The sequence below is a fragment of the Dermacentor albipictus genome, chromosome 7, assembly GCF_038994185.2.
Source record: "Dermacentor albipictus isolate Rhodes 1998 colony chromosome 7, USDA_Dalb.pri_finalv2, whole genome shotgun sequence".
NCBI lineage: Eukaryota > Metazoa > Arthropoda > Arachnida > Ixodida > Ixodidae > Dermacentor > Dermacentor albipictus.
In genome coordinates, this window is record NC_091827.1 from 110,885,466 (window position 1) to 111,029,644 (window position 144,179).

General features: G+C 45.9%; 1 long non-coding RNA gene and 1 pseudogene across 1 annotated transcript; both read left to right on the plus strand.

The window, feature by feature from the left end:
* Nucleotides 1–38,659: 38,659 nt before the first annotated feature.
* Nucleotides 38,660–92,635, plus strand: LOC135896879 (uncharacterized). The gene is made up of 5 exons (XR_011507236.1): nt 38,660–38,687; nt 38,767–38,820; nt 40,370–40,611; nt 40,740–40,814; nt 92,101–92,635. It is a non-coding gene; the product is annotated as an uncharacterized lncRNA (long non-coding RNA).
* Nucleotides 92,636–94,732: 2,097 nt separating this feature from the next.
* On the plus strand, nt 94,733–108,849 carry LOC135896882 (uncharacterized; annotated as a pseudogene).
* The last annotated feature ends 35,330 nt before the right edge of the window (nt 108,850–144,179 follow it).

Here is a 144,179-nt window from a genome sequence, read left to right on the forward strand (position 1 = left end):
TATGAGCGTGCCCTTGGGAAAAGCCCAGTCGGTTGCGCCATCAAAGTCTTGTTGTTGCACTGCCTGATGTGCTACCTAGGTCATAAGAAAAAAGAAAAAAAACACGATGAACTCTCACAATCAAATTTCCCGACCCCTATTGTGAACTTTGCTTGTGTACGTAACAGCTTCTTGTCGTTTCCCTTCTTTTCTTCCACGAATCTTTGCATCGCCCCTTATTAAGGCCTATTGCGGATATGTTTACTTTTACCCTGCTCTGGCTGAGCCTAAGGGCTTCAAGGATGCCAGTGGCGCCTAAATCGACCGCTGAGCAGATGTCTTCACACTCTAATAAAACGTTCCAACACTTCCCTAGCTTTAGCGCAGCAAGCACATGCTTCTTCTTCCTTCTTATATCTCGCTTATAAGTACATGTTCCAGGGCATTCTCAACTCGCTTCAACAAGTAATGACCTTTCCTTTCAGATATCATAAATTGTTTCTTTCCTGATTTCATTTTTTTCCTCTTACGTAGTTACTCATGGCAGGTTTCTTTTCCATTGCCGCCACCCATGAGATTATTTCAGCCTCTCTGACTTTCCGCTTGAAGTTCTTTGTTGTTGCGTTGCTCATACTACAGGTCGCATGCTGCAGGTAAGCTTCTGAGTTCTTTTCCTCCACTGTGAATGAATGTTTTCCCGGCACAACTACCTCAACACTCTCCCAGCCCATTTACTTTCTTCGATATTCCTCAGTCGTTCTTCATAATCAATCTTACTTGGTGCTCTTCTCACTTCAAAAATTGTCCAGGCCATATCACCCTGCACAGCTTCATTCGTAGGCTTCCCGTGAGCGCCTACTTCGAGGCGAGCCACTGATCTTTGGTTCCCATCGAGTGCTGATTGTACCCCTGATTTAAAGCAAACAACCGCATTTGCAAAAGTAAGTCCTGGATCGTTACAGCTTTCCACATACCTAGGATCACCTCGTACCTATTGTATCCTCATTGCGCTCTGTGCTTCATTAAGGATGCATTTCTCTTCCCCTTCACTGCTATTGTTTCTTCCTATGTTTCCATATATCTATTGCCTTCTTTTATCCATATAGCAAAGTATTTATATTTTGTTTCCCGACGTGTTTCCTGGCCCTGTATAGCCACTGTCTGTTCACTGTTTTCATTGAACACCATACCACCTGATTTTCTACCACTAAATTTTAAACCTAAATTTTTGCCTTCCTGTCCAGAGATATAAGCCAGACGTTGCAAATCACATTGCTTGTTAGCTAGCAACACAATGTCATGCGCATGAAGTAAACCTGGAAGCTGCTGCTATACTACTGCACCCGCCTGTCTGTATGAGAGATGAAAGCCGATATTACTTCCTTCTAGCCCCCCCCCCCCCCCCCCTCCATCCTGACCGTGTACATCATAAACAGCAGTGAGGATAAAGGGCACCCCTGCCTCAGTCCCTTGTCGATATGAACTTTCTCCTCGTCCCTCATCCCTTCCCATTCAACGCAAACAGTATTTTTGAGGTAAATTTCTCTCAAAACCTATAGACAATCGTCACCTAAGCCTTTCCCTTTCCCGAATAACCCACAATGTGTGGCGGTCTACGTAGTCATAGGCTCCTGTAATGTCTGAAAAAGCCACATATAACGGTCTGCTTTCAACTTTTGATATTTCAATACACTGAGTAAGAACAAATAAATAATTATCCAAATGCCTACCTACTCTGAAGCCATTCCGAAGTTCTCCCAAAGTTCTAATATTATCTGCCCATGCTTCTAGTTTAATTTGATTGCCTGCATTGCTGGCCTGTATATTACCTATGTAATGGGCAACGGCTTATACGAGTGAATTCTATATTTCTCCCTTTTACGATTATAAAATAAATTCATTTTACTTTGTCGCCAACAGTTTGGTATTCGCCTACCTGTTAAAGTTTTTTCCACTGCATTAAATAGAGCTTCCTTACTTTTCGATCCTAGTTGATTATTCAGCCTAACGAGAACCTCGTCTAGCTCCTTGGATATGCGCTTAGCAATTTTCTCTCTTGATTTTTCCAGTCGAAATTTTTCAGCACCAGGTCCTTTTCCATCTGGTTCTCTTTCATGCCTTTTTTTTTTCTTAAACTACAACCTCACCAATGCCTTGGAAAGATTCGGCTGTCATTTTTCGGATGTAATTTAATGCTGCTTTCCCTTCCAGTTTGTTTTCATCTTCCGGAAAGATATGTTGTATTGTTGTTGACTTCCTGCCTAATAATTTTACGTTGTTCCAATATAGTCTAGGTGCGGCCATCTTTTTCTCACGCGTTTGTGACAATCAACGTTCACTTGCACCTTTTATCTTTGCTTGCGCCAGTATTTGAATCAAAGCCTTTTCCCTCTGGTATATTTCCCATTTACTGGTTACTTCATCCTGCGGCCACTGTGCCTTCTTTGCCTATCTGTGTTCTCGGGATGCCTTTTGTCGTTCGGAGCTTGCTTCTCGTATCTGCCTGTTCCACCAGCTTCTCGGTTTCTTTTTTTCCTTTAGAATGAACATGTCGTTTCTCTTTCCGTATTTCTGTCGTTAATACACTTAGAAGATCATTATATTCCCAATCTTTACTTGGCCATTCGCAAAGTTCTTCCTCGACTCTACTGACTGTATTTGTTATTTTCCAGAGTTCAAGTTCGCACTGTCCGTTTTGCCCTTCTTGATCTCTTTCCCAACTACATATATCAACTTCAAAATGATACGTTTATGGTCACTCCTGATGCTGCTATACCCTTCCTCGTCAATGAACATTTCTCTAAACTTATGATTATTTCCTTCTGTGTACTCTATGGTAGATTGCCGGTTTCCCACTTCCCACGTGATCTGCCCGTCACACTTAGGCCCTTTATTCAAAATAATGAGTTTATGTTGCTCACAAAGCTCTAGCATTGACTTCCCGTTGTTGTTGGTATAGCCATCTATATCCAGTATCGGAGCATTCATGCCATCCATTCGGATAACTTCGGCATCATTCCTGAAAGCCATAATATCAGCACTTATGCATTCCACTAATTCTTTATGTTTCGTTGTGCAGGTATTGCCGGTACACAAATTAGTAGCATCCAGCCATGTTTTTTTTCCACTCATTGTACCTCATAATCAAAGATGGTCTTACCCTTTGAATTTACTCTTTTCCATTAGGCTCCCTGATTCATGAGTATTCCGACTTTCTCTCCGTCTTTCCAACTTAGTTCTGTTGCACCCTTGCCAAACATAAATCTCAATCACTGGTGGCTCTTCCGAGTCTCTAAGATGCGTTTCTGTTACCGCATACATTCTTTTTGTTCTCTATTTGTGCTCCTCAATCTTTGCCCACCTTTCCTTTCATCTGCCGCCCTGCATGTTTATGTAGCCTATTGCAAGCCGAGCCCTCTCAATTGCTTTCCTCGTTTGTGGTTATTGACGGCGACGCTATTAGGAGATTTCCTTAGGGGACCTTCTTCATCACTACCTCTTCTGGCCTCCTGAGCACCCGCGGGCCCCCTAAAAAATAACAGCGCGACCAGCAAGTCGCAAGCATACTTCTCGTGCGAGCCTGTAATTGAAGTGGATCCCCTCTCGTTGAAAACCACCACACCTTCTAACCTCCCTGCTTACTTTGACAACCTCGAAACCTTGCTTCCAACTGATTTTCCATACCAGCGCATTAACAGCCACTACGGAAATTTGTGCGTGACTGTCACGTACAGCCACCTCCAGCGCCGTGCATACCACTGTCTGCACCTGAGGGGATAGTTCGCGCAAGTCGTCTACCCCCTTCGTCAAGCGCTGGGCTAGTCCTGTCCTTTTCTTGCTTAGGACATCAGTTAGCCCACCTGTTACTATGACAAAGTTGTGCACGTGGGTAATTTCCGCGAGCTCTGCTTTTGCTCGCTCCATGACATAACCCAGTGTCCGCCAGGCAAATGCCCCGACCGTCACTTTTGTATGGCACTTCACCCTCTCCACAATTCGTTGTTAGAACCTAACCAGGTTTGAGTCGCTGCCGATAATCCGCATTTCACTCTCTCCTACCGATCCTTATTTTCTTTGTCTTTGTCCGCGTGATTCCGGCTCGACAAGGGGCACTGACCCCTTCGCTCTTGTTTTTCGTGTGTGGCGGCCTGAAGGTAGGTCCCGCTCTTTCCAGCTGCCTCCTCCCCACGTTGCACACATTCCACGTGCTTTGCTTACACTATCTCTCCTGTTAGGTCGGGGGACAGTGTAGCAGAATTGCTTTCTCTTACACTGAAATTGCAGTTTGATGCTATCATGACCGTAGGCTGTGTGTAAGTCGTACTTAAAAATTTACGTATTTTATCTTGTTAAATTCAATTAGCTTAGTCACTTCTTTGCGCCACATGGGATACCTGAGTATGGGTAGTTCGAAACTTTTTTTTTTGCTGAAACAACATTCGGCACTGGAAGCCGAATGCGGGGCCTTTAACGCTATCACGCTAAAGCTGTTTACATAATAATAGAGAATTTTAGTCTGTGCAGTAAACCGCCAAGCGCCGACGGCTTGCTGGAAGAGCGGGGGCGTAAATGTGAGCAGCTAGATGGTTGGCGTTAGCTGGTGGTGCAGAGCTGAAGGACGCAAACACAAAGACAATAACTATATCCTGCTTAGCTTGTGGTGTAAATTTTAGACAGCGGTATGATTGTGTTCACAGTTATGCAGATGCAGTGAATTTGCACCAGCAGCGGACCAAATGTAGTAGTTTACTGCAAGTTTAGCACTGTGTTTGTCTAGTTGAACTCTACGCCACCAGGTGGCTGCACCACTCCGGTTGCTCACGTGCACACCCCCGCCTGCACGGCAACCCGCCCAAACCACCCTCGTTTTCCGGAATAGTGGCAAGCTAAAAGTCCCTAATAATAAAAAAATGTCACGAGATAAGTATACCAAGAAAGACAAGGAACTATAATGTGGACGGGTAGACCAACTCTCTCAGTAGTAGTGTTCATTCTTTCAGCGTCACCCCCGTATTCGGTTTGCATATGCGCAAAACGAGCTCTTATTTAATTACTCAAACCGAGCTGTAACAAACGAGAGGTTTGCCATGTGTTCATTTATGTCAGGCGTGATCACTCTAAATTTGATGATCAAACATGACTCTCTTTCTTCTCGTTCACGAGAAGAGCAGTAGCCTGACTGGAGAAGGGTGACATGTACATTGTCAAAGGAATGCTCTGGCAGACTGATATGTTTTGAAAATGAGAGGCAGTCGCAAGTGGGCTCAGTGGTTATTTAGACATGGCCTTAACGCCGTCACAGTCTGGCACATACTGTAGGTCGCAGACGTTACAATGGAGCATGTAGACCACATTGCTAGTGTCACAATTTAGAGGTTCCCTAATTTCGAATATAAAATCAGAGGAAGTACTCCTAGCAAAGCAGGTTGGAGTCATTTGCTTGCAGACATTGCAGCGTTGTTTACCACAAGGCGTGCAGCCTTATTCAATATCATGAAGCGTGGTTGTTCTAGCTTTGACGAGCCCAGACATGTCGGGGTGGCTATGTGAAAGTTGAGGAGAAATGGTTGGCTGCTGAATAGTATAAAGTATTTGGCTAGGATGTTTTTGACATGCCATAATGTAGACGAGTAAGGGAGGACAAGATTGGTTTGATATTTAGGATGGCGCGGCTTTGAGTCAGCCGAAATGTTTATTTCTGTCTGAGGCTTGTGCTAGGACTGTAGCATCATGAACAATATTTTTTGGGTAGTTCTTGGCCGCCAAGGTCGTTTTCTGTTCCTTTGTCTGGCTTTCGAAATGTTTTTCGTCAGAGCAGATGCAGTGATATTGGTGGACTTGCGAGTACGGGATGGCTTTCTTGCAATGATGTGGATGGCTTTGTTGGAAATTAAGATATTGGTGGCGGTCTGTTGGCTTTCTATATGAAGTTGTCAATAGACGATCATCCTTAATTTGTACAGTCAGGTCAAGAAAATTTACAGCTGATTTAAAAAGCTGCATGTGAAGGAGTTTGATGGGTGAACTGAATTAAAGTCTACTGCTAATCTAAGGTCACCTTCTTCATCGTGGTGACAAAGAATATATTTCCTAGGAACATTTTGTACACGAGTGACTTTAAAAAGAAAGAAAGGCCGAAAAAAAAAGGTTCTTCAAGTGATGCAATGAAAATATATTCGAACAATTATAAGCGATCTTTGTGCCCACTGCCATTTGGCTTATCTGGAGAATGGGTTTCCCGTGAAGTTCAAAGCTATTGTACCCCAGTAATCACCGCAGTAGTGTTGACCACATGTCGTTATCTAAACTTGCTGGCGTGTTTGCCTTCATGCATGCGTTGATTGTTGCATCAGTGCCATATGCTTGTGATATGTTTGTGTATAGGGATATCACATTCTCTTGTTATCAGGAAGCTCTTTTTGGGGATCTCGAGTCCAGGTTACAATGCGAATAAATTGGTTGGCCTCCTGGTTGTAAGGTTGGATGACCTGAACTATGTCTTTAAATATCAAATGCTAAGCGCCTGAGGCCCCGTATGGGGAGCGCTGAACTCCTGCTCTAGTTCCGCCGCGGCTAGGTCCAGTACTGTACTATCTTCGTGATTGGCCCACGTACTGGGAGTGCTTAACGTATGCGCCCCCTCCGCCATAGGTCAGCGCGGTATTGCATTATCTTCGTGTTTTTTTCTACTCGCGGACACGATATTGGGGAAAGTAGCCCATAACAGCTTCGCTGTAACACGGTTCCCACAGAAAACTATATCATGGTGACTGTCAACAAACTTACGCTCGCAGGGATTGAAATAGCGACACACGATAATGTCTACGCCAAATGCTGCATATATTAGGCTAATTCTACAGCCAATCCCTTTCTCGTAGGTACCTTTGGAAAAGCAGTGGTATTTGGCATCAACACGCTGAAGTCGGCGCTATTGCGTGTTTGAGTATATGTGACGTCCATTCGCTTCCGATTAGTGGTGAACACATACTCAAGAGTTTTTTTTTTAACTCTGAACGTCGTCCAAACTAGTGAGAGGGAGTCACATGCTCAAGCCAAATGTGATGAAAAAACTTATCTCATAATCGGTGATAAATTTGCAACCGCACACTTCACGTGCCTTTCTTTGGTATTGTTGTGTACAGGAAAGAAGCAGATACTTGATCATGCACGTGCTTTCTGCGCACACATCTCCGTTATAGCGGCAGCATGACGCAACCGAAGTTAAATTTGCCTTCTCGTTCAGCGTTTAGGCATGTAAAACTAAGCAGCACGTCTGTCTGTCTTAACGCGAGAAATAATGTTTGATAGACTTCCTTCAGCCATAATAAGTGCAAACGAACAAGTTCAAACCTGTTTTCAACAGTGGTTATGCAGTCTAGAAGTATGAATCAATTTTTCCAGACTTTTTGATTACGGTCGGATATGGAACTTCTGCGTTACATATGCTGGGCTCAAAAATGGCAGTAAATGACTCGCTCAGCAAATAAGAGTTTGGCAATATGTGTCGACCATCCTTGAATGCGGAGGGCCTACTACAAGCTTGTATTGAGGACGACTGCATACCTACACCGCGTAACTCGTACTGGCAATATCAACGTTACGCGCGTTAGCTTTCTAATGCGAGAATAGATGTAATGCGGTTCATCGAGCTATAGTTGTGTGCAGTAAAGAAGAAATCGCTCAATCATACATGCGTTGTTCGCTTATATGGCTATGTTGTCGCGCTATGCGTTAGCCATCTGAGCTTAATTTAGCCTATCGCACCACATTCCGCGAGGCGTGGCTCGGCGTGAGATTGAACTATTGGGCTTTACATGCCAAAACTACGATCTGATTATAAGGCATGCCATAGCGGGGGACTGTGTAAATTTTGACTACCTAGTGTTCTTTAACGTGCACCTAAATCTAAGCACAGATGACAGTGACAAGAACTTTATTTAGAGTGTCCTGAGGAACTCGATTGGGGGGACCGAAGGCTCCCCGATCAAGTTGGTGGCTCCGCCCACGACGGGACAGGGAGGTGGTGACTCTCCGCGACGTCGCGGGCCCTCTGGACGGCCTGTAGTTGGTTTGTGAAATTCGAGCTCTTCAGCAAGGCGTCCCACATGGACTTGTTATGAAAGTCGGAGCCCGCGTTGTACGGGCACAGCCAGAGCATGTGGTCGAAGGAGCAGCACGCGTGACCGCATTTGGAGCACGATTGCGGGAAGTTCGGGTCTATCCAACTCAGCGCTCTAGGGGTGAGGTAGGATCTCGTCTGTAAAAGTCTGAAAGTAACAGCCTGAGCCCTGTTGAGTTTCGGGCTGGGGGGAGGGAATTTTCTTCTGCTTAGTCTGTAATGTGATGTAATTTCATGAAAGGTCGTAAGATTATCTTTGAAGGAGCAATCCTGCGGGAGAGCCGGACCGTTATCTCGGGCGCGGTTCGTGAATTCACGCGCCAGGCAGTTGGTCCGCTCGTTAGGGTTGCAACCCGCTTGGTTAGTTACATCGTTCATGTGCGCCGGGAACCACGCTAATGTATGACCTCCAATGTGTTCTCGCGTAGAAATACGAAAGGAACTGTTGACGATGTCGGCTGCGTATTTACAGACTAGAGCGGACCAGAAAGCCTTAACCACCGTGCGCGAGTCGGAGAAAATCGTCGCTGGGCCTTTTGCGGCATGAAGAGCCAAGGCTATCGCGGTTTCCTCCGCCTCATTCGCGTGTTTAGCGTAAATTGATGCGGCGCTGATAAGTGTACCGCGCGCGTCAACGACCGTGATTGCAAACCTGTCTCCGCTGCCATATTTGGCGGCGTCGACGAAGAATGCGTCTGCCCCGTAAGGATCGATTCGTCGAAGGATGGTTCTAGCCCGCGCTCTTCTGCGACCTTCGTTATATATTGGGTGGATGTTCCTCGGCACGGGCTCAACCTTTATACCTTCACGGGCTAATTTAGACAGGGGGTGTCTGTCGAGCGGTGCCTGTATAGGGAGCTGACCAGCTTCATCGAGAATTTTGATTCCTGGCTTAGTTGACGAGAGCCTGGAGATCTGTGCAATAAACTGCGCTTCAATTAACTCGTCTGTGGTATTGTGAATTCCGAGTTGTAGTAGTTTTACTGTGCTAGCGGATTGTGGGATACCGAGTATTCTTTTGATGCCGGACCTGATGAGCGTGTCGAGTTTGTTCCTTTCAATTTTGCTCCATTTGAGGTACGGTGCCGTGTAAGTAATGTGACTGATGAAGAAAGCTTGGAAGACCCTGAGTAGGTTGTCCTCCTTGAGTCCCCCCCTTTTGTTTGCGATTCTAGTTATGAGTCTTAATATGTTTTTCGCCTGCGCACCCAGCTTGTTTAGAGCTTCTGCATTACAGCCTTTGGCGTTGATTAGAAGTCCTAAAATTTTGATGGAGTTCACCCTCGGAATGGGGTGCCCTTCTCGTGTTGTAATTTTGACTGGCAGCGTTTCCAGAGGCTCGAGGTTCCTAACGCCCTGCCTCGACTGTCTGTAGAGGAGGAGTTCGGATTTGGTCGGTGACAGCTTGAGACCCGTGCTTGTAAGAAATTCTTCCGTTACATCTATGGCCGCCTGGAGAGATTGCTCTAGATCGGCCAGAGATCCCCCCGGGGACCAGATTGTAATATCGTCTGCATAGATTGCGTGGCCTATTTTTGGGAGTGCGGCCAGCCTCTCCGACAGTTTATGCATGGCGATATTAAATAGCAGCGGGGATAGGACCGAGCCCTGAGGGGTTCCGCAGTTGCCCAGTTCGTAAGGACCGCCCGAGATCGTGCCCAGTCGAAGGAACGCTGTCCTTTCCGATAGGAACGAGAGAGTGAAATTAAAGAATTTCCGCCCTAGGTTGAGATTGGAAATTTCGGTCAAGATGTGTTCATGAGCCACCCTATCAAAGGCCTTAGTGAGGTCGAGTGCAATGATAGCTCGTACGTTCCGCGTTTCGTTATCGAATATAGATCTTTTCAGGAGGAGCATTGCGTCCTGTGTGGAGAGTCCCTTTCTAAAACCTATTAGATTATGCCTAAATAGTTCTTGGTTTTCTACGTGTTGGACGATTCGATTGTGCACTGCATGTTCTGCCACTTTACAAATGCACGATGTTAGAGAGATGGGACGCAGGTTACTTATGTGCGGAGGTTTCCCCGGTTTGGGGATGAGCACCACCTTGGCGGTGCGCCATTCCGACGGTACCTGCCCCGAGCTCCACACCTCGTTTATCTCTGCCGTTAGGATTTCGATGGCCTTGTCGTCCAGGTTCCGGAGGAGCTTGTTGGTGACCCCGTCTGGCCCCGGGGCCGATCTTCCATTTAGGTTGAAGAGTACGTCTCTGATTTCTGAAATCGTGAAAGGTTCGTCTAATTCTGGCCTGTTTAGCCCCGTGTAAGCCGCTCTCACGCTTACGCCTTGCGAATCTCCTTCCTTGACGGGTAGGTAAGTTCGCGCCAGGTCGTCGATAATTGCATCGTTTGTGAGGCCCGAGTTGACCTGTTTATGTATGACCCTATCGACGGCGAGATTTAGCGCATTTCGGGACTGTTTATGGTTTAGGAGGCTTTTAAGCAGATTCCACTTACTACCTCTTCTCATGCGACCGTCCGTTTCGTTGCACGTTTCGTCCCACTGTTGCAGGGCCAGTTGCTTGGAATAGCACTCTATTTCCTTGTTTAGTGATGTTAGTTTTGCTCGCAGTCGGCGATTTAATTTCTGTGTTTTCCACCTCTCTCTAAGAGCGTGTTTAGCCTCCAGGAGATGCGCTAGCCGCGAGTCCATTTTGGGGACCTCCAGTTCTGTGCTAATTTCTTTGGTCGCGTTTTTGACGGCCTGTTTAAGATTGGTAATTAGTTCTTTGTAGGATTCGCTTGAGGGGGCGGTTTCGGCTCGAATTTTCCGGAAAAGATCCCAATCGACGTATTCGTATTTGACCGGAGGTTTGGGTTTGACCCGCACCGCGATATCGAGAACGTAGTGGTCACTACCCAAGTCCTCTTGGAGATTATCCCACGTGCCCTCGATATTTCTGAAGAATGTGAGGTCGGTCGTTGTGTCTCGACTGACCGAATTACCCCTTCTAGTGGGAAACCTAGGATCGGTAACAAGCGTGAGGTTAAAATCGGCTGCACATCCGGCTAAGTTTGTGCCCTTCTTGCTGTTAAACCCGTATCCCCATTCCGTGTTCGGAGCGTTGAAGTCCCCCGCAATTAAGAGGGGCGCGTCTCTGGCTGCCCTGATTGCGGAATGGAATAGTGCATTAAAGTCCCTGTTCTTATCTGCAGGCGAACTGTAGACGTTAAGAATAAAGACATTCGCGTTGCTCGATCTACTGGGCACGAGCTCGATCAGTTGTGCTTCTAGTCCGCTACGATATTTTGGAACGGTGTGCTCCACAAAAGAAACGCTCTTTTTAACTAAGGCGGCGATGCCTCTCCCCGTTTCGCCTTTGTACGCTACTGCACGATACCCCGACAGAGTAATCTCCCTTTCCGCGAGCGTCTCCTGCAGTAAAATGACTTGTGGCTTGTCTGTCACCGACCTGACGAGCTGACCTAACGGAGCCTTGCGCCTCTGGAAGCTAGCGCAGTTCCACTGCCAAATTTTAACGGTATTGTTATTTGTGATAGCCATCCTGTTTACTATGAAATTTTAGAAGCCTATGGCGCCCCCGTCGGGATTTGATCCAGTCGGGAGCGGTTCAGTAGTTGTTGTTTGTCTACTTTTGGGTTGAGCCCTAGGTCTTTCTAATAGCGTTACTCTCGACTCTATGGCGGAGAGCATTTCCATAATCCTACTCAGGGTCTTTTCCAGTTTACCCTCGGTTTTGACGGGGGAAGCCGAGGTGGCGGACGGGGACTCGTTGACGTCGGTTATGTCACCCTCTTCTTCCTCCTCTGTGTCGCTAAAAGGTTCCGGGTTGGGCGCCTTGCGTTTCGACTGCCCGGCTAAGGGGCCTGGGTTACTGTTGGTAACCTCATGCCGGTTTATAAGTTTTCCTTTCATGCTGTTAAGAGATTCCTTAAGCTCTGCGAGCTCGCGTCTAAGTTCCCTATTTTCTGCTTCGAGCGCTTGGATACGGGGATCGATCCTATGCTCTGGCTGTGCCTCACCTGTCGTTCCTTTGCTTGATGCGTTCTTCTTCCCAGACGGCTGTGTCGCTCCCTTGACCTTGTCAGCCCAAGTGGCCCGCTTGACGGACTGGGAGCGAGACCGGGATCTCGATCTGGAGGAGCCTTGCCTCGGTTTGGGTTCTCTCCTTCTCGAGCGTGAGCGCCCTCCGGATAGAGATCGGGTACCTAGGATGGAACCGCTCCGCGCAGCTGGTGCAACCGACGAGATGTCGCCAATTACCTCGGTGACGTCAGATTCTTCGTCCAGTTGTGCCTTCCTTGCTCTTTGTCGGCGTCTTCGGCGTCGGCATCGTACGATGTACGGGATTTGATAGCGCTTTTTGCACGTTCGGTCTCCGGTGACGTGGGGCCCACCGCACGCCTCGCACTTGGGGGTGCATTGATGTTCTTCTTCGTTGTCCGATTTTGCTTGTCCGCAACCGCGACATTTACCTCTCTCTTCCTCGCTGCTGATGCAAACGTCGGCACGGTGGCCTACGTGGCCGCAAGCATGGCAAACGTCGACTTGGCGTCGGTATAAAGAACATGGCAACAAGGCTGTGCCGCAGATCACGTGGTTGGGCACGCGCATGCCTCTGAATAAAATCACGACTACGTGCGAGTCCTTGATTCGTCTGGCTTCTAGTGCCGTGGGATTTCTTTCATTCACAATCATGTTTCTGAGCGTGGCTTCATCGTGACAGGGGTCGATGTGCCTTATTACGCCTTTGCACGTATCTTCGGGGGCGGCGACGTACGCCGAGACTTCGTAGGCGCCATACTTGGTATGGATTTTATTTAGTCTCGCATAGGCCCTCGCATTAGAGGCGTGCGGAGTGGCGATGATTAAAATATTCTGTACCTTGTTTGGGCACACGGTGTCTTCCTTCGTTTGATGTTCAGGCAGGGCCGCCGCCATGGCCAGGGCTTGAGCGAGCAGTACTACGTCGGCTTTTGATACGTCGAGGCCTCCCTTGGGGCGCACGATAACCTTGATCTGTTCCTTCGGGAGCTTCGGAAGTCGCGAAGCTGCCGTTACTTGCGACAACAGACTTTTAGCCGGTCCCTTGGCAGTGCGGTAGCCAGCCGTCTTGTTCACGGTACCACGCTGGCCATCTCGTAATGGCGGCCTCTTCGTCTCCTGCTTTTTACGGTTGCTGAGGGCAGTGATCCACCCCGCACCGTTGAGATCTGCTTGGGTTACGTCCATGCCTTCCACAGTTACGACTTCGGGCATTGCGTCGCTTTCGATGAACGCACGTGTCGTCGCTTCAGTCGCGCACAGAGACGGGAAAACGCGAGCGTGGGACTGCCTCTACAGGCAGGCCTGCCTGCACCGCCGCGCCGAGAGCAGGCTGTGCCCGTTAGGGCTAGCTCCCTCGTCGGCGTGATCGTAGAGCGAAAGCCTCAGAATATGGCGAAAAGTCCACCCACCGATAAAACTCTGGCATCGGTGGATTCCTTGAAACTTGGCGGTTCCGGTGAGGTATATATACCCAAGCTTCTTCTTGGAAAGACGCCCAAAAATATTTAAGAACGCGGGAGCCGACGTGGATACGTCTGCACTGCTCGGCACCTCTTCTTCTTCCTCCCTAAGCACAGATGTGTTTTCGCATTTCACCCCCATCGAAATGCGGCTGCCGTGGCCGGGTTTCGATTCCGCGATCGGCGTAACACTACTATCCGAGCAGGAATCATCATATTTGGGAGATCTCAGTGTGTAATGGTAGCTATAACTTATGAAACTCATACCGGTGCGGAATGAAAGCGGCGTCATTATATAAGCGCACGTCAATGATGCGCTTGCTTTGATTGCTACGCCTTCTGCTCAGTGGCAAAGTGAGAGCTGTTATTTCACCGGCAAGCCTAGGACAGCCACATAAAAAGAACTGCGGATGCTGCTTGTATCGCAAAATTGATGGCGGCAGTTGTAGGAAAAAACTGACAGGTTTGAGGGAACATTAAGGTCACACGCCACCTCCAACACAACGCGTCCGATGCGGCCTCAAGCCATGCAAGCGCATTGACTGAAGATCGCTGCGACAGTTTTTGCCCTGTATTGCTGCAGAAGTAATTATTTTAACTCTTGTTAACTCCAAGCTATTTTTATAATAAGCGTTTTCTCTGGGCGTTGCGTACTGTCAGCTACACTAATGTCACACGCGCTTAGACACTCCAGAGAAGTCCCATAATTCGTACATTTAGACAAACCTGTCGTAAAATGTTCTGCAGAGACGCAAGCGACAGATAGTCAGTTTCGCTGAAAGTAGTCGAAAAAAAACCACGTGGACATATCATTTCGCTATACTGAGCTGGATCAGTGATGGTGTGAAGAGAGTGTTCTGCCCTTCCACTGGTATATTTCGCCAAGAATATCGTACTTAGTAGGCCTTTGGTTATATTTTGGCGCATAGTGATCTATGTGTGCATAGTGAACAGTGGCTGCAAATCAAGGAAAAAAATGTGCTGGTAGGTTTTTTTTTTTTTTCAGCACACGGGAACGCGCGGAGCCTACACATCATCAGGTAGACATAATGGATTTTTCATAATGTTCGCATTGCCTTCATCCGTAGAAATATGGATGACCATCCACCTCAATAGCCTGTGCAAAGTAAAAGTTCTAGAACACCTGTGGATACAGCCCTATGAAGGTGCGGGTTTATACGTGAATTCCGGGTCATTTTCTTTTTTTGCAATATGGCCTTGTAGTATGTCGAAATTGGATGAATCTGTTTCTGAAATAAAAGTTCACAATTTCTGAACATTACTAAACTCGTCGAGCCGAGTACCGCGGTCACCGTGAATTTCCCCCTTCTTTGACCGCAACTGCGCTGTAGCCTTGGCAACCCATCACGTGACTCGCTGCGCCAAATTCCGCCGCCGCCTGACCGCGTGACTCGCCGCGCGCCTGGCTAGAAGGAGCGCCCCGCTCGCTTATTCTGTGCGAGCTTGGCCATGCATGAAATCAACGGGTGGCCGTCTTTTCTTTGCGTTGCACGAGAGCCGGCGTCAAGCAGCGTCTGACAACCCCGCGGATATCACCCGGCGAAGTGCTTCATTGGAGAGGGCCCGGAATGCAACAGGCGCTGCACCGTCGAGATCATTGTAGCGACCCCGCTCGCGCCCTGTTGATTTGTGCTTCAACGCTGCCCGTGTTTGCGGCGTCTCTTTGCATATCTACAACTTCAGTTTTCCATGTGCACAACAGGCGTCGCACCGCCGAATGATGCGCGTCTGCCCAAGCCAAATCACAGTCATGTCTATCTTCCGACCTAGCCACAGCCGCCATGCCGGGCCCAACAATGATTGCATTGATTGGATCTTTATTATGATCAACAATGATTGGATCTTTATTATTCCTTGCCGCATAGAAGCGTACTGTCCTGTGTTGAGCAATGTATAGATAAGTTTGGTGCTGTTTCCTTCCAGAATGAGGCCGGTATGTCCTGCAGTCAATTTTTAGAACTTTTACATATTTATCTTAATTCCACCTTTATCACTTGGGATAACCAATGTTTTTTGCAGAAGAGCGGAGTTTGTATTGGCTCTTGCATTGCTCCCATTCTTAGTGACTTGTTTTTATCCTGTTTAGACCATGACATTTCTTTACAAGTGCAAGGCACTGCAGTTTTTAAAACATTTAGATACGTTGATGACTTTTTAATCTTCATTGACTGCTCTTCTGATGCCTTCATTCTGGAAGCTAAGAAAGCGTTAGAAACGTTTCAGAAGTGCTTAGCCCCCCTTCAAACTACTCATGAGATGCCGGCAGATAGGTCTCTTCGTTTTCTTGATCTTCGCCTGAATTTTCAGGACTGCCACACATGTTGGTCGTACGAGCCGCGAGCCAACAAACCACTTCTGCCGTATACGTCCGCACATTCTAAGCTTGGTAAGCGGGCCATTGTCAGTTTGTGCTTTAAGAATGCCCTTAGCAAGTCTTGCTGCCATGTTGTGGACGTAAGCTTAGAAGCGCAAACTTTACGGTTGTCCTCGGCTGGATATCCTAGGGTGGTGCTAGTGTCTGTCGCGGAGCGCATCTTAAGAGAAGCGCGATCCAGTACGCAAAAGTCAGTTGCCGATGCCCCTCCTGGCACACGCCCTAAAATTAGTATCATACCTTACATGCACGGGATTTCCCACAACTTGAAAAAGATTGCCCAAAGAGCGAATGTAAGAGTTGTTTTCTCTGCTCCCGACAAGCTCGGCAGGCTTTGCAGGCTGACGGATCCAAATGCCGTCCCTTCCGATAAGTGCAGGAAACATCACCGAAAAAAGTTTGTCGAGTGTGTACACCGGGTGGTGTACAGCCTTCCGCTTTCATGTGGCAAGAAATATATAGGACAAACTGGGCGTTGCCTCAATGATCGGCTCCGTGAGCACTGCAACAATGCTAAAAACGGCTCTGGCGGTTTCTTGGCGATCCACTGTCGCGATCATGGGTGCAAACCTCTTGAGGATCAATGTACGATTGTTTCCCGTGGCAGCACGCAGCTCATCCGTGAGATATCTGAAGCACAGTTGATCGCAAAATTGGGTGATGCGTGCGTTAGCTTCCCGTCTCTATCTCTTACAGAAAAAGAATTACGTTACTTGGACGCGGCATCACACGACACGTAACTATGTTACATGATTTCGCACTTCTTTTCCGTGTAAGCGCATGCGCGATCTACGTGCATGCCATGTATAAAATGACGCAGTGGCACAATAAACTTAGTTGAAAGTTTGCGCTTGGTGTGACGTCTTCTTTCACGTCCGTGTCGTTTTTTATGTCGCGCAATATCATTTAAACAATGATTGCATACCGGTATAACAAGTACAGCTAAACCAAACGCTAACCAAGTAAAAGCAAGTCTTAACCAGGCTAAACTAAGTTTTCCCTTTGGATATCCAGGATTAGCTTAGCTAAGCCGCAGCCAATTTTTTATTTAGGTTCACGAAGTCTTGCAATTGTTTGCGGTATTTCTTTTCCAGACTACATCTTATGCATCTGAATTACCTGGGGCGTTCCAAATTCGAATATGTGAGCGCGAACTATTATGTTCTCCAATTACAGAAAGTCTGCAATGTAAAGGCTGCGATAATGCAACACATAAGAAAGCAAGTTATACCATTAATATTTGTTAGTTTATATACATTTGCATTTGCTTCACTCCGTCATGATGGTTCCTAACTTCATGTAACCTATCGTATAAATTTAACTTGATCTGCTCCTTTGTTAGTTTTGTCATTCAACTGATTCACTCTTGAATAAGAACAGCATTTCGTAAGAGCGTGACTCGTTATCACTTTCTTTCAGAAGAGCCGTATTACGACCTGCTCGTGAGATATGAGAAGAGTAATGTGCCGACAGATTGTGAAAATTTTTTTACGAACACAACGTGCGGCAAAGAGGACAGTAGACATGAAACGATCAATGTCTGCAAGCCCAACAGTGAAGTTACTGAATGAACCCTGCGTAATCACAGCAAAGGAAACTAATTTTTTCTGAAGCTTTCGGAAATACAGAAAATAAGATCTTTGCAATATTCTAATAAAAAGACCACTACCACACAACTACTATTATCAGAGATGGTTACAAAGAAACATTGATAATAAAGAGGAACTCTGCTGACGTCATGCATGTTCAATTTTTCCACCATACGAATACAGAAAGAATGTTCTTGTCTATGTAAATTCCGCAAATGAAGTTCTTTTCTAAGCAGCGAATTCTATATTATTATCCTAGACAAAATAATATATTTCTGAATTTTCGATTCATTTATGGACCAATAGTGCACTACTAAGCTAATTTTTATAAAGAGAAGAAGGGTGCAGCCCAACATAATACAGAGTACGGGTTACAAGCAGTAGATACGATATGAGCAAGACAAAACCAACAACAAGATACCAGATGAATACATACATATTCAACCAACAAAAGCATTTACAACGTAAGCATATGAGTTAGTGATTGACACAAAATATTCGCAACAGAAAAATAGGAAAAAAATCTCTACTACAGACATTGTACAATAAACAGGTACTTACGCTAAAAGTTTCCCACACTTTGGGGCATACTTTCTCGCCAAACAATACTTGTCCTTGGTGACAATTGTGTTTTTTTTGTTCAAAAATCTGCCCTCCGTACATGTGTATCAGTAATGCACTGCCACACTTATAAGACATATGCTGATTGTGACCTGCAAGCACCGTATCTAAAGAGATTAGAAACAATTAAATGCGCTCAACATAGATCAACATTAGAGTTTGCAAAAAAGACTAGTCTTAAAATATTATTAGAACGCATTATACTGTATAATTCGCTTTACAGAATAATTCCCCGTACACTGCATTCAACGAAACAAATAAAATTTCTCGCGAGGCATGTCAAATGCATTTTTGCGTGTTTGAAAGAGTAGGTATTACGACAATATAATTTTGCTGTAATGACAGATATGTTAAAACGAATAACTCTGATATATTACTATAAAAATGCTCCTATTACATGAACTAAATTTATGTTTTCAAGCTGTTTGAAGGATGCAGTTATGCAGGAATTAAATCAATATTACTTCGAAGAAGTGAATTAGGTTAGAGTTGATTTTTTTGCAAATAACTGAAAAATTTAAAGCCAAGGTTTCTCACACTTTCTGAACAATTAAAAAAGAAAGCAGAAACGGCATATCAGGCAACATTCATCAAGGTACAGAAAAATACGAAGTATAAGGTTAATTAGAAAATATGGGCTTCAGCGTACTGCATAACACTAAAACTAAGAAATAAAATATCACACGTACAATCAAAAAGTTGAAAGAGCGAGTATAAAAAGAAGAAAAAAAGTTTAATCTATCGCATTTAAATGCAGACAAAAATACTGCTTTCAAAAAGTGAATGAGGTAGGTTACCGAGGTGTGCAATAATGAAAACCATAAAGTAGAATTAAGAACAAGGATAAACGCATGACAAAAAGTTTAGGTACCACTCACGAGCAAAAGACGCTGAAATATATCGCGAATAAAAAAAAGAACGTTTTGAAAGATCAATCTTTATATCCCAATAGGAAAACAGTTAGAAGAGAGAGAGCTATGGATGGAATAAAAATTATATTTTATATATTGGTACACTGTTTAGCAAATGCTGCTTTGAAAAAAATTTCAATCATAGAGTTCCAAGCAAAAGGGCACAAGGGCTTGAAAGTCTACACCTTTGAATGAATGTGTGATCATTAGGGGCGCAAGGGCCAGGTATGGCCAATGAGCGCCATGCCAGTGTTATTGAGTTTGCAGTGCAGTTATGATTTCTATCAAGTTGATGTAGCGTGGCTGTAAAGGGGCCTTAACATAGTCGCTATAAAATGCGTAAAATCTATGTGTAATAAGATTATGGCGATGACAAATGACGGGAAATATGGGCATTAATGTGCATTGCGAGATAATGATACGATCCAGATTATCCAACCAACCAACCAGATTATCCGCTACTGCACCCCACACACTTGACTTAATTCGAACAACTACCCCTGATCTTCTCTCTGATGTTACTTGCTATCCTGGAATTAGTGACCACCTACTGCTAAACTTTCACATCGAAACAACCGCGCCAAAATGCTCAAAACAACGCAAAACTATTTTTGACTACAACAGAGCAAACTTTGACGCAATCAATACTGAACTCCATGCATTCATAGACATCTTCTTGCATAACTTCTACAATAACTCAGTGCACGCTAATTGGCACGCATTCGAAACTAAAGCGCACGAACTAATAAAAAAATACATTCCAAAGCGAGTCATCACCACCCATTCGCAGGCACCATGGTATAACATTCATTTAAAACGGCTGTCCTACAAGAAAAGACGTCTTTATCGCGCAGCCAGGCTCTCATCTTCTAATTTACGTTGGGATGCGCACAAGGCTGCATCTGACGCTTATCTTGCAGCCATTAGAGACGCCAGAGAAAACTATTTATCTACTGTGCTTCCGTCGATGCTAGCCTCTAACGTAAAGAAATTTTGGCGCACCATTAACCCTCCACCACACGACACTATCACCTTACATGATTCTTCTGACGAACCCGTACCCAACAGTCTTTGTGCGACCCTTCTTAATCAAACATTTGTAGAGAATTTTTCCTCTGCTTCTTCAAATGAATTACCCCTGACACAAGCGTTCAACTACGTAGCTATGCCTTCAGTACGAATCAACGTATCTGGTGTCGCTAAGCTTATCTACGGGTTAAACAACTCGTCCTCTCCCGGCTTCCACGGTATTAACGCCAAATTTTTGAAAAACACCAGTACCTACTGCTCTATTATATTAACAAAAATATTCCAACAATCCTTGGACATGGGTACGCTCCCCGAAAAATGGAAAATAGGAAAGGTGATTCCAATCTTCAAATCAGGCAATAAAAACTTTCCTTGTAATTATCGCCCTATTTCTCTCACCAGTAACTGTTGTAAAATACTAGAACACGTAATCTACACTAACTTGGTTAACTTTCTGGAATCAAACTCATTTTTTAGCGCGGCTCAACACGGCTTTCGCAAAACATATTCATGTGAAACGCAACTTATGTGCTTTACTCACGCGTTGCACCAAATCTTAGATCGATCATCTCATGCCGTTTGCTTATTCTTACATTTTTCAAAAGCGTTTGAAAAGGTCTCACATAGATTACTGCTTCATAAACTAAATCAACTAAATTTAGACACTGATTTGTTAAAATGGATTGAATTTTTTCTTACACATCGTTCACAGTTTGTTGTCGCGAATCAGTGCTGCTCTGCTTTTAGTCACGTTTCTTCAGGCGTCCCGCAGGGATCGGTTCTTGGACCGCTTTTGTTTCTTATCTATATCAATGACTTGGCGCCTCTCTTAAAATCTAACGTCCTTTTATTTGCTGACGACTGTGTTATCTTTCGCGAAATAAGAACTGTTAATGACACTACCCACTTACCGTCCGATCTAGATGCGGTTGCTACTTGGTCCAAAACGTGGCTCATGGAACTCAACACTAGCAAATGTAAAACAATGCACATTTCCCGCACTAAGACCTCCATATCTCCTTTTTACCTTAACAATGTTCAATTAGAATCAGTCATCTCGTACAAATACCTTGGCATTCACATTACCACTAACTTAACCTGGAACATTCATATTGAACATATAGTTAGCAACGCAAACCGCATGTTAGGTTACCTACGTCGTAACTTTCTTAGAGCGCCATCATTACTTAAACTATTGCTGTATAAAACACTAATACGTTCCAAGCTGGAATACGCATGCTCGATATGGGATCCAAGTCAGGAGAAGCTTGTAACGGCACTAGAACTTGTTCAAAATAACTCCGTTAGGTTTATTTTGTGCAACTACAATAGAACTGCTAGTATTACTGCCATGAAGTCTAATCTTGCTCTCCCATCACTGTCTGCGCGCCGCCAAATTTCCAGACTAACTCTTTTTCATAAGTTGTACTATCATCCTGTTTTGCGCGACCAATTTATCTCTAGGCCTCATTACCGATCCCATCGCATCGATCACAGCCACAAAGTTGGTATTGACATTTGCAACACTAAGCATTTCTTTCACTCCTTTTTGCCCAGGACTAGTCGCGATTGGAATCACCTTCCTTCTGATGCTGTATCTATCACTGATAACCATCACTTCCGAAATCTTCTAGCCAACAATGTATAAACAAGGTATTTGTAATGTTGTTTTTTCATGTTATTGTGCTAATATTTTACGTTGTTTCCAATGATATAGCTAACATTGTATAATGAGCGAACATTGTATTTTTCTTGTACGTTTTGCTTGTATATTAACACCACTCCCCTCTGTAATGCCTTTGGCCCTGAGGGTATCATAAATAAATAAATAAATATAAGATATCTCTGATGCTAAAATTGGCTACAGCACTACTGCCTCATTCGAGCCCTTGATATACAAAGGCCTCGACGCATGTGCTATACAAAACATTATCGCAGCAGCATCCTCTGGGAAGAGGATGCGGTACGACTTTAATGGACTGATAATATGCCGGACACCTCATTCAAGAAATTGGGGACAGCTTTGGTGTTAAAAAGCTGTTCCTTACAAAGAAACATAGCCGGGTAAAGAGGGATGCAATAACGGTTTGCTAGAGCAATATGTGTCTTTCTCTCAGCTTCGGTTTCCCGACACTCCAGGAGGAGGTGGAGGACGGTCAGCCTCTCACCACGTCTACCACAGATTCGAGGTTTATTTCCAGAATGTAGAAAAGTATGGATCCGAAATGTGTGTCCTATTCTGAGACGACTTATTAGGACATCTATTAACCGCGATTCAGTTGCGGAGGGTCAAAATCTAACTGTGGTTTTGTCATGTGTGCTTTAGTATTTGTTTCTGCATCCCACAGGCGTTTCCAGTGGTTTCGCAGTATCTTTCGTAACAAAGGCTTCAGATCTGTTACAAAGACAGAAGCGGTACGATTAACATCATCTGATACAATTGACGTGATCATCTGGTGTGCCAGAATGTTACCCTCGATTTTCATATCGCCAGGTACCCAGCATATAATGATATGATGGTTAGTTAGATAACCTTTACACGGATCGGTATAGAGCTGAATAAGTACAGGATTTCCATGCTGAATAAGTACAGGATTGTCATGCTTAAAGATTGAAATCAAGACGTTCACGACACTTAGGGAGTCTGTATATATAAGAGCTCTGTGGAGTTCTCATTTCCTTATATGCTTCACAGCCGACAATTGTGCGTTGGCCTCGGCCGTAAATAAACTTCTTTCCTGATGCAGTACATCGTATTTTGTGAAGGATAGACCAACGGCTCCATAGAACACCCCGGCATTCGTCTGCAAAACATCTGTGTAGAACTCTGTTCAGGAGTGCTTGTACTGTCGTTCTCGGAAGGGCACTTGAATTTCGACCTCTAGAGCGTGCTTTTAACCTTCTAGAAAAGATATGTCACATTATACCACCTGCCACTCCCATGGTGGCGACTGCTTGGTTCGATACATTAAGCGATACTGGAGCATTGGGGACATGCATTTCATTACTAAGCTTGCTCACACGCAGCGAGAAAGGCCGTCTTACCGAGGAACCATTACAGAAAAGTGTAACACGCGTCATATCGTTAACGGTATAAAATCATGGATGTTCATGATTATGGCGTATGATCAGGAAATATGCGAGGCTGATATAAGTTTTCTGAAGATGGAAGGACCATCCATTTTATTGTGCGTATTAGCTTTTAATAGGGCTTCTTCGAAAAGCGCCAGTGGCTATGGAGATACCTAGATGGTGCATGGGATCTAGCATCGTTAGCGCACTCGGCGCGGCCGAGTTATATACAACGCCACCATAGTCCAATCCGAAATGAATTAGCCCCTTATGCAGATTGATCTAACACTTCCTGTCCCTACCTCGTGCTATGTGAGATAGAGTTTTTAATAGCTTCATTATTTTTAGACATTTTTTTTTCAAGATATTTAATGTATGGACTGAAAGGAAGCCTGGAGTCAAATAATATATCTACAAATTTATGTTCTTTGTTGACAGGTATTTCTTCACACGGTTATAAGGAAGCTTCTGAAACCAGGCCTCTCTTTCTTGTAAAAAGAACACAAGAACTTTCGTGGGGGTTGGTTTTAAATCTATTTGTGTCGGTCCACTTAAACACCTTGTTCAAACCCTGATTTGCCTGTCTCTCGCATACTGCGAGGTTACAGGATGTGAAGGCTCTTTGAATGTCATCAACGTAGAAACAATAAAAAATTGCTGGTGGTAAGGAAGCACGACGCATGTCTATCTTCACCATAAAACGCGTGCAGCTAATCACGGCTCCTTGTGGTACACCAGTTTCCTGCATAAAAGGTCGCGACAATACGTTGCCGACTTTCACGCGGAAGATACGATTCGAAGAAGAGATTTCTATTATGTTTAGCATATTTTCGCGAATGCCCATTCCTGATAAGACTCGCTGGATCCCGTAACGCGTTTTGTCATACGCGTTCTCCATGGCGAGTATTATTGATAAGAAAAACTGTTTATGTACAAATGCGTCACGAATATATCCTTCAATGCGTACAAGATGGTCAGTTCTGGACCGCCCTTCTCTGAAGCCACACTGATAATGATCAAGTATGTTGTTGAGTTCAAGAAAATGGATGAGTCTAACATTGATCATTTTTCCAATAAAGAGTACACAGGCAAGTTGTAAAAGATATCAGGCAATAACTTGCCGCAAAGGAGGGGTCTTTACCATGCTTCAAAACAAGGACCACAATCGCTTCTTTCTATGCGGATGGAAGGTGTTCGGCAGCCCAGATAGTTTTCAAAATTGTGAGGCGTGGAACTTCTGTGTCAGTGTGTAAGTTTTTGATCATGTCATACGTGACTCTGTCAGGTCCCGGTGCAGAGCTCTTGCGTGCGATCAAGGCAGCTCTCAACTCGGCAATACTGAAAGCCCGGTTTTACAGTTCGTTCGGTCTGCATTTACTTAACACTGGCTTAAGTTCTGATATTTGTTTGTATTTAAGGAAGGAATCAGAATAATGGATTGAGCACCACACGCGCCCAAAGTCCTCCCCAAGAGCGTCTGTTTCGTCTTGCAAGGTATTGCCTTGGTGGTTTACCATAAGCAACTGATGGATTTGTTACCACTTAGGCTTTTTTAAGCCATTCCATGCTTTCGCCTCCTGGAGGTAAGAATTAATACCAGAAAGGAACCTCATCCAGCTTTCTCCCTTTGCCGGACATCGTGTCCGCCTCCCGTGTGATTTTATTTGTTTAAATCGAACTAGATTTTGGGCATTTGGTGATCTGCGCAAAACGCCCCATGCCTTGTTTTGCCTGTTTCATGCCTCTCTGCAGTATTCGTTCCACCAAGGAACGAATACTGTAGAGAGGGAAATATTGGTAAGTGGACCAATTTTTGTTGGTGGGATAAACTTTACGGCTGCATCGACAATAAAAGCGGTAAAATATGCAACAACATCTTCTATAGTAAAATTGTTTATAAAATATCGTGGTATAAGATTCCTTTACATGCTCCCAGTCTGTCAATACTATTTTGCGAATAGGAACACGGGGAGACTTGTCGTACTGCGTTATCAATATTAAAGTTACAGGGAAGTGGTCACTTCCAAAAGGATTATGGATGCCATACCATTCCAGATGATGCAAAAGAGAAGCAGAGCCTATTGCTAGATCTATACATGAATATGAGTTGTGTTGGATGCCATAATAGTTAAGTCAGCTCCTTCTTACTAAATGGGCAGGCACCAGATGTAAGAACAAACGTTTCAATGAATCGGCCTCTTACCTTGCATTGCGCGTCTCCCCATACATATTGTGGGCGTTAACATCACCCATAAGTATGTAGGGTTCCGGCAGCTGATTAATGAGGTTAAAGAAAATAAGTTTTTGGGAGGTGATAGTTTGGGAGTATGTATATGCAACAAACCGTTAGAAACATATTGAAAAGAAGCCTTCGAAATGACACTTCCTCAAGGTGTGCCTGCAAAGCTACGTGTAGACAAGCTACAGACTTGTGTGGAAGGATTGCTGCACCGCAGCACGAGGCGTCAGCCTCGTCACTGCCCTTTTGAAAGATGGCGTACTGACGAAGAAATTTTGTTTCTGTGCGTTTTAGATGCGTCTCTTCAACACACAGCAACTTGGGATTGTGTTTGTGTAGTAGTTCTCTAATATCGTCAAGGTTGTGAATGAGTCTTCTAACATTGCATTCTAGTATTTTTGTCTCCAGTATGGTAAATGCGTATGTTATGGTGTCTCCAGTGTGGTAAGTGCTGTGTGTTTAAGAGACAAGGATTAGCTCAAGGGCTCTTTGCATGCGCCATGACGCCAGTTTTTATCGTTTTTGAAGCTATCAAGAGAGGCTCGCCGCTCCTTAGGCGCTGGTGGCGCCGCCTTCCTGGTTGTTGTGTCCATTGCCTCTTGCGAGGCGCTCGACACGCGCTCTTCCGAACACTGTGCTCGACCTGAAGGGCTCGGCACGTTGAACGACACCTTTGAGGTCATCTGCCCGGATGTCGCTGGTCCCTTCTTCTGGGGTGGCGGAACAGCACAAGCTGTAGCCACCGGGGGGCCGGATGGCGTCACCGCTGCCTCACTGCGCGTGGGTCGGACCACTGCCGGGAAGTGTTGTGTCGCCGCCTTCTGGCGCGTCACTTTGGCAGATATATCTTGAGCGGGTAGGATACGCGCGTGCGTGCCTACTTGAAAATTGTGTTTTCCTTTACATTAATTATTCCTATTTCCTTGTCTTTCTTCCAGGATGGGCGCGACCTCGTATATGCTGCGGGCTCCCCATCTCGGGGGGAGTTCTCGCAAGCTTCAGAAGTGTGTTCATGGGTACTGCATTTCGCACAATTTTGGCAGCCTCTGTAGCTCTGGGAACTCTGGCCGAAACACCGGCATTTAAAACATCGAAGGGGATTTGGCACGTATGGCCTAAGACGGAGCTTGACGTACCCGGCCACTATTGATTGACTCGCGCAGGAGACTTGAACCGAAGGTGCCTATCAGGTGCTTGGTTTCGATTTCTTAGGCATCCCGCCCATCTTAATTCTCTTAACATTGGTAACATTTTGTTCACTGAAGCCCTTCAAAAGTTCAGCCACAGTGATCTCCAGCAAGTCATTGTCCGAGACGGCACCGCGGGTTGTGTTCATCGTACGGTGCGGGGTTACCGTTATCTGGGTCTCCCAAAAGGATACTAGTTTCGGCAGTTTCTGCTATTGCTTCCGATCGCGGAGTTACAAAAGAAGATCACCGCTTGCCCTCCTCGACGCCTTATATCCTCGACCAAAAACTTCAGTCAAAGACTTAGAAACAAGGAATAGTGAAATGGTTCGCACTGGCTTGTCTGGTTTTTTGCGAGCGAATTACATGGAAACGAGCGAAGTTGTCGGCCTGGCGTCCAAAAAACTAAATGACATTTATGGTGCGCCCTTGTTCCTGAGGGCGATCAGGGAGTGTAGACACAGCGTTCTCCATAAGTATAGATGGGTTTTCTTTGGCCGTGATGTCAACCACCCACCATGAAGCCCAACAGGCGGACGTGACAGGAGTTCCTGCAAGAGAAACTCTGTCAACGTCAGCGGTACATCACTGCTATAACCAAATATAGCGTAACCAAGGCTGCCTAGCCACACAAGGTTAACCCTTGCCGGCGGGAAATTCGGCAGTGAGGAGAAGAGAAGAGAATAAAGGAAATATGAAAAAGGCGAGAGAGAAAGACGAAGATCGGAGAGGAGGGTAGCAAAAGGTGACTGCCGATTTCAGCCAGGTGGGTCAGTCTGGAGATGCCGTCTATGTGAAGCAGAGACCAAAGAGGTGTGTTGCCTCCGCTGAGGTGCTTTAAAGGTCCGAACACCCGGCAACGGCTCAACCCCAGGATCCCCTTTCCCCAGACACAGCTATACTGCTTACGGCTACATGCAGGAGGGTCCGACCCTCATGTGCTCGGGTACATGGTGTTGAAACACACCAAACGCCTACTCACGCAGACGGCCCTGCGGGGTCTATGCCTTTGAAGCCCAGATCATTCAGAATTAGCGGTAACCGATTTGTATTGCAATTCCGCCCATTAGACGTTCTCGAAAATAGGACCGCCATATGCCAGCTTACTACGAACATTGTAGGGGTATCTGACACAAGTGTTAATGAAAACATGGATATGAATGCATTCTTAATAAAATTCAATATATTTTTGCATTCGTGGAAAAGCATTATATTGTAGAAGTGCGGAAACTTTAAAATGTTAAAGCCGTGATCATGACCTTCACCTGCAACGTAATCGCTAACGCTCTCTACATGCTGGAGGGCCCTGTTTTGTACCCGCCGCTGTGGCTTAGTGGTTGTGGCTTTGCCCTGCTAAGCACGAGTACGTGGGATCACGGCGGCCGCATTTCAATGGAGAGAAATGCCAACACGCCCGTGTGCCATGCATGGAGGGCAGGTTGAAGTACCCATTCTGATCAAAATTATCCCAAAGTCCCCCACTGCAGCGTACCTCATAATAAAAACGTAATACAATTTTTTGTTGTTAAATTACGAAAGTTTTCCGAAGAGTAGGGCACTGTAATTCACGTTGGAGGAAATGGGAGCATTATGTATCAAAATCTTCAATTTTTCTGATAGAACAGCTCGCAGTTTCTAGAGTGCTCCATAAATGTGCTCCAATGTGTTCCTATCCTCTTAGAGCCACTCCGGCCTCTTAGGCAGTTTTCAATGGTTGCGGACGGCACGGCGAATTCGAAGGTTCCTGCTTTCGCTGTGGCATCGTTGCTAACGACACATTTGAGTCGTGACAATAGTAACATGACCGTAACCGTATTAGTATCATGAAACGAAGTGCTTGAGAATAAGAAGCAACTCCATATTTTATTTTAGGGAATAAAAATAGCAGTGCGTATCACTCATGTTGCTGGAAAGAGAACAACCTGTCAGATTTAGACATCTCTGCCAATGCCAATATTTATACGGAAGACAGGTGTGAACAAGGTTCGCCATATAACTATCCATCGATGCAAAGTACCGCTAAGAAATGTACAAAATTACTTCTGCTGAGCTAGTGTAATTTAGGCCTAACATTGTAGGCATAAATTCTTTAGTTATGTTAAAGACGCAATAAAAATAAAATTATTTGAGACTTAGTAGCAAACTACCCATGTATAATATGAAATCTGCGACAACAATCAAAATAATACAATACTTCTACTGCAACAGAAGAGCTTTCACTGTTGCTTCCGTTTGCAAGAAGCATTAAGATCTTGGGGAGGAAGATATGGTTATGGGTGTTCCTCAGAAAATAAGGCATAAAGGTTTTTTACTACTACTATAAATCACCTAGCACAACCTATCACATCCATCTATTTTCTCTTAAATATAATTCACAAGCTACTGCTTAGATGCGCAAACTATAGAGTGGCCAATCTTGCCGCTGCCAGAACCAACCGCTGGAGCTCGAAGAGGAAGGAGACTACGTCAGACTGCATTCCTGCCTCATACATGAAAGGTTTAGGCAGTGGCACTAGAATGGGAGACTGCATAGCTTTATTTCTATTCGCAATAACGCCCACATTCATCGTGAGATGGGTTTTGCTAAACACATTTTAATTAAAATTCGTGTTCTGTGCACACAGGCTTCTAGAGTGAGTAAACCAAGCAGTGTTCCTGTCAATGCTATTTAGGCAGATAGTGGGACACACAGCAAAAACTATCAATAAAAACAAATAGAGACCATGTATATACAACCTGCTGGTTACTTTTTATTGTGACAGCTACCACATGAGTAACAACAGCACACCTAGACTGCGTTAGTTACGAATTCTCACAACGGGCGTTTACATATGCAGCACGTCACCAGACAACATTGCAAATTTCAGTTATACACTGCAAGTTGAAATCTGCTGTCTAAAGAGATTTCCTGAACGTATTTATTTTTTATAGGGGAGAGAGAAGAAAGTGAATGCCCAGTTAGCATGCTGCGAAAGGCGAGCACCACATTCAAATAAAGAACTCTCCATGATTATATTGCCTCCGAATACGGTGATTTTTCCCTGCCTTCTACTATACCGGGGCTCAGAGACCATGCATGATTTGTTGTATCTTCAGTGTCGGCTTCAAAGTTTTCTATCACTAGCGGCACCTTGAGCTCAGCGCTGTATGGCATTTTAGTCACATCTGTTGGTGCAGTCTGCGAGCTTTGTTCCTCTGCTCTGTCGTTTAACAATGTCAGTTTTTAGTTCCCGTACAGAGAAATGTCTCCCCTCTGTGGCGCTCCGCACACCAGCCGCTAGCCCCCAGTATGTGGGCCATTCATTCCGGCCGGAACTGTCCAGATGCCCAACATTACAAGGTAAAGTAACTGAGGGTGACACGATGAACTACCCTGAATTGCCGCCTACTCCTACTTCGCTGACTACTTCCACTTGACCGACACCAGTCTTCCCCTTCACTGCTCCCACCATGTAACTCGCGCCGTCACCTCCAATGCTTGCTTCGCCATGCTCGCCGCCAGTACCCTTGCAAGTGTGAAAGCGCTCATTGCAGGCATTTTTTACACGCGATGGGAGGCGAGGTTTTACTGGGCAAGAGGACGAAACAGATTTTGCTGGCTAACTTTTAGCACGAGTGGGAACGTCTATTCTACGACTTAGGTTCCAAGCTGACTTAGCCACGGCAGATTTCCTTGATAGCATCCGAGTCTACTACGAACTCTACCAAGACAGCAGCGACTGCACTATCTATTGATTAATTCTGATTGACCTCAAGCAGCAACATGGAGAGTCTTTCCAAGACTTCGTCATTGCCTTACAATGGCTGGCTTCGGCATGAGCAGTCGGCTCACGGCAGGGGCGCTATAACGTAACACTATTCTAATCTTTGCTATTCCAATTCTGCGATCAACCCTGGCGATTGGTCAAAAACTTTTTTGGACCCCCCCCCTCCACCTGTCATTCAAGCGACGTCAAGAAAACCATGATAGCTGCCCCTCTGATATAGCGTGTACACACTGATTATGCATGATTTGACCGAACAAAAAAAGTTATTACTGATTCGACCCCTTTTCGCCATTAACCCTCAGCTATTGGCCAACATTTTTCTGACTGCACACACTTCATCTGCCTGTGACGCGACGTCACAAAACCGCGACAGCTCCCCATGTGAAATGACGTGTACACACTGATTAAGCATGATTTGACCGAAGAAAACGAAGTTGTTATTTCTGATTCGAAGCCTATTCATGATTAACCCTCGGCTATTGGTGAAAAGTTTTCGGGCTGCACCTACTTTACCTTCCTGTCACGCTACGTCAAAAAACCACGAGTACTCCCTGCGTCAATGTGACGTGTACGCGTTAAAGATGCATTATTATGTCGAACAAACTAAATTTCCTTCTGAATACCCGCAGGCTGCCTCGTTCCGAGAGAAATACAAGATGGCTGCCGCCGATCGCTCAAGCACTGGCTACCCGCACCAGCGTGAGTTTATTTGCGTAGCATGAAACTTTCTGTGTGGTTGTGTAACGGTTTCGAGCACTTTCGACACGTTTGCGACCTCGTTATTTGAACTTTTCTTTGCTGGGGATCCGTTTTGCCGTTATTCTTAAGCTTGCGTTGCATTCCGCCACGATTTTCGACCAGCCACCGCAAGCTAAGTGGGCCAAGTGAACCAATGGCAAGCACCGGCACCACCCTCTTCATACGGTTATCGATTTTCAGTGCACTGGCTCAGCCCCATCGAATCCCTCTCCACTTGAGGTGCACCTCGCCTATTGTCAGCCAATTAGATTAGAAAAGCCGCACAGTGTAGGAAAAGTTACTCGTTTATCAAGCAAACAAAAGTGACGTCCTAAGAACGAGGAAATCATTTCATTGGTCTGATTAGGCAAACCTGCGGGTCAGCGTCAGATGCTTACATCGGCGGTTGCGCCAATTAGACGTTAGGAGATTGGAATAAAAACGCATTGCAATAGTTTTGCGTTAGAGGGCCCATGTATGTGTTAAACATGCAATAATACGCCGAACAAAACTGATTTTTTTTTCTGAATAGTAGGAGGCTGCCCCGTTCCAAATAGGATAAAATATGGCGGCCACCGATTTCTCAGGCACTGGCGACTCGCAGCTGCCGGAGAGCACAGGTTTATTTGCGTATAATAGAACTTCTGGTGTTCCCGTGTAAAGTTCTCGAGCATTTCGGCACGTTTGCGACCTCGTTCTGCCAGCTCCTTTCTGCCGAGGATTCGTTTCAGCGTCACTGTTAAGCTTCCGTTACATGCCGCCGCGATTTTAGACCAGCCACCACAGGCTAAGTAAGGGAAATCGGACCAATCGCAGACGCCGGTGCCACCCTCTTGGCCCGGTTGTCGATTTTCAGTGCATGGTGTGGCCCTAATGAAATCCTCTCCACATGATCGCGCCACTCGCCTCTTGTCTCCAATTTAGATAAGATAAGCCGCTCATAGTTCGCAATGTTATTCGTTTTTCAAGCAAGCAAAAGTTACGTTACGCAGGGTTGTCTGTTCAAACAACCCTGCGTAACCATCCGATGCTTGCGTTGGCGTTTACGCAAACTTGTCGTCAAGAAATTTCAATGAAAACCCGTTGGAATAGTAGTACAATATAGGACCCCAGGCCGAGTACTTAGGCGACCAAATTCTGCCGCGAGTCCCATCAATAAGAATCCGTAATAGGCTTCTTTACGAGGGACCATCGTTGACGCTTAGAAAAGCAGAAGAAATTGGACGAAGCGTAGAAGAAAAACGCAAAGAACTCCAAGTATTCAACGATTCGCCCATGCACCGCGTCTCCACGTAGCCGCAAAATGGACCCGCTAATCTTCGCGTTCCTTCTCCTGGTGTTCAACATGGCAGTCTTCACCATGCTCCTTTCTCGAACCCATGAATTCAAGATGGTGCCCGACAACAGATGAGGAGACGGTGGACTGGGTAGGACGCCAACATGGCACTTGACAAGGATTTCAAAGAGCAAGTCAAGACGCTACAGTCAATTCTTAGCGATGTGGGTCAACGCAACAAGCATGCCACTTGCCGCGCGTGAAAGAAAGTAGGACATTACGCTTCACTCTGCTGCTCGTGGAACCGAGCACATCGAGCGCCTCCTGCAAGGGCTCAGCTCATTTCGTCGTCGGATGAAACACTCAGCTAGTGTAGTCTCTTCTGGGCTGACAATACTAGTGCCAGCTTCCCGTCCGGCAATAATATCCGCTGAAGGGGTCTTTGCAACTACGCCGCTCAAGCTGTTCGTCAACACAAGTGCTACAGCTGATCAGCATTGCAAGGTAGCAGGAACACTTACAAGTTTCTTTTTCTACTTTCTGCTCCCAACCTCCGCCTCAAGAATTCCTCACAGCAAGAAATATTGCATGGAGGATACTTCTCCGCGACTGGTAAATACGGCAATACGCCTCCAAGAATTATAGTCGACCTTGCAGACCAGGGCACTCCTCACCTGGGCCAGACACCTCTCAGGTCTTGGGCTTTGATGTTCAAGAATATTCCCTACCTTGTCACCAAGCGTCAGTAATTACGGCTGATGGAGGCGTCAAATTACCGTCTCTGCCGCGCAACTCTCCAGAGGAGTTATCTGATCTGTTCTTACGACAACTGCAACTTGAAAAAGGCTTCATTCATGACGTTTGTCATGAATGAAACCAGTAGCAGCAATACGACAGCGTCAACCTCTGGTATTCCGTGAGCTAGTTTCAGTCAAGCTGCATTGTCTGGAATCAGCCAATACAGTCAAACTAGCGTGAGCGTCCGAGTTGATCTTCCCGCTCGTCTTGGTTGCGAAAAAGGACTACTCCAATTGAACGTGCGCCTATCTCGGGGAAACGAACAAGGCCATAATAGTCAACGCTTTTTTTGCCACTAAGAGCTGGTGAATTTTTACATCGACTGGCTCATGCCACGGTTTTCAATAAGTTAGACCTGCTACCTGCATATCACCAGGTCCTGTTATCCGACAAAACCAGTGAGCTTACTACTTTTATTAGACTTGGCGGTATTTTCCGTTTTAGCGTGTGCGTTTCAGTTTGACATTGGCGCCATCCGCTTTACAGGAGATCATGAGATTTGTTTCGTAGGACTGTCCAGGTACTTTGTGCTACCTACGTATCTTTTGATTTAGGGCAACACAGAAACTGAGAATGAAAAAAATCTGCAACCTACGCTTTCCAAAATATCTGCTGCTGGCATAAAGTTAAATGAAAAATGTGTATTCCGTGTCCCACAGCTCTCTTTTGTTGCACACAAAACCAGTGCGCACGGCATTGCGCCGCTGGAAAACAAAATTACGTCAAATATTGATGCAACGCAGCCAACTGACCAGAAATCGCTGCATTTGTTTATGCTAAATTTGTAACGCACTAGCCAGAATAAGCAGAACCTGTTAGAAAACTTCTGGACAAGGGCTAGAGCTTGTCTTAAACGAAGGCAGTGAATTTAGCTTCCAGGCACATACCGAAGTACGTGCTTCGCGTCCTGTAGTGAGCATGTTTCTACTGCACCTAGCCATCGTTGTAACGGCCGATGTTTGAGACGTTGGCTTGTGAACCATCGTTCAAGAAAACTTAAGAAAAGAGCTCGTTACATTGCATTTTGCCTTTCATGCTCTAAACTAGGCAGAATGACAGTACTCTGTAGGCGAAGGTGAAGCATTAGCCTGATTTTTTCTTGTTAACATTGCCATGGTAATTTGTGGGGTCAAAGGTTCACGCTTCCAACTAACCACCACGCTCTGGTGACATTACTGTGTTCGAAAATTTATGATCATCGTCCTCTATGAATTTCTCGATGGAGTGCTCGACTGCTGTACTATAACGTTGACATGCAGTTCTGCAAGCATGACCGTAACGTCATAACCGATGGATTACCGCGCCTTCCTGTTCTTCTTGAGACTGAGCCAGACCTTGAAGAAATAGTGCCTTTTATTGCTGCATGCATCCCTAAAGAGTAGTTTGAAACAGCCGCAATGGCTGGTCGAGTTTGCCAAGCTATGTAAAGCAAAATAGCGAATGGGTGGAGAAATGCTGCTGATGTTCCACCTGAATTTCAACCGTATGTGCCGCTGCAGTCCGAATTACCCTACGTGAATAATGTTCTACTGCAAGGAGAATGCATCATTCATCCAAGTTTACTGCGGCAGAAACTGCTAGCGTTTGCTCACGAATGTCATCTGGGAATTGCCAAGACATAGCTCAGACTACGAGGTATTTAACTGCGGCCTCAGATGGACAGACAAGTAGGAGAGCTCGCTTACTACTGATATGTGTGACAGCAAGCAGATAAATCTGACAAATTAACTTCCGCTTTATTATCACTCAACCAATCAATCAATAATTTTATTTACCTAGCTCCGACGGCTTGACGGGGTCCCGACACCTTACAAGTTGGCATAACAGCAAGATGAGGGCCAGTCATAAACAAGAAATGAATGAATGCATCACAAAGCAACGGGTAATACAGAGTGAAAAAATGTGCGAAGAAACAACCAACATATATAAACATCATCATCATCATCATCATCATCCTAGTTACGCCCACTGCAGGACAAAGGCCTCTCCCATACTTCTCCAACTATCCTGGTCATGTACTAATTGTGGCCATGTTGTCCCTGCAAACGTCTTAATGTCATCCACCCACCTAACTTTCGGCCGCCCCTGCTACGCTTCCCTTCCCTTGGAATCCAGTCCGTAACCCTTAATGACCATCGGTTATCTTCCCTCCTCATTACATGTCCGGCCCATGCCCATTTCTTTTTGTTGATTTCAACTAAGATGTCATTAAACCGCGTTTGTTCCACCACCCAATCTGCTCTTTTCTTATCCCTTAACGCTACACCTATCATTCTTCTTTCCATAGCTCGTTGCGTCGTCCTCAATTTCAGCAGAACCCTTTTCGTAAGCCCCCAGGTTTCTGCCCCATACGTGAGTACCGGTAACACACAGCTGTTATACACTTTCCTCTAGAGGGATAGTGGCAACCTGCTGTTCATGATTTGAGAATGCCTGCCAAACGCACCCCAGCCTATTCTTATTCTTCTGGTTATTTCAGTCTCATGATCCGGATCCGTGGTCACTACATGCGCTAAGTAGATGTATTCCCTTACCACTTCCAGTGCCTCGCTACCTATCGTAAACTGCTGTTCTATTCCGAGACTGTTAAACATTACTTTAGTAGTTTTCTGCAGATTAACTTTTAGACCCACCCTTCTGCTTTGCCTTTCGAGGTCAGTGAGCAAGCATTGCAATTGGTCCCCTGAGTTGCTAAGCAAAGCAATATCATCAGCGAATCGCTAGTTACTGAGGTATTCTCCGCTAATTCTTATCCCCAATTGTTCCCAATCCAGGTCTCTGAATACCTCCTGTAAACCTGCTATGAAAAGCATTCGAGAGATGGTATCTCCTTGTCTGACACCTTTCTTTATTGGGATTTTGTTGCTTTCTTCATGGAGGACTACGGTGGCTGTGGAGCCGCTATAGATATCTTCCAGTATCTTTACATATGGCTCATCTACACCCTGATTCCGTGATGCCTTCATGACTGCTGAGGTTTCGACTGAATCAAACGCTTTTTCGTAATCAATGAAGGCTATATATAAGGGTTGGTCATATTCCGCACATTTCTCTATCACCTTACTGATAGTGTGAATTTGGTCTATTGTTGAGTAGCCTTAACGAAATCCTGCCTGGTCCTTTGGTCGATATCAAAGTCGATACGGCCGCCACGCAGTTAGTTATCCCCGCTGCTTAAACCAGCCTTGCTGAAACATGCCCCACAACTCTCATAACATGGAAATACTTCACTGTATTCCTTCATGCGATCACCGAAATAGTCGATTTTAGTGCCAGCCCTCAAGAGGGAGAACTGGTAGTGCCGGCCAAATTCGATATGATATTTTCCCGCCTTTAGCTGTCGTGGGCGCTGCATTGGCACCGGCCGAAATGGTAGTTTAATCATGTGTGTGCTGTGCCACGAGAAAACGGCCATACTGTGCGCAACATCTGTACGCAACAAAACCCCTGGAACTTCGTAATGTAGCTCGCAGTACATTTCGTGTCTAGCACCGATATCTATTATCGTAGTTATGGCCCGTTCACCCTTTCTTCGTTCCCGGCCCATGAAAAGCCTCTGGTACTCCCGGATCCGATAACAATGCACTGAAGAATTCGAAAGTTGCGCTGCCACGTGCTCTAGATCATCCGAAATTCAATAATGTTTACACCAGAAGGATACTCAGTGCAGGCCATGGAGTTTCTAAATAAATACCCTAGAGGCAATAGTAGGCCTAGTGTCTACGGGGGCTCTACTGAGCCCTCTTTCAACCTACATTGGAATGATGGGAAGTCCACTTTGGATTGACTTTGATCTCTACACTAGCGGCGCATGCTGGCGGCAGTGTAAGCGAAGCGGCTCTAACATATTTTCACGTAAAATGTAATTTTATTTGTGGAATATTTTTTTATAAAGCACGATACACAACATAAAGCTTGTATGACTCTGAGGTCAAATGACGCTTTACCACCAGGGCACACCAGGGTATGCATGGTTCTGCAATTCTGTTCCCGATTTAGTGCCAGTGAATATTATTTCATTTATTTTTACGTTAGTAACACCAGCCGTGTAAGTGCTTAAATAAAAAAATATTCATCAAATATTTTTGGCAATAAAATTATTACACTAAGAGACAGTGTGGTGCATTTTAAAGAAGTATTACAAGTGTCGTCTCCTACAATGCCAGGTCGCTGCGAACGCGCAACTTTTCTTTGACGCTTTCGAAAGTCCGTCTGCTGTCACGATTGCTGAACGTCTTCCCGAACATTTAAGCATACCTTCTGCAGGGCTAGCACGGACGCTTCTGGCCTCCCACAACTATATTTATTCACTTCTTATGTTGGTGGACCACTCATTCTGAAGCGCGCGTCAGCAGCTATTCGGACGTGGCTTTGCGCTTACCCGTTTTGCGAGAGTGGACTACAGCCAGGAAGGAGCAACCTTTGCTGCCATAAGTGTGTTCTTAATATCCCGTAACACACATTTGAATGCGCAGAAAAACATGAAATGCCTAATGAAGCAATCAATCAAATTTGAATGTCAAGCCACTAGAAATACGAGATGTCTTATGCAAGCAGTCAGTCCTGTTTCCATTGCTCTCTGCATCACTAGCAGAAAAAAAAAAACTGAGCGGCAGGTTATTAAAACACACAGCACATCTGCGCAGCTAAACATTACAGCCTTAGGGCAAGCACTGCAAATATAAACATTCACAAGAAGCCGAAGAGCTGTACGAAAGCAGTAAGTTGCATCTGTATGCTGACCACGCAGAGAGCGACTGAACGAAATATGTTTGGTGCAACTGTAAAAGACAGGAATTGAGAGCAGCTTGGATGAAACAGCTAACTGGGAAAGCCGATATTTTATTTCACATTAGGAGAAAATAATGGGGCTGGGAAGGCCATGTAATGCGTAGGGTATAGAACCGCTGTACCGGTAAATGCCAGCCCAATCAGTCGTCCCACAAAAAGGCACCAGTAGATGCAGAATCAGGACGCATTTTAATGAAAGCACCACATAAGCTTATTTGTAGGATGCCAGATTTTCTACGTCCATTATAGCTTCTAAGCATAGAACATATGTGTAGTATCATGTTTGTATCAAGTGGTATCTTCTTTTTCCTCTTCTGACGTTTAGTAAACCAGGTACTGCTACGACGCCAACTTACCACACTTAACAAAGCAAGGTCAAAACAGCCAGAACACGTTCTTTCTACGGTTAGGATGCTGTCGCTTTCTCAGGAGGGCTTCGTCACCAAACCACGACACCAACATCGGTACAGCCTCTAGCCCAAGCGCGCTATCCCCACTTCGTGCAAAAGAATAAAGGCAGATAGCTTTGCGCTGTTCTGCCCCACTGCAGATAATTGTAACTGGGCTGGGAGCGAAAGAAAATCCGCCAAAGAGTATTTGTTCGAGTAGTTGTTCGATAACTTCGACAATCAACAGAATACCTATCCTAGTGGGAACTTCTCTTCACTCACATGATGGTTGTACAATCGCAGTGCCGGATTTCCCCCTGTTAGTATATTGGTAGTAGTATGCAACTCTATGTTATTATAAGGTAGAAACTCTATTAGTATGAAACTCTATGGTGCAGGCAATGCCGCGGCATCCGTCACACGAAGGATGTTTGCTGAGCACGTCCAGAAAGGTAAGTGCGCCGCTTGCACGCATTCATGTAAGCTATGGATCGTAGGTTAGGTTTTTTGCGCTTGATCTCGCCCTCACTATTGTCTAGGCCTGCGCCGCGTTTTCCGACACCGGGAATTTTTCCGACACCGGGAATCGAACCCGGGGTGCGTGGGTGAGAGCAAGGTATGCTTAGTAGACGATGCGGGAGACGATTTCTACCGTTTTGTAGATGCATCAAACAGTGGCGTAGCGAGGTCGTTTGGCACGTGGGGTACATATGTCTCCTGTCACCCTTCTAAACCCCCAGGTGTAGTCAGGAAGGCCAGGATATCGAAAATTTCCGGGGAAGAAAGGGGCAGGAAAGTGATGTTCCGGCACCAGCACCGCCACCGTGGATATCGCGACTCAGTGCTGAGGGAACAACAAGAAGGTAGTTGCCGTGGACTGGTGAGAAGTTCTTTACGAGTTTTGTTTTGAAGTGAGAATCAGCGAGAAGACAGTCCTCGCATAAATGCCCTAAGGACAACGTCTGTCTTCCCTTGCAAATACTTGATAAGGCTTTTTAGTCCCGGGTCTGCTCTTTGCATTTCAGCGAAGTGTTGCGCGCCTATTATTCCAAGGAAGGCGTCATCATTCATGTCAGCTTGCGGTGGCGCGTCAATGTAGGCTCCTGGGAGGCAGCCGGCATCAGAGTGTATTCGTCGAGACTTGTACGCTGTAAAAAAAATGCGTGTTTTGCGGCTAATCTGCTGGTAATGTGTGACCGAATGCTTTTCCGTAATAAAGAACGGTCATTTCCCTAGAACGGACAGCCATAAAAGAGAGACCAGAAATAAAACACGAGTGCTTTCGTACCTAGGAAACGGAAAAGTCTCTATACTGAGTTTGTACTATAACCGTAAAAGTAAAGGTGCTTCTAGTATTCAGGAAACAGATTAAACAAACTAAAGAGTCTGTATGCCGAAATTGTACTATATCCGCTTAAGTACAGGTGCTTCGCGTATTTCGTCTTACAGAGCATATCCATTCTTTCAAGAATGTACCATCTAGGACATAATTGCCGAGGAAGTGCGACCGTTGACAGAATTTTATTGGTTGTTTATGTGCTGGGATCAGCCACGCAAACGTCTGCGTTCGGACTCTGCATAGGTGACCCACTGTTTCCAGTGGTGTTGAACACACAGATGCAATGTGGTCGACGTTCGCTCTTCATGGCTACTTTTGTCCACAATAGTACATATCCCTCACTGCAAATGCCATGAAGGCAGCTCATAGCCGAAGCACCAGGTTACAATTGAGAAAACTGTCTTGTCAACACATTGACATAGCTGTAAAGAAAGAAAAAAAACACTTTGCACTTTGTCATACGAATGGACTACATTGCATCTATACAAAGAGGTGCAAAAATTCAGTCGTCGACTTCGTTACATCACAGAAGCAACTTTATTTTCGTCAATCGCTTGTATGACACCTTTTCCTGGTGAATTATGTTGTTTGGAATGTTGTTGATTTTGACAGCGGTTGTGGCAGCAGGAACACACACTGACCTACGTTATTTGCATCCGCAGGCTCGTGTCATCGTCTTCCACTCCCCGTGACCAACGTCCCGCTCTCTGCTTCCACGTATGCCCCGGCCTACAGCAGCTGCGCCGTTTAAGTATCTTCGGTGCTATCGGAGCCAGCGTTGCGCTTGCGCCACCAGCCCACCGTGAGAAGAGGATTAAAGGAGGCGCAGCGGTACCAGCACCTTATTCTGGCAGTCGTTGTGGCAACAGAAACACACATTGACCAACGTTCTTTGCATCCGCAGGTTAGTCATATGCGCATGTATCGTTGTCATTTGTGATTGTAATATTGCTGCAGCCGCTACCAAACATTGCTGCTGCACTTGTGTTAACTTGTACTGCCAAGCTTGCGTCGTCTCTTGCGGCCTTCCAGTCTAGTCGGTGAACATTGCCTACAAATGCGGAGCTCGCCAGAAGAATTCATGACATTGAATCCAAGCTTGGAAACGTAAGTGAAAAACTTCTTGATTACATTTTCGGGAAATTTCTGCTGAGGGCGAGCAATTCGAGCATAGACGTCTTAGAACATCAGAAAAGAACTGACAGTTTGGAAACTAGCGCGGAATTTCTAGGCAAACTCGACGAAAAGCTGAGTGCCGAAAACAAAGAGCTAAAAGCCGAATACAAAGCTTTGCAAGCTAACAACAGCACCCTCACAAAGAAAGTTGGCGAACTGGATCAATATTCCTAATAAACAATGTCGAGATGAAGGGCATTCCTTGCACACAAGAAGAGGACTGTGCGACAGTCGTACAAACTATTGGCAACAAAATTGGTTGCCCAGTAACGGCCACTGACCTCGACGTTGTTTATCGTGTTCCTACTAAAACAGAACATAAAAATATCATCGCTCGCTTCTGCTCGAGAACGAAGAAAGCTGAGTTCGTCACAAAAGCACAAAAAGCTAGACTCTGCATGAGTGATATTGGCCTCGCAACAGCAAAAGAGAACCCTGTCTTCGTTAATGAACATTTAACAATTGAAAACAAAGCTCTCTTTTACAAAGCCTTGGGTCTGAAAAAAACGAAGAACTGGAGATTTCTGTTTACAGAAAACTGTCAAATCAAGGCCCGGAAAACAACTGAAAGCCGTGTCTCTGGCATCGCAACCGAATCCGACCTTTCAGTGATAACCTAACTCTAGTACACCTTTGCGCCACGCCTGTCACCTAGGCAAGTCTCACAATTTCGTCCTATCTAACAACTAACCAGTTAAACAATCTTCTCTCAAATGTTCAGTGATCTGTCTTGCACTTGAATGCGCGCAGTCTGTCCAAGCACTTCGGTGAATTCTCCGATCTCGTTTCTTCATTCACCTGACCATTTTCAGTCATCGGAGTATCTGAAACTTGGTTGAGCGACGATGATAAAAACCTTTTCTGTTTTTCTGATTTTCTTCCTCAACACTCCAATCGTCCCTTCAGCAACCATGGCGGCGCAGCGCTGTATATCTATTCAGATATTACTTACAACTGAAGGAACAATCTTGAACTTAATGTGACTAATTGTGAAGACGTTTGGTTTGAACTTAAAAATACCTTCCTCAACATAGACAACAAAGACCTAATAATTGGTTACATATATCGTTAACCCTCGTCATCAGCAATAATTTCCTGTACTGCTCTCCGTAAAGTCATGGGACTGCTGGCAGATGAAAACAAAAACGTAATAATTATAGGCGACATCAACATTAACCTCGCTGATAGTACGTCTACTAATGCTTTACATTATTCTGATTGTTTTAACAGCTTTGGTTATGAATGTTTCATTCAGATACCGACACGATGTGCTAGCCACCTCATAGGTACATTAATTGACCCTGCATTATCAAATTTGGCACATCCACCAGACGCAGGCGTTATAATGACCAACATAACTGATCGCCATCCCATATTTTTAAACTTTCACTACACTCATGGCTTCGAAAAAATCACGTACACGCAGTTTATACTAGACAAACACTCATTCCTTGACGCCAAGTCAAACCTTGACTGGTCACCCATCTTTTCTACAAATGATCTACAAAAAGCATTTGCACTGTTCTTCTCTATGCTTAAGTCATGTGTTGATCGTCATTTCGTTCAAGTTAAATGCAAAAAGAAGTACGCGTCATCTGCTTTGATGCGCAAAAAGGATAATCTTTATAAGAAAACCAAACGACAACTATTTAAAAAGAATTCAGCCATTCGGTACAAAAAGCTTTCTAACCAGCTTTCTGCTAGATTGAAGAAAGCTAAAAAAAACATGGTACCAAAGAAAAATTTTGGAATGCGGTAAAAACGTAAAAACAGAAAGCGGAAATTGTTACCTCCTGCTTAAAAAGGGCAAATAATCCCGAAGCTACAACAGAAATTGCTTATCATGGTATGGTATACAAGACTGCCAAAGATATAGCCGATGCGTTTGCTGATTTCTTTTTAGCAGTGATCTACAGTCTCCTGCGCATGACAATTCCGTGCCCCAGCGCCTGCCACATTCTTTGTTTTTATTTCCAACTACAACCCAGTAAGTTCTAAACATTATAAACAACATGAAAATAACCGGCGCCAGAATCGATAAAGGACACCCTTCCAATATAAAATTAATTGCACCCTGAATAAGTGATGTCCTTGCAGACATAATCAACTTCCTGTTTAAATCAGGCAGTTTCCCACAAGAACTAAAGGAAGGCAAGGTCACCCTGATTTTTTAGAAAGGAGACCAATCTTTATTTCCAATTATCACCCCATCTCTGTATTACATTTCTTTAGTAAGGCAATCAAAAAGCTGTTAGAAAAACGTTTAAATAATTACCTTACAAAATGTAACATTCTCTCGGCATTCCTATACGGCTTTCGCTCGGGTTACTCGACCGAACTGGCTCTCGTTGCTCTAATCGATCAACTAAAGCTCGCTATCGATGAAGGTATTTATGCAGCTTCAGTATTTGTAGATTTAAACAAAGTGTTTGAGAAAATCAATCATCGCATCACATTGACACGTGTACTTATCTTTATCGGGCGACCACGTTTCACCGCTTAACAACTGTAATCGCACATTGAGGGACGCGCCTGCATGTATCCGACATTTCTGGAAAGTTATCTATGCTTCTACCCGGCTGTCTGTTGTCGCCGAACCTTGTGTTATCTGATTTCATCGTGTAACGCGAATGGTGTAGACCTTTGTGGAAGGCACGCGGGTCCGAACGATTAGTCTGGAACATTCAACGACTGCTCTATAAAAGCCGACGCGCTTGACCCGCTGATCAGACTTTCGACGATCGCCGACTGTGTTCGCCGCTTTCGTTGTGCTTTAAGTGTAGCCTGTTTTGTGGGCACAGGTTCGCCCAATAAAAGCTAGTTTTGTCTTTCACAGTACTGTGAAAGACAAACCTGTACTGTGTGTTCTTTAACGTCACTGCCACGTGACATCTGTTGGAGGTGCTTGTGCGTTCATGTACCGAACGCCCCCGCAAAGCCGCTATCCAAGCCCGAAGCCCGAGGACAAAACCGACATCGCCCAAGACCAGCGTGCTAGTCGCAGACTGCAAGGACTGCCCCCAGAGCACGGACTTTTGCCTGAGACGACCAGGACGATCGCCACAAAGTCCACCCCAATGGCAGCCCCAGCATCCCTCATCGTGCTGCAGCAACCCAGGGAGCCTCCGACGTTCCGTGGTTCAACGTTCGAGGACCCGGAAAGCTGGCTCCGAGGGTTCGCCGTTAACGCGCCGCAACCACAAATTGGCGAACGACCTCGCGATAACGCCGACTACCTCGCCGCCACTCAGTGGAACCCTCGACGACCATCCCGTTCGCCGTCACCAGGCCGCTACCTGTCACCGCAGCGCCGACCATACGCCGGCCCAGGCCGGGGCCGCTCTGCGAGCCCATATCCGGAAAACTAAAAGCAGCAACCGATGGAGGTGCGGTTGCTGTTCGTCGAACTGACGAAGATCCTCCGCCACCGACGAAGACGACGAAGAGACAATCTCGACGACATAACAACGACGACACGCCGCCGTCCCAACGAAGTCAGGAAGCCAAGACTACACCGATGAAAGACGACTTGACGACCGAACTGGCTTCAGTTCAACACGACACAGCCCTGATCCGATGATAAGACCTAACTGCAACGCCAGACAAAGAACCGCCGACCTCGACGTGCTTCTCGACGGCCACACAGTCACCGCCTTAGTGGACACAGGTGCTGATTACTCCGTCATGAGTGGACACATCGCCGCCCAGATGAAGAAGGTTAAGACTGCATGGGAAGGCCCTCAAATTCGCACCGCTGGAGGACACCTGATTACGCCGACTGGAATCATCTGCACGGCAAGAATAACCATTCACGACCGGACTTACCCTGCCATCTTCGTTATCCTCCAACAGTGTTCACGAGATGTCATTTTCGGTAAGGCTTTTTCCAATCATTCGGCATTTTTCCTGTTTCCCAGATTATGTTAAAAAAGTGGAGCAATGTTTTAACTGCTTTTGGAGATAGTCGTGCAAGCATTGTGTAATGTACTCTGTCCGGACCTGGCGCTGTCTTTTTGCCAGTAGTGATTGCTCTGTTTATTTCCGGAAGTGTTCAAGGGGCATTATATGACCTCTTGGGAATTCCTGTTGTCGGAAGCTTTAGTTTTTTTTGCTGATTGCTTATATTTTTGAAATTCAGTGGAATAGTTTATTGAGCTTGAAATGTTATAGAAATGTTGCCCTAATATGTCTGCTTGTTCTTTTAAATTCGTTTGTGTAACTGGAGTTGAGAGTATGGGGATCGTATCAGGAGCTTCCTCTCTTCTAGTTTTTCTGGACACTAGTTTTTCCACTGGGTTGGAAGAAATTTTCTTGTAAGAAAGGTTAGCTCAACACTTATACGCTACTATTGCGGTTTTACAAGAATGGAGGACTGCAAGGAACGGCGTAGGTGGAAAAGAGACGCTCATTTCCCTGTCGGCTCCAATTCATTTGCCTGGAGTGAACCTACCGATGCGAAGTGTGTGTTTGTGTTAGTGTGTGTCTGAGAGGGTGTGGGTGTGCGTGTGAGTGTGTGTGAGCAGATTCCCTATTTAATTTTTGTTGTGTTGTTCTTTGGTGACACTCGTTTCAATCTCTTTGTAAATGAAATAAATCACTCAAATACGTTGGTCATTGTAGTTCTCTTTACCATATACATATTCTTGCAATGTGAAAGAGAAATTGTAGGTTTTATTTTATTTGAACTGATGAGACCGCAATGAAAACAAATATTATTTTCAGTAGTTGTGTAAAAACAAAAATAAATTCACAAATGCCTTCATTAGTAGCAGTAAGGGTAGGCAATGTAACGTAAATATGTAAAGCTATGGTATGATCATTCAATTTTTTCTTTCAAAGACAATCTCGGACACCTATAGCAGGATCTGTTTAATACAAGTTTTCTACCGTATCATTGTAGTTCATGATACCTAACAAGTGAATTCCTATGTACATACCAAAGAATAAGAGATGAAGGTAGCGACATAAACTTTAAGGTTACATAACCATAAATGATAGCCGACTTCCCTCATATATTACTTCCTTAGGGGCACGTGGCTCAAGAAAACAAAGCGTAGCAGACAGAAAGATGGATGGAATAGACCTGACATTTTCTGGAGTTGCTACAGTGCGTGGTGACATTTGTTACAAATTGTGCGCAGCTACTTCGTTCAAGGAAGGTATAGCTGATTACGCACAATCAGAGGAAAATTGACTAAAATGTCCCCTATAAGTAAATATGTACTCATTTATTGCTAAAGATAAAGGTAACTGACTGGCAGTTGTCTAAAAAAACGATGACTGCTGCAGCTAAACAGACTATGACCGTGAAGGTATACAATTATATAGAAAATGCCAAAGGAATGATACTTCTAGATATCTACAAGTAGCTCTCGTCATCAGATGTGTTTAAAGATAATAAATCTTATCCCTGCCCTAGTGGGTATTCATGTGACGCCAATACACACATGTCTGCGGTGGCAATTTCTCAGAAATTATGCGCACCTACTGGGTTCTAGAAAGGCAATATCTGATGACGTACATTGAAAGAAAAATTGACTATAATATTGCTTATGAATAAAGATGTTCCTCTTGACTGCCAAAGATAAAGGTCGGTGACTGGTAGTTGATGCATAAAAAACTATGAGAGCGGCGACTAAAAGGACTTTTATCATCAAGCGATACATGTATATTGAATATACCTAGGGAATGCACTTCTAGATGTCAACAAGTAGTCCTCACCAATTTTAATGCAAAGAAAGGGTGTATTTTGAGTATCACAGCAGTTTAAATTTAGTGTATTCTATCCCTTCTCCGGAAGGTATTTAAGTGACGCCAATGCACACATTTCTGTTGTGGTAAATTCTTAGATATGATGCTCGCCTGCCTGATTCTAGAAAGGCCCTATCTGATGATGCACTTTCAAAGAAAAATTGACTTCAATGTCACTTATAAGTAATTAGGTTTTCAACGACTGCCAAACGCAGAGTTCCGTGACTAGAAGCGCATAGAAAACAGAATGACCGCTGCAACTAAAACGCTAACGAACATCTAGAGATACAAGTATGCTAACAATGCCTGGGGATAGCCGAATATACGTACAAACAAGTAGCTCTTCTCATCACATGTGTGTACACATAATTGATGCTACACCTCCCGCGATATGTATTCTTCTGAGGCCAATGTACACATATGGGAAAAGTTGCATTCGACGTATTGTTTCACACAGAAGCTGCAAGAGCGAATTATCTATATAATGCGCGATGTAAAAGTGGAAAGACGTCATGGATGACGTCTTTGTATTTTAGCCTGCTTAAGCACAAGAAAACATTTTTGAAGAGTTTGCTCTTCTCCCGGAAAATGACTACATTTTGGAACATATTTTCTTATACATGTAGAAAATGTTCATGTTATGGCAATTTACATTGAACGAAATAACAAGCGAGTTCAGGTTCTACACAAGGCAAAACACAAAATGCAAAAGGGTACAAATTAACTATCTCCTATTTCAGAAACTTGCGCTTGGCGTAATGAAGAACGAGTAGAATGAGCCGCTGCAACTCACCCGGCTGTTAGATATAACACTCATTTTGCAGTTGTCGTCAAAGGGAAGATGGCACATCAGTACCTTGAGGAGAAAAATTTATTTAATGACTGTTATTACATGCTTACAATTTCTCAGCCCACGGCACGAGGAATATGTATCGCAAAATTGTCATTACAGAACTCTTTCTACTTGCGATTATTGCTAGACATTTGTGGATAATGTGTTACAACATCCAATGATCTGGCCAAACGTTGTCATCCCGCTGCAAATCAATTGACTGGCTATTTATTCTTTATTCTATTCGTCTGCGCTCTGAGCGCAACGCGTGCGCTACGCCACCCGTGATGCGTGTAGCGCTGAGGCATTTGACGACGTGGTAAAGAACTTAAGATTGCATAACATAACCTAGCCGTCTTCACTGAATATTTCAAAATAATTATGCATCGGTACCAAGGTCCGCGCCGCGAACAGTGACGGACAATAAATGTCTCATGAAGAAGCTGGAGAAAACATTGTGCTCATTCACAGCCAATAATGTACTAAAAATTGCTGCAAACATGCACTTTGCCGACTACTGCTTTCAAGAGATATGTTCAATACCATCCCATGTGAGCTGCTTAACTGCTTCTACTAAAATACGGTGCCGCAGAAGGAAAACATTCCCCCATATTCGTAGGTAGTTCTGCATTTTGTGTTTCTAAACGATATCAAAAATGCACATAAAACCTGAACTCATAGAAGCGTCAATGCTTGATCTTTAAATATAGAATGCCCCTCATTGAAGAGCATGCCATTGCGCATTTGAAGCACGACGTTTTAACAGATGCTAGCTGGTTTGCAGGGAAATACCGGGCATTGGGTCCTTCTTGGCAACTCAGTACATACTAAAGAAATGCCCTAACCGAATGCTATGCCGCCAACGATATATATGAAGCTCACAAGACATATTTCCCCGCTTGATACTTTTCAGAGTCAGGAAAACAAAACTGGTAGCACAAGCTCTGCCAGTTAGATAGAAGCTTTAGGTTCTAGCTGTTTAAAAAAAATCGATGTGTGGGATAAGTGAGTGCCATGACACGCTAGTAGCTTCCGTATTATACTGCTGCTACCGTGGTGAGCTAGCACGCACACAATTATTTCAGCGGTACTTATTATTACTATTATTACAGCCATTATTATTTTACTATTACTAATATTTATTATTTCTTATTACTAGCGTTATGTTACTATTGCTTTTGAGTTCATCTTGCGCCACATGACCCATGTCTCCTTCAGGCGAAATAAAATGTGTCGATATGATGCGTGCTACTAACCGAGACAAACTGTTATTATCGTGCATATTCCGGAGGTTCCTTTATTTATTCTGAATTACCTTACAAGAAAAAGCTTTGCAGAAACCATAAATGATGCTTATCCGTGAAAACTAAACAAACTGAACGAATAAGAGCCCAAAAATTGTGAGGAACCAAGTGAAAGCAAGCAAATAATTGAGCAAGTAAGCTCCACTTTTATATAGAGAGGGAGTGCGACCGAGCAATAGAGAATGAGCAAACGAACATTTCCTACGCTGAATCCCTCCACAGATCATTGGTCATCGACCCACTTACCACCTACTGCAAAAATAATCATAAAGTGAAAGGAAGCTATGCGCTTTATAAAAGTCTGGAGCTTCTGCCCTTTATTACATTTTTTGCAGAACTGGGCCCAACCACGGAAAGTGCACGTGAAATGCAGGCGCTTAACTTCTTGCAAGAAATTGGGTACTTGAGTTCGGAAGAAGTTAACCATGGTTATTATTTGTGTTGCTGAAAGTTTTTAAATTTTCGCCTTGTCAAATGTGGGTAACACGCTCTCCATTCTATCTGTTAAAAACACCCGAACAATCTGGATCCCTGCCTAATAGGGCGTATTGTAACGTGGATCAGTTTTTGGCCATTGTATGAAAGCTACACGGTAAATAGGCGTCAAGGTTTACGAAATGGCAAAGAGAAATCTTCGCGAAAGTACATCATTCGCTCATATTTCTATAAATTGAAGAAACCATAGCCAGCAGTCTGCTAGTAGCTGCGATTGTGTACAGCAAACCCAATCGAAAAAAGAATGTGTCATACCATCCTAATGAAGCAATAAAGAACAAAGAAGGCAAGGGAGCCTTAACAATTATCAATTTCACCAGAAAGGTGAAAAAACGACTTCGACATCAGATTAGTAGTTAGCTGTACGAAGTAAGAATATTAGTTTTATCTGCGGTATAAACATGCAAACATTTGCTTACTAACTAAATTATCAATCATATTATGTGTACCCATGACTGAACGAGGACGTGGAAAGAAATAAACACACAGAGACAGTGCTGTCTTTATGTGCCTGTTTTTTCTACGCCCTTGTTCAGTTGCGCTTACACAGCCCATGACCGTGTTATAAATATTTACAAAACACCGTATCCCGTGCGCGCAGGTATGCATGAACACATCTCGCTTGATGAGCGCGAGAACAGGCTGTCAAAATGCTGGAGTGAAGAACTGCAGCAGCAGCAAGCGAATCGACCTTCGTGCATCTCTCGCTTCAACCCGAACAAAAATTGCCAAATACCACTCATACGAAGCCACTGGCACTACGCGCACTCTGCAAACAACACAAATCGCTGTGAATATGACGCCAGCTCGGGCGAGTAGTTTGACAGCGCCGCAGATTGCTTTCAAGACACACCAGCGCCGGCAGTGCGCCCCTACAGCGTCCACCAAAGGGGCTTGCTTCGGTGTCCGCCATTCGCGAGTCCAACGCGTGAGCAGACCATGCGGATGAGAAAGTGTGATTGTGGAGAGGAAGAGGCGCTATCTCTGCAGCCCACTATAAGTACGACTCAGCCCCCTATGCTAGTGGAGGAGACATAAAGACGAAAGATAAAAGCACAATAGAGAAAAGGTCGAGACGATTCCAGAGTCCCATGCCATAAGGTACCGTTGTAAGCGGTAGCATTGCGGCGTTTTCACAATTTGCACTGTAGCCATGTGGTTCTCCAGGACCGTAAGAAGGCGCCAGAAGGCGGAGCCGTGATGCCGGCCGGGAAAACGCAGCTGGGTTGCCGAGACCGCTAGGAGTCCGAGGCTTCGGAATGAGACGCGGAGAGAAGCCCTCTCTGTATGTCCACTCTTTAAGGAGTGGCAGACAAGGATGACATCGGATGTCATCCCTGTGGATCTGAAGTGTGTTTGTTGGATGTGATGAAGTGTGTGTTGGATGTGAAATCTGGATGTGAAATGTGTGTTTGTGCTAGTGTGCGTCTGAGAGGGTGTGTGTGTGCGTGTGAGTGTGGGCAGATTCGCTATTCAGTTTATGTTGTGTTGTTCTTTGGTGACACTCCTTTGAATCTGTTTAGTAAATGAAATGAATGAGCCAGATGGGTTCGTTACGATTGTTATCTTTACCATATACATATTGTTCGAATATAAAAGAGAAAATGTAGGTTTTCTTTCTAATTGAACCTATGAGACCCCCATTCAAACAAATTTTCCTCGCAGCAATAGGTACAAAACAAAACAATCCACAAAGCCTTTTATTAGTAGTAGTAAAGGTACGTAATGTAGCATTAGTATACCCAATTAAGGTATGAATATTCAACCTTTTAAAAAAGAATCTGGAAAACATTCATCAAGATATCTTTAATTAACGTAGTCTACCGTATATTCTAGTTTATGATACCTAAAACGTGAATTCATTTGTACGCAACAATATACAAGGGACGAAGGTAGCGACATAAAGTATAATGTTTCAAAAGAATAAAGGGTGGCGGACTTGCTACATAATTACTTCCTTAGGGGAACAAGGCACAAGAAAACGAAGCGTAGCAGACGGGAAGAATGACGGAATGGCTTTGACATTTTTCGGAGTTGCTACACTGTGTGGCGGCATTTCATTAGAAATGATGAACGGCTACTTCGTTCAAGGATGGTAGAGCTGAATACGCACAATCAAAAGAAATTGACTAAAATGTCACCTTATAAGTAAAGAAGTTCTCATTTATTGCTAAAGAAAAAGGTCGCTGACTGGCATTTGATTAAAAAAACAATCAGACCTGCAGCTAAAAGGAATATGAACGTCAAGGAATACAATTCTAAGTAAAATGCCAAGTTAATACAATTCTGTATATCTAAAAGTAGCTCATGTCATAACATGCGTTTAAATATAGTAGATGCTATCCCTTCTCAGGTAGGTATTCATGTGACGCCAATGCACACATCTCTCCGGTGGAAATTTCTCAGAAATAATGGGCACCTACTTGGTTCTAGAAAGCCAATATCAGATGACGCACATTGAAAGAACAATTGTCCTGAATGTGGCTCATAAGTAAAGATGTTCCCCTTGATCGCCAAAGATGAAGGTCGGTGACTGGCAGCTGATGAAAAAAATAAATCACAGCTGCCGCTAAGAGGACTATGATCGTCAAAGGATACAGGTATATTAATAATAGCTATGAAGTGCACTTCTATATATCTACAAGTAGTTCTCCTCATTCGTAATGCAAAGAAGAAGGCGGTTCGTTGAAATATAGTCGATGCTATTCCTCCTCTGGTAGGTACGTATGTGACGTCAATGCACACATGTCTGTTGTGGTAAATTCTTAGAAATAATGCTCACCTACTTGGTTCTAGAAAGGCCCTATCTAATAACGCACATACAAAGAAAAATTGACGTCAATATCACTTATAGGTAATTAGGTTTTCAACGACTGCCAAACGCAGAGTTCGGTGACTAGAAGCGCATGGAAAAAAGAATGACCTCTGCAACAAAAATGACAGCGAACATGTATAGATAGATGTATGCTAACAATGCCTCCGAATAGCACATATATTTATCCACAAGTAGCTCTTGTCATCACATGCGTGTAAAAGTAATGGACCTGCGCGTCCCACGATAGGTATTCTCGGCCAATGCACAAATAACGTGAAAGGTTGCATTCGACGTATTGTTTTATCGAAAAGCCACAAGAACGAATTATCTTGATAATGCTATGTTTAAAACTGGAAAAAGGCGTGATGGACGACATCTTTACACTTCGGAACTAATTTTATAGCCAGTCTACTTAGGCACAAGAAAACATTCTTGACGAGTTTTGCACTTCTCCCGGAAAAAGTTAATGCACTTTAGAACATATTTTGTGATAGACGTAAAGAATGTTCATAATATGTTAATTCAACATTGAACAAGTGAGTTCTGCTTCAACATAAGCAAAACACGAAATGAAAAAGGGCGCAAATTAACTATCTTCTCTTTGACACTGTTGCGCATGCCCTAATGATCAACAAGTTGAGTGAGCGGCTGCAACTCACCCGGCACTTACATATAACACTCACTTTGCAGTTGTCGTCAAAGGGAAGACGACACGTGTGTACCTTGAGCAGGAAAAAATATTTCATGACTCTTACTACGCGCTTATAGTTTCTCAGCCCAGAGTACGAGCAACAAGTGTAGCACAAGGGACATGACAGAAATATTTCTACTCGCGATCATTGGAAGACACTTGTAGATAATGTGATACAGCATCCAGTGATTTGGCCAGATGTTGTCATCCCCCTGCAGACCGATTGGCTACCTTTTTATTCGTTACTATATCCGTCCGCCCTGTGAGCGCAACCTGCGGGCTACGCCACTGGTTGTGCGTGTAACGCTTCGCCATTAAACGGGCTGGTAAAGAACTTAAGATTCCATTAGGTAACCGAGTGATCTTCATTGATTATTTGAAACTCCTTCTGTATCGGTGCCAAGGTGGGTGCCGCGAACGGCACCGGAAAACACAAATCTGAAGAAGAAGCTGTAGAAAACGTTGTGCATATCCACAGCCAAAAATCTACTAAAGATTCCTGCAAATCATGCCACTTTCCCGACTACTACATTGAAGAGATGTATTCAATACCCTCCTATGTCAGTTGCTAGATAGTTTCATATTAAATAATGTGCCGCAGAAGGAACACACTCCCACATATTAAAAGGTAGTTCTGCGTTTTGTGTTCCTAAAAGATATCTAAAATGCATATAGAACATAAACTGTTAGAAGCGTCAATGCTTGATCTTTCAAAACAGAATGCCCCTTATTGAAGAGCATGCCACTGCACATTTGAAGCACAACGTTTTTATAGATGGTATCTGGTATGGTATGATGGTGTGAAGAACTTTATTAGGTCCTGAAGGTCAACCCTAGGTTGACGCGGGCCGCTCCCATGGTGGGACTGTCAGGCCGAGCCCTTCAGCCACATTGCGGGCCTTCTGGACTGCCCGTAATTGGTCAGAGATTTATTCACTGTGTAGCATTTGCGCCACCATTCTTGTTCCTTGTTACAGTCTGTGAAGGCCGCTGGGCACTGCTAAAGCATGTGGTCAAGAGTAATGATGCCATTTCACTTATTACAGTTGGTTTGAGTTTCCCTCTCCGGATAGATCCTGTTAATGAAATCTGGACTTGGGCATGTTCTTGTCTCTAGCAAACATAACGTGACCGCTTGGGCTCTTTAAAGCTTGCCGTGTGCCAATGGGTATTCCCTTCTCCTTAAACAATAATCCTTCGAGATTTCATTATATGTTGATAATCGATCCCTGTGTTCTCCGGGTGAAGTGTAAGTTGCCCGGTCTTGAGGAGCACGGCTAGAACGTCCTCGTGCCGCTTCATTTGCCACATCGTTGAGGTTTCTCCGAGCTCCATCTACCACCCGCAGGTGCGCAGGAAACCAGCGGATTTCAATCCTCTCACTGTTGACCTTCTCTAGTCAATTTTGTTGCTCTCCGTGCCACATATCCGTTGGTAAAGGTGCGCATGGCTGTTCTAGAGTCGCTGTAAATATGTGTCCACCGATTAGCCCGGATGGCTAAGGCGATTGCTACTTGTTCTGCTACTGTTGGGTCCTTGGTATAGACGGTGATGGCAAGCCGTATCTTACCTTGAGTGTCAACAACAACGGAGGTATACGCATCCTTGTTTTTAACCCAGGCAGCGTCAACGAACACCGCCTGCTGCTTATGTTGATCTATGTCTTAAAGGAGGGCCTTCGCCCTTGCCTTCCGTCTCTTGAGGTTATGTGTCGGGTGCATGTTCCTAGAGAACAGGGTCGTCATTATTGTTTCTCGTAGTCCCTCTTGTAATTGTTGTAATAATTCTCCTTCGTTGGTGTGGTTGTCAATTTCTGCGCCAATTTCTTTAAGTAGTGCCCTCCCAGGTCGTGTCTCCATTTGTGTCTCCTGGTGGGTCACCTGTTGAGCGTCAGCTATCTCCTCTAGTGTGTTATGCAGCCCTAGGTGCAATAAGCTATCATTGGCCGCGCTGATGGGAAGTCCTAGTGCAGTCTTTATAAGTCATCTTATTAAAGCGTTTAGCTTGTTCTTATCAGCCTGTGTCCATTGTAGCATGCCAGCCACGTATGAGAAGTGGCAAAAGGCGAATGCATGTACCAATCTTATGGCAATTTCTACTCCTAGCCCCTTAATGTTGTTGGTAACTCTATGCAGAAGCCTAATTACTTCTTCTGACTCGTTAGAGATGTGTTCTAGCATCCTGCAATTAGATCCATTCGCTTGCAGGAGAAGTCCTAGCACTATAATAGGCTCCACCTGCCTGATTGGTTCTCCACTCTAGGCGTACATGTCAATGCGGTGTTCTTCCTCTGGGATATATCCATTTCGCTTGCGCCCACGCTTACTGCTCCGTAATTCCAATAGTTCCAACTTTTTAGCACAGCAGTTCAGTCGCATACCTTCAAGTGTTGTTTCCACCACATAAATGCTTTCTTGTAGTTTGGTCTCTCTTTGTTCCATATTACCTTCAGCACTCCAGATTGTTACATCATCTGCATACATAGCAAAGAGGATACCCTCAATCTGCGCGAGACTTCCAGCCACTTTTGACATTGCCAAATTATATACCATGCAAGATAGGACAGACACTTGTGGTATCCCACGATTCCCAAGTTCCAGGGTTGTCGATTGGAGTTCGCCTAACCTGAGACAAGCAGAACGGCCACCGAGAAAGACTTTGACTATATTGTGCGATCGCTTACCCAATCCCATCTCCGAGAGGATATCCAATATGGCCCTGTGCTTAATGCGATCAAAGAACGTTTCTACATCTAAGCCTAGAAGAGCTCTCGTATGTAGCGGGCTAGCAAGAATAAGGTGATGTTTCATTAAAAGCATTTCATCTTGAGTCGTAAGTCCAGGACGGAAACCGATCAGGTTATGCAGAAGAACATTTCAGTTTTCTACATACTTAGTCAGTCTATTGAGTATGACATGCTCCATGGTTTTGCCCAGACATGATGTTAACGATATGGGCCTTCCACGGTTTTGCCCAGACATAATGTTAACGATATCTAGACTGAGTTGCTTGCCTGGTTTGGGAATAAGAATTGTGTTAGCAATTCTCCATTCCTTCGGATAATCACCGTTCTTCCAGAGTTTGTTGAAATACTCGGGTAAATATTTTATAGAATCATCATCGAATTTTTTCAACAGCCCATTGGAAATGCCATCTGTACCGGCAGCAGATCTACTGTTCAGGTCGTATAGGGATGCGCGAACTTCGCTTTCTGTGAAGTCTTGATCCATAGGCTCATCACAGTCTTCCCCTGTATATTAAGGCTGGTCTGTACTCTCATTGCTATACCTAAGTGGTAAATACTTAGCTGCGAGCCGATCGAGAATGGCCTCTTCTGTTGCGTCCTGACTCTCACGATGGACGAGTCGTGCTACTGCTGTTCTCCTATTAGATTTCGTGTCGTTCGCATGAACCAAATATCTGGGTAAGTTCCAATTTCCACCACATCTGATTCGACCATCTATGGAATTACAAAGCTCATCCCATTGTTGTTTCAGTAAATTTTGGAGAGTTCTTGAATCTCCCAATTCAACAATGCTATGCGCTTCCTCAGTCTCGTGTTCAGCCATTGCGTTTTCCATCTTTTTAACATAGATTGTTTAGCTTCAACCAAGTGCGGCAGCCTACCGTCCATGATTTCGATATCGTCCTCTGTGGTAATATCCTTCATTACCGCCTTTACATCTTCCCTGAGCTGTGTGGTTCAAGTTTGGAGTGTTTTCGTTTGTCCTGCCTCTGTCTCAGCTCTGCTTTTCCTTGCTTTCCGAAAAAGATCCGTGTCAATGTAGTTAAAGTGCTTTATCCCATTACTTGGTGTTTCCAATAGCATTTGTAACATGTAATGATCAATACCCAGGTCAATATTGGAGTTATTCCAGCCAGCGTTTGCTGAATTTGACACAAAAGTAAGGTCTGGGGTGGAGTCACTGCATGTAGATGTACCACACCTAGTGGAATAAGCTGGGTCTGTGACGAGGGAGAGATTATGATCTGTCGCTAGGCTCCAGAGTCCATCCCCTTTCTTAGTATTCCAGCGATATCCCCAGGTTTGATGTGGGTCGTTGAAATCCCCTCCAATAATGAGTGGAGCGTGCTTAGTAACAGACATAGTCTTATTAAGAAGTGCCCTAAAACTCTGTTTCATGTCGCTAGGGCTGCTATAAACATTAAGACTAAAGAAGCTTTGCAGTTTGCTTCTATTCCTTTTCTAAATTATTTCCACAAGTAAATATTCTAATTTGTTTAGTCCGAGGAGCAAATGATGTTCTATGTAAGGTATTTTCTTATCTACGAGCCTGGCTAGCACTCTACCCGGCTCTTTGATCCTGCATGTCGCTTTGTATCCGGATAGGCTGATCTCATCCGCCAATGTTTCCTGCAGCATAATTATTTCGGTTTGTCTGGAGAGGTTTTTATTACCTGCATGAGAGGTGCTTTTTTGTGATAAAATCCTCGGCAATTCCATTGGCACGCGGTAAAGCTCCCCCTGCTAGCCATTGCTTATAGAACCCGCCTTACTGCTACCCGCTAAAGCACGCTTTGTAGAACCCCCCGACGCGCCAGGGAGCGATCTGACGCTTTCTGCTTCTGAGGGTAGGTATTCGTCGTCCTCGCGAGTATTCGTCGTCCTCGTCGTCCTTGCAGCCCAACACCATAGCCACTGAGCAACTACGGCGGGTATATTATTAAGCGTGCAAGCACAGGAGTACGCGGAACAGCTAGCGAGTCAGAACTGGCGATAGTTCTGCGACCAACTTCAAGGGACCCTCAGCACAAAGAAGATTTGGCATATGCTTCGATCCCTGGTCGACGACACCCACACCAAAACCCAACAAATACGTACAATTCACCGACAAATCCACAACTATGGCAGCACAGAGGATCAGCTACTCCAAGAACTTCAGACCAAGCTACATGGTTCAGCTAACCCGCAAACCACTGCCACGAACCTTTCAACCCCCAGAGAGTACCAAGGAGCGCCGAACGTAGGGCTAGATCGGCCTTTCACACAGGCAGAGTTGCAGGCGGCCCTCTCTAGGCTAACACACAATACGGTCCCGGCAAAAGACAGAGTCACGAACAAGCACCTTCGACAGCTATCCCCTCGGGCGTTGAAGGCTCTCCTTCGGTACTATAACGACTGCTGGATTAAGGGCGAGCTACCAAGAGCCTGGAAACACTCGGAGGTAACCATGGTACCCAAGTCAAACAAACCCATCTCCATCGCAAATCTCCGCCCCATCTCTCTTACGTCCTGCGCCGGGAAACTGTTTGAACACATGGTCAACGAGCGGCTCACCACACATCTCGAGGAAAACGATCGCTATCCGCACACCATGTTCGACTTCCGCGAGATGCTCTCCACGCAGCACGTCCTCTTCCAGCTAAAGGAAGATATTCTTGACCATTTGAGCAAACACAGCAAGTCTTCCATTCTTGCGCTAGACGTAAAGGGCGCCTTTGATAACGTGAGCCATCAAGCCATTCTCCGTAATCTAGAAGATATCGGCTGCGGTGCCAAAACATACGCTTAAATTCGCGCTTTCGTCACCAACCGTACGGCCACGGTGGGGATTGCCAACCTCCGGAGCAAGTCATTTCACCTACCTAACAGGGGTACGCCACAAGGTTCGGTAATCTCGCCACTCCTCTTCAACGTGGCCCTTCTCAAGCTTCCCCGCCTCCTACACACCGTCCCAGGGATATTACATGCTCTATATGAAGATGATATCACACTGTGGACGAGAGGCGCGAGCACGGGCGAACAGGAGACCCGTCTTCAGGAGGTGGTCAACATCATTGAACGGTACCTCAACACCTGCGGCCTCCACTGTGCCCAGATAAATCTGAGCTGTTAGTACTCGGGGTACGCACCCGAGGCTGGCCCCCAAGCCACAACGCACCGGACCCACAAGTTTTTCTTCAGGGAGTCCCGATACCGAAGGTCGACTCACTTCGAGTCCTCGGAGTCCATATACACAAGGTCGGGTCCGGCTCCGCCACACTCCCCAGGCTACACAACACCGTGGCAAAGCTCACTCATCTGATACGACGGGTGGCCAATCGCCGCAACGACCTCAACGAACACGAAACTTTGCAAATAGTACAAACCCTCCTTTACAGCCGCATTACATACGGAACTGCTTACCTCAACCCGAAGAGAGCCGAGAAACAAAAGCTCAACCTTATAATACGAAAGGCCACGAAGCTCGCCATAGGACTACCGACCACCGCCTCCACTGACTGATTAATTCGCATGGGAGTTCACAACTCCTGGGAAGAACTCGCGGAAGCGTACCTCATCAACCAGATCGAGAGACTCAAGCTCACAACCACAGGCCGAGCAGTCCTCTGACGCACAGGATACGTAACCAACATAGAACACGATGGCGAACGTAAGGAAAAAAATCACATTGAAGATGCGAGAATGTTTACAAGTTCTTCAGATCCCTCGCAACATGCATGCAGAACACCATCGAGGCAGACGGCTCGCCTAGGTAAACGCCATCAGACACAAGCACCGTAACGACCCGCAGGCGCGCTACGTGGACGCAGCCAAATATCCGGGCCGAAACGCCTGCGCCATCAGCGTCACAGACTACAGTGGGACGACACTGGCGTTGGCGACAATTCTCGCCAAACGCGCGGACACAGCTGAGGAGGCCACTATAGCACTCGCCACCCATACAAGCGAGGATGCCATAGTGGTCTTCATCGACTCTCAAACAGCGGCACGCAACTACATGAAAGGCAGGATCCCACCAAAGCGATCAACTTACTGCAACGTGGCGATACTCCTCCCCCCTACACCTGCATCATGTGGGTTCCGGGACACGAGGGACTCGACGGGAATGAAGCGGCACACACCGCGGCCCGCGCAAGCATCAACCGGGCTTGCCCGCACGGCATTCTAGACAGGCCCCACCCACAGAAATCAGCGGAGGAAACGGAAACAATACCGTTCACTTACCAAGCACTGCTACAACACTATCGGCTTGGACGCAGGGTGTACCCTCCACCACATCCCAAACTAACAAGAAACGAAGGCACCGACTACAGGCGACTCCAGAGCAATACCTTTACCCGAGAAATTTTGCCGCATCATTTGCACCCGACGCTATACAGCTACACCTGTCCACACTGCAACGTGCCTGACACCCTGGCGCACCTCCTCCTGCAATGCAAGTACACCCGAGCAATCATCACAGCGACACATCTAATAGCAGCAGACGCAGATCCAAACCTCCTCGCTGAAACGTGGGAGGCTGCGATCTCCAAGCCGCACCTCGTCGACCAGCGCCAACTAGTCGCCCAGGCCCGGAGGGCGATCCAAGCCAGAGGGTTCCTGGAATAACGGACCCTCCCACCTCGACTGACAAGTCACGCCTTCAAATAAAGGTTTCATTCGTTTCTTATTATCTATAATGGTTGGTAATATACCGGGCGTCCTTGTTAATTTGAACGTATATTTAAAATGAACAAAGAGCTCTAGAGAAATCGTACCGACAGCACAGAAGGAGCGGTCGTGTGGACCTAATGCCAGTGTTTTTCTTTTTCATCACGAAGTAATAATTATAAATATGCTTTTAATTAGTGAACTTTTATTTCTGCTTGATTCGCAAATATGTATATTACAAAGTTATATGACACCTAAATAACCTCCCAATCAAGTATTTATTACGTGCTGAAATATGCCTGGTTGTTCTTTTTTTTGAGTTGTGAAGAATAACTTGTGTGTTTTTGGAGAAATTATTTTCATCCGCCCGAAGCACGCGACTGAGAAAGTCCACTTCTTCTTCACATTTCGTGAGAATCCAATTGGCAAGGTCAAGTCTGTCTTCTAAATGTCGATCGGGAAAATGCGAACACATCCGCGTACTTAGATATTTGTGCATGTTGAAGGACACTAGGGAGCTGAAATTTCCGTAGAACCCCACTATGGAATGCCTCATAATCAGATCGTGGTTTTCGCACGTAAAACCCCGTAACGGTTTTTTTTTAATATTGATCTGCAAGTTTCTCATGAAGTTTAACATGGTACGGGTGCGTACAATCTTTTTTTGAAATCCTCCACACTGATGACCTTGAGGTTCTGCCCCCCGCACTGGCATCGCGCACACTACCGTGAACGTAGGTAGCAAAGAATGCCAAAACACCTGTTTCCACTTCTTGAACTACTGCCGCATACCTGTATCACTACTACCCACCTCGCAAAGGGCGTCATAGGTTCTAAAGATCGTTGACGGACTAGGTCGTCCTCCACCATGCCAGATCCGGAATCATTTGGCTGCCTTCCTCTTGTCGACATGCCCAGCGCCCAGAGCCAGGACAATTTTAGCCTTGTGACCATTCGTGAAGAGCATGATCATTCGTGATAGCGTGGTACCGTTGAGATCTCCCATTGTCATATACATACTGACACGTCAACCAAAAATTATTTAAGTAATCGATAACAGCATATCCAGGCCTAGCAGATCCGCCAAAACGCATTAGATGGACATAGATTGCGCTAGGCTGGTTTCTATTGATGAAAAGAGAACAAGAGGAACATACCTTCCGTACGCGCCCATCTGCAGAAGAAGAGCAGTGCGCAAAATTGCAGTCCCAAGTGCGCCATCACCGCTTCCCGGCTCCAAAATCCCCTCCCACCTACAGCTCCGCTAGGCTTTTCGATGTGTCAGCGGCGTGTTGCCATGGTTGCACGACCATACGATACCGTTCTTTTCAAAACTGTTTGGCTGCAACGGCACAAGTTAACCAGACGCCGCTTACCCAGCACCTGCACCAGTGAAGTAACGGGCGAAACAACACAGACAGCCAGGAGTCCACGTTTTTATTGGAACAAGAAAAAGAAAACGTTCTCCTTGTCTTCCAACCTCCAATCGTGTATATGCCACAGCGGATGGCTGATATGTCGCGGCATGTGTGAACAGACACGCTCTGTGTCCCAGGCAAATTTACCCAAGCTTAAATAGTAATCTAATTCTCTATAGCCGGAAGCGACAAAGCAATTGAATCCGGACGCACTATTAAGCAAAAATAGCCGTGCACTGCTGCACACTCGAGTTCGAATTTCTTTGCTAATTAAGGTAAAATTCGGGAGATTGAGCTTCTGCACATGTGTAGCTTCTCCTCGTAGTCCAGAAAAGCTCGAGAGCGTCTTTCGTTTCTTGGAAGAGAGACCAAATATGCGTAGCTTCTACGTGCGAATAATTCAGATCCGATTTTACATGGACGGGAAAACCAGGAAACAAAGTCATTTGCGTAATTATAACATTGCAGATACCACGTTTATTTTTCCCCTTCTTCTGACTCAACTAACAAAAGGAGTCTGTGGCACTTTTTCTAGGAGCGCTGGTACACCCTTCTGTATTGCCTATGTATTGTTTCGTTAATTTGCGCTGAAGGTTTTCCGGATATAATAAGAGTCATGTATACATCAAGAAGCTTTCACGCCACTGTAGGTGGCGTCGTGCTGTCACAAATTTGGGGGCTGGGTCTCCAAAGACGCGCAATACATTTGACGGCAACAACGATTAAGCCAAGTAGACCCACCACTATGCTCCACTCAATCGGCTATGCTACGAAACGAGGCAAGCATTGAGCCGCTTGCTTCATTCAATACACCTATATATTAGCTTTGCAGCTGAGCAGTAGTTGAAGAAACCACACCATGGCCCAGACCAGAAAGGTACTGATCAAAAAGGTCAGCCGACGTAAATCCATATAATTATTTAACTCGGTGTTAATAATCGCCAAGGTCTTTCCGTTGATTTCATCGCGTGCACTACAGAAGTGGGACATGTCCTACACACTGCTCGTGGAAGTTTTCCAAACGCCAGCGTTGTTGATGCCTTCAAGCTACCAGGGCGCTGGTTCTGCTTCACAGCAGGAGCAACTTATAATAGCAACTCTAGCGAAGTTCCCATACAAGCCGCCATATTGACAAATTAGGACTGTTCCGCAATTCCCATCGTCTATGTAGGGGGAGGGGGGAGAGGTTGTATCCGTTGTCCAACAATAAGGCAAGAAATTGTGTGACATGATCGGCGGAGGCTTCTGCCTTGTAATTTTTTTTTGCTGGATGCGTAATTGTCGACGTCCCTCCATTGTTCTCTATTTTGACTACTGGATGTTCCCTATGAATCTAAGGAAATACAGTGGGATTGAGTGGCAAGCCCGAGAGGCATGCAAGGCAAGTACATTTTATTCTCCCAGAGTCAGCTACCCACTGTACACGACACCTTATATCATTGCGTTTGTATAGGTCAAAATAGTTTGGCAAACACACAGTCACAAGAAGTATTTTATGCGAAACCTATTCATAGGATCTTTGAAGGACTCAAGATTTTCTGCCATTCTATGCAACCACATCAAAAGTTATCAGGCAAAAAAGTGCTTCACCATATAATCTAATAAGAAAGCTTCTGCATTCCAGATGTCCTGACTATAAGAGGATCCGATTTTATGTTAGGGAAAGTAAGCAAACACCTCTAGGCGGATACTTTAGGCAAGGTGCAGCCGCTTTCGGTTGCCCAATAACTTCTAGTCACACGTTCGCGTGCCCTTAAAACCATGATTTAGCTTCGGTAAAATTTGTGGGGAAGCGGCCCGTGCACCGCTCAAGTTTAGATTACGTCTGGCTGGAGTAAAACGTGCAAGACAGCAGCCAGAGGGCAACAACCAACAGCCACCAGTTAGGAGGCAGCACCCGAAATATACGGAAAAGAGAGCCAAAAAGAGAGACTTCAAAACCCACTAGAATCCCAGCCTCCGTGTTGGAGCAATGACACTATTGAGTACGTTGGGTAGAAATTAAACACGCTCAGAGCCTACCCGCGAATACAGTACTTCAACACAACGTTTGTTTTAGCATGGATGCAAATTACTGAAAGCGCTGAAAATTACCTCTGACGTGCGGCACAACTCTTTAAAAGAGCTGTGGCATAGTTTCCATGAAAATGTTGCTCTAAAATTTTGAAAATTGGGAGCACACTATAGAAATGTGCTGCGCGTTTTCAGTATAAACATGCGCATTATGATAGCAGCTAAATATATATATATATATATATATATATATATATTGACGCAAGATGATTTCAAATTACGCGCCAGCCGCCTCCTGCGTCCGTCCAGCTGCTTACTGCTACCTGCGAAAGATAGCGGCAGTGAAGCGGGCAACACGGGCCCGCAAGGCACGCGCAATCGGAGCAACGTGCCATCAGCGCGGGACACGAGGGAAGAAGAAGAGGTGCGGGTCTCTTGCGAAAAGACTGTAGACGTTCTAGCGAGGCTCTCGTTTAGCTCTTTGTCGGGCACAAGTTCGCCCAAGGTAGATTGATTAAAGCAACGTCACTCAACTGTGCGTTACAAATCTGGTGGAGGTGCGGGGTATGATTTCAAGCCCTTCTCAAGCCAGAGAAAGGAGCCCGGACTCACGGCGACTTGGACCCATAGAGTTGACTCCTGTTCACCAACGCAGCAGTCGTCGCCTACGTGGTGAGCCCCCCGAGTTTTCCCCTTTGCCGGTTTCTATCGGAGCGTCAGCATCTGCTAGCGGAAACGCTACCGAGATGACGACTCAAACCACGCCAACTCACATCGTGGTGAACTCGCCAATGACGCCAGAGCCTTTCCACGGCGACACATTTGAAGACGCAGAGGACTGGCTGGAACGCTTTGAGCGCGTCGCTGAGTTCAATGGATGGAACGCAGAGCGCAAGATACGAAACGTTTACTTCGCATTAGAGGACAGCGCCCGAACGTGGTTTGAAAACCACGAAGCTACGTTTCTGTCGTGGGATGCTTTCCGACGGGAGTTGCTGGCAACTTACCCGAGTACCGACCGCAGGGAGAGGGCCGAAGCTGCCCTGCAAGCAAGAAACCAGCGTAATAACGAAAGCGTGGCCATGTATGTAGAAGACATGTCCCGCCTATTCCGCCGAGCCGATCCGAACATGAGCGAGGACAAGAAACTACGTCACCTAATGCGCGGCGTAAAACAGGAACTGTTTGCAGGGTTGGTTCGGAGCCCGCCGCTCACCGTCGCTGAGTTTCGCTCTGAGGCGACAACGATGGAAAGCACGTTGCAACAGCGATCAAGGATGTACAACCGGGAGATGAACATCACCTCTGTAGACACAGTTCCCGCCGTCTTTGGAAATAGCGTGGAGATCATACGAGAGCTCGTGCGATCTGTAGTGCGAGAAGAGCTCCAGCGGCTACGGCTTGACCAGAACGCTCCAACGCCCTCTTCCCTGGCAGACCTGGTTCGTGAAGAGGTCAGGCAGGTCGTCCGGGAACCACAGCTCAGTGCGCAGCCCCAAGCGCTACGACTGCGCCAACCGAGCGTCTCATATGCCGATGTGCTGCGACAAACTCCCGCACGTGCTGACGTCGCCGCCACTTCCTCTATGAATAGCTCGATGCCTCGAACTGCGCTGCCGCCACCCGAGAGAAGATTCAGGAAGGCTGATGTATGGCGCACTCCTGACCGAATACCCCTCTGCTACCACTGTGGGGAGGCTGGCCACCTGTACAGAATGTGCCACTATCGCCAGGCAGGGCTTCGTGGCTTTCCGGTGAACGCACCTTGCCCCCGAAATGGTGAGCGTCCATCGGAAATCTAAGAATACCTGTCCACTCGTCAGAGCTCCCCATACGCCTACCAGCAACACCAACCTCGATCAGCAGCGCCATTTAGGCATCGGTCACCGAGCCCCCGCCCGTCTTCAAGCTCCCCAAGACGCCGTTCACAGAGCCCGCTTCGGGAAAACTAGAGTCAGCGACCTCAGGAGGTAAGGTCGCTGCCGACGCGAAAAGACAAGAACCTCCATCGATGACTCCGAGCGACGACGAGGGACTCAGAAACCAGTGTCACAAGAGCGACGTTGGCTCCGATTTACGTGTGTTTGTTGACAGTTATGAAGTGAACGCGTTAGTGGATACAGGTGCGGATTACTCGGTAATAAGTAGTGAGCTTGCCAGGAAACTGAAGAAAGTGCTGACACCGTGGAAAGGGCCACAAGTTCGCACCGCAGGAGGACACCTCATCGACCCCGCTGGAAAGTGCACGGCTAGAATAGGAATACGAGGCTTCACGTACGTCGCTAGCTTTATCGTCCTTCCCGAGTGCTCAAGAGACTTGATTATTGGCATGGACTTCTTGCAGGATAATGACGCTGTAATCAACTTGCGGGAATCATGTGTTTCCTTTTCAACAAAGCACGCTATCGCAGCATTCAACACTGAAGAAAAATTCGACACCCTTTACATTGCCGATGACGACGTGATGCTTCCTCCTAGATCCAGCGTAGCCGTCGCAGTAAGAAGCGACGCGTTCAGTGACTGCGAAGGAATTGCAGACAGCAACACCAGTCTCCTACTCGAAAAAGGGATCTGCGTGGCAAGAGGGCTTGTTCAGCTGCGTGGTGGATGTGCCAACGTTTTCCTCACTAATTTTGGAAATGAGGTGCAACATGTGGCGAAGGGAACCGTTATTGCCAGCCTTAATAACTTCGTCCAAGTTACAGACCTGAGCATCCCAGAGATTTCAACATCGAAATTCGAAGATGCGGATTCTGTCCTTGCAGCCATCGACATCGAACCAGGTCTATCGCCCAGACAGAAGGAGCAAATAGAAGCCCTCGTAAGAGAGTTCGCCGAATGTTTTTCAATGTCATCCAAAGTCCGGCGGACATCTATTGCCAAACATCGGATAATTGTCGACGAAGCAGTGAGGCCTATTTGCCAGCATCCCTACCGAGTGTCACCAAAAGAGAAAGAAGCTATGGGAAGTCAAGTTAAGGAAATGCTGGAAGATGATGTAATTCAGCCGTCGGCAAGTCCGTGAGCGTCGCCTGTGGTACTCGTAAAGAAAAAGGACCAGACCTTGCGCTTCTGCATTGATTATCGTAAGCTGAACGCCGTCACAAAGCGGGATGTGTACCCACTTCCAAGAATCGATGACACTCTAGATAGACTACGAGATGCCAAATTCTTTTCCTCCCTGGACCTCAAAAGTGGCTACTGGCAGATAGAAGTGGACGAACGAGATCGTGAAAAGACGGCATTTGTGACGCCAGATGGACTATATGAGTTCAAAGTGCTTCCATTCGGCCTTTGTTCCGCACCTGCCACGTTTCAGCGGATGATGGACACCGTGCTCACCGGTCTGAAATGGCAAACCTGTCTCGTTTATCTTGATGATGTCGTGGTTTTTTCGACCACCTTCGAGCAGCATGTAGAACGACTGCGGTCTGTGATGAAAGCTATTAGATCAGCAGGTCTGACGATAAAACCGCAGAAATGTCATTTCGGCTTTCGCGAGCTTCTTTTCCTCGGCCATGTCGTCAGTTCAGAAGGCATTCGCCCGGACCCTGAGAAGACTGCGGCCGTGGAGAAATGTCCAAAACCAAACGACAAAAAGGCTGTTAGGCGATTCTTAGGACTTTGCGCCTACTACAGACGCTTCGTCAAAAATTTTTCAAGGATCGCCGAACCACTAACGCGGCTAACAAAGGAAGACGTGCCTTTCGTCTGGTTGAATGAGCAGGAGAATGCTTTCAGTGAGCTCCGAAAGCGTCTTCAGAACCACCCAGTTCTTGCTCATTTCGACGAGGAAGCCGAAACTGATATTCACACAGACGCAAGCAATTTAGCACTCGGTGCCGTTCTCATTCAGTGGCAAAACGGAGAGGAACGAGTCATTGCGTATGCTAGTCGAACACTTTCGAAGGCTGAAGTGAACTACTCAGCCACAGAAAAAGAATGCCTCGCGGTGATATGGGCCATCAGCAAGTTTAGACCATACTTATATGGCCGACCCTTCCGAGCTGTCAGCGACCATCATTCATTGTGCTGGCTTGCGAATCTCAAAGACCCATCTGGACGGCTAGCAAGATGGAGTCTACGGCTGCAGGAATACGATATAACGGTTGTATACAAGTCCGGTCACAAGCACAGTGATGCTGATTGCTTGTCACGTGCACCGATTGAATACAAGGAATCTACGCTTGGCGAAAATGAACACGATTGCCCGTTCCTAGGAGCTGTGACAACATCGCAAATGGCTCAGCATCAGCGATCCGACGCGGATTTACGCCTGCTCATTGATTACCTAGAAGGACACCCTGTTGACATTCCACGACCTTTTGTCCGCAGCTTGTCGTCGTTCGTCCTGTGAAACAATGTCCTGTACAAAAGAAATTTTGAACATAGTGCAGAGACTTTTCTGCTCGTCGTACCTTCAAAGTTACGACTCGAGATATTGGAAGCATGCCACGACGATCCATCAGCAGGACATTTAGGAGTGAGCAGAACATTCGCACGCATCCGCATGAAGTATTACTGGCCGAAGTTATTGAACTCTGTGCAACACTACGTAAGAACCTGCCGGGACTGCCAAAGACGTAAAATACCACCGTTCAAGCCAGCAGGCCTCCTACAACCGATACAGCCACCGGAAACTCCATTCGCGCAAGTGGGAATAGACTTACTTGGCCCCTTTCCCACATCGTCATCGGGAAAGCGTTGGATCGTAGTTGCAACTGACTACCTAACTCGATATGCCGAGACAGGGTCTCTTGTCAAGGGAACGGCCAGTGAAGTCGCTGATTTTTTCGTCACTAACATAGTACTACGGCATGGCGCTCCTAAAGTTCTCATCACGGACCGAGGAACCATTTTTACTGCCCATTTGACACAGTCCATCATGAAATTTACGCACACGAGTCACCGAAAAACCACCCCATATCATCCGCAGACAAATGGACTGACTGAACGACTGAACCGAACACTGACTGATATGTTGTCCATGTACGTGGACATGGAGCACCGAACATGGGACAGCATACTACCGTATGCCACGTTTGCGTACAATACCGCTGTGCAAGAGACGACTCAAATGACACCTTTCCAACTCGTTTTTGGCCGGACCGTCACCACAACCCTAGATGCAATGCTACCAGTAGATGAGACCTTCGAAAATGACAATGACGTCAGCGACTTCACACAAAGAGCTGAAGAAGCACGGCAGCTGGCGCGACACCGCATTCAGCAGCAGCAACAAACTGACGCGGACCGATACAACTTGCGACGAAGAGACGTCCAGTATGCACCTGGAGACAAAGTATGGGTGTGGACTCCCGTACGGATGCGCGGCCTATCAGAGAAGCTTCTTCGTCGTTATTTTGGCCCGTATAGGATAATTCGCCGAATCAGTCCATTGAACTACGAAGTTGCTCCAGAAGGTCAAGTAACCTCATCACGACGGCGGCATCGAACAGAAATCGTCCACGTCGTACGAATGAAACCGTACTACGACAGGCATTAACTGCTTCCGCCTACAAACTTTGCGAATTCCTGAAAGTCTGGAAACCACCGCCTTCGGTATGCGCATCGGGACGATGCACTCTTGGAAGGGGGACAATGACGCAAGATGATTTCAAATTACGCGCCAGCCGCCTCCTGCGTCCGTCCAGCTGCTTAGTGCTACCTGCGAAAGATAGCGGCAGTGAAGCGGGCAACACGGGCCCGCAAGGCACGCGCAATCGGAGCAACGTGCCATCAGCGCGGGACACGAGGGAAGAAGAAGAGGTGCGGGTCTCTTGCGAAAAGACTGTGGACGTTCTAGCGAGGCTCTCGTTTAGCTCTTTGTCGGGCACAAGTTCGCCCAAGGTAGATTGATTAAAGCAACGTCACTCAACTGTGCGTTACAATATATATACAAATGTTGATCGAAGTGACGCCATATTACAATAAAACCTGGAACAACGCTAGACAGCACTGAGCGATGTCAGTATATATATATATATATATATATATATATATATATATATATATATATATATATATAAACTGGCATCTCTCAGAGATCTTTCAGTGCTGTCTAGCGTTGTTCCAGGCTTTGCTGTAATATGCAGGCAATTCGATCATCATTTGTTTACAAAAGATCAGCAGCAGTAATTTCGCCTACGAAGGCTCTCTTCGGAAAGGGCCTGTAACCACGTTAGAATATTTCAAACACGTTGACTGCCCTTCTCCAATAAGGAACTACCACACGAGTTCGTTTGGCGTTAAAGTTCTTTGAATAAGCCCTCAGTGATATTACGAAAGCTTTTCGGGACTAGATGACAAGAAGAGTAGCCGACTGAGTTAGACCCATGCCCTCAAAATTTTGGATAGTGCCCACTATCTGGCCCTCTTGATGCCTTCGTGCACACTGCCTCCTTTTCGTTAGGGCACACTTTCATGCACACATGAGGCCAGTGTTCGTTTTCCCGTAATCCCGGTTTCATTGGACATCACGCGTTTGAACCGCGTAACGTAGGCCAGAAGCACGAGATTTTAGGATTCTCGCATAGTGAAGGCGTCACACCGGTGGTGCTGTTGCAGTCACGGGCTCCCTGGAAGAAGTATTTTGCACGTAGTTTACTGAGGTATCGCTCGTCTCTACGAAAAAGGGCTTCCCAGGCAATATTAAAAAAATGGGTTATACGTAGCGTCCTTTCAATGCTCGGGGTGCAAATTACGTGGCAATGGATGAATACTTAGTGCTTGGCGTATCGCTGACAAGATCGTTGGACAGATTTCAGACTCAAGGGGTGGGACAGAGTATCCTAGCCGTCTGAGAAGGTGGGGGCAAGTAGGAGTGCAAGCTGCAATGTTCGGGGCAACCACAGACCAAGCCACACTCAATGCCTTGAAGGCATGCACCCCGCGGTGATTTCGTCGAGTGATGCAGGTGGCACCCTGAACTTTATGCATTCGTGATTTATTTCCTACTTGTGAAATTCATGATTACACTTATGCAATGTCCTTGTGGCACGTTGTTGAATATATCATTCAGCTGCTGAAGTCGGATCTTATCTATGATCCTCGCAAAGTACCCGTGTTCGAGCATGCTCAGGACAATTCATAGCGTTGTCCCTTTAATTTGGTCCCAGAAAGACTTAGCTGATGATTACGATACTCGGAGTTGCGAAACTTGAGCGTCTCGCGTTTGTCAGCGGTTGCAAGAGGTCCCCGCCAAGCATGCGCTGGAAACGACATGCTAGCCGGTCGGGTGGCTGCCGCTTCGCCAACGTCGCTTTGTGCCGCGCTCGCCGCGCTAGTTTATTGCGAGCGCTGTTTGAAAGGATGCTTGAGAATAAGGGACATGCTTCCCTCACCCTCTTTATCCTCGGCGCAAGCGAGCAGTAGCGTGCGCGACGGTGGCAGCTGCTCCCCGGTCGTTCACTGCGGGTTCAAGTTTTTTTAACCAAGGCTGTACACTACAACATCAACTACGCCGGTTTGTTGTCTGATGAACACGGATCTCTTCCTGGCTCTTTAAAGTTAGATCTAATATTTATGGCTGAATTGCTCTTTGTGCGAATGTTAACTTCTTAAGAACATCATTTGTTAACGTGTAAGTTCCTGCCCCATTTGTCAGTACAAATCAAATTAAATGACCGCCGACTTCTTTTTTGTATGCTTGTGGCAGGCACCGGGTGATAATATTGTAATGCTCTCCCCATATATTCCAAATTATTGTAGTCTTCTGTAGAGTTCATTCAGATCAGCAAAATCCCCTGTTACTAAGCTTACATTCTAGAGGTTTCGCTAGAACAGAATCATGGGCTTGTTGGTTTTTCATGCTCGTTAACAGCGCATTGAGGCAACCACGTCATATATTGCCCCTCTAAAGTTGTGTCGCAGAACTCCGACGCTGTGAAGTTCCGGAAAAACACAATGACCAGCTTGTTCTGGAGATTATTGAGGCAGCCGAGATTACCACACTTCGTTAGCAATGTGTTAGCACGCGTTCCTTGTTGCTAACTATAAAATAGGTTGAACTTTTGCGCGTGCAATCATTTTCTTGAGTGCGCGGAAGTGTGTGTGTCACATGATACGCAATGACGTGTCTGTATCACGTGTAATTCCTGTAGAGATATGTATATTGACACGTGTACTTATCTTTATCGGGCGACCACGTTTCGCCGCTTGACAACTGTAATCGCACAGCGAGGGACGCGCCTGAATGTATCCGATGTTTCTGGAAAGTTATCGATGCTTCTACCCGGCTGTCTGTTGTCGCCGAACCTTGTGTTATCTGATTTCATCGCGTAACGCGAATGGTGTAGAACTTTGTGGAAGGCACACCCGTCCGAACGATTAGTCTGGAACATTCGACGACTGCTCTATAAAAGCCGACGCGCTTGACCCGCTGATCAGATTTTCGACGATCGCCGACTGTGTTCGCCGCTATCGTTGTGCTTTAAGTGTAGCCTGTTTTGTGGGCACAGGTTCGCCCAATAAAAGCTAGTTTTGTCTTTCACAGTACTGCTACTGTGTTCTCTGTTCACCGTCACTACCACGTGACATCTGGTGGAGGTGCTGGGTACGTTCATGTACCGAACGCCCCCGCAAAGCCGCGATCCAAGCCCGAAGCCCGAGGACCAAACTAACATCGCCGAAGACCAGCGTGCTAGCCGCAGACTGCAAGGACTGCCCCCAGAGCACGGACTTCTACCTGAGTCGACAAAGAAGATCCTGGTCAAAACAACTCCAATGGCTGCCCCAGCGTCCCCCGTTATCCTACAACAACCTAGGGACCCACCGACCTTCCATGGAGCAGCGACTGAAGACCCAGAATCCTGGCTGGAGACCTACGAACGAATCGCGACTTTTAACAACTGGGACACCGACGACAAGCTGCGGCATGTGTACTTTGCCTTGGAAGATGCCGCCAGAACGTGGTTTGAGAACCGGGAGTCGACCTTGACGACATGGGACCTCTTCCGTACCGGCTTCCTGCGCACCTTTACGAGCGTCGTGCGCAAGGAAAGGGCCGAAGCCATGCTCGACGCCCGAGTGCAGCTACCTAACGAGAATGTTGCCATCTTCACGGAAGAAATGAAACGTCTGTTCCGCCATGCCGACCCGGATATGCCCGAGGAGAATAAAGTCCGCCTTCTCATGCGTGGTGTGAAGGAAGAACTTTTCGGCGCAATGATACGAAGCCCACCGAAGACCGTAGAAGAGTTCCTTCGCGAGGCCGCCAGCATCGAGAAGACACTCGAAATGCGGAACCGGCAATTCAACCGCCGTACAAGCTCTACCCACTACGGAGGAATTCAATCACTGGCCGCCGACGACCTACGCGAGACTATCCGAGCTGTCGTGCGGGAGGAGCTACAAAAGCTGTTCCCATCATCACAGCCTCAAGTGGCTTCGATTGCCGACGCCGTGCGTGAGGAACTCCAACAACAACTTGGAGTAGCCCCTGAATCGCCGCAGCGTGAGCCGCAAGCGATGACCTACGCCGCCGTCGCACGCCGTCAAGGACCCCCTCCGCGACCGCGCCAGGGCCCTGTCACGCCACAGTTTCGTCGTCCGCCGCCGCCGCCGCCAGCACGACCACCCGTCGCCCAGCGCACCTACGCGAGGAAGACGGACATCTGGCGTGCTCCTGACCACCGCCCGCTCTGCTACCACTGCGGAGAAGCGGGTCACGTCTACCGACGATGTCCGTACCGGGAGATGGGACTGCGAGGTTTCGCCGTCAACGCGCCGCGTCCACAGCTTGGCGAGCGCCCACGTGACATCGCCAATTACCTCGCCGCTACTCAGTGGAGCCCGCGACGGCCATCCCGTTCGCTGTCACCAGGACGCTACCTGTCGCCGCAGCGCCGACCATACACTGGCCCAGCCCGGGGCCGGTCAGCGAGCCCATATCCGGAAAACTAAAAGCAGCAACCGATGGAGGTGCGGTTGCTGTTCGTCGAACTGACGAAGACCCTCCGCCGCCGACGAAGACGACGACGAAACGATCTCGACGACATAACAACGACACGCCGCCGTCCCGACGAAGTCAGGAAGGCAAGACTACACCGACGAACGACGACTTGACGACGCGACGTTCCAACTTCAGTTCAACACGACGCAGCCGTGATCCGACGCCACGACCTAACTGCAACGCCCGACAAAGAACCACCGACCTCGACGTGCTTCTCGACGGCCACGCAGTCACTGCCTTAGTCGACACAGGGGCTGATTACTCCGTCATGAGTGGACACATCGCCGCCCAGTTGAAGAAAGTAAAGACTACGTGGGAAGGCCCTCAAATTCGAACCGCTGGAGGACACCTCATCACGCCGTCTGAAGTCTGCACGGCAAGAATTACCATTCATGACCGGACTTACCCTGCCACCTTCGTTATCCTCCAACAGTGTTCTCGAGACGTCATTCTCGGTATGGACTTCCTGAACCAACACGGCGCAGTCATCGACCTGAAGTCGAAGTCAATAACGCTGTCGGAAGATAAAGGGATACCGCCAGAGAGCCCTTGTAGTCACCACGCCTTGAGTGTGCTCGAAGACCAAGTGAGCATCCCGCCCCGCTCCAGCATTGTTATTTCGGTCGGCACCGAAATACCCGCTGACGTAGAAGGTGTCATCGAAGGCGACCAACGTCTCCTGCTAGACCGTGAAATTTGCATCGCAAGAGGGATCGCTCGACTGCATGGAGGGAAAACTGAAGTGTTGCTGACAAACTTCAGCCCGGAGTTCAAGCACATCAACAAGGGCACGACGATCGCGTACATCGAGGAAATTCTGGAAACCGGTAATGCGTTTGTCCTCTCGGATTCCGCTGCATCTACCCCGACGACCATGGTTCCCGAACCAGACTACGACATTAATCCAAGTCTCCCAGTGATTAAGCAACAGCAGCTCAGAAGTCTGCTTCGACGATACAAAGACTGCTTTTCGACGTCATCGAGGATTCGACAAACCCCAGTCGCAAAGCATCGCATAATAACCGAAGAGTGCGCTCGACCACTCCGCCAGAGCCCTTACCGAGTTTCGACGAGAGAACGCGAAGCTATAAGATACCAAGTCGACGAAATGCTGCGCAACGACATCATCCAGCCGTCGAAAAGCCCGTGGGCGTCTCCAGTTGTTTTAGAGAAGAAAAAGGACGGAACCCTACGTTTCTGCGTCGATTATCGTCGATTGAACAAATTCACGAAGAAAGACGTATACCCCCTCCCACGGATAGACGACGCATTGGATCGGCTCTGCAATGCTAAATACTTCTCATCGATGGACCTCAAGTCTGGCTACTGGCAAATAGAAGTCGACGAAAGGGATCGCGAAAAGACCGCCTTCATCACGCCAGACGGCCTCTACGAGTTCAAGGTTATGCCATTCGGACTGTGTTCGGCGCCTGCAACGTTCCAGCGCGTCATGGACACAGTATTAGCAGGACTGAAGTGGCAGACCTGTCTCGTTTACTTGGATGACGTCGTCGTCTTCGCCGGAAATTTCGATGATCACCTTAGGCGGCTTGCCACAGTACTAGAGGCCATCAAGTCATCAGGGCTCACTCTGAAGCCACAAAAATGCCGCTTCGCTTACGACGAGCTTCTGTTCCTAGGCCACGTCATCAGTAAATCCGGAGTACGCCCCGACCCGCAGAAAACAGCTGCCATCGCAAAGTTCCCGCAGCCTACCGACAAGAAGGCGGTGCGTAGATTCCTTGGCATGTGTGCCTACTACAGGCGCTTTGTCAAGGACTTTTCACGCATCGCCGAGCCGTTGACACGTCTAACTAAATGTGATGTTGAGTTCAAGTGGGAAATGCCGCAGGCCGACGCATTTGAAGAACTGAAACGACGCATGCAGTCGCCGCCGGTACTTGCGCACTTCGACGAGTACGCCGATACAGAAATCCATACTGACGCCAGTAGCCTAGGCCTCGGTGCCGTTCTAGTCCAGAGGAAAAACGGAGTCGAACAGGTGATATCTTACGCTAGCCGGTCGCTGTCAAAAGCGGAAGGCAACTATTCTACGACCGAAAAGGAATGCCTCGCCATCGTTTGGGCTACAGCTAAATTTCGCCCTTATCTTTATGGCAGGCCATTCAAAGTCGTCAGTGACCATCACGCTTTGTGTTGGCTAGCGAGTATAAAGGATCCTTCAGGACGACTGGCGCGGTGGAGCCTCAGACTACAAGAATACGACATCACTGTAACCTACAAGGCCGGACGAAAACACTCCGATGCCGATTGCCTATCGCGCGCCCCCATTGACCCGCCGCCGCAAGATGACGAAGATGACGATGCCTTCCTTGGCATGATAAGCGCGGAAGACTTCGCTGAACAGCAACGGGCAGACCCGGAGCTAAAAGGCCTGGTGGAATATTTGGAAGGGCACACCGACGTTGTCCCCAGGGCATTTAAGCGCGGACTATCTTCCTTCACGCTTCAAAACAGTCTCCTCGTGAAGAACTTTTCACCAGTCCGCGCCAACTACCTTCTTGTTGTCCCGTCAGGACTTCGTCCAGAAGTATTGCACGCCCTACATGACGATCCGACCGCGGGACACCTCGGTTTTTCCCGGACACTCTCGAGGATACAACAAAAGTATTATTGGCCGCGCCTGACCGCCGACGTCGCCCATTATGTCAGAACATGCCGAGACTGTCAGCGACGTAAGACACCGCCGACAAGGCCAGCCGGATTACTTCAGCCAATCAAGCCTCCTTGCGGACCATTCCAGCAGATCGGGATGGACTTGTTGGGACCCTTTCCGACGTCAACAACCGGAAATAAGCGGATCGTCGTGGCGACAGACTACCTCACCCGCTTCGTTGAAACTAAAGCACTGCCCAAAGGTAGCGCAGCCGAAGTGGCGAAATTTTTTGTCGAAAACATCCTGCTTCGACATGGCGCCCCAGAAGTCCTCATCACCGACAGAGGAACGGCCTTTACAGCGGAGCTCACCCAAGCCATTCTGAAATACAGTCAGACAAGGCACAGGAGGACCACGGCCTACCACCCGCAGACGAATGGCCTTACGGAGCGGCTGAATAAGACCCTCGCCGACATGCTAGCGATGTACGTCGACGTCGAACACAAGACCTGGGATGCCGTCCTGCCGTACGTGACATTTGCTTACAACACGGCGGTGCAAGAAACAACACAGATCACGCCGTTTAAGCTGGTTTACGGCAGGAACCCGACGACGACGCTCGACGCCATGCTGCCCCACGTCACTGACGAAGAGAATGTTGACGTCGCTAGCTACCTCCAGCGCGCCGAAGAAGCCCGACAGCTCGCCCGCCTACGGATCAAGAACCAACAGAGGACCGACAGCCGACACTACAACCTCCGACGACGCTTTGTTGAGTACCAGCCCGGCGACCGTGTTTGGGTTTGGACACCGATACGCCGACGAGGACTCAATGAGAAACTACTCCGACGCCATTTCGGACCCTACAAGGTCATCCGACGTATTGGCGCTCTGGACTATGAGGTCGTGCCAGACGGCATTTCGCATTCACAGCGGCGCCGCGCACGATCTGAAGTGGTCCACGTGGTGCGCCTTAAACCCTTTTACGGACGCTGACGAAATTCTTTATTTTTCGTTGTTGTTTTCTTTGCTACGGGTGTTTTTATTTCGCTTGTATGTAGCATCGGGTCGATGCTTTTTAGGAGGGGGGTATTGACACGTGTACTTATCTTTATCGGGCGACCACGTTTCGCCGCTTGACAACTGTAATCGCACAGCGAGGGACGCGCCTGAATGTATACGATGTTTCTGGAAAGTTATCGATGCTTCTACCCGGCTGTCTGTTGTCGCCGAACCTTGTGTTATCTGATTTCATCGCGTAACGCGAATGGTGTAGAACTTTGTGGAAGGCACACCCGTCCGAACGATTAGTCTGGAACATTCGACGACTGCTCTATAAAAGCCGACGCGCTTGACCCGCTGATCAGATTTTCGACGATCGCCGACTGTGTTCGCCGCTATCGTTGTGCTTTAAGTGTAGCCTGTTTTGTGGGCACAGGTTCGCCCAATAAAAGCTAGTTTTGTCTTTCACAGTACTGCTACTGTGTTCTCTGTTCACCGTCACTACCACGTGACAATATGAAGCCGTGTTTCTTTCAAATAAACGGTGTTTAATGTTAGCGTTCGTGTTGTCGCTCCTCGTCTCATGTTCCCGTCTACGTTTCACGCTGCTATCATGATTCTAGAGGATGACTGCCGATCACAAATTGTTGCTCTCTGGCCAGGCGACAAAGATGACTTTTGGCTTGCGCAAATAATCAGTAGCCCCTTCTTGCACAATCGCAAGTAGGATTTTTATTTACTTGTGATGAATCGTCCCAGCATTCCTGAGCAACACATCGCAATCTGCAAGCTGAAGGTTCTTGAGATATCCGCCGTTCATTCTCAGTCCCAGTCTTTTCCCGTCTAATCGCTTGAACCTGATGCAGGGATCATGCAGTGAATCGCTTTGTATGCATGGTGTCTTCTTGCTAAACCATTCTCTCGATAGGTATTTCTGCCCTTATCTCGTGCGGAATTCAGGTAGCTGCGCAATCTTTGTAGAAAATATCCAATATATTCACGTATAGTGTATATACACCCTAATTACCTAATGCATGCAATATTGTTGGCATTGCTATTGAATAAAGTATTGGTTGATTCAAGACAGCCAGCATTTATCTGTTTTTACCGTCCCTGTGCACATTGGCCTGTTTTATTTGGACTAAGTTTGCTCTTTCTCTCATAAAACTGAGAGAAATCGTTCACCTCATTAATCTATAATCACTGCTGTTTAAGCTACGCAAAAAACCTGCATCTTAATATATGTTGCGATTGGCCAGGAGTGTAAAATTCATTTCGCTCCTTATTTGCCAGTCAGAGGTATTTGGGGACACTTTTCTGCTAGTCTGCTTCTGGAAGACGGAATTTATTATTATAAATCAATTCCTATTAGTGAATGTTTAGTCCCTCTTTGCGATGGCATTTCTACAGTCAATGTCGTAGTTGCCAATCGCCTGTTCATCCACATCCGTTTTCTCTCATTTGTCCATAAGATCCCTTGTGACCACAGAATACTTAATTTGCCCTTTCAATGTTGCTCATTGAACATCCTCATCAAACAGTTGTAGTGGTTCATAATCATCATTCCAGTTTACAGCCTAGGCGTGATTGCTTATTTAGCTTTATTATGACAACTACTACCTGTCACTATTGTAGAACTTGAATCTTGTCCACTACGTCCTTGCGAATGAGAAATGGTACCCTGTATGCCCTCTTATCTGGGTGATCTCAGTGAGCCCTGTATAGGCCTCAACAGTTTTTCTACTATCACATCAAAGATGTTCCAGGCAATCCCGAAGAATTTCTCATATAGCCCCACAAACTAGCTTAATAAAAAAGGGTCCCTACTTTAAATTCTGCCTGGCTCAGTTGCCAGCAGTGGCCTCTTTGGAGATAGATATTTGTAGCACCCCATGCTGTCTCGCATGTCTGACTGCCTCATTCAACAGGTGCTCTACAGGCGTTTTGTACTGAGGGCCAAGGGTTATTTGCAAGTGTCATGACGGAGGAAATGGTCAATACTGCACCAAGGTGGTCAATTGCTGTTTTGGTGGGAGGGTGTCTTTCTGGAAACAAACGGGACTTCCTAGTTTGGTTGAATTTGGACTAGTATAACCTTACTGGCTCACACCAACTCCTTTTTGTAGCTGGAGAGCGCTAGTCCACGCCTGAAAAAAGTACTGACTTGGACCAGGATCAAAACTTAGGGCGTTATGACGAAAAGCCGCGTGTTGTGCTCCATGCTACAACCTGTCTATTTAGAATTATTATGTATGCCTGTGTATTTGCTAGATTTCGACGATTGATACGAATACAGGACCTGAACACCGCCATTGAAAAAGACTGGAGCCTAGTCTGGAAATGAAAAAGTGTGTGTTGCTAATATCTGCATTGTTAAGAATTGAAATAGAAAGCCGCAACCTAGTCCGGAAATGCAAAAAGTGTATGCTGTTAACTTCTCCATCGTTATGAATGGAATTTGATAGCCAATTTGTGCAAGGGGGACATACTAAGGCATGACGTGTGGTGCCTTGGTTAGGCTTTCTTGTCTCATGACGATTGTTGGAGGTCACGTGATCTTCTTAAGTTTGGAGGCATGGTGCAATGAAATGCCGAAGGGAACGGCAGCACGCACCGTACACTTCTATCGATCGGCTGCAAGAGCAATTGCAGTTTATGCTGACTCCTGATCTATTTCAAATCATGCATGTTCAGTGAGTGAGCGCTAATTCACACGTACTTATGCGAACACTAAAACCACAAGCCTTAGTTTGTGTGACATGCTGATACTGTGACAGCACAAGCGCTGTTAAAGTGCGAATTTTTATTGTGCCAGGAATAATTTTTACTTATTTCCCCCACTCCCCACCCGTCTCAATAACTGTTTTATAATCTGAGCGTCTCAAAAGAGGAAAATATTCGATGCATACACTAGCTAAGAATAGGATATTTGTCATTTACAGATCATTGGCGCCTGACGGAAGAGCGGCTGACGCTAACGAAACGATGAATGTGAGATGCTACAATCGTCATACAGCAGAATGACGACAATCGCTGTGATTGGGCTGTAGGAGGCCCCCAGCACAGTCAGGACAATATATAAATCGGTGTCATTAGATTGCAGAGCAAAGTGCTTCTCACTTGAAGAGTGGGCCATGGCTTGTGCGCTGAAAATAGCCGCGGTTGCTTTGGTCGTTATTGATGCAAACAAACGATGCAGTGGATATGCCGAAGATTCTGAGGCCGAGTTAGAGAATGCCTGGAAAAAGGTAATTTTTTTCCTAACTCTCACTACACGATGATCCTGAATGCCCCGTACTGCCATTTTTGTGCTCCGCCTATCTAACACTTTCCACATGAACAGCAGGTTGTCTTTTATTCAATCTTGTTTCTTCAATTACACAATGTTCATGCATAAATTTTTACCAAAAGAAAGTAGTCAGCACTGAAGAGGTGGCTGCTTAGAAATGCGTATCTCCTAAACACCAGTCACAACTTTAATTTGTCCTACAGAAGTCAATATGTAGGTAGATATACTCTTGCTAATTTCCTATTTTATATATGAGTGCTTGTTCAACAATCTTTAGAGACATAATAAATGCATGCATTAAATATGAATATTCATTTTTCCCAGTGCATCAATGCTGTCGTATACCTTGAAGCAGCTCCACTTCTTCGCCCTCGGTTTAGAAAAGCATGCTCTTCAGCCCGATGCAATACAATATGCCACAATGAGAGTCACAAAGAAGGTTCGTTTCGTGGTACCTGCAAGAGGGAACACAGTTCATACCTGCCACTCATGAGCATGAACGAGAAGAGGGTCAACCGAGGTGCCCAATATGTCCCCCAGAAGTACGAGTAATGTCCTGTATGTTGTCCTTGGCGTCTGTGTTTATTGTATTCTGATGACATATGCATGACGGTTATTTACTAGCCCTATTCAAGCGGGCTGCCTGGTGGTAGCGCTGTAACATATCAAATAGGAGGTACAAAAAATTGTCGTTGGACCTAATATTACTCTTATTCTATATACTGGAACATAGTGTGTGATATTTTGCAAGTTTTTTGGGGGGACCGGTTATGTGGGATCCAACCGGATTTCGGTGTTTACAGAAAGATATTGTGTACAGCTGCTCTATGCATCCGTCTTTTGAGGAACCGTGAAGCATTATTCCTCACAAATGGAGTGCATCTTTTCGGGCATCACCCACAAAAGAAACAAAGCCGACATAGGTACGTCAGATACTTCTTCAAGGAAGCGGCTTTAAACAAATAGTTTCAGTGGAAACAAGTCTACTCTTCAGGTACGGCCATGCTCAGTTAGCAACAGCGAGCCTACACTTTCCATTATAACGGATTCAGGTAGATTGAACAGCACGAGTAGTTTTGCGGACCATGCTGCATTTATTGCGATATTATTATCGGCAAACTCCGCATATCTTGAAGTTATCTAAACGAAACTATGGGCCGACCTCTAAAGCAGTGGAGTCCAACCAAGCATATGAGAGCGCTAGCCTTCACGAATGAAGAATATGGGAAACTGGCACGTGACGCACTGCCCATACGTTTCAGAGAGTTAGTTCGGCCACAGAATGCACGCCACGGCCACAATGCACGCAAAGACTGGCTCAGTGCACATCGCCTGGTAATATTAGGTGTAGTTGGGAAGCCTCATTTCTAAAAGTCTGGGGCCCAGAAGGAAACACCATGCCCTTCACACCAGCCTTTGAAGAAACGAGACGCTGGAATACGTGTCAACAGAACTTACAGCGTCAACAGAACTTAGGAATCCCTGTGGCGATGAAAGGTCATATCTAGGCCCTATTGTGTGCACAAAGAAATTGGAAATCATGCGAATAATTACAGAGACGAGTACTTATGTGCATCTAATAAATGACAAGTCTTACCCATAGCGACATAATAAAAATAGGAAAGTGAACACATTAACAAAGAAAAGACCTGCTTAAACATTCACCATTGTAATATAAAGAGTGGAAGGAAGTGCAATGCAGCAGTAAATGAACACAGATCACTCGGGGGCGACAGTATTTGAGAGGCGGTTCGAGGAATTTGGAAAAAAGGTAATGGCGCAAAGCTAATATTTGTAAATGCAATTCAGAGGCTTAAGATCGAAGATATGCACCAAGTTGAAAGGTAAAGAAAGTGTGATGGGCGAACGGTCTTCTGCTCAATCCCAAATGACACAATATAGATTGACCGAGGTTGGGCCTCTTTTTTGGGTTCCACCGATGCATACAAGAGAATTAGCTTTGAAGAGAAATTCAAACACATTATTAAAGAAAAGAGGGCGGCCGGAGTTAATAATACCTGTACGATAAAACAAGTGACACAGAATGGATCAAGAAATCAAGAAAATTGGCAACCAAGTAAAGGGTAATTGAAGAAGAAAAAAAACGTCTGCTGTCATTAGGAGAGAGAGAGAGAGTGAAACGTATGCCTAGAAAGACATAGAGGTTAACCAGAGGTAGTTCCGGCTGGTTGCCCAGCATGGGTGCAAATATTAAGAGGGATGAAAAGAGAAATAGAGTGGAAGGGGGAGATAGAGAGAGAGAAAGAGGAACGAGCACGAACAAACGGCGTACACTATAGAGCACTGGGGGGGGAGGGGGGGGGTTCCTAATGTCTATCCTTAAGGCCCGTAGGCCGCACGAACCTCACTAACGCGAATAAGGCCTTCAGGGTGGATGTTATTTTGAAGCATTAACCTAAAGCTTTTAATTCTGCCGTTAAAACCAACGAAAAGGCGGTGCTAAATTAGATGCAAAGGATCAAGGAATTAACGTGCAGATTTATGAAAGAAGAAGAACAAACTTGGTGGTCGACCCTATTCATTGACTTAGGTGTCGCTTATCGGCACTCGCACCTCGGGGTTCGTTGCTTAGGTTAAATTTTCGCGAACACAACAGACGAACCAAACTCCGGGACAACTATTTCACATTATATAGTCGGTTAATTATCATGCAACCCAGTTGTGTGTGACGTCATTAGTGACGTTACTACATGCGTTTTATACTTCCAGCTTTCCATGAATTTCGCCTAAGTCACGCTCACGTGGCAGGTCTATAAAATCTGCGATGCTGTGCTTTGGTGTGCTCTAGTCAGTGATTTCAGAATAATCATAATTACTTACCTTAATTAACTCATGTCGTAATGAAAGGTATGCTAAGACATCATAACAATAATGAAACACATGCATTTTGTACTGTACAATTTTTGCCATTCTTTATTTATTTTGACTTTCTTCCCGGTCGTCTCGCTCATTTATAATTAATTCTAATTATCGCTGACGCTTCAGTAACTGAGCTTGTAACTAAACTTATGCTCCCATGACATAGGTATATTGAAACCTATGAACTTCGATCTCAAGTTTTTCTATTTTGTTATTTATTTCTATGATTGCTGCGCAAGAAACAATGGTGTCACTCGATGCTCGCGCCACTGAAAAAGTTCGGCATCATGTTATACTCCTTCAACACGTAATGACTAAAGCCTGCTGCAGATTTGGTAATGCGCCATATCGCATTGTCGCGTTGATGATTTCGCAGCTCGGCTTCTTCGACTCGTTTCGGGCGCTTAGCAGCGGTTTTGCGCGCTCGTGTATCGGGGTCTGATTGGCGTCAACGGCGTTTCTCTTCGACTTTACGTTCAATCATCTCAGCAGGGGATCGAAACGTATGGTGTTCTGTGTATTGCATGTGTGATGTCAATGAACGTGTGCACTCTTCGCTTCACTTTGGTGAGCACTTTGTAGCCTCAGCTTTACGGGGATATGAGCCATTGCATTTATTTCTTGCTTGCGGTGGTGGGAGCCACTGAGAAGATCAAGTGTCATTCTTTGTACTACTTGACTAGGCACCGGGTATCTCCAGTTGTGTGCGTGATTTAAACAAATGTATGCAGTGCACGCTTCCCTATGTTGCATGCCTGCAGCCTCTGCATTACTGCAAGGAGGAGTCATTGTAAGGTTTTATTGCTTAGAGGGGTATAAGCCATTGCTGATGATCATAGTTTTTGTGCCATAGGACCGGATGACGCAATTGCTTCTCAAAATTATCGAGGGCATCAACCACTTGAGGCTTTTGCCTTAAAATGAATTACATTCCGGGCACTGTTGGAATTCTTACGAGGCAAACCATCTTTCCGCTAGTCCGCTGAGCCTAAAATAGCCTGAGAATGCGCAAAGGGTTGTAATGTGGCCCAATGTATTTGTGAATGACAAAGGGCAGTGTGCCTGATGCGAGAGTACGCGTGCCGAAAACGGACAGGCCACGGTGACGACCATCGTTCGGCGCCGACAGTATACCTACAACACCCGTTAAAGGCGACCAAACCACGTCCCCATTGTTAGATTCTTCTGACACTGGAGAAACGTAAGCAAGAGAAATAAAAATTGTTACCTCATCAGCGAAGACGTGTTGTACAATCATATGTAAATATTGTTATCGTATACGGTGTACGTGAAAGTGACTATGGCTATTTCCACCCCGGCGTTGAAACGGTAAGACTTGTTTGACTTGCGCCAATCATACCGTCGGTACAGCGTCGCACAGATTTTACCTAGCATTAGCTCTTACATGGAAATTGCTGTGGAATGATAGCTGCTCCCAGAGATGGTGCGGTTAGCCCGGCATGTGAAAGCGTAAGCGTTCGTGAGGGAAGAATGCAAGACCGGCATGTGACGCACGCATCAAATGCCTCGAAGAGCAAATCGCTTTGACACGCGAGGAGTGCGTGTATCGTTTTTCGAGAGGTTGTAATTCTGGCGAGAAACGAAATAACACACTTACCTACCTATCCGGCGACCTAAGGCAGAATACGTGGAATTAAACAAAGAAAGCCTCACACCAAAATCAATAGAGGGAAATGCACTATTACAAAAAATTACAGTGGCTGGCTATATTATGCCGAAGATGAAGGTCGGATGACTAACATACACCGGAGCCAATAATCAAAACAGGATGAGGTACATGTCTGCAGCAGCAAAATATCCAAATGCCACAAAGCACATCATGAAGGAATGTAGGGTGTTATTAACCCAACAGGAGCCATAGAAAACGTAAACATTTTGGAAGGGCTGAGATCCAGAGGCGGAGAGCTATCATTTTTACGTTGGGAGGGGGGTCGACCAACCTCCCTAGCCATGTATATGTGTATACATGTATATATATATATATATATATATACATATATATATATATGCAGGAAAGAGGCAAACCTATTGGAAGATGTAGTTAAAGTTTTCTGCTGGTGGACCAGCCTTCGTAAGAATACCATAACGCATGAACAACACATGCAAGCTATAAAATAGCCATATTAAGAGCAGAGGGTGCACTATCTGCGCTGAATATAACTTACACTGCGCTTCATAAATCATTATTCATGACACACATTTTGAAATACAAATAAGGAAATGCAGCTGTGCTCAGAATACTATACAAGCCATACAAACATGGGGTCCTGCGTGCTAAACTTCAAAAAAAACCATATATATATATATATATATATATATATATATATATATATATATATATATATATATATATATATATGTGGCGGCATTCTATGATTCTATGCAAAACCCCACAGTAGGAGACAATTTGACTACCTGAGTCCTCTTGGTGGTGTAATCTTCGTTCTTGTAATTGCCGTGTACTTGGCTATCACTAATACTGCAGCGTCTCTCTCTCAACAGAATCAACAGCACAATTAATGTTGATTCTTATTTCGAGTGAATCCAGTTTGACCTCATTTTTGTTACTGAGGGTATTATACAGTGTTCCCCAACGAACATGAATGAATGCAGAGATCGAAACTGGCGCACAGCGATCGACGCTTGTGCTGGCTAAATTTCGTGTAGCGCCACTGATAATGATCACTCTTGCGAAACTGGAGCTGCTCGCAGTGTTGCTAGCATCCAGACTCTAAGAATTTATGCAGTCAAATATAGATTTGGAAATAGATAATTTTTACCTGTGGACTGGCTCTATGGTTGCACTAAGCAGGACCCGACGGGGTGCAACGTGATGGAGGGAATTTGTGCGAAACCGCGTCACAGATATTCAACAAGACACCGAAACTGTGGCATTGCAATACGAATAACTATCGGTCCGTTGAATATGACAGACAACGAGGGATACCTTGTTGGGCTACCAAAGCGACATCAGTGCACCGTGCTGCTATTGTAGCGGGCCCACCGACAATGTCTCGACGCCGGGGTCAGAGACCCTTTCATGCGATTGCACGAAAAGTAGTGGATTGTGCGTGGATGCAGGTTGGTGAAACGTATTGTGCGGCCATGCGGGGTGCGTAAGTGTTTAAGTGCCACGAGTATTGACGCTGTGACAGGATTGCTTCCCCCTGACCGGACCAGCAAGGTTGTCGGTATTGATTTTGCCAGCCCCCTTTTTGTGGAGGAGAAATGTGCAAGTGAAATCGTACATTGTACTTGTTACGTGCACGGTGACTAGAGCAGTCCATCTCGAACTCGTAGACGACATGAATACCCTTCTTCAGGAATTCCGTCGGTTTGTGCTGCGTAGGGGGCTGTGCAAAATCATTAACTCAAACAAAGCACGCACGTTTAAGCGCGCTTCAAGGGACCTCGCAGTTTTGAATGTTGAGCGACACCCTGAGCCAATGTGTTATTTTGCCAGTGCCAGTATAGCGGGAATATTTATCGTAGAGCATGCACCATGGTGCGTAGGTACGTAGCGTTAGTACGAAGCGTAAAAACTGCTTTGAAAGAGGTGATCGGCCACCAATGTCTTGACTTTGTTGTTCTGTCGAAAGTACTAGCCGAGGTACCATCAGTCATCAATTCCAGAACCCTGACCGACGTACCAGACGACCAAAACAATGGCACCCCTCTAATTTCGGCCAGTTTCCCTACTTTGCAGACACCTCATGGCCCTGCCAGCAACTGAAACCCGATCGCTGGGTTCGAATGCCTCTTCCCTTCGAATGTTTTGCAAGAAGCTAAAACTGATGCCTCACGCATTCTGGAAAGCCTGGCAACACGAGTATCGACGACAGATGCACTGGCCCTATGCGTCTAAACAAATTAGAACTGAAGGGCCCAAAATCGGAGACGTAGTCGTGGTATTGTAAAATTTTTCCGCCTTCTATGTAAACGCGGGGTCATTTGCTCGCTTTTCCCCCAGGTGAGGGATGCCGCAGGGAAAACTTGTGAGGCGTGCAGTTCAGCACCAGTACCTGTTGGAGATTCGCGAACCATAGAATAAGCGAGCAAATTCGGCGGGGCAGTGATGAGACATTTTTACTCACTGGTGTTCTTTTGCTGTGTTTTACTGGTTATTTTGTTTCTATTGCTACGGAATAGTATTATAGTATTATAGAAGAGGCGAGCAGTAAGAAGACGACGACAACGATTGGAAGCTAGCGCGGGCTGTTGCCTCTTGGCCAAGTGCGGCGTATTACGTTGTAAATATACTTGTATATAGCTTTTTCATTTGCGTCTTCTTCCGTAACATCTCTGGTGGTGGTGGACGTTCCCTGTACCTCGTCACGGAGCTTCGCAGTGGACGGTACGTCGCGCTTAGCTTCATGGCTCCCGGCGATGACAATTCGACTCAGCCGCCTCCGACCCCTCCTGCCACTTCGACGACCTACATCTCTCTCCCTGCTCCTCGTGATCCTGGCGTATTCTCGGGCAAAGATGGGGACGACGTCGACGACTGGATCAGCCTGTACGAACACGTCAGCCGCAATAACCGGTGGGACCCTACTATCATGCTCGCCAACGTAGTCTTTTACCTCGGTGGCACACCTCGAGTTTGGTTTCGGACGCACGAAGCGGAGCTCACCAGTTGGGATTCGTTCAAGCAAAAGCTCCGAGACTTGTTCGGCAACCCCTACGGTCACAAACTTGCCGCGCAGAAGGCGCTTTCCGGCCGTGTGCAGACGTCAACAGAGCCCTATGTCACGTACATTCAGGACGTCCTGGCTCTGTGCCGCAAAGTTGATGCACACATGCCTGAGTCAGACAAGGTATCCCACATCCTCAAAGGCATTGCCGATGACGCCTTCAACTTGCTCGTATTCAACAACGTCGCGACGGTGGATGCTGTTATCAAAGAGTGCCGCCGCCTGGAACTCGCTAAAAGCAGACGTATCGATCAGCAGTTTGCCCGTTTGCCCAACACCCCAGCGACTTCTTCCTGTGCCGACGCTCTTCTTCCCAACAACACCGGCGATATTACCAAGATCGTTCGGCGTGAGATTGAGGCCGCCTATCCGGCTGCCTTCGACTCCAGCCCCACCAACGCACCGGCAGTCACGGTTTCCCTGATCCAGGCAGTTGTCCGCCAGGAGTTCGAAAAAATGGGCCTTCACACCATCTGCTCGGCCCATCACCCTGATACCCATCCGGCTTCTTGGATTCCGCCCCGTCCCGCATCGTCTTACCCACCACGTTTCCGCAACCCAGCTGAATGGCGCACTGCTGACGACAAGCCCATTTGTTTTCACTGCCGTCGCATCGGGCACATTTCTCGGCACTGTCGTAGTCGCTGGACTTCCCCGACCCGGTCTGCTTATACTGCCTATTCTCGCCCCTCGGGTGGCCCTTCTCGTCCTTATGCCGCACGCTCCGATAATTCCGCCACTGACCCTTCTGCGCCGAACCGCCCCTATTCTCGTTCACCTTCGCCCCAAGGACGACAATCTCGCTCTCCCCAGCCCCGCCGCTCCTTTTCGCCGACTCCCTTCGGACGCCGCTCCCAGCCGGAAAACTGAATGATGCAGCGCCTCGAGGTGACGCTGCATTGCTCCCTACTCCGCCAAATCCTCCACTGACGTTGCCCACTCATCTGAACCTTCTTGACGTGCAAGTCGACGGTGTTCCTGTATCTGCTCTTATAGACACTGGGGCGCATTTGTCGGTAATGAGCGCGGACTTTCGTACCCGCCTGAAAAAAATAATCACGCCCGCCACGACGCTTGTTGTCCGTGTCGCCGATGGCGGAACAGCCCCCGTAATTGGTATGTGTGCCGCCCGCGTCTCCTTCGCCGATCGCTCAACAGTCGTGCTATTCACAGTCATCGCCCACTGTCCCCACGACATCATCCTCGGCTTAGACTTCCTCTCCGCACATTCTGCTCTCATTGATTGTTCCGCCAGTACTCTCCGCCTTGACCTGCCTGTTCTGGATCCCGCTGAACCACACCCCAGTCGCCTCAGTTCCGTCGACTTTGTTCGCTTGCCACCTACGGCACTGACTTACGTTGACCTAGTGTCATCCCCACCAGTGCCCGATGGTCACTATATCGCGGCTCCTATACAAGACGTCCTCCTTACACACGGGATCACGGTACCTCATACCGTTTTATCTATTACGGCTAATTGCGTCTGCCTGCCAGTGGTCAATTTTGGCTTGACGACACAAGTGCTGCCACGCGGGATGTCTCTGGCCCAGCTTTGCTCATTCGAAGATCACTCAATAGCATCTATTGAGGTAGACAGCAATTCAGCCGATCCTCCTCTACCATCTCAGTCGACAACTTGCAACTTGTGGGGCGATAGCGAGGCCTCTGCATTCTCGCATTTAATCGCCGTTCTCACAACGCCTCCCGTTCTGGCCCATTTCGATCCTTCTGCACCTACCGAAGTTCGTACTGATGCCAGCGGTCACGGAATTGGCGCAGTACTGGCACAACGCCAGCGCGGCAACGACCGTGTTATCGCTTACGCCAGCAGGCTCCTCTCACCCGCGGAGCGCAACTATTCCATCACTGAGCGTGAGTGTCTGGCCCTAGTTTGGGCGGTTGCGAAGTTCCGCCCATACTTATATGGCCGACCCTTTTCCGTTATCACAGACCATCACGCGCTTTGTTGGTTATGCTCATTGAAAGACCCTTCAGGAAGACTTGGTCGCTGGGCCTTACGCCTCCAACACTATTCGTTCTCTGTCACCTACAAATCTGGCCGACTACACAAGGACGCTGACTGCCTGTCTCGCTACCCGGTAGACGAGCCTGACGACGCCGACAGTAGTACCGCCGACGGCATTTTCTCTGTGTCTGCCTTCGCTAACATCGCCGATGAGCAGTGCCGAGACCTATCGCTGCGAGTACTCATCGAGCGTCTGCGCTCTACACCTACCGACGCATCCGTTCGCCGATATGTCCTCCAGGGTGGCATTCTGTACCGAAGGAACTTCCTCCCTGACGGATCTGACCTTCTTCTTGTCGTGCCAAAACATCTATGACAGACTGTGCTCTTTGAGATGCATGACGCACCTACTGCAGGACATCTTGGCGTAACCCGCACGTACGACCGCGTCCGCCGCCGCTTCTATTGGCCTGGTCTCGCTCGCTCCGTCCGACACTATGTTGCTGCCTGTGATACCTGCCAGCGTCGGAAAACACCTCAGGTGCTACCTGCCGGTCATCTCCAGCCGATCACTGTCCCTGTGGAACCGTTCTTTCGTGTTGGATTAGACCTCCTCGGTCCCTTTCCCACGTCATCCTCTGGGAACAAATGGGTAGCCGTCGCAACTGATTACGCCACCCGATACGCTATCACGCGGGCTCTCCCTACCAGTTGCGCCACTGACGTCGCGGACTTTCTCTTGCGTGACATTATCTTACTTCATGGCGCCCCGCGACAGCTGCTCACTGACCGTGGTCGTAACTTCCTCTCGAAAGTTATCGCCGACATTGTACGTTCCTGCTCCACTCAACACAAGCTGACTACCTCATACCATCCTCAAACCAATGGCTTGACAGAGCGGTTAAACCGTACTCTTACCGATATGCTGTCAAAGTACGTTTCCAAGGACCACCGCGACTGGGACAATTCCCTTCCTTACGTCACATTCGCTTATAATTCTTCCCGGCACGACACCGCCGGATTTTCTCCCTTTTATCTGCTCTACGGTCGCGAACCGACCTTGCCCCTTGACACGGCACTTCCTCCTGCTTCGTTCTCAACAAGCGAGTATGCGCGCGACGCCATCGCTCTCGCCGACCATGCACGCCAGCTTGCCCGTGCTCGACTGACGGACTCGCAAACCACTCAGCAGCGTCAGTACAACGCCCGCCACCGTGACGTACAGTTTTCGCCTGGTGCGCTCGTGCTCTTGTGGTCGCCCTCTCGTCACGTCGGACTTTCACAAAAGCTCCTTTCGCGATACACAGGGCCCTACCGCGTGCTGCGCCAGGTGACGCCTGTGACGTACGAAATTGCCCCTGCGAGCTCAACCTCGTCATCTACTGTGGCACCTAGTGATGTCGTGCACGTCAGTAGGCTCAAGGCCTACTACACTGTTTCCAAGTCCGGCCTTTAGTCGCTCCGGGACGGCGCTTTTGCCGCCGGGGGTAGTGCTACGGAATAGTATTATAGTATTATAGAAGAAGCGAGCAGTAAGAAGACGACGACAACGATTGGAAGCTAGCGCGGGCTGTTGCCTCTTGGCCAAGTGCGGCGTATTACGTTGTAAATATACTTGTATATAGCTTTTTCATTTGCGTCTTCTTCCGTAACACTATCATGAAGTGAGATACTACTGATGCTCTGCTGTAAGAACAGAACGGCGCTTCCCTTTGCCGATGGCTTCCTCTTACGCTGAGACTCTCCTCGAATTGACGAGTTTGGTTGGGGTTGCCGGAGGGGGATGTCTCGGCTGGGGAAGGGGAACTGTAAAAAGCTGGGAGAACGGACAAAGGCAGAACGACCCAGAGACGTGGAAGCACCTTGTAAAGACCACTCCTACGAAACCTTAGGATGTTAAAACTGCTCTTATTTGTATAACTGTACCTTGAAAAATATTCAGCAGCCTGTGCATTAAACGGCAATAGCTGCCTGAACGATGATCAACGACTACAACGATTAAGTATTACAACATTTAGTGGACTTGGCAGCAGCGGCAGCGACACGACTGCATCGCTAAAGAGCTACTGCTGTCTTCGCAGATCCCTGGATGCACCTGTGACTGGGTCCAAGGAACACCACCCCTGCTGAAGTGAATCTGCGTACTACTGCGAAAGGTCCCCGCTGCTGTGAACTTGCGCCCAACCTGAGGCCACCGTCATCCAACTGCGTCATCGGACACTTGGCGCTGTATTCGCAACATCTGCGCAGACGTACACTGGACCATCTACTAGATAAAAGAGCGAACATCGGAGCAGCCGTCACTTGGCAGCAGCGGCAGCGACACGACTGCATCGCTAAAGAGCTACTGCTGTCTTCGCAGATTAGTGCAATATTACGCAAAACTTGTATGCAGTTTATTCCTGCCGCTGCTGCCACCTTAGTTGAAACTTACTCATCGTAACGGTATGCTTTGTGTTGCGTTGAACGGCCAGACCTTGTGAAAAAAAAAAAAAATGTCCAGCACATGTTCTTCTTGTGCATCAACTATTCAAGAAAGTGTCCCGCGTGCGATCTGTACGGAATGTAACTGTGCATACCATTTTGGCCAGTGTGCTGGGGTAAAAGAGAAATCGTTTCAAGCTAAGCCCCCTGATTTGAAAAAGACGTGGCGCTGTTGTAAATGCCGCGCAGGAAAGGCTCCTGTAACAGGCAAGGAGGATAATGGCTCTGATTCTGAATCTGATATTCGGAAGACTCTTGCAGCTATCCTAGGAAAACTGGAAAGTTTGCCAGAACTAACAAAAAAAGTGGATCAAATTGAACAATCTGTCCAACACATGTCCAAGAAATTTGATGACTTCGAAAGACAGGTTTCTCGTCAAGAGAATGAAATCAAGGCTCTGAAAAAAAGAGTAGCTGAATTAGAAGAAAAAGACGACATGGCGCAGGTAGTGCAAGCACAACTGCAGCAAGATGTTAATGACCTCGAGCACCGCAGTAGAAAACTTAACCTAGAAATACACGGTATCCCGTTTCAACCAGATGAAAATCTGCTTTCTGTATTAAACAGTCTTGCCCCCAAGCTTGAGGTACCGCTTCTAACAGCAACAGATATTCAGGCGATACACAGATTGCCTGCCCGGAAAGATAAGAAGCCAGGTATAATCGCTCGTTTTACCCGACAAGCGACAAGAGACACGTGGCTTTCAGCCAAGAACAAAGTAAAAAAGAACGATCTGCCTATCGTCATCCAGGAAAACCTTACTCGGTACAACAGAGAACTGCTTCGTCGGGTGAAGGACTGGGCAAAAGGCAATGGTTATCTTTATGTATGGCATGTAAATGGAAAAGTTCTTCTCCGCAAAAGTGCAGGGATGAATGCCATCCATATCAAAGGAGAAGACGACCTAGAACAGTTGAAATGAGTACTGTGCTTGCCGAATCGATAAAAGAAAATACAGTAAAGAGGCATAAAGATGCAAAACCAATATCATCTTCCTGCTGACTTAAACCGTATCATTTCCTGTTTTTCGCCCGCATCGCTAAAAGCTGTGCACATCAACGCACGATCAGTGAAGAACAAAACACAATCCCTAGAAGAATTTTTCAGTGAATTCAAGCTCACTGCGATAATGTTAAGTGAAACGTGGAGCACCAGTGAAAATAATGTTTTCAGAATGACTAACTATAAAACGTATTACCTGAATAGATCTGTTGGCCGTGGTGGGGGAGTGGCAGTTCTACTGGATATGAACGAAAATGGTGAAATGCTTGACTCATACAGTATGATCACACCACACTACGAGGTCATATCACTGTCTGTGGGGAAAGTTATTTATTCCGTTTGTTATCGCCCACCCAATGGGGACATAGCCGTTTTCTTGAAGTTTTATGATCACTTTTTATCGTTTGTAGCAGACGGAGGATACCTGCTTATTGCTGGAGGGGACTTTAACATTGACATGTACAGTGATAATTATCATAGTAGAGAATTTAGCACTATGTTGGCTTCAAACGGATTCACCAATGTAATTGAAATCCCAACGAGAATAACTATTGAAAGTCAATCCACCTTAGACTTGTTCATCACCAATTTATGCCACCCGAAACTTAAGGCAGGTGTATTATCGTGCCCCGTCAGCGACCATCTGCCTGTGTATTTCTGTATGGAAGTGCCAGCACGAACTTCAAAGGAACCGGAAGCTTTCACTTACCAGTGTATAACAGAAGTTGCACTGGAGGACTTCAGAAATGCCCTTAACAAAGTTGACTGGACGCAAATTGCTGAGCTGGATAATGCAAATGATGCTTATAACGAATTCCTTGATATATTCAAACAAATCTACCAGTTTCACTTTCCCAATAAGACATATCAGCGGTCCCGTAAGAGTCGTAAACCTTGGATCACTCATGCCTTGCGCCAAGAAATAAAAATGAAAGATAAGTTATATAGAACGTTTTTGGCGACACGCACGGCTGATAATCTGAAGGCGTTCAAGCAGTTCCGAAATAAATTAACAAAGAAATTACGATCCGCTCGAAAGGACTATTGCTCTGCATTTTTGGACATTAAAAGGGGTCGTCATGACTTACTTTGGTCCCGTCTAAACTCTTTGTTGCAACGCAACCAATCCCATGCCAGCGTACAAAGGTTGAAGATTAATGACAATGATTTAACTGGAATTGAGTTGGCTAATGCTTTTAATGATTTTTTTACGCAAATGCCAACCTATGGATCGCTTCCAGATGCATGTGAGTACATAAACTGTCGTAACGATAAAACAATGTTTCTAGAACCTGTTACAAGAGAGGAAGTTGTGTCAATATTATTAAGCCAAAAGAATAGCAGATGCCGAGACATTGACGACCTTCAGATAGGACCAGTAAAATATGTTGCTGATATTGTAGCCCCCGCAGTTACACACATATTCAACCTCTGCTTATCTACATCTTCCTTTCCAGAAAAAATGCAGACCGCCAAAGTAACCGTTTTATTTAAAAAGGGCGACCAAAATGACTTAGGTAATTATAGACCTGTATCCATACTTCCTGTTTTTTCTAAAGCATTAGAAAAAGTTATGCACTCCAGGTTCACTAAATTTATTGACCAATGTAATTTGCTCACTCCATGTCAGTTCGGTTTTCGCAAAAATAAATCAACTGAGCTAGCACTTCTACATCAAAAAGAATATATTCTGTCCCAATTTGATAACAGAGCTTTCGTAATAGGTATATTTGTAGATTTTTCAAAGGCATTTGACTTGGTGAATCATGAATTACTCCTAAAGAAGTTATGGTACTATGGTATCCGAGGCCAGGCTGCAATGTTAATAAAATCATATCTTTCGCAAAGAAAACAAGCAGTTAGCTTACATAATGTACTATCAGAGGTAAAACCTATTATTTCTGGCGTCCCTCAAGGCAGCGTGTTAGGCCCACTTCTTTTCAATATATTCCTGAATGACATTGTTAACATTAACAAAAATGCCAAATTCATCATATACGCTGACGACACGAGTATTTTTTTTGCTGGGAAAAACATTCAGGATCTAATAGTGTCTTGCAATACAACAATGGTCACGCTGGAAAAATGGTCGAAATCTAATGATATGCGCGTGAATGAAAAGAAGACAAAAGCCGTAATATTTCGCCCGAAAAATAAGCCGGTTTCTATTCACAGTCATATTCTATATAATTCTCGACCTATAGAAATAGTTAATCATTTTAAATGCCTTGGAGTTATATTTTCTTCAACCATGTCATGGGAACACCAGGTAACTCACGTTGTCAAACAACTGGCTAGAGTAGTGGGCATGATTGGTTGCACACGGCAGATTCTTCCGACGTCACTCAAACTAACTCTTTATCACGCACTTTTTTATTCTCACGTAAATTATTGTCATCTTGTATGGGGAACTGCAACACATTCTTGTCTTCGCAAAATACACATGCTGCAGAAAAGGGTCCTTCGCTACGCCTTCAATGTTAGCTATGGGTCACCCAGCAAAGGTCTCTTTCTTACAGCCGGTGTGGTCCAAATCTATGAATTATACCGATACCGGTTGAGCATTTCTTACAAAACAGAAATAAAAAATGGTACAAACCATATTCGACGATTGGCAAACTTGCAAGAGAAAACCACTAATTACCCTTTCAGACAACCCGAACAATGGATGGTGCCAACAGCACGCCTAAACTCCGGGCAAGAACGTTTGCAATTCACACTCCCTTCCCTTCTGAACGCTTATACATCTGCACATTTTGACTTATTCACCTGTACTCATAAGGTATTGCGTAGGATGTATATAGATGGTAGCTCCGAACAATTTTCATCTTCAATTGTGCCAAAATAAGTATTTGCTTCTGTATCTAATATTTCATGTATGAGAGTCTGATAAGTAACAACAATCTTTTTATCCCTGTGTTTACTCAGTACGCTTGAAGTGCTCTTGCGATGTATAGCATTACATTTTTGTTCTTTTGTTTCGTTTATACGACACCTGAAGTTGAGTCGTTGTTTGTCTTCTGCTGCTGCCTGTAAAATGGGGGCTGCGGCTTTGTCAAGCTGTATTTTTTACAGCTTTTTCTGCAGCTCCTCTGTCCATGTATCTTTGAGGCAGAAATAAACTTTATTATTATTATTATTATTATTATTATAACATTTAGTGGACGTTGGAATTCCCCAGCACTGTGAAGGTGTCGCTTCGAACATTAAATAGGCTTATAGAAACCTTGAATGTAATCAAACTAAGCGAAAAATTTATGTGCGCTAATTTCCTACATACACAATATGGCGCATGGCCTAAAAAATGTTGGTAGCAGGTATGTATTAGGTGTCCTGTTTTCTGCAAAACGTAAGGTAGGATACATCGACTTTAGAGTTGACAAGATGCTAACAGATGGTAAGGCAAAGGGCGATGCACGGTGAACCAGCTAACAAGTACGTGGAATCTGCGAAAGGTGTTGTGTATGTCATTCCGCTGAGGTGTGGTAATGAATATTACAAAAAACCGCACTGCTACATATTCCTGAGAATCGCAAATCATGTACCTGTGTACAACACTTTGAAGAAACCTACACTATCTTCAAGCTCGCAAGCCATATGGCAAGAAAAACAGCAGAAGTATACAACATAGGTTTAGGGAGGTGGGAGGGGGGGTCATGTATAAATGAACCATCAGTGATTCTTCACAAGAAAAATCTATTATTTTTGTAAGTACTGATATTTACATCGAAGCCCCATGCACTGGTTTTTTGGATGCCGGTTCGTATATGCGTGTCAATTTCCTGAATAAGATATCCCTATATCCCTTGCGTGCCAGCGCGTGTGTTCTATCTTTTTCTTCTGTTTTGTCCGTGTCCTTTTTGCGCTGTTACGAAAATTACTTATACAAGATATATATTCCGGGCACTAATCCCGTGCCCGAATTTGAGAAATACAGCTCTTTCAACCGAAGCGCTGGGACCGGCTTGCTGACGCATGTCATCTTCTTGTACTTCTTGACATATACTACGCTAGTTACCTCATCATCTGCTCTACACGTAGGGAAGAAAACAGATAGAGGCCCAATATAAGCTTAGCATTCGCAGTCTCAGCAATGCATTGCCAAATGGGAAGAACGAGGAGGTCCTTTCATTGTAGTAAAGTGATATTTCAAGCCCACATTTAGGTACCGGCTAGTCTGTCTTACTACACGCAATCACAGTCGAGTGGAATGGGGTATACAACCTCCTCATATGGGATCATCCTGGTGTGATGCTTTGTTGAACATAATGTTTCCTTGTGCCCGCTTTTCAATGTGCGTCCGGGCTGCTGCGTAGCCCGCCGCAATTTTCTTTTTAGCCAAAAAATAAAATATTTTAGGCGAGTATTGAGGGGGATTATTTCAGTATGTGTGCGTCCATTGTTCTTAGCCTATCTCTTGGGAGTTTACTCCATTTCTTTTGAGGGTATAGGCTGACTACTATATTTTTCTTTTGTTTTTTCTCCCTCAGAATGCGTGTTTTCTCCTGATAGCTCTTGATTTAAATCCCAGATGCATTTTGCCACGCCAAAGATAGTCTGGCACTGTCTATGTACCCAGAATTGTTGGGTCGGTTAATGTGTTCGGCGACACATTCATTCATAATGCGCAAACAGGGTTCGCCTATGACTCGCCGCCGGGTAAAAAACCACGCTGTTTAACTTTGAAATTTTGGAATGCACGGAGTTGAATTCACCAGTGGTTTAGGAAATTTGGGGTAAAAGGGCAACCGAGTTTCCTCTTAAGTGAAGAACAGCTATGGAATTGCAATTTATTTCCGGAGAGGAATTGGCAAGTGCAGTGTAAACATTTACCTTGCTCTTTCAATGTGTTTAAAATGTTTAGACTATTTTTCTGTATATCACACTGATCTACAACGAGGTAGTTATCCACGTATCTACATATAAAAACTGTTAAAGCTAACTCAGCACGTGTCTCGCAGCCTGAATGGCTCTCTGTCCTGCTTGTAAATTGTCGCAGCATAAAGAACAAAGTCGATAACTTCATGTCTTTAGTAGCCACTGTTAAACCTCAGATTGTGGTGGGCACCGAATCATGGTTAGACAAGGATATACCTGATGTAGAAATCTTTCCGCCTGGCTTTACTGTCTATCGGAAAGATAGGCATGGACATGGCGGGGGAGTACTCCTTTTGATATAAAATGCATTGTCAAGTACACACATTGTATTTGAAAACGATTCTGAGTCTGTCTGGTGCCTTGTGAATTTGCCTAACGGAAACAATGTAGTCTACGGGACATTCTACCACCCACCCAGCAGCAGCGACTCACTCGGATTGCTGTCTGAGATGCTCTCTCTCCTGCCTAATGGCGTATTTCTAGGGGGGGATTTCAATTTGCCAGACTTCAACTGGAATGCCGCATGTGTGGCTGGCAATAGGTCCCGTATTTACAAAGAGTTCGAAGAACTCCTCGGATTAAATGGATTGCAGCAGTACGTACTTGAACCTACGCGAGAAAATACAATTCTAGGCTTAGTACTTTGCAATGAGCCGAACATAATATCAAAAGTTACTGTTTGCCCAGGTCTTAGTGACGACAGGGCAGTTGTCATAGAGCTTAACATACAGCGAGCACGGATGGCGCAAATTCCGCAAAGAAAAGTGTAGAACTACGACAGAGGAGACTATGCTGCTATCAGGACCGAACTTGAAAATTTTTTTCCTACTTTCCAATACATGTCAAACGCACGCTGTCCGTTAACTTTGTGGTCAGCATTTCGGGACAAAATACTTCAACTAGTCGAAAGTCATGTTCCATGCAGGTACCTGCAGCAACAAAAAAAAAAACCTTGGTTTAACGTAGAAATACGTAAACTTATAAGGAAAGCAAGGCAAACGTATAAAACATTTTCTGCCCACACCAGTCTGGCAAATCAGAAACGCTTGCAAGGGCTAAATAAGCTATTGAAAGCAAGAATAAAAGCTGCCAAAGATACCTTCTTTGTTAAACTAAACAAGGATTTGAGAGAAAACTCAAAATCTTTTTGGAAATATGTAAAACAAAATCGAAAAGAAGACATATCGATACATTCTTTAACTGTTGACGGCAAAACCGTGACGTCGGACTATCAGAGGGCGGAATGCTTCAACAAGTACTTCCAATCTCTGTGTTCGCTATTACCTGCTGGGGCAACGCCAATCAAGGCGACATGATGCCAGACATTGAATTTGATGTTAGGGGCGTCGACTCTTTATTACGGCATTTAGATGGCACAAAAGCAATTGGACCTCATGTAATATCCCCAGTAGTCCTTAAAGAGTGTCATGGCATCATTTCTCCGTATTTAACGATCATTTATAAGCTTTACCTTGAAACAGGCCTCATTCCCCAAGATTGGAAAACGGCAAGTGTGACACCCGTTTTTAAATCGGGCGATAGAAAACTCAGAGAAAACTATAGGCCGATTTCCCTAACATCAATATGTTGCAAAATATTTGAACACATTTTATATAGTAACATATCTGCATTCCTTGACTCAAACGCTTTTTTTACACCTTCCCAGCGCGGATTCCGAAAAGGTTATTCCTGCAACACACAACTAATAGAATTCCAGCACTTCGTATCTAAAACCATTGATAACAATAGTCAGGTAGACGCGGTCTTTATTGATTTTCAAAAAGGTTTCGATATTGTGTCCCATACGCTCCTAGATGTAAAGCTCGCTGCATTTAATATAAACGAAAACGTTCAAAATTGGATACGAAACTACCTAAACGGAAGAACCCAGCCTGTTGTCCTAAACAACGTTGCATCTTAACCAATAACTTTTTCTTCGGGCATTCCTCAGGGAAGCGTACTGGGGCCCTTGCTATTTTTAATCTACATAAATGACATTGTCGAACTAATTACATCACCCATAAAACTATTTGCTGATGACTGTGTGATTTACAAAGAAATTAACACTGAAGATGACATAGATACATTGCAAACAGATTTAGATAAGGTATCGATCTGGTGTAAAAAATGGAACACGAATTTAAATATAAAAAAGTGCAGTAGCGTAAGTTTTTCAAGAAAATTATCCAAATTTCAGCACCGATATAACACCAATGGTACGCTTATCGACATACAGTCGAAATATAAGTATTTAGGAGTCTATTTTACCGAATCACTCACTTGGCATAAACGGATTGACACTGTCATAGCAAAAGCTAGCAGGATGTTACATTTTATTTGCAGAAATTTTAAACAGGAAACACGCGAAGTTAAATAAACTTTATACTTCTTACATGTTGGAACAATACTTGATTATGCCTGTGTAATATGGGATCCCTATCAAGATTACCTCATTAATAGACTGGAAAAACTACAGAACCAAGCAGCAAGGTTTGTTTGCAATAATTACAGCCCGTACTCTAGCGTATCCGAAATGAAGGCCACATTAGGATGGGATCTACTACATATGCGTAGGCAGAAGTGAAGGGTTAAACTATTGCACCAAATATATAATAATCAGACAGGTATTAATCGCTATAACTATCTCCTGGAACCAGATTATATATCGACTCGCTGTGATAACAACAAAAAGATGTCAGCCTATAAGTGCAGAACAAGCACTTTTTACTACTCTGTTTTCTCCAAAACAATTAGACAATAGAACAGTTTAACAAATGATATAGTAAATGTGTCAAATAACGAACTATTCTATTCAATGCTGTGACGGCGCTCTTTTTAACAAATGTATGTGTTATATATCTTGGAACCTGCTTGTTTCACGTTACTTGCATGCCTTTCTCTAACAGCTATTGTAGTGATTCTGTTTGGCAGTATATCTGTCCGAAAGCTTCTCAGTATTACTAATTGTATTTTGTTCCCCCCCAAAGTAATGCCTTTATGGCGATGTAGGTACTCTGTAAATAAATAAATAAACCATTGAGGTTATGTCCATTGGCTTTTGTGCTTTGCTGGAAATGAATTTTTAATCTGTGTTAGTGCTACCCACAAGCCGAATAGAGCTCGTAAAATGTAATTTTAGGTTACATGGACATTCAAATGAGGCCCACTTCAATGAATGTAATATTTCAAAGAAGCCGTTCCAAAAAATATTGCAGTTGTCTCTGAAATCCTGTTCCTCAGGGGCTTAACAATTCATTGGTTACCTGCTTTGGGGCGACCTTGATGTGAGCAGGTCGAAAGGATGAACGATCCGGAGTGAATCCGCTTGTCTTTCTAGAGAGCTCACCACGCCTTGGTTTCGGTCATGAGGATATGGCCCGGCGTGGTCACTGCATCCTACCGGAGTTTGCCCACAGGACATCTTCCTGGGTTTTAATAGGTACAGCTTTGTATACAATAATGAATGCAAGTGTACACGAGCAGTACCTCAGGCCCCACCCCCAGGTAGACTCTAATTTGGCCATAGAACTGAAAACACTAGCATAAATATTTCTACGGAACAGCCGCCACAGTATGGTTGCACTGACGAGGACGAAGATGACGTGTGCGCGGGTTTGATATAGCGTCGCCATTTTGGCTCCGTGAGCTTACCTGTACATAAATTGTAAATAGTATTCGGCTTCAGCTCCACGTAACATTAATTTGCTGGAGGTGGACGTTCCCCGTACCCGTCATGGAGCTTCGCAGCGGTCGCAACGGTGACAATGCAACTTCGGCTACTGCTGGTGGCACTTCATCTACGCAACCGTCTTCGCCTGCAGACCCAACCTACGTCGCCGTTCCCCCCCCCCCTCGGGATCCTGGTGTTCTTAACGGAGTCGGCAGTGCTGATGTTGACGACTGGCTCCGCTTATACGAACATGTCCACACCAGTCAGTGGTGGGATCCGACTATGATGCTTACCAACGTACTTTTCTACCTCGACGGAGCTCCATTGGCGTGGTTCCAGACTTACGAAGAGGAGATCTCGAGCTGCGATCTCTTCAAAGACAAGCTACGCGACCTTTTTGGCAATCCGTTTGGTCGACAAGTCAACGCCAAGAAAGCCCTTGCCACACGTGATGATGATGATGATGATGTGTGTTGTTTTGTGGCGCAAGGGCCAGGTTTGGCCAAAGAGCGCCATGACTGGTGGTAGTGTTAATGATGCATTATGGAAGATGTGACTTGGCTGTAAAGTGGCCTAAAAATAGTCGCTGTAAATGCGTAAAATCTATGTACTATAAAATTATGGCGATGAATAATGACTAAGACTGTGAAGATTAAAATCCATCGTAGAAGAATGATGCATTGTTTAAAATATGCGAGACGTTGAATTTCTTACAGCACTACAGCCTCGCCAGAGCCCTTGAACCAAAAGGGCTTAGAGGCATGTGCTTATTCAAAATAATTATCGCAGCAGCATCCTCTGAAGAGAGGAAGTGCTACGAACGTGTGGGGCTAATAACATGAAACACAACATCTTCCAAAAAACCTAAGACGGCGTTGGTGTCAAAGAGTGGTTCTGGACCAAGTAACATAACAGGATGAAGGGGGATGTGGTGCCTGTATGCTAAGAGAAAGTGTTTTTTTCTTTCGGGTTCGGCTTCCCGACACTCCAGTAGGACGTGGAGGACGGTCAGCCTCTCCCCGCATCTACCACAGGTTGGTGGCTCGTTTCCCGTGAGTAAGAAGTTGTGTGTGCCAAAAGTGTGTCCTATTCTTAGACGGCAGAATAGGACATCTGTCCTGCGGGATTTTGTTACAGGAGGCCAGAAACCTAATTGTGGCTTTATTACATGCAGTTTATTATTTATTTCTTCGTCCCACATGCGTTGCCAGTGGTTTCGTAGTTTCCTTCTTAAGAAAGGCTTCAGGTCTGTGACAGGGACCGAAGCAGTAGAGTTAACTGCATGCAATGAGATTGATGTGGCCATCTGGTCGGCTAGAACGTTTCCATCGATGCCCCTATGTCCAGGCACCCAGCATATGATCACATGTTGGTTAGATATATATGATTTGCACAGTGCGGAGTAAAGTTCAATAACTACTGGATTTTTATGATTACAGAAAGACATCAAGGCCTTCACAACACTGAGGGAGTCCGTATATATCACTGATTTCGGGAGTTGTGATTTGTTTATATGCTTTACGGCCGACAGCATGGCGTAGGCCTCAGCCGCAAAGATACTAGTTTCCGGGTGCAGTACGTCGGATTCTGAGAAGGATGGACCGACGGCTGCATAGGACACCCCGTCGTGTGACTTTGATGCGTCTGTGTAGAACTCCGTGCAGGAGTATTTGTGCTGGAGTTCCCGGAAATGCATCTTGATTTCAATCTCTGGAGCATGCTTTGTGACTTCCACGAAAGATATATCACATTGTATGAGCTGCCACTCCCAAGGAGGTAGCAGCTTGGCTGGATGCATTAGGCGAAGCTCGAGGAGTGGAATGTGCATTTCTTCACTAAGCTCCCTCACACGCAGCGAGAAAGGCTGTCTTACGGAGGGACGATTGCGAAAGAGTGTAGCATATGTCATGTCATGAATGGTATTAAAACAGGGATGTTGAGGATTTGAGTGGACTTTCAGAAAATATGTATGGCTGATGTATGTTCTCTGGATATGAAGAGACCACTCATTCGATTCTGCATATAAACTTTGTATGGGACTCGTTCTGAATGCGCCAGTGGCCAGACGGATTCCTAGATGGTGGACCGGATCTAGCATCTTTAGCGCGCTCGGGGCTGCAGAATGATAGATCACGGCACCATAGTCTAGTCGTGATTGAATGAGGCTCTTATAGATATTCATTAAACACTTTCTGTCACTACCCCATGTAGTCTGGGATAGAAGTTTGACTATGTTCATTGTTTTCAGACATTTTTCTTTAAGATATTTAATGTGGGGGACGAAAGTGAGTCTGTAGTCAAGTATGACACCTAGGAATTTGTGCTCTTTGCTGATAGGTATTCGTTGTCCACACAGTTCTAAGGAAGGATCCGGAACCAGGCCTCTCTTTCTTGTAAAAAGAACGCAAGAGCTTTTGTTAGGATTGATCTTAAATCCATTCTTGTCTGCCCACACTGAGACTTTATTTAGGCCATGCTGTACCTGTCTCTCGCAGACTGCGAGGTTACAAGATTTGAAAGCTATTTGGATGTCATCCACGTAGACAGAGTAAAAGATGGCGGGTGGTAAGGATGCACGAAGCGTGTTCATCTTTACGACAAAGAGCATGCAGCTGAGTACGCCACCCTGGGGTACCCCAGTTTCCTGTATAAATGTACGCGACAGTGCAGGACCTATTTTCACTCGAAATGTACGGTTCTCTAGGTAGCTCTCTATAGTATTTAACATATTCCCGCGTATACCTAGCGCGGAAAGATCGCGCAGGATTCCGTACCGCCAGGCTGTGTCGTACGCTTTTTCCATATCCAGAAATACAGATAAGAAAGATTGCTTGTGCACGAAGGCATCGCGAATGCTCGCTTCGATCCGCACAAGATGGTCCATTGTAGATCGCCCTTCACGAAAACCACATTGAAATGGGTCAAGCATTTTACTGGACTCGAGGAGATGCACGAGACGGCGATTGATCATTTTTTCAAATACCTTACAGAGGCAACTTGTCAGGGCTATCGGGCGGTAACTTGCCACTGAGGAAGGATCTTTGCCTTGTTTCAAAACCGGGATCACAATGGCTTCTTTCCATGCAGTCGGGAAGTATCCCGCAGCCCAAATCGTGTTGAAAATTGTGACTAGTGTAACTTGGGTGTCTTTATGTAAGTTTTTGATCATTTCGTACATGATTCTGTCAGATCCCGGGGCAGAGCTCTTGCATGCGCTCAAGGCAGCTCTCAACTCGGCAATGCTAAAAGGACAATTGTATGGTTTATTCTGTTGACATTTTCTCATGAGTGGCTTACATTCTTCTATTTGTTTATATTTCAGAAAGGATTGCGAGTAATGGTTGGCACTTGACACGCTCTCAAAGTGCTCCCCAAGTGAGTCTGCCTGATCTTGTAGGGTATCGCCTTCTGTGTTTACCAAAGGGAGTGCATGTGCTTGTCGCCCTCTTATCCTATTGACCCTGTTCCAGGCTTTCGCCTCATCTCTGAACGAGTTAATACTTGATAGAAACTTCTGCCAACTTTCTCGTCTGGCCTGTCGGCGGGTTCGCCTGCCTTCGGATTTTACTTTTTTAAAATTGACTAGATTTTCTGCAGTGGGAGAAGCGCGTAGCAACCCCCACGCCCTGTTCTGTTTTTTACGAGCGATCCTACAATCGTCGTTCCACCATGGGACACGCCGTTTGCAGGCCAAGCCTTTTACTTCTGATATGCATTTATATGCGACATCTATTATGAATGCTGTAAAAAACTCGACTGCAGCGTCAATTCCTAACGAAGACAGGTCAGCCCATGAGATACTAGTTAGAGATCGAAATTTCTCCCAATCAGCTGTCTCAATCTTCCACCTAGGAGCGTATGGTGGATATTCGTTTTCTTTATATGATCTTAGCAGTATAGGGAAGTGGTCGCTACCGTAAGGGTTGTCGGTAACTTCCCATTCAAGTTCAGGCAGTACAGACGGGGAGACTATACTGAGATCTATTGACGAAAAGGATTGGTTTGCAAGAGAGTAATATGTGGGCTCTTTTTTATTGAGAAGGCACGCTCCAGAAGAGAAAAGGATCTGTTCAACAAGGCGACCTCGCGCATCTATACGAGAGTCGCCCCACAGGGAGCTGTGCGCATTGAAATCGCCAAGAACAGAATAAGGTTCTGGCAATTGATCGATCAAGGAGTGAAATTCATTTTTGTTCAGTTGGTAATGCGGGGGTATGTAAAGGGAGCAAATGGTGATGAGTTTGTTTAGTAGGACAACTCGAACCGCCACTGCTTCAAGGGGCGTTTGTAGCTGTAGAGGTTGACATGCAATACTTCTATGAGTAAGAATCGCAACACCACCCGATGATGCGACGGCATCCTCGCGATCTTTGCGAAACGTAAGATACGTACGGAGAAAGTTTGTGTGTTTAGATTTTAAGTGAGTTTCCTGTAAACACAGCACTTGTGGATTATGTTTGTGGATGAGTTCTTGCAAATCATCAAGGTTTCTAAGGAGACCTCTGATGTTCCATTGGATGATCTGTGTATCCATGTTTAAGGTGAATTGGTGCTGTGTTTACGGAGACGGAGTGGATGCCTTATATTACAGAGCCCTTTCGAGGCCCTGTAATAGGTGTTTTGTTCTTTCTGAAGCGTTCGAGCGATTCTCGACGCTCCTTAGGCGTTTGGTGCGCCTTGGGGTCAGGTGTAGTGTCCATTGCCTCGTGTGAGGCGCCGGACAAGCGCTCTTGCGAGCGACAGGTTTTCAGAGGGAGTCCCGCCTTGGAGGGCAAGACCCCTGCGCCCACCAGCCCGGAGGTCGATGGGGTTCCCTGAGGGATTTGGCTGCGCTGGACGTTGCCAGCGCTGGAAGGGGCCTCGGAGGTTGGGGCAGCCTCGGCTGCACCCACCTTTGGGGTGGATGGTCCCTTCTCCTCGGTTGGCGGAGCAGCGCTAGCTGCAACCGCCGCGGGGGCAGATGGCGTAACTGCCGACTCACTGCCTGTGGGTCTGACAGCCGCCGGAGGCCGTTGCGACGCTGCCCCCTTACGCGCCACATCGGCAAAGCTGCTCTTAGACAGGTATGACACCCGCCTACGTGCCTCCTTGAAAGATATATTTTCTTTGACTTTGATTGTCACAATCTCTTTTTCTCTTTTCCAGGACGGGCAGGCGCGCGAGTATGCGGCGTGCTCGCCATCACAGTTGACACAATGTGGAGTCTTATGGCATGTTTCGGAGGAATGTTCAGTGTCACTACACTTGGCACATGTCAGCCGGCCTCGACAGTTCTGTGAACTGTGGCCGAACCTTTGGCACTTAAAGCATCTGAGAGGATTTGGCACGTATGGCCTAACACGAAGTTTGATATAACCGGCCTCGATGGACTCGGGGAGGGCACTTGAACCGAACGTGAGTATCAGGTGTTTCGTGTTGATCTCTTTACCGTCTCGCCTGATCTTAATTCGCTTAACATTTAATACATTCTGTTCACTGAAGCCCTCCAAGAGTTCAGCTTCAGTGAGCTCTAGCATGTCATCGTCCGAGACAACGCCTCGGGTAGTGTTCATGGTACGGTGCGGGGATACTGTTATTTGGGTCTCCCCAAATGAGACAAGTTTCGGCAGTTTCTCGTACTGCTTCTTATCGTGGAGCTCCAAAAGAAGATCACCACTTGTCATTCTCGATGCCTTATATCCTGTTCCAAAAACTTCAGTTAAAGACTTCGAAACAAGGAACGGTGAAATGTTGCGCACTAGTTTGTCTGGGTTTTCCGAGTGAATAACATGGTATCTAGGATAGTTCTGGACTTGTTGTCCGAAAAACTGAAAAACTTCTTCGGTGCGCCCTCGTTTCTGAGGGCGATCAGGTAGTTTAGGAAAAGCATGTTCCATAAGTAATATTGGGTTTTCGGCCGTGATGCCGACCACCCACCATGGAGCCCAACAGGGGGACGTGACAGGAGTTCCTGCTAGAGAAACCCTGCCAACGCCAGCCGTACATCGCTGCTATAACCAAATACAGCATAACCAAGGCTGGCTAGCTACACAAGGTTAACCCTTGCCGCCGGGAAACTAGGAAGTGAGGAGAAGTGATGAGAAGACAGGAAAGATGAAAAAGGCGAGAGAGAAAGACGAAGATTGGAGAGGAGGACAGGAAAAGGCGACTGCCGATTTCCCCCGGGTGGGTCAGTCCGGGGGTGCCGTCTACGTGAAGCCGAGGCCAAAGGGGTGTGTTGCCGCCGCCGAGGGGCCGTAACGGTCCAAACACCCGGCATTGGCTCAACCCCCAGGATCCCCTTTTCCCCGGACACTGCTAAGCCGCGCACGGCTACACGCGGGAGGGTCCAACCCTCGTGTGCTCGGGTACGTGGTGTCGCAACACACCAAACGCCTGCTTGCGCAGACGCCCCTGCGGGGTGCCACACGTGTACAGACGTCGACCGAGTCCTCCATGTCGTACATTTTCGACGTGTTGGCCATTTGTGCCAAGGCTGACCCGAACATGACTGAGGACGATAAGGTTAATCACGTCCGCAAAGGCATTGCTGACGACGCCTTCAATTTACTGGTGTTTACGAACGTCACCAGCATCGATACCGTCCTCAAGGAGTGCTGCCGTCTCGAGCATGCTAATAGCCACCCGGCATCCCTGCACATCGCGCGACTTCCCAAAACAGCGGCTACGTCATCCTGTGACGACCTCTTCTACCAGCCGTCGCGATGTGACAACTTGACCCGCATCATTCCTCTGAGGCCGAAGCGGCACAACCGGCGGCCCCCTCATTCCCGTTACCTGATCAAGCTCCAGTGACAATCTCCTTGATCCAGGCCGTCGTCCGTCAAGAGTTGTCCAATCTCGGCGTGCAATCCATTCGTTCCCTATGCTCGGAACTTTTGTCTCGACGCATGTTCCCACCGCGCTCTTCGTACTCCTCTTATGGCCAGCGCAAGCCCTCCGACTGGCGAACCGGGGACGACAAGCCGATCTGCTTAAACTGCCGACGCATTGGACATCTTGCTCGCCATAGCCGCAGTCGCTGGACTTCTCCGACGCGCTATTATCCTGATTACCCCCTCGCCTCTCTAGCGCATCGTTTTCCTTCGCCCCTTCTATGCCCGCTCTATCATCTGACCCTACGACACGTTTGGCACGACCCCGCTACTCCTACTCGCCTTCTCCCTCCCGCCGCCAATCTCGATCACTCCCGTCACGCCATGCACCTTCTCAAACCTACTCGCCGCACCCCTGACCGGAAAACTAGACTGTGCTGCTTCTGGAAGTGAAGCTGAATTGACGACAGTGGCATGAAATCCTTGCTTCACTTTACCCACGAAAAAGAATCTTTTGGACGTTCTCGTCGACAATGTTCCTGTGTGCGTGTTGATTGACACCGGGGCGCATGTGTCCATTATCAGTGCTGCTCTTCGCCGTTGGCTCAGAAAAGTTCTGACGCCTGCCCCGAACCGAGTTCTACAAGTCGCCCACGGAGGGACTGCCGCTATTGTTGGCATGTGTTCTGCCCGACTCACCATTGCTGAGGGACACACCGTCGTTCTCTTCACCGTCATCGAGCATTGCCCTCACGAACTCATTCTCGGTCTGGATTTTCTTTCCCGTAATTCTGCCCTCATTGACTGTTCGGCCGGCTCACTTCGCCTTGACTTGCCTCTTCTTGCCGACCCTGTGGAGCCACCTCCAAGCCATCTGAGCTGCATAGATTTTATTCACCTACCACCTCACTCTGTTACACACGTCGACTTGTTGTCCTCGCCAGCTGTACCTGACGACAATTACGTGGCCGCACCAATTCCGGCCGTTATGCTTACACATGGTGTTACCGGGCCGCACACTGTGCTGAATGTTACTGGCAACCGCACCTGCCTTCCACTTGTCAATTTCGCGCTAACCGCGTAAGTTCTCAGGGCATCTCCTTGGCTATAATTCGCGCTTTGCAGGATGGTGAGGTCGAGCCATTCACCGTGGAAGATCGTTACAGCTCAGCTGATACCGCGACGTGATCGCACGGTACTGACGTCGACATTAAGAAGATGGTCTCCTCTGACCTTACACCTGCTCAAGATGAAGCGGTTTGCCGCGTTCTTGAAGGCTATCGCGACATTTTTGACGTTGACAATGGACCCTTAGGTTGAACTTCCGTCGTGGCCCATCGCATAAATACTGGCGATGCGAACCCTATTCACCGACGTCCATACCGTGTTTCTGCGTCGGAACGAGCTGTTATCCAACAGAAAGTCACAAAGATGCTTGCAAAGGACCCTATCGAGCCTTCCTGTAGTCCCTGGACACCTGCCGTCGTATTGTCAAAAAGAAGGATGGAACGTGGCGCTTTTGTGTAGATTATCGCCACCTGAACAAAATCACAAAAAAGGACGTGTTTCCTTTGCCACGCATTGATGACGCTCTAGACTGCCTGTGCGGTGCCACCTGCTTTTCTTCTATCGACTTACGGTCCGGCTACTGGCAGATACCCGTCGATGACATCGACCGAGAGAAGACTGCATTTGTTACCCCTGACGGCCCTTATCAGTTCCAGGTGATGCCTTTCGGTCTCTGTTATGCACCCGCCTCCTTCAAACGAATGATGGACTCTGTGCTTCAGGGGTTCAAGTGGTCCACCTGTTTGTGCTATCTGGACGACGTCATCGTTCATTCGCCCACACTCGACAAGCATCTACACCGTCTTTTAGCGATTCTTGACGTGTTCCGCCGCGCCGGTCTCCAGTTGAACTCGTCAAAATTTAATTTCGCTCGCCGCCAAATCGCCGTTCTTGGACACCTCGTAGACGCCAGAGGCGTGGAACCCGATTCGGACAAAATTTGCGCTCTTACGAATTTTCCTCTACCGAAGTATACCAAGGACGTTCGTAGTTTCGTAGGGCTGTGCTGTTATTTCCGAAGCTTTGTGAAGGATTTTGCGACCATCGCACGTCCCCTTACCAACCTCTTGAAAAAATAAACCCCTTTTTCTTGGGATCGTGACCATGCCGCATCTTTCTCGCAGCTGACTACTCTCTTTACCACGCCTCCAATTTTGGCCCACTTTGACCCGTCTGCCTCAACGGAAGGACGGACTTATGCCAGTGGTCATGGCATAGGAGCAGTGTTAGCACAGCGCCAGCGTGGACATGATCGCGTTATAGCCTATGCCAGCCGACTTCTATCACCTGCTGAGCGTAATTATTCAATCACAGAGCGCGAGTGCCTCGTTCTTGTGTGGGCTGTTGCGAAATTTCGTCCATACTTGTACGGACGCCCCTTCTGTGTCATCCCTGATGAGCACGCTCTCTGCTGGCTATCCTCGGTCAAGGACCCCACGGGAAGACTCGCTCGCTGGGCGCTGCGCCTGCAAGAATATACCTTCTCCGTAGTATTTAAGACGGGATGCTTGCACCAGGATGCCGATTGTTTGTCCCGTTACCCCGTCGACAAACCTGCTGATGCGGGCGCCATCGCTTACGTTTTCTGTGTGTCCCAGTTGCTTCAAATCGGCAACGAGCAACGGCGCGACCCTTCATTACGCGCCCTCATGAACCATCTGGAGTCAACTCCTGGCGCCGCCTGCCTCCGGATGTTTCTCCTTAAGGAGCGGCCACTATACCGCCGCAATTTGGCTCCACACGGCCTTGACCTTCTGCTCGTCATTCCATCGCACCTGCGATCGACTGTCCTCCAGCGATTTCACGATGTTCCCTTGGCTGGACACTTGGGCGTCTCGCGCACATGCGACCGTGTACGCCATCGATTCTTTTGGCCGGGTCTTGCCCGCTCCGTGCGGCGCTACGTTGCCGCTTGTGAGCCCTGTCAGCGCTGGAAGAAGCCCTCCACACCTCCAGCAGGATGTCTCCTGCCGATCGACATCCCACCCGAACCCGTTTTCCGTGTTGGTCTAGACCTCCTTGGACCATTCCCTCTCTCGGGCTCGGCAAATAAATGGGTTGCCGTCGCTACCGATAATGCTACGCGGTACGCAATCACCAGAACCCTCCCGACAAGTTGCGCTACTGACGTTGTGGACTGTCTGCTCCATGACATCATTTTAGTGCACGGTGCTCCACGCCAATTGCTCAATGACCGTGGCCGCAGCTTTCTGTCGGCAGTCGTCGAGGACATCCTCCCCTCCTGCTCGACAAAGCACCGGTTCAGCACGTCCTACCACCCACAGACCAAAGGCCTCACGGAGAGCCTCAACCGGATCATCACCGACATGCTTTCCAAGAACATTGCGACCGACCATCACGACTGGGATCTTCACTTACCGTATGTGACGTTCGCGTATAATTCATCGCGTCACGACACCGCCGGCTATTCACCGTTCTATCTCTTATATGGCCGAGAACCCGTGTTGCCCTTGGACAAGTTATGCCCTCGGCCACACGTTCCACCACTGAATACGCCCGCGACGCGATCGCGCACGCCAATCGCGCACGCCGACCACGCGCACCAGCTCGCCCGCTCCCGTCTCGAGGCCTCACAGGAGCATCAGAGATGCCTCTATGATTGCCACCTTCGTGACGTGCACTTTTCTCCGGGTGCTCTGGTGCTTCTCTGGTCACCCGTTCGACGTGTGGGCCTTTCCGAAAAGCTGCTGTCGTGCTACGTGACCCTTCCTGCGTGGTACGACAAGTGACCGATGTCACGTTTGAAATCATCCCCGCCGATCTCTCAGCGTCATCATCAGCTGCAAGTGACATCGTTTACGTGGCAAGACTAAAACCATGCCACACACCTTTCACCGCGGATGTGTAGATTAAGCACCGGGACGGTGCTTCTACAGCCGGGGGTGATGCTACTGAACAGCCGCCACACTGTGGCTGCACTGAGAAGGACGAAGACGACGTGTGTGCGGGTTGGATATAGCGTCGCCATTTCGGCTCCGCGACCTTACCTGTAAATAAATTGTACATAGTATTCGGCTCCTTCTTCACGTAACAATATTGTTCCGAAGCCCGTCACGCTACCCGTGCCAGCATTGCCCCAGTACTTGCATACCATAAGACTGCCCATTTGGGCTCCCGTTTACCATCTCTTTTGGCCGATTTCGCCGCAAGATTTCGAATTGTTAGCGTGGCCGTAATGTCAGACGGAAATTCATATTTTAGTCTATCATTGCGGCCGTGCCAACGGGTAAGGCAGGCCGCTAAATTTGCTATGCTACACTTCATCAGTTGTAGGACGCTACAAATGTGACCTGAAAGTTTGAATGGTAGTTCGACGCAGCGTCTACTATTATAAAGAGGTGGCAGTTTCGCCCCACAGGCGAAGCATAGATTGCGATAGAACGTAAGTGGCCAGGTATACGAAGCATGAATAGTAGTTTGATAGGCCGTAAAAAGTTGTAGACATGTACGCACTAACTAAATTACCAAGCATGGCATCACGCGCGCACAAGCAAAAGTTGCCTGTGGTTAAGCTCTGGTTAACCCTAGTTTATTTGCGAAAGCAAGAGCTGCATGGCCACGCTTCTTCTGGCGTCTCATGAGCGAGTTGTCTGTTCCTCGATTTCTTCCGTAATTTTTGCGTCTCCTTCGCAGTCTCCATAACGACTAAATACACTAAGACGAAGCGCATATATATATGTATATATATATATATATATATATATATATATATATATATATATATATATATATATATATATATATATATATATATATATATATATATATATATATATATATATATATATATATATATATATCACCGCGAGGCGACACCTGCTCTCCCTCTACCCCAGCGGAGCACATCTAGTGGAGCGAGTGGCGTCGACGGTGGTGCCATCTGTTGGAGCGAGGCTCCGGCGTTGCTAGGCAACGGCGGCTGAAGGTCGTTCTTCGGCTATCGAATATGGCGTACGGCATATGGCTGCCTGCATACGGCATACTGCGTGACGAGCCGAAATGCCTCGCTGGCTGGCGAAGTAAAGCTTTCGCTTTAAAATGGACAGATCTTACTCGATGACCGCGGAAACTAGTTGTCAAAGCGCTGGCGTCAGGAAACGCGGCAGCAGCAGCACGCGAAATGACGTTCGTGCTGTCTATCGCTTCCGTGAGAAGTGAGCGCCTAGAACAGACTGCAGGCAAAATGTTACGAGCCGCCAACGCATCTAGACTCTGCCCCCAACACAAGCCGCTCTTAAGATGCGCCCGGGCGACCGCGCGCTGCGGCCACATGCGCATTTGCAGCTGTAACAGAAGGCCGCCTCCTCTCCCCTCCCTCCTACCAGTGCCTCGCAACGTTGGGTGCCTCGCGCACGACAGTAGACAGCGCACATCCCGCCGGCTTTCGTCTCTTTCGCGCAGGCAAGATTTCACCGCGATCGTCGGCTGCCATCGCAAGCATTCACTCGCAGATACATGGTATGGCACGTGGCGACAGCGTTATCACCATTTCACTTTATACAGACCCTCACGACGACGGCGAATGCAGAAACGTGTTGGGGTGGTCTATATAATTTCTGTCACAATAAAAAGCCAGAATATAAAGTTTCATGGTTTCTTATGTTATGGAGCTCGTTGCGCCTCTTCCTGCTCAGGCAATGCTATCAAGGTACATGAGGTCACCGCCGACCATGCCACAGGCGCTTCCTTCGATAATGTGTCAGGGGCGCGTACGCGTAGCCGTTCCATGGAAGGGCCACCTCCCGCGCAAGGTAGTTTTAAAGCTACTCTACGTGGACCAGGTGACTGGAGACCGCGGCCCAACAGAAAACAAGGACAACTGCAACACTGCTGTCTTATCCTGCGTGCGCGAGGTGTCGCTTTCAATGTAACTTGTGGCGCATTATGTTTCCAACTCCGCAATAAATGCGTTACCTGTGTCCCATGCTTAAGAAGGTGAACGCTGAATTAGGGAGGACTACAGCGTTCGACACGGAAGATGCGAAGGTTTTCGATCCGTGCCGCTGAAGACTGGAGCACAAAATACTAATTTCTAGTGGTGGATGACTAGTGAAATGACCATCTCAGAGATATAAAGGCACCCTGAAGTTCGCCCCAAGTAGCATCCTGGCTTTGCAGCACTGCTTGTGTGGATGATGCCCGGTGTGGAGCACATGAGGGACTGGCGCTACACCCTGTATTCAGTGAATGTGGCATTTTGTTTAGACACCAAGGCCAACATATGTGGGATATTTTGGGGGGCTTGGGTTTGTATGTGAGAGGGACACTTAGGCCAGCAAGCTATCTGTGTTCCTCTTGCGGTTAGGTATTTCATCAAATGATTGGGTTCAGATTCTATAGATTCCCGCTATAAAAAAAACTTGCATATCAGACATACGTTCGGCCGAAGCTGGAGTACGCATCATCTATCTGGCACCCTTCGCAAGCATATCTCACCTACGAACAGGCACGTACCCAGGGGGGGGCCCGGGGGGGCCCGGGCCCCCCCCCGAAATCAACTGGCATACCCCCCCCCCCCTCTCCCCACCCACGCCACCACTCCTCACACATTCCTAAAGCGCCGCCAGATCAATGTTGAGACTTCGCAGCTGTTCATCGGTCAGCATTATGCTGCCTTTTTCACTCCTTTTAGATGGCGGTAGTTATCGGCATCTCTTGTGATGTGAAGGACAGTTTTCTCGTAGATTTCGCAACCGCGCGATTAACTCGAGATGTGTTCAGTTGTCACCATCTATTCAACCGTCACGCGCATAGCTGTTGCTTTTGTTAGTTCAACCTTCTTTGTTTAGGCTGATCCTGGGACCATGAGAGGGATACGGCTGTTACTCAGCTGGTCTGTACTCTCATGGAACGAGTTGCGGCTGGAGAAACCGTCAATTGCGTTTAACTTATCCCTTTGTCTCATTGTTTCCTTTAGTTACGGCTCACCCCGACGCTGACAGATTCCCGGAACCATATACACGTTATATGGGTTAGATAAGGTGGGAAATAAAATAATGTGAAAGAGCGTCCATCATGAAACCGTGCAATAACCCTTAAACCCATAAGCAAGATGACTGTCGCCCGTTACCTCGTCTTTTTTCCCTAACTGTATAGCACTTTTCGTGCAAAATTGGCAACTGGAAAAAAAAATCGCAAGGAGTTGAGAAATTAAGCGATCTACTAATTAAGGGAGAGCCAAGGCAACAACCAAACTGAAAGCAAAAGCGAATAACAAAAATAGTTAACCGTTATTTATGAGAATATTTATGGATCAACATTTTTTTATTTAAAAAGGAAGTAGAGAAGAGGCCGCCGGAAGTGGAGAACGATTACTTGTTTTGAATGACGCTTCTACAGTTGTCGGTCGAACCGCCTCACGTAGCCACTTCTCTGCTGTGCTTATGTGGGTGTTTTTCTAACCTTTCGCAGTGAACGCAGTACGTCTAGAATTGCAGAGTGCTGTGCTCTACGCGGTCGTATGGGACTGGCGGCCGCACAGCGTTACGCAATTCGCAGAACTGTCAAAACTGATCAACAAGGCGAAAATAACTGATATTCGAAACTATAACATGAGAAGGACTGAAGAAGCCGTAAAAAATGAACGCCGCCTGGAATCAGTAAAAAAGAAACCTGGAATAGGACAAACCATGATGTATGCAGTAAAGGATAAGAAGGATAATATCATCAGCAATCTCGAAGATATAGTAAAAGCAGCTGAAAAATTCTAAGCTGACCTGTTTACATAACCAGAGGAGTCACGATAGTTCACTTAGAAACAGTAATGAACAGGATACAGAAACTCCTATATCTAGCGATGAGGTCAGAAGGGCCCTGCAAGACATGAAACGATGAAGAGCGGCAGGATAAGGTGGAATAACAGTCGATTTAATCAAAGATGGAGGAGACCTAATGCTTGGAAAACTGGCGGCTCTTTATACGAAGTCTGTTGACTGCAAGGGTCCCAGAAAACTGGAAGAATGCAGACATTATACTAATCCACAAAAAAAGGAGACGTTAAAGAATTGAGCAATTATGGGACCATTACCTTGCTCCCAGTATTATATAAAATATTTACCAAAATAATCTCCGATAGAATAGGGTTAACACTGGATTTTGTCAACCGAGGGAACAGGCTGGCTTCAGGAAGAGATACTTTACAATGGATCACGTCCATGTCATCAACCAGGTTATGGCGAAATCTGCAGAGTACAATAAGCCTCTCTATGTGGCTTATATAGATTACGAAAAGGCATTTGATTCAATAGAGATACCAGCAATCGTAGAGGCACTACGTAATCAAGGAGTACAGAAGGCTTATGCAAAAAGCTTGGAATATATTGCTACATGCGTGAGGTATCTGTTTGTTTGAACGAGGCGCGTAGGCGCCATCACTCCAGAAAAGAGAAGGAAGAACGAACTAGGCTCGCGCTGTGAATCTAACCGGTCAGCGCTGCAACCGTTGTTGTAAATATAATCTGCAAATGGTTTCTCGTCTTGCTGACTCGTCTTTTGCGTTAGAATATCTACGAGGTTCTACAGCTGCCTTAATTCTACACACGAAAAGCAGGCAGATACCTATAGAGAAAGGGGTCAGAAAGGGAGACACAATTTCTCCAAAGACATTTTCTGCGTGCTTAGAAGAATTCAAGCTATTAAACTGGGATGGCTTAGGAGTAAAGATCGACGGCAAATATCTGAGCAACCTTCGGTTTGCCGATGACATTGTTCTATTCAACAACAATGCAGACGAGTTACAACAAATGATTAGAGACCTTAACAGAGAGAGTGTAAGAGTGGGGTTGAATATTATTAGGCAGAAGATGAAGATAATGATAAATAGCCGGGCAAAGGAACAAGAGATCAGGATGGCTAGTCGGCAACTAGAGACTGTGAAGGAGTACGTTTACCTAGGTCAATTAATCAGAGGGAACCCTGATCATGACAAGGAAATTCACAGAGGAATAAAAATAGGTTGGATTGCATACGGCAGACATTTCCAGCTCCTGACTGGAAGCTTACCATTATTATTGAAAAGTAAGGTGTGCAATCAGTGCATTTTTCCAGTGCAATATGTCCAGTGCCAATGCATTTGCCAGTGCATTTCCCAGTGCATTTTGCCAGTGCATATGGGGCAGAGACTGCAGAGCAAGTTAAGGACCACGCAAAGAGCGATCGAACGAAGATTGCTATGCATAACGTTAAGAGAGAAAGAGATTGGTTTGGATCAGAGATCAAACGGCTATAGACGATATTCTAATTGACATCAAGAGGAAGAAATGTAGCTGGGCAGGTCATGTAATGCCTCGGTTAGATAACCGTTGGACCATTAGGGTTACAGAATGGGCACCAAGAGAAGGGAAACGCAATCGAGGACGACAGAACACTAGGTGGAGCGATGAAATTAGGAAATTCGCGGGCGCTAGTTGGAATCGGTTGGCGCAGGACAGGGTAATTGGAGATCGCAGGGCGAGGCCTTCGTCCTGCAATGGACATAAAACATGATGATGATGATGATGATGATGATGATGATGATGATGATGATGGAGGTGGCGGGCCCCCCCCGAAAAAAAATCCTGGGTACGTGCCTGCCTACGAATTAGAAGCCATTCAGAATCGTGCTGCATGCTTTATCATGTCAAACTACTCAAGTAAAACCTGCATAACTGAACTAAAACGCACACTCGATCTTCCCAGTCTCCAATCACGTCGTACCATATCGCGTCTCTGCATGCTTCACCCTTACTACTATCACCCGATAGCCAGACACCCTCGACTACAACCCCCGCCTAAAATCTCTCCCCGCCTCAGCTACAGCTGTCCAATCGCGCACATTCAGTGCCGTACGTCTTCGAGGAGGAGGAGGAATAAACTTTTATTGCAGAACCAGCACTTTATGGTGGCCGGGCCTACGCCTCCCACGAAGGGACGTCGAGGGCTTGCCTCGCCGCCGCCTCGCGGGCGTGCTGGGTCGCCCAGGTTTGGTCGTCGAGGGTGGAGCTCCGCAGAGCCTCATGCAACCTCGACGAGAGAGTCGTGGTGTTAGTCTGTGCGTACTGTGCTGGGCACTCCCATAGCATATGCGAAAGCGTAGCCGGGTGAATTCCACAGCACCGGCAGTTGGGGGTAGTGTAGACGTCCGGAAATATAAGGTGGAGGCGGGCGGGTGAAGGGTACGTGTTTGTTTGTAGTAGACGCAGGGTGGTAGCCTGCGCCCGGCTGAACTTTGGGTGAGGCGGGGGGAAGATTCGGCGACTCAGGTAAAAGGCCTTAACAAGATCGTTATAAGTTGTCAGACTGTCCCTGGTGTCCAACTCATCTCCAGTGACTCCGACGCGGTTGACTAGGCCTCGCGCAATGGAGTGGGTGACCTCGTTGAGATTGGGGAGGTGTGGGTGGACAGGGCCCGCATGGGCCGGGATCCATGTTAGGGAGATGATGCTGTCTTTAGAATGTGGTGCCTGGCAGAGGATGCGAAGAGCTTGGGGACAAATACGCCCTTTGCTGAAGTTAATAACGGCTGAGCGAGAGTCACACACTATGGTGTGACAGGTGGGATCTAAAGTGGCCAGGGCGATGGCCACTTCTTCAGCCGTCTCTGCAGTGGGGGTAGTGACGCTGCAGGCATGGTGTAGGGCTCCATCACGTGTGGCAACGGCCACAAATCGTGTGCCATGGGAGTATCGGGCTGCATCAACAAATGTGACGCCAGGTACGTTGGCAAGGGCTTTTATGATAGCTCCGGCCCGAGCTTGGCGCCGGGCCCTGTTATATTCAGGGTGCATATTCCTAGGGATAGGGTCTATGTAGATCCAGCTACGGATGTCGGTCGGGATCGGTTGTTTGGGGCCCTGTTGCTGATGGTAGGTGAAGCCAAGCGTGGACAGAATAAAGCGCCCCGTTTCAGTATGGGTGAGCCGTTCAAGCTGAGAGCGTTGTTGGGCTTCAATGACTTCGGAAAGGTTGTTGTGAACTCCCAGTTGATTGAAGAGTTCAGTGCTGGTGCAATGTGGGAGACCAAGTGCTTGCTTGTAGACCCCTCGTATGAGGGTGTCGAGCTTGTTCTGCTCAGCCCGGTACCAGTTGAGGTACGCAGCAACGTAGGTGATGTGGCATATGACAAAGGATTGGACGAGTCGGAGAAGGCTTTCTTCTTTGAGTCCTCCTCGACGGTTAGATATACGTTTAAGAAGTCGTAGGGTGTTTTGAGATTGGGCACATATCTTGTTGAGAGCCAAGGCGTTGGAGCCGTTGGTAGAGATGGTGAGACCAAGAACCCGGATACTAGGGACGTTTGGGATAGGACTGCCATCTTGAAGGCGTAGGGTGATGGCGTCACAGGGTCGGTGATCAGATTGGTGTTTGGGAGGGCGACCCCGCTGAATGGGCTTGTATAGCAGAAGCTCCGATTTAGCCGGCGAACAGCGCAGTCCAGTCCCTTGGAGATAGGCTTCAACCGTGTCAATCGCCGTTTGGAGGGCCGATTCCACTTGACCATCACTGCCTCGGTACGACCAGATGGTGATGTCGTCGGCGTAGATGGTATGGTTGATATTGTCGACTTGCTGTAGCTGCTTGGCAAGGCCAATCATGACTAAGTTAAAGAGCATGGGAGAGATAACGGAACCTTGCGGGGTGCCTTTGCTGCCAAGGGGAAGCTGGTCTGATCGTAAATCCCCGGCCGAGAGGGTAGCCGTGCGATTGGAGAGAAAGTCACGGATGTAATTGTAGGCTCGCTCTCCCAGCTGGAGGTTGGAGACCTGATCAAGGATAGCTGCAGAAGCTCCTTTATACGTCTTCGATGAGGGATTCTTTTTTTCCAAATGCAATAGCGCTGTGGAACACTCTGCCCGACAGTATTGTTTCTTCCGCCGACCACACGACTTTCCGTGAGAAACTAACAATCCACTACACCTAGAAAGTCTCAAATGCATTTGCTTATTGACCCCTTTTATGTAATTAATTGATAGTGATTCGTTCTCACGCATAATATTTTTAATAGTATTTATGTACTATATATTTTGTTGTATATTATGGTTTCTTTACAGTGATTTTGATGATACTACTGCTTGCTCGGTTCCCTCCTGAGCGTTCTTTCCTTTTCTATTCTTCGTCTATCTTTTCTTCCTCTTTTCCCTCTTTAGCGTGATGAAGAGTTCCTCATACTTTGTTTGCCCCCGCCTTATGTAATGCCTCCGGGCCTTTAAGGCTTCAATAAATGAAATGAAATGAATTGAAATTTTCCTTCTGTTCTTCTTTCTTTTATTTTTTATTAAGTTAATAATTTTATTCAGCTGCTTGCATTTCTATGCTGTAAAACTTATGTTCTTGCTTTTCAATTCTACTTTCCTTTATTCTCCTTCGATCTTAGCCCCACTCATTGAACTCAGTCCTTAGCTCCCGTATGCGTGTGTTACCTGAATTTCTCCATAGGTAGGTAACTCTTTCAAATTTCAAGCTTCCGAAAGGCACTGGCACGCCCCCAACGTGCCATTTATTTCCCCTTCCAAAAGAGGATTCCTTATGTAGTCGTTGTAGTTCGTCTGACCAACCGTATTTCCTTCCCTCCCAACCCCTTCTTCCCGTCCTGGCATTGACTCTGTCCACGGCCTGTTCTTCTTTCATATTCACTTATTGGTATGTATTTGGCGTCGTGCAAAATAGACCTTCAGTTTTTAGTTCGCGTTGCATTTCCCTCACTTTCTTGTCCCAGTTTGACCAGTATTTTGGGTTTTAGAAATTTGTATTGGCTAGCCCAACAGCAAGCTTTCCTTCAGCATGGAGCATCGGCTTTTTTTTGTGCTTGTTTTGGCGGGAAGGACATAATACCATGAATGCCACTTCGTCTCAAAATTCCTTTATCACGTGCAAAAAGAAAGTTGAAAAAGAAGAAAAATGCAAACAGGCATCGGGTAGAGCGTCTGATATAATAAAAAATTGCGCAACAGACCCTCAACCATGCGGCATGATAATCCCCTTATGCAGCAAATAATAAGGGGTCCCACAATACAGAATGACTGGCATGGTACACGCGATAAAACTTACAGCCACTACAGAACTTCAGCTCTCAGCAACATTCTTGGTAGATGGCACAAATGCTTGCACCATAAACTTATGCAGTATTTCTAAGTTTACTTCAGGGTACAATCATGTAACGATGACCTGTGAGGGCGCATGCCTTTTAACTATACACCGGCATGCCTCTGTTAGTATGCCGGTCGAGGATGCGCACATCATGCGCACAAAGGTGAGTTTTTGTCACAGTGTGCATATGCCACTTAAGAACATCCTGCGATGCAGCGATTCAACACCATAAAATAATGTTAACAGCTATGTTACCAACCTTCACAATGAACCTAATACATATGCATAGCATACTTATTACTAAAACGGAAACAAAGGAAGTGCCGCACTCATCTCGTTCAAGTAGGCACGATTGCTGAAAAAATAAAATAATTTCACTGTGGTACAAATCTAACTATATATTCAAGAATGGCCAGTGCATGCTAAGCAAAAACCATTATAGATTAAGGTTCAGAGGCCAATATTGACGGCTTTATTAAAAATGATAGGCAGTGTGGCAATGCGTACATCACTGGACGGACGCTGCTAACTAGTATTTCAAGAAGTACAGCAAATAACGGCACCCTAAGGGAAAGGTAGGCTTAAGAATACCAGTTGTGGCTATGGCCGCAGTCATCACAGGGTAATCACGGATAAAGCAAGGTGACTGCTTGATATCTGATCCAGTGCATTTGCCAACACTTGCATAGAGGAAGTATCAGCAGGCCTCCGTAGGCCCACGCAGTGCCGACAGTTAGGCAACCCTGCTCCAAGTTGGCCATTTGTGATGTAGTTACTGGCTCGAACTGTTAGTAATTCATGTTTTCGCAAGCTAACAGTAAAATATCTCAAATATTCTAGAAGAATTAAGAAGCTTCAAAACATGTACTCCGGTTAACATTGCTTGCTAGGACAAGCGTACATGTAGCATCATTTTTCAACGACAAATTAATAACCCCATGCCAGAGTCGAAGGTATAGGGAAAATTTCTTGGGGTGGGTTTTCAATTTTGCGCTGTTGCACTCAAGCAACAGATATGATCATGTAGTTACAATATCACAGATGTTCGTACGTTATTTGTGAAGTAATTTTGATTGTGTATATTTAAAATGTATACGCTTATACGTAACATTTATCTTTCAGTTGTGGAAGAAAAAGGAACTTTTATGGGCGTCAAACTCTGATGATTCGTTCTTTCTTAAATGCCATCAGCAGAAGCGTGAAAATATTACTAACCGTAGTGTGACGATGGGAACCTCGCAGATATTTAACGGCCTAAGGTAAGACATGAGAGCTCCCGCTCTCTCACTGCATCCTAATATGTTGTACTTCCTGTTGCAGATGGTCAAATAGGTATATATGGGTATTCAAGGATAACGCTTCCATGGTGATGACCGTACTTGGCCGTGAGTAATGATATTGAGAATTTCATTTAAAATATTCTCAAGAGACACATTGTATAATTTATTCTTTGAAGAAGCGCTGCTATTGTGCTTCATAATTACATTGATATGGGGACAATGTTGGATTCAGCAACCAATTTTTTGTTTGCGTAGAGACAAAGTTGCTCTGAAATATTGTTGGAAACTGTGTGTTCTTGCGGTATACTTTGATGCAAGCACTTGTGGAGTGTACGGCATTTCTTAACAGAAGCGGGGTTCTAAATGAAAAAAAACAAAAGAATGTGGTAATCTAAAACGTGAATCACACTAAGGTTTTCGGAACAATTCAGACAATGCTGAGAATAAAATTCTATAATTCACTCTCTAGTTTAGGGGAAAGCATATCGGACCTGATTATATAAAAGCCAGTTGATTTCCATAAATTATGTGGTTTTGCACGCGAAAACCGCGATTTAATTATCAGGCACGCCATGGTGGGCGAGTCCGGATCCCCTTCGACCATTAGGCGATTTTTAAGATGTGCTCAAGGCGCGCGACACGCGTTTTCACGTTTCGCCCGTATCGATATCGGTTCCCGCGGCATGGAATTTGATCCCGCGACCTCGTGCTGAGTAGCGCGACCCCGTAGCCGCCAAGCCACTATGGTGGCTAGGTTGTTGATTTGACAGGACTTGTACGTCATATCCACTTAGCCTCTAAATTAACTAAGCTCTTTTTAATTCCTACTTAGCAATCACAATTTCAGGCTGCGTGTCAGTTTCTGTTAGAGCTGCATATCATGTAATAAATGAGACTACAAGATATGAGGAGAGGAGAGCTCATTACATACACATTAAAATCAAGCAGAGTTCGGGGAAATCTCTTTCAGGGAGTATCTGCTTATCCCATATTCAACTCCCTTTTTCAGAGTATACCCACTCCCTTTGCAACAGAGAAGAATCGCTCATCGCGACAAAATTTCATTACTCCATTGCGAGTGAGCGCTAGTACTCTTCCGCAGTGCTGATACTGTCTGTAAAAAAGGGTATATTTCTACCCCATAGTGTCTGTACTCCTCCAGACAGGGTACTTCTACTGCTCCAAACGGAGTTTTTCTACTCCCCGGATGGAATTCATGTAGCTCCCATAACAGAGAGGTTGTACTCCCTCCGAACACATTGCTAGTGCTCTTCCCAATACCACTCACGATGTAGAGACATGGTCACATTACAAGAGAATCGCAATATCTGCTTATGGTAAATATTTGATTCCATCACTAGCAGCTCCTGAACTTATGATTGGTGTATATGATTTAATTTGTTGTTGCTGAGTTACTCAAATGAAAATTTTTTTCTCTTAGAAGATCGAAATTTTTATTCTTCAGTCACAAGAGAAAATGAATATTTCCTGAAACACAGTGGCACACAAATAAAATCAGATTATATGATGTCCATGAACTTTACAAGACATCTTATAATAAAATATAAGTATATTCTCCTAAACATTATCAATATTTCAGTGTAGAAATATTTCGTATTTTCAATTGGCTCAATCTCTTGAAAACTAAAGTGTACAACAGACAGTTAAGCGTACGAATGTCCGCAAACTCACAATGACAGTACGCTTATGCGCCAAATATGCGCCGAAATATTGACCAGCAAGGACATCTCCAGCACAAACACAAATGTTTATATGGCAGAGGTTACCAGATAAGCTACTAAGCATGAGGGTGGTAACGTAAGTTGTACGATAAGCTTTTTTTCGTGCCCAAGTCTAAGACAGCAGCTCATTTGATCAAATCCTGTACAACGTATTCACCTTCCTGACTGAGAATGCAGTGCATTTATAAAGGTGCCATGTATGAAAGGCAACGCCGTACGCCAAGTTTTGGTTATAAATATTTCACATTAAGTTATTCATGTATGGGCTGTATTTCACATTAAGTTATTAATATTTCACATTAAGTTATTCATGTATGCGCTGTTCCTAAGTGTTTGTCTTGTCATGGTTCTGCCGCAATATCTCTGAATGGGATACAGAAGCGTATCATATTTCCTATTCGGTGAGAGTCCTCGCGAAAGTAGTTTCCTGGTGCTGTTTCGTTTGAGCCATTACACTTTCTCAGAAATATTAAAAATTAAATTCGCAATATTAGCTAGTGTATAGCAACATGACTAGAAAACTGCAAGTAGCATTGGCTTTGAAATCTTGCGCAATTTTGTGTCATATATGGCAGTTTCTTCTTCCTAAATGAGGCATGAACGCTACACTTCGCAGAAGCAGCTTGCACAATTAAATGATCAATTATTGTGGCTAAGTGAAAGTATAATCTAACTGAAGTATCACACGGCTTCAGGCGTGAAACAAAAATCAGATTTGATAAACATGATGCATCAAAAGCGACTTAAGCATATGTGCACGCAAGGCAGTGCACGAAAAACAACCGAAGAAGCAAAGGGAAACGCACCATTCTATTTCACATATCCCTTCAATGCCCGTGGATTTTACATAGGGCAAAGAATATACTTGCGCAATGAACTAAGCACCTGAAACCCATGTTTTAATTCACAGAAGTAGTTAAGGTGTCCTAAAGTAAGAAAAGTTATTGTGCTTCAAGGAATGTTGTATTCATCTCAAAACAAATATACATGGGTCTGGAAAGACACAGAGTGCCTCACTGTGCACTCTATCTTTAGTCCAGAAATTCACTATGTGAAAAAACTCTACTTTTACTTTCCCTTATAAAAATTTTGCCTGCATAAGCCGTCAATGTAAATGGCTTTTACTTGATTAAAGCTCTCACAGTCCTTCGCATTGAACACATCCCTGCCTGCAATAGCATACTCGTCTGGCAAGTAGATCGAGTCGCTTTTATCAAAATCTCAAAGACTTGGCAGAAGCACATATATGACTTTCACAGAAGGAGGAACCACAGTTTTACACTTTCCAAATTATTGCCTGGATTGGAAGCGACCCTTGCTTATAATTAAATGTAGGGTGCGCACCACAATGCACACAGTTGTTAAAGTCTTGGTCTTCGCTTCCGCTTTGGGATTCGCGAGTGGTTCAATGAACTGATTCCGTGAGCATGTACGTACGCGATAATGAGTACTTAAATCTGGGGTACTCTGCCCCCAACGTTTTCTGGAACCTAGGAGGAAGCTGTACTTCACTTCACTTTATTACCTTAAAAACCCCATTGGAGGGGTATTACATAAGCGGCGGTTAAGAAAATCAACATTAGAAACAGGCGTTCATTTTGAAACATGGGTGACCACAGCTTCAGTAAAGGCAGATGGGCTTGTGAAGGCTGAGATGGCATGTGGAAGGCCGTTTCAGTCCCTTGATGCTCGAATAAAAGATGCTTGAAAAGCAGTGGTCCGGGCAGGTGCGCGTGCAAATTGAAGCGGATGACCGGTGCGATGAAAAATGTATGAAGGGGGCGTGATGTACGGTGGGCGATTTAGGGAGCTGAAAAACATTGAACGGAAGAGAGAGGAGGTGGCAACCTGTCGACGGAAAGAAAGCGTTTCCAAGCCAGATACACCTTTCATCGATGAAACGCCGATATCGTACGAATATGAAGATTGAATAAACCTAGTAGCACGACTTTGCCCAGCCTCAAGTGCATTTATGATATAAATCTGATATGGATTCCAGATGGAAGGTGCATATTCAAGTTTCTATCTTACAAATGATTTATAGGCCAACGCTTTTACATGTTGTGCGGTATGACGCAGATTTCGCCTAAGAAATTCCAGCGATCTATTAGCAGCTGAGGTGGTGTTAGTAGCGTGCAAATTCCAGAACAGATCACAGGATAGGGTGACACCTAGGTAATTGAATGATTGGACTGATTCTTTTGGAACATCAGCAATGAAATAGGTAAATGTGAAGGGGTTATGGCTGCGAGTGAAAGACACGAGTTTTATTTGTTAGGATTTAGGTTCATTAGCCAGCAATTACACCACTCTTGTACATTATTGAGATCGTTCTGGATGAGTGTGTGGTCAGATGTGCTAGTAACTTTGCGGTAGATTACACAATCATCGGCAAACATGCGAATGTTGCATAAAACATGCGCTGGTAGATCGTTAATGTAAATTAAAAAAAGAAGTGGTCCCAAGACGGATCCCTGGGGGACGCCTGATGTTACGGGAGTCTACTAGAATAATTGTTATTAACAAAAAACTGAGAGCGGTTAGTCAAGAATGCTTCTATCTAATTAGGTACGTCGGGGTATAAAGTTAACTGAGGCAATTTTAGCAGCAAACGTTTATGAGGAACTGTGTCAAATGCTTTTGCGAAATCCAGGTATATGGCATCAGTCTGAAGGTTGCTGTCAAGGTTAACACGCAGGTCGCGAAGAAAAATTGCCAACTGTGTTTCGCAAGAATAGGCCTTTCGTAATCTGTGCAGACAAGGGTGAAAAAAAAACAGATTGAATCTAAAAAGTTCATGATATGCGTGTATATGACGTGTTCCATGATTTAGCAGGGGACACTAGTTAATGATATAGGACGATAAATTAATGTGGTGTCTCTGTTGCTTGATTTGAAGACTGGAAAGACCTTGCCCACTTTCCAGTCGGATGGTAAGATGCCTGTAGAGAGTGATTGCGAAAACAACAAAGTTAGGTACGCAGCACATACATAGTTATTATAGTTTACGAGTTTGGAATAATATCATCTACACCTGCTGAAGACGAAGTTGAACATGTAAAACGAGTGGGGTAATTGTTAGAAATTTTAATGATTTAGTAACGTTGGTGGAATGTCATACGGCGGATGCACATTCAAATGTTTTTCCTATTTTAGCTTTGGATAGTAGTTAATAGAGGATGGCGCATGGTACAAGTAGTGAAGCAGGGTTCCCATTGTTCTATTTGCAGCTTTGGAAATGTCGATAGAGGTTGGCCAGGTGAGATTAGCGGTAGTGTGAGTGCCTAAATACTTGTATCACTTTGGATGCTCTAAACACATTTATAAGCAAATGCATCACAGAATGGATGAGAGTTGCTCTGCTTATGTTGCTGGTACGTCTGGTGTGTCGCAAGGCTCCTCATTGGAGCCCCTTCACTTTCAAGCTTGTATCAATAATAGACGCAGAGATATTCACTCATCTACTTGATTATCTTTCCTAGCTGACCACTTTTCACCACCCAACAAATGTAAAATCTTATCGCTCAGCGCAGGACGCTACTACATCTATCGGAAGTTTTTTGAATCTTAGGTACGGGGCTAATTCCTTTGTGTGTCAATACCGAAGCCTATGTAGTCTGATGGTAGGCCCGACCCGAATCCTCTAGCATTTTCTGGAATACACGTAGTCACTTGTGATTACTCTGGGGTCTCAGTCGTCTGATGTATGAAAGCCGAGCCATTTGATCAGCTGATCAGATTCCGACGATGGCCGATTGTTTGCCGCTCTCGTTGTGCCTTGAGTAAAACTTGCTCGAGAGGGCACAGTTTCCCGCAATAGAAAGCTAAGTTATTCACACTCTTGTTGCTGTGCCCTTTTCGGTCAGTACGATCTGACAATATGGAAAGTCGGTTGTACGTCTATTGTGCGGAAGGTTATTGATGACGCAGATTGTTTTTCATTGGTGCCCGACCTAACGCGCATAAAAATGGTTTGTCACTTATAGCATGTCCCTCAACTAGAATGACAAACAGAAGTAGATACAAGTATGTTAGGTTGCCAACAAATAAAAATAATGCACCAGTCAATATATTTAGTAATTAACACTACGCAAAGGCTGAGACGGAAATTATCAGAAGAATAAGAATGGGCTGGGGTGCGTTTGGCAGGCATTCCCAAATCATGAACAGCAAGTTGCCATTATCCCTCAAGAGAAAAGTATATAATAGCTGTGTCTTACCAGTACTCACCTACGGGGCAGAAACCTGGAGGCTTACGAAAAGGGTTCTACTCAATGAGAGCAGCATTCCGGGCAAGTTGGTAATCCATTGCTTAAATGATATTGCGCGACATAAAAAACGACACGGACGTGAAAGAAGACGAAACACCAAGCGCAAACTTTCAACTAAGTTTATTGTGCCACTGCGTCATTTTATACATGGCATGCACGTAGATCGCGCATGCGCTTACACGGAAATGAAGTGCGAAATCATGTAACATGGTTACGTGTCGTGTGATGCCGCGTCCAAGTAAGCCCTCCTGGCACACGCCCTAAAGTTAGTGTCATACCTTACATGCACGGGATTTCCCACAACTTGAAAAAGATTGCCCAAAGAGCGAATGTAAGAGTTGTTTTTTCTGCTCCCGACAAGCTCGGCAGGCTTTGCAGGCTGACGGATCCAAATGCCGTCCCTTCCGATAAGTGCAGAAAGCATCACCGAAAAAAGTTTGTCGAGTGTGTACACCGGGTGGTGTACAGCCTTCCGCTTTCATGTGGCAAGAAATATACAGGACAAACTGGGCGTTGCCTCAATGATCGGCTCCGTGAGCACAGCAACAATGTTAAAAACGGCTCTGGCGGTTTCTTGGCGATCCACTGTCGCGATCATGGGTGCAAACCTGTTGAGGATCAATGTACGATTGTTTCCCGTTGCAGCACGCAGCTCATCCATGAGATATCTGAAGCACAGATGATCGCAAAATTGGGTGATGCGTGTGTCAGCTTCCCGGCTCTATCTCTCACAGAAAAAGAATTACGTTACTTGGACGCGGCATCACACGACGCGTAACCATGTTACATGATTTCGCACTTCATTTCCGTGTAAGCGCATGCGCGATCTACGTGCATGCCATGTATAAAATGACGCAGTGGCACAATAAACTTAGTTGAAAGTTTGCGCTTGGTGTGTCGTCTTCTTTCACGTCCGTGTCGTTTTTTATGTCGCGCAATATCATTTAAGCAATGGTTCTACTCAAATTGAGGAAGACACAACGACCTATGGAAAGAAGAATGATAGGTGTAACGTTAAGGGATAAGAAAAGAGCAGATTGGGTGAGGGAACAAACGCGAGTTAATGACATCTTAATTGAAATCAAGAAAAAGAAATGGGCATGGGCAGGACATGTAATGAGGAGGGAAGATAACCGATGGTCATTAAGGGTTACGGACTGGATCCCAAGGGAAGGGAAGCGTAGCAGGGGGCGGCAGAAAGTTAGGTGGGCGGATGAGATTAAGAAGCTTGCAGGCACGGCATGGCCACAATTAGTACATGACCGGGGTTGTTGGAGAAGCATGGGAGAGGCCTTTGCCCTGCAGTGGGTGCAACCAGGCTGATGATGATGATGATGATGATGATGACTACGCAAAACACACTTAATGGTGGTCATCTAATCTGACTTCAAATATAAACAAATGATGGAATATCAATAGCCGGGCAGCAGCGGCAAGTACATAAAGCCTGCAGTCGATGGCAGAGCTTTCTCGAAGAACGCTGGCAAGCCGATCAAGTTTAGGCGGATGTGATTGTCACGCTGGGTTTCCCGGCAGTCTAGGTCTGACGTCTTACTTCGAGCAGGTTGAGTTTACTTGAGGGGAACTACCGTGAGCATCGCTGCGGACGTTGAATTGTCGTCTCTTACGTCAACTAGTAACTCGCAGTACAGACGTCGCTAGGCAGCCTCGGTGATACTGGACGGTGACAGCTTCTTTACGCTTTTCAGCAGATTCTAGGCTCGTCTTCCAGACTGCTTAGACCGGTCTCAAACCCGCGTTTAAATAACTTCTATTTTACTTGGTTGCGTGTGCTGGCGAACGGCAGATATTGGTTACGATCTACTCAAGTACACCCAATTGTATCCCCGCTCCTGTTAAGGCCTTTGCCGCGCCCGTTTTATTAGGGGCGAGGGAACAGGTGATTCCCCCCCTGCTGCTAGAGCTTGCCAAATTGTATTGCACCACAAAAGAACACCCTTGAGCCCGTGGCTGGCCTTTCTTGTTCGTTCACAAACACAGGAGAAACAATGTCAGCCGGCCATATGGCGCTGTCGGCACACATACAGTGTCAGCAAGTCATGGATACAGCATCTCACAGAGACGCAGCATAATTCGGAGTATTCGCACCCCTGCTTTCTTAGCAAGCTTCTCAATGCACGGGCGGGCAGAGAATGCAGATGGGTTCCTACAAAAAGCCGTAGGGGAATCACGGTCAATCCGACAACAGAAACGCAACAATCTCTAAACCTGCCTTCGACTTCTTTCGGCCGCTTGCCAGAGTGGCCGGCGATCACTGTCTTTCTCGTCGGTCTCTATTAAAACCTTGTAGCGCCCCTTTATGGGTACTTCACCCGGAAGAATAATGACGCACCGTGACCACATGCGTATAAGTTAACATTGGTTAGCGCTTATATCGATGCGCCACTCGTTACAACAAAGTCCGGGAGGACTCCATCTATATGTTTACTACCTTTTTTTTTCATTTTTATGCAGAAAAGTGAGTCATCAATGAGCAGATGAACGCCCCCAAATTTTTACCTAATTGCACTATGGTGTCGCGCTTTCAAAAGTTATGCCTAACTAGATAGGGTCACAGTTGAACTAATAAACATAGAAGAAATTCGTAATCATATAAAAAACTTCGAAATATAAAGCTGCGGTTAGCAATTACAACATTTCGTGTTTCCTCATGTGGCAGCGTTGTTTCTTCCTTTTTGAACCAAGAAATTGTCGACAGATATCTTAAAGAATAATCAATTTATGTTTACCGTGCACACTGATGCCGCAGCGGTACCATTGGAGGTTGCTGATGAAACTAGCCGGGCGAAAGAAATGGGCATATGATTCCTTGCTGCACAAACTCGGAATTCTCATGGCTAATTATGAGTGGTCTAGATCATTAGTGAACACTGCATTTTACCCAATTATCGTACGTAATACGAATCACTTAGTCGACATTCCCTTTGTTGCTGGCCAGCTGTACAAGGAAACCACTTCACAGTTTTCGAAATGGCGCAAGTTACTCGAGATCTGGGTGCCTAGTTTAATACTGGTTGGTTATTTACGGCTTTATACAAGAGGTTTGCTCATATTTTTTCGGCGTCTTAACATACCGAGACGTCACACTGGCTTTCCGTGCGGAGGAAATGTGGCTCAAGCATGCATACCTTGTAAAATTATGTGCGGGCAGAATGTTAAGTTGCATTTTATTAATGCACGTAATAGAAATTCGTTTTGCAACTGCTCGACGAAATAAGTTTCAGTAGAAATTTTGCTGGATACTGTAAAGTCGCACAAAGGCTGCAAGTTTTTCTTTCAAGAGATTGTCAAGTTATATCTTGGTTATGTTTACAGCCGTATAATAAGAATAATAAAATGAATACTAAGTCTGTAACGCACCTTGTATCGTGGCGCTTTGAACTTTTCCAATGCGCATGACTGTAGCATTTGTGAAATTATTTATTCTAACCGTCTAGAAATTTTAAAAGTAAATATTTAGTGACTTTTTGCCAACCAGACGCTCAACTGATTAAAAATTCATGCAATCAACCTTTTTTTATCTTCTTTCCCGCCAAAATCACCAAAATGGCGATATTTCAAGATAAAATATGGAATCTGAGCAACTGAAAACGATACCGAAATTCTGGTAACTTCCCCTAAAATTGCATCTAAAGCGGGACAAAAATTATTTGTCAAATGCCACCCGCAAATACAGTGTGTTAAAGCGAGGACTTTGATAATTTTTAGAAGATTGTGTGTCGGAGATACAACAATTTTAGTCCATGATCTGGTGCACTCCTCGAAGAGGCAGACATTAGCTGCCCAACAAATCTGAAATGCACAATTCACTAAATAACAGAAAATTCACCAATTAAATTTTTAATTACCTTATGGTGTATTCTGCAACTTACACATTATAGCTGGGGAGTTCGCAAGTCGGTTCAAAACCCTGCAAACACCTCCTTTTATGCACTGTACCATTTTCTTCGAAATATTATCATCGCTTCTATAAAAAAAATGCGAAATGAATTGCACCTATTGACCCTATTTACAACTCCAGAATCCGTTAGTTCTGCTGACATCATTTTCCAAGTAAGCAAAGGTGGCTACAACATCCAGGTTCAGAGTCGCTCCTCCGCTTATTTCTGTGCTCATGTTTTTCATTCGCGGGGTGGAATCAAGGTCTCTCGTCTAAGCCGAAGGTATCTTCCTGCGGACCGCCTTTTTGGATTGGTCCCAACGGTATAAGCGACCGAACCGCCGAAATAGCTGCACGTCAGGCCTGCCAAGCTACTCGCATCATTTTTTTTCTCAGAAAAAACAAATGCTTCCAAGCTAGCCGGAGGCTAAACAAAGGAAGCATTTGTGCGTAGCGGTCCTATCGGAAAGCTGTAAGCACATGTTCGCCGCGTTGCTCCCCTTGTACTGGTAGCATACTTGACGGTATTTAGGCAACTCCGCACTGCATCTCGCATTGCAGTATGTCACATAGAGCATCTGACAATATGGCGCAATTTCAGAAGCTAATTATGGATATTCTGTACTGATAGAACGAGGCTACACATCCTAATGTTACCTGGTCAGTCTGTTTTCGGACATAAACAAATGAGAGTCCCGTTAGTGAATCTCGATGCACCTTTCTTTTCGTAGTTAGTTGATACGCGTGATCGTCTGCGTGCAATAACTGGCGCAATTTCCTGCTCGCAGTACACAGTGTTCCAAGTAGGGCCCGTGCTGGGGAAGGCGGCAGGTATGTGTTGCCTTTAGGAATTCCCAAACCTTGGTGAAATGTGAAAATTCAGAAACAGCCAATCAAACCTAGTTGATCTTGTTCCAATCTGTTTCCAAAATTTGGCGAGGGTTTACTTTTATACATTGTCACTCGTATTTCTGAAAGCACCTGACTAGGAAAGGACACGAAGCAGGTGTAACAAAATTTAGCTCTTTGACCACAGCCGGAAAGCAAACAAGCTGCGCTGCGTGTACGCAGAAGGCTCAAAAGCTGGACCAAGAGCTGTTTGCACTTGGTTCTTAATATCATGCGATCAAATAAACCGACCAATTGCAGGTTTCAATGAGAAAACAACATTTTCTGCTTGTACATACAAACTAAAGCATGCTATGAAAACTGTATGTCTCCACTGGGTGTGACATGTGTCATGATCAACTTCACACTTTGCGAGCTAGTTTCATTCACACCACCATACCTTCCAAAAAGAAACACCTACATTGGTGGGAATATTCCTGCTAGTTAAAGCATCACGGGGCAGAAAATCACAAAGGAAGAAAGCCATGTGAGGCTTAAACGTATTTCACTATAATATTTTTATTTCATTTAAACCTACTGGTAACGCTCAATTAAGGGTCATGACAGGGAGGGAATAGATCACAAGGACAAAGGTGATATGGAAATTACTTTCAAGTAACAGCTGAAATGAATAACACATCAACCAAAAGTATCAACTTTATCGAACAAGTGCCATGGAATGATTGAGAAGGAACGCCAGGCATCAAAAAAGAATGAATGAATTTCAAGAAAAGTTTTAAACAACTTTAGATCAGTGCATTCAGCAATATGTGCAGGTAGTCAATTCCATTCTTCGATGACAACAGGAAAAAACGAATATTGAAAGATGTTTGTGCGCGCGGCATGAAGTCGGATGGTTGCACTGTCTAGAGCTAAAGCCTAAAGTCTAAAGCCGAAAGCCCCTGCCTAGAAACAAAATGAGCGTTCCGTTAGTGAGTCTCGATGCACCTTTCTTTTCGTAGTTAGTTGATACGCGTGATCGTCTGCGTGCAATAACTGGCGCAATTTCCGGCTCGCAGTACACAGTGCTCCAAGTAGGGCCAAGGAAGTAAGTAGAGGAGCCATATGGCTCCTCTTCTCTTCTACGTTGCTCTAATACCTCTAGCCTGGCAACTGCATCGGATTCCAGATGTGAGATTTTTAATCTATGCGGATGACGTCACTATCTGGTCCATGCATAAAGATATATCTAGACAAACTCAACAGCTTCACGAAGCCCTTTATGTGCTGAACAACTACGCTCGGAAAGCAGGGTTGGACATTTCCGCCCAAAAATGAAGCTATGTTGAGGTGGCCAACAAGAATAGACGCACAAAAATCACGCAGCACCCCTCTACATTTAGACTCGGCGCAGTGACAATCCCTGAGGCTTCTGAGGTCCGCATACTGGGTCTCGATATTCACCACTCCGGCAATGGTGCACACTGGCTCCGTAAAACCAGACAGAGTTCGACAAAAAAACTTCACCTTATTCGTCGCATTGCAGCAAAGGCAGCTGCAGCTCGTACTGACGTAGCTCGGCGGTTGGTGCGTGCAGTCTTGCAGCCACGAATTTTATTTCAAGCACAATTTCAACGGCGGAATTTGGCACAGCTGGCAGAGTTGGAGACGATTAATCGCGATGCTATACGCACAATCACAGCCCTGCCCCGAATCACTCCGATACCAAACACACAGGAACATGCCCAGCTCAACACAATTGCAGAGCTAATTTTGCAACGTGAAAAAGCACGTGAAATAAAAAAGCAACTTATTCCGGCTGTTGCTGCGTTGCATGCTCATTTTCACCGCGGCTCTCGGATTGGCAATCAGCCCTATCCAATGCCTCCCTGGGAATCCACCAGCATCACAACTAATAAGCCAACGAAGTTACGACGCAGCGATACAACAGGTATCATTGACGAACACAATATTGTCGATGCATCATGCGTTAACACCTGCAAAGTCTATACGAATGCTGCCATTCTCACAGACGGCGGAAGGACATCATTCCTGAGTACTACGCATAATTTCATCAGCGGCCACCAGTGCTATTTATCTACCGAAGCCAGCGCTCTAGTAATGGAACTTCAAACCATCCACGACGCTGTGCAAGATGCGACATCTAAACTGCCTACCCTCAAGCAACTAGATATCTTCACTGATTCTTTAGCGGCTATTCAGGAACTCAAGAAGGTTGATAAGGTGATGGAAATCTGTAAGGCAATACATACTATGAATAGTAAGACAGCTACTTGCGTTAAGGTACACTGGATTCAAAGCCATTCAGCGAACCCTCACAACATTGCGGCTGACCAGCAGGCACACTGCCCTCGTGATCCTGATCTTCCGCCCTTTCCCCTTCCACCTCAACCCCTTAACTCGCTCCGAGCCCGTAAAAACTTTCTCCGGCAGGACACATACGCTCTTATCCCAGTGTGTGTCTGCTCCGTCCCCCTTCGCCTTGCTAGGGCGGAGGAAGTTGTGCTTAGGAGGCTTCGGGCCGGGGTGGCCCTTACACCGGCTGTTATCTCAAGGTGGAATTGGTCGCATTTACCACTGGGTGCTACGTGTCCATACTGCTCCGTTCTGTGATGGAAGCAGATACATACCACCTAATATGGACATGTACTGGTTTAAAATCGGAACGCTCGCGTCTTCTACTGCAAGCCGGCCTCCGCTACAGTGTGACAACCAGCTATGACCGCTGGATACATGACAACAAATTCCACAAAACACTGCTTCAATTCATACACAACACAGGCCTCACAGCACACATGTCATACACATACACGCACCAAGAATTATGCCCCAAGGGCAAGTTTCTATCGCAATAAAAAGAAAGAAAGAACACTCCCTAATTTAGAATGCAAGGAAGAAATTTACCCTCAAGAGGTTCTGCATTCCTGTTTTGATGCCTGATTTGTTCTCTATCAAGTTTAGTTCAGTTAATTTATTCTTCTATGTTCAAGGGAAGAAACCGAGGAATGCGAGAGAAAAGCAGTGTCAAGCGCCACTTCACTATAGCCTCACCAACACGTATATACTGATCGTGCCTGCAAATTATGTGGACGAGTATATAACCGTCACTGTGTTTTCTCCCTAGGGAACTCCCGAATGGATTGCACTGTTGAAAGAGAAATAATTTTGGCTATGAAACAGAAATGAAATAATAGGTACCTAATTAAAAGAATACTAAATAGTTTAGTTACAGCTATAGGAAAAAAAGAAAGAAACTCGAAACACAATGTCAAATTTATGCAACTACGAGACCATCCTATAGTAAAATGATTACTGCAATATATATTGCAATATATAGAGTAGTACATGAGAATAGGCAAGGAGGATATAGTTCTTTAATGCTAGCAGATGGATATTTTCAAAAATCATTGCAACGCATATCGAAGCATCGGAAAACCACAAGATATATGGGATATTATGGGACATTCTTCACAGACGCAAAGTACAACAGAGTGCACAAGGTTGTGCGCTACCAGCAACTTCTAAAAGAGTTTGTAGTACCACCGAACGTTGTACACTTTGTTGTCTGTATCGTTTAATAACAAGCCCTACTCTATCCTAACTACAACACAAGACCAACTAGCGTAGCAGTCAGTCCTCCTGAAGCAAACTTACGAAATGTTCGTACTATAAACTTACCAGGTTTTCTAGTCTTTCAGTTTTTTTTTACGGGGAGTAGTGCATTTCTAAGAAAAAATGTCATTTTTTGTTGTTGGTCGTTTATAAAAAGAGTATATTTATAATCGCAGAAGCAGTTCTCACGTAAGATTTTCCATTGCAACTATATTTGCCATTTCCTAATAATTTCTTGGACAATCTCTCAAGCATCTTGTGACAAGCGACATCACATATTTTGAACCTCTTTACAGATTTTTTTTCGTGTCTTTGTAAAATAACCATTATCTTCATATGTCACTTCCCCAGAGTACTCCTCTGGTGAAGAGGAGCAAGTCCTGCTGTATGAAGCACCTAATGGCAGCTGTGCTGTCGCTAGGTACGAGCTATGGTATCACTACGACGGTGAGCACGTTGCATTTCATGTTGTCTAGCACAGGGGCCACTAACGAATAATACTTAGCGGTAACCAGCGACTTCAGCACTGGCCCAACACAAAAACCACACATCGCACAGCACCTACCCTCTGTGCCTCCTTGCATAAAATTTGCTTAAACGTGGATATTTTCATTTTAATTTTATCTCACATCACTGATATCGCTTCACGTATTTGATTGGTTGAGTGGTGCCACTTCGCTCTTTGTTTTTTTTCATTGGCCCAATACTTCTTTGTATGTTATTCCTAATTGGCATATCGTGCATGTGTATATTAATATTACGATACTAAAAGCAGCCCTGCAATATTACTTTTCTGTCAGTTTTCTATTTTAACAGCTATATAATCTTACGGAGTGCTTTCTAAGCGCCGTCGATTTTGCGGTGCCCCTTAACCTGCAGGAAGGATCCAGGATCACCTGCAGGAAGGAAAAACAGGATCAAGTGAATAAGGAAGGCAGTATACCTGAGGTCGCCGATGCCGTCTGTAGAGCATGGGAAGTGCATCAAGATTTTAAGTGTCAGGAAACCGCAACTTGCTGGTGTAGTCGTCTATGTCTTAGCGTAGAGCTTGCGGCTCAATGACCCCTCAACGTAGCTAGTGTCAAAGGTACTAGGAGGGTTTCCAAAGTAGTGAGCAAAGACGGGATCCTGCTTTAACATGTAGCACAGGCAGAGCCAGTGAAGAATTTCATTTGTGTTCTCTGGGGGATGTTTGTTTTACCGCGATATAAAAATACCATGTGGCATCGTGTTTTTGTATGAACAATTATTAAGGATGCCACAGAATTAATCTAATGTTAAAACATTCTTTTTCTAGAGGAGGGCATGCAGACATACTGTAAGTACATTTTGTCTGTCAAAAAGCTTCGTACGCATTGTATATTCTATTGTTATTTAAAGTCATATTTGTAATAGCCACGTTATGTACAATATTCTGTACTTATAGAACATTTCCCACTAAACATTACCATCAACCATTCGATTACGTTTGTATCATTCAACATATGAACACGTTAAAATGAAAAGACCAATGTGTGTTGGAAAATAAATTATGTTTAACTTGGCTGAAGAAAAAAATACGCCTAGCAAAAGTGGTGTCAGCTATGTCGCCCCAGTGGGTGAATGAAATATCATTAGCAATTGTTATTCGTTTGCCTGCGCGTACCCCGAGTAGGTGTTAAATCATACACTACCAAAGGTGTTCGTTGCTTTCAAAATTGTGAAAACTTTTTTTTCGAGGTCGTTTTTTGCTACACTCTGAGGATAAATGTTCCAGCACCTCCTTCGCAAAAAATTTAAAATAAAATCAGAATAATATAACATAAAATTTGATGCAACCCAAAAAAAGGTTATTTGTAATAAATAATTAGGAAGTGTGTGTCTATACGAGCCAATTCAATCTATTTCGATTGCTAAATTAACCGCTTTGGTCACTTGCTATGTCATATTCCGCGTTTTCTTTAAAACGTAGAAAATATTATAGCCCTGTAGCTATAAGCTTGTACACGGCTCATACAAAAATACTCAAAAATACCATACATACCACTGATAGCAGAATTTTTCTTTTAAATTTGGACTTCTGGAATTCAAGTATCGACATATAACATTCATTCACGCAATCGAACAAACAAAATTTGTGTCAATTCCTGCCTAGATTTGGAAATATGTATTTAGTCGTCTCATAACACAGAGCATAGAAATACTACGCTGGCTATACTAAGCTCGGTCACCCCGTATTGGCGACATGCCTGAAGCGGACACCCATGAGCTGCTCTAGTATATGGTGGACTTTTCAATGCCATTTTTATATTTTATTTCTTCATGCTGTTATTTCGAAAGGGCTCCTGCTTGATTCGTAATAAAGATAGAGCCAGGAACTGGCGCATTGGTGACAAAGATCTCTCTTTTGGCATACGTATATACAATTTATCAAGCATTGTATACAATACACGAATGAAAGTTAAGGCATGTCGTATTTTATGTGTAAATTAAAATAACACAATGACACAGGAAACCTGGCACAACGTATACAACCGAAAAGTGTGGTGACCGTTCCTTATCGCGCACGTAAGTACAGCAACGAATACAGTGCCCAAAGGTTCTAAGGAAAAGCTGTAATTAAAGCAGTTACTATGCGGTAGGCGTGGGATTATGGACACGTGGTGCTTGTGCGTTAATGCTTCTAGTGACATTATTTTGAGGTGCTACTCCTTTTTTGTATTGATATGAATATATGTGACCCGAAAAAGACAGTTCATTGTTCAATATTTTGTGCTTCCGTTCCCGCCTAAGGCAAGCCTACAACTTGGTGAGAAGAGGAACACTCTGAATTGATGCGCCTAAAACTTCAGCACCATTCACGATGTGTTAAAATGCTAGCACTGGTGACAAAAAAACCACAGAGTTAACTTTTCTATTCTCATGTCTAGCTTTGAAAATCCTTAATATTAATATACACTAGGGTAATATTGTGTCGGTGAGCCAGGTTGTGTATGAACTCGAAGCTATAGAAAAGCGAAAAGAAATTCGCGTTCTAAAGAAAGAAGATAAGATTCCTGCAATATGTACCGAATATTACTATTGTGCATGCTATACGTAATACAATGTTTGAAGTTCTGCTTAAACTACAGGACACAATAGTAGTACGGAAGAAACCTTACGATTACCCCACTGAACCTAATCCTTAGCTGAGAGAAGAGCAGGCCAAAATGTAACATGTGGTATTATCTGTCAGTTTTTTGTTGCCGCATTTGTTGCCAATAACCACAGTGCCACAATAAGAGGGAAATCTCCAACTATGTACGTACTAGAGCCCTAAAAAACAAGCAAAGTAAATTACATCTTGGTATGCTTACAATTGACGTAATTGTTGGCTGTAGGAGGCTGTAGTTGGCGTTCAGTAATAGATCATTCTAAATGCTTTTAGCAGGTACCACGTCAAGAATTCACAAAGCAGCACACTGCTTTTCTAATTCCAATGCACACCTACAAACGCAACTTCCTTCTCTTCATTCAGTTAGAAGACATCGACCAGCTTGTTTCAAGAAATGACAAATATGGTTTGGGGGTCCCACATAGTGAACTACACAAAGCTACGGGTGGCGCTAAAATTCTGAAAGTAACGCATAATTTGAGACGAGACAGAAAAAGGAAGAAAGAATTACTGTGCCTCCAACACTTGTTCCGCACATTCTTGAGCTTTACCATATGTCCCGTTAGTGTGGTTGTGGTGGATTTTGGCGCGCTTTCATAAAACTGACGAAACAGGTTAACAAGTCCCTGGAGAAAAGAAGACATGATAACATGTGCACAGTTATAATAAATACGCAAAGGGTGAAAAGTGAAGTTTAGAGAACCAACTTATCAGGAAATATTCCGGAAGCAATCAAGCGTACAGTTTTAAGCTATTCGTATTGACTTCGCTGAACTCTAAAAAAAAAATCCAGAGACGTGAATGCAACGCAAGCATTCTTATTATGTGTGGATGACTGCACCAAGACTGTTGCAGGAATACAAGCAAAGAAAGACGCCAACCATGTCAATTTTTTTTTAAACCAAAAAAATATTTCACAACCTGAAAGCATTTTTGACAGAATGGAGTTTCATTTCTGCGCCATCCACCGAAAAAACGGGCAAAACGAATTGAAGTTTCCCTCAGGTTGGCAGCGCCATACCACACAGAATCTAATCGACTAGCTCAACGAGCTATTTGTGGCACCAAACAGTACGTACGTACTTATCTAGACTGCCCAGGAGGATTGCCTGGATGTGGTGGTAACTCATCATAGACCATATATACCACAGATCTCGGATGTGCACTGGTCTAAGGTGCTTTTGGGTACCCAACCTATTTATCAGTTGAACCTTATTATGAATTGAAGCAATGATACAACTGAACGAACAGAGAAGAAGTAAAGAGAGCCAAATTTGGTATCGCAAAAGGATGAAATGGTTCTATGATAAAAAACAAAATAGCGATACCCATGCAAGAGGCGGTACAATTATTGCTTTTGAGAAAAGAGTTGTCGAACGAGGGCTCATATACCACGGGGATCTGTTTTCAAAACAGGCAGCCAAAAAGGACATTTAAAGACTGGTAGGCATGTTAGCCCCAATGGCGCCAAAGAATTAGCATATATAGGAAACCTTTTCAAATACAAGGGAGGTAGAAGTGACACATGCTTAGGCGGTTGAAGAAGTAAAGGACGAGACAGAATCTGCGCTCAGGTACCTGGGGGAGAGAAGGGAATCGAAAGAAGGAATAAATGGCGAGAAGGAAGGTAGCCGATCTAGTCTATATTGCACGGAGTTGTGACAGTATATATGTATATGTAAATATATATATATATATATATATATATATATATATATATATATATATATATATATATATATATATATATATATATATATATATATATATATATATATAGTCAAGAGGCGTTATAGTTCAATGTGGATAAAACGCTCAGATAGCAGAGCACCGCAGCGAGGGGTCACGGAGCTTCGGAAACACAGGCACAAGGCTTCCACCCACTCATCCTCGTCGTCTTTCTCGAAGCAGTGCCTGCTGCTCGTTCTTCTCCAGTACAATTGCCTCTCTGGAGAAGCAGAGCCGTCTCGGCAACCTACGGGCAAGATAGCACAGGTGGATCAAAGTACGGCTTGAGCCGCTGAGCTTGCACGATTTCGCGCCCTCGATGGGGCTTATCGGAAGGCGAGTTAAGGGGTTCTACCAAATATTTCACTGAAGACGTTTCACTGACGACGCGGTAGGGACCCTGATACTTGGACACAAGCTTGGGTGAAAGTGCAGGGCTGGTAGCTGGAACCCAAAGCCAGACTAGTGAGTCAGGGGCATAGGGTGCTGGAGAAGAGGGAATATCCCGAAGGTGCTGCTGCCGCTGCTGATCTTCCGAAGTAAATGTGCGGGCCAGCTTTCGGCACTCTTCTGCGTGTGCAGCAGCGTCGGACAGGGTAGTAGCCTCCGTTGTGTCGGGGCTATAGGGAAGGATGGTGTCCATTGTGCAGGAAGGCTCGCGTCCGTAAAGAAGAACGAACAGGGAAAATCATGTAGTGGTCCGTGTGGCGATATTATAAGCGTACGTATCGAAGGGTAGAATTCGGTATCAATTAGTTTGGTCAGATGCGACGTAGTACATGGCAAACATTTCGCCAAGAGTGTGGTTACAGCGCTCAGTCACGCCATTAGTTTGGGGGTGGTCTGCAGAAGTAGTTCGGTGAATTACGTTGCATTCCTGGAGCAGGGCTTCTATAACGTCAGACAGATAGACGCGGCCTCTGTCACTCAGCAACTCTCTGGGGGCTTCATGGCGAAGTATGATGTTACGCAGAAGGAACCATACAACATCCCGCGCAGATGCGTTGGGCAGAGGCGAAGTTTCGGCGTAGCGTGTGAGATGGTCTCTCGCCACTATCACCCAGCGGTTGCCACCTGAAGTAGTCGGAAGGGGCCCATAAATATCAACTCCGACCCAGTCAAAGGCCCTTCCTGGAGAAGGCAATGGTAGCAGTGGAGCAACTAAGACATGTGGGGTATGCTTTCGGCGTTGGCAATCGAGGCAGGAGCGGACATATTGGCAGGCAAATCGGTACATCCCTTGCCAGTAATAACAAATTCGCAGGCGCGCGTATGTCTTTAGTAATCCTGGATGTGCGCATTGCGGGTCATCGTGAAACGCTGCTCATATGTCCGAACGTAGGTGCCGAGGAACCACGAGTAACTATTTGCGCCCGTCCGAGAAGTAATTACGGTGGTATAGGAGCCCGTAACGAACAGCAGAGTGATGTGCTTGGCGACGCAATGTACGGTCAGTAGAAGGCGCTGATGAGTCTGACAGAAAAAGCCAGAAGAGGAAGAATCCAAGGATCCTTCAGCTGCTACGAAAGCATGTCCGTGGAGGTGAGGGAGGACTCGCATATTTGTACTTTGCGATGATTGGGATGGCCTGACACTGGTAAGCGAGACAAGGCATCCGTGTCTTAATGTTTACGGCCAGAGT